General features: G+C 39.7%; 2 protein-coding genes across 3 annotated transcripts; both read right to left on the bottom strand.

Annotated features, from left to right (window-relative positions):
* Nucleotides 1-7,858: 7,858 nt before the first annotated feature.
* Nucleotides 7,859-23,417, bottom strand: ptger3 (prostaglandin E receptor 3 (subtype EP3)). 2 transcript variants are annotated; one of them, XR_006312983.2, is made up of 3 exons: nt 21,978-23,417; nt 9,582-10,236; nt 7,859-9,446 (listed from the first exon to the last, which is right to left on the bottom strand). XR_006312983.2 is itself a non-coding variant. In XM_043699332.2 (2 exons), the coding sequence occupies exons 1-2, from the start codon at nt 22,827-22,829 to the stop codon at nt 9,937-9,939; spliced, it is 1,152 nt and encodes a 383-aa protein (XP_043555267.1). In that variant the 5' UTR covers nt 22,830-23,417; the 3' UTR covers nt 7,859-9,936. The 2 variants fall into 2 exon arrangements, 1 of the variants encoding a protein (XP_043555267.1); XM_043699332.2 differs by having other exon boundaries at nt 7,859-10,236.
* A 22,742-nt stretch (nt 23,418-46,159) lies between these two features.
* Nucleotides 46,160-90,545, bottom strand: zranb2 (zinc finger, RAN-binding domain containing 2). Its single transcript, XM_087990648.1, has 10 exons — nt 90,256-90,545; nt 76,818-76,870; nt 72,904-73,012; nt 72,483-72,565; nt 67,889-67,965; nt 65,780-65,911; nt 58,606-58,757; nt 56,587-56,673; nt 48,834-49,001; nt 46,160-48,569 (listed from the first exon to the last, which is right to left on the bottom strand). Exons 1-10 carry the CDS (start codon nt 90,324-90,326, stop codon nt 48,506-48,508), a joined length of 996 nt encoding a protein of 331 aa, XP_087846774.1. The 5' UTR covers nt 90,327-90,545; the 3' UTR covers nt 46,160-48,505.
* Nucleotides 90,546-144,179: the final 53,634 nt, after the last annotated feature.

Raw genomic sequence — 144,179 nt, 5'->3', positions numbered from 1 at the left:
CAAATTGAGTGGGTTCTATATTGAATAGCTGCCAAATTTGGGACAAAAGGATCACAATGCATGATTAATCTGCACAAATTGACTGCAATACTGGAAGAGTACCAACCCAAGCAGTCTACTATTTTTCAAGATTGTATCATGCAGCCACTGCTTTTGGTTGGACTGAATGTCAAAATTGAAATTACTGTGAATGGCTGATTAAACTTCACTTCTCCAAGGAAGGGTGGCATTGTGGTTGGAATATATTCTGAGAACCATTGTTGCATTGATTCACCTGGAAATACAAAAAAAATCACAACACAACAGGCATTAAAGGTTTTCAAACACTGTACTGGGGGCCTTGGTGAAGTAACTACAAAGGAGGAGACATTTCTTGTATCCACAGGAGGTAAGACCCACTAAACCCACGCTAAGAAGGCATGTGAATTTACTAGTTAGGTGGCAGATTTTGCTTCTCAAGCCCAATCCATCATTTTATGAGTACATGGTTGATTTGATTGTAACCCGATTTGCACTTTTGCATGTAGCCCTGATAACCTTTCACCCTCATGCTTACCAAGAAGCTATCCCCCTCAGCCAGAAGAACATTCAAAGAATCTGTTTTCACCACATCGAGGGAAAGAAATTCAAAGACACATGGCCCACAGAGAAAACATTTCTCCTCCTTAATCTCTCAAACAGGTGACCCTTATTTTTAAATGTGACCCTTACTTCTGGATAATCCCATAAGAGGGAACATCCTCTCCACATCCAATCTGCTAAGACCACTAGGATCTTATACGTTTCAATTAAGTCACCTCTTACTCTTCAAAGGTCCACTGGATGTAGTCCTAGCCTGTTCAATCTTTCTCATAACACAACCTGCCCATTCCAGTTATTCTAGTAAACCTCACCTAAATTTCTTCCAATATATTCATATCCTTCCTTAAATAAGGACTCCAGCACTTGAGTTTTGGAAAACGAAAAAGAATTTACATTGTTGAAGTTTTTTGTCTTGCACTAACCAGGACATTTCACAAGAATACAAATTCAAATTCAAGGGGAAAACCAATTTATACTGCATGAGAAGAAGGTGCTGATTGGTTTGCAAGTGGACTCTGATTAATAAATACCTTGCTTTCGGACAATGCAGCCATGATTGCTGATTAACAATTAACAGCTAGACTTTGCTAAATTTTAACGCAGGCAGGTTGACTCTGATTGGCTAGAGCATTACTCTGAGAAATGTACCTGCAAATTGCTGCCACTTTGAGTTGAAACAAGTGCATGTTATTTCTGTCTGCAAAAACAGTAGCATATGCATTAAGATATGTAATTTCTAGTATACACATGTGCACCACATTGTAGTCTCAACTGACAATTCTACATTAGTTGTCAGCTTAATTCCTGACATATTTAGGATTATCCAGCAAATGTTGTCCACTTAAGGAATAACACAATGTTAGGCTGTTTGGTCAGTGTCTTGCTTGTTGGAAATAGCCAAAGGGGTGCGCTGTTTAATGCAATCTACCAGTCCTTTGGGTAAACAACCTACAAACCTGGCATCACAACAGCCATGAAATTCATATATTACAATTATCCATTTGTGTAATAGGCTGAATATCCTTTTGGTTTGACAGCAGCATTCTGCTAGTGGCGGATACCACTCACGATGTTGCTGCGCAGATGCGTGTCCCAGGTAAAACATGATGCTGAGCATTATAGGAAATAAGTGTATTATCTTCTGTGCTTTACAAGGATAAGTGTTACCATTGCTGCTCTGCTACCTCATGCACACAGGGACACCACTGCTTACTCTAACACTGTCACTGACCGCACATCTCATTAAGCCTCCTGGACCGCAACTCTCACAATTGCATGCAACATGTTGATTCAATGGCTGTCACTAATCTCATCCTGTCAAGCAGCTTCCTTCCAACTCTTCTTGCCCTCTGCACATATTATTTATTCACTGGGAACACCTCACCACCACTCCTTCTCCTGCATCAACAATAATGGCCCTTTCATCAATTTCCAATATGTTTAGTCCCTCTTTAAGTCTGATTGTAGAAAACAACATCTCAACTACAGAGCAATCTGCCTTCAACCAGCAGTAGAAATTGGGATGCACTTTGGCATTATAGGAGGGAAAGGGAGAGAAAAATCTTACAGAGGACCCATAAATGGCCCAAGTGATACAATTGCAAATAAGCTTGTACAGTTGTAAATTATATGTTCACTTGCACGTCTAAGATATCTGCTTTAATGTTTTTGTCACCATGTTTGATGGATTAGTAGTCTGTTCAGATATCTCAAGCATGAAAGAAGTTGCAATGACATAGCATTTCTGACAAGGAACCAACTCCTTGACTGCGGATACCATTATATGTCATGGACCCTTGAATCATTTTAGCCGAGCCATTGCACTTTAACGTGGAAATGATTGAGGCTACAAGCAAAGAAAGAGATTGTGTGAAGACATAGAACTGCATGTAAATAATGTGTCAAAGGGAAGTCCTGAAGGGTTGATGTGGCATGTGGGTTTGTCTGAAAGCAGCAATGATGATGTGGTGAGGCTGGTGGTTGGGCAATGTCCATTTGCATGGATAAAGGATGGAAGAGCACGTTTGGACATTGTGATAAAGGTGATTTTTCTGAAGGTCTGGAGAAGCAAGTTGCCACAAGATAACTGCTCTTATTTTCATGTCAGGAATTTGTGCTGTCTAATTCTCAGGGAAGGAAAGGAAAATTGGAAGAGACATAGACATGAGGTGAGCTTAGGTAATTATAAGATGTAAACACATGGAAATAAAGTAGTCACCACTTACTTGCAAGATTCAGAACATGCCGTTCAATTCACCTTCAGATGTCCCCAGTGTCACAGATACCAGTTTTCAGCCAATTCAATTCATTCCAGGTGATATCAAGAAATGGTTGGAGGTACTGGTTATGGCAAAGGATATGCGCCCTGACAAAATTGCAGTAATAGTCCTAAAGACTTAGGCTTCAAAATTTACAACATTCCTGGGTCAAGCTGTTCTAGTACATCTACAACATTGGTGCATAACCAATAATGTGGAAAATTGCTCAACTATGTCCTGATCACAAAGGGCAAGACAAATCCAATCTGATCACTTACTGCCAATCAGTCTACTTTCAATTATAACACCATAAGATATAGGAGCAAAAGTAGGCCATTCAGCCCCTTTGAGTCTGAACCGGCATTTAGTGAGATCAAGGCTTCTCTAATAATCCTCAACACCACCTTCTTGCCTTTCCTTATAACCCTTGATTCTCTCTTTGCTAAAAATCTGTCTGTCTCAGCCTTGAATATACTTAATGACCCAGTCTCAAAGCCTTCTGGGGTAAACAAAATTGCACAGATTCACTGTCCTCTGAGAGAAGACATTCCTCCTCATCCATTTAAAGTCATAGAGATGTACAGCACGGAAACAGACCCTTCGTTCTAACTCATCCATGCCAACCAGATATCTCAACCCAATCTAGTCCCACCTGCCAGCACCAGGCCCATATCCCTCTAAGCCCTTTCCTATTCGTATACCCATCCAGATACCTTTTAAATGCTGTAATTGTACCAGCCTCCATCACTGCCTCTGGCAGCTCATTCCTTACATGCACCACCCTCTGAGTGAAAATATTGCCCCTTAGATCTGTTTTATAACTTACCCCTCTTGCCCTAAACCTATGCCCTCTAGTTTTGGACTCCCCCACCCCAGGGAAAAGACTTTGTCTATTTATTCTATCCATGCCCGTTAAGATTTTATAAACCTCTATAAAGTCAACCCTCAGCCTTCGATGCTCCAGGGAAAACAGCCCAAGCCTATTCAACCTCTCCCATTAGCATACCAAACACCTTCTTCACTAGCCTGTCTACTTTCAAGCAGCTATGAACCTGCACCCCAAGGTCTCTTTGCTCAGCAACACTCCCGAGAACCTTACTATTAAGTGTATAAGTCGTCCTCTGATTTGCTTTCCCAAAATGCAACATCTCACATTTACCTAAATTAAACTCCATCTGCCACTCCTCAGCCCATTGGCCCATCTAATCAATATCCCATTGTAATCTGAGGTAACCTTCTTCACTGTCCACTACACCTCCAATTTTGGTGTCATCTGCAAACATACTAACCACAACTCCTATGTTCACATCCAAATCATTTATATAAATGATGAGCAACAGCGGACCCAGCATCAATCCTTGGGGCACACCACTGGTCACAGGCCTCCAGTCTGAAAAGCAATCCTCCACCACCACCACCAAATATGCAACTCTCACTCTGAGATTATGATCTCTGGTTCTAGACCCTCCCACAAGTAACAAGAGCCTCTTCATATCTTGATTGTCAAAGCCTGTAAGATCCTTCGTTTCTCTAAGGTCGCCTCTCATTCTTCTTGTTCTAATGAGTCTAAGTCCAATTCACTTACCTCTTTTCATAAAGTAATCCCTCCATACCTGGTATTACTCTAGTAACCTTTCTCTGGACTATGTTCAATGTCAGTATTTTGTTCCTTAAGTAAGGGGCCAAAACTTTCATGGTATTTTAGCTCTGGTCTGATAAATGCTTTGTATACCTTCAACAAGAACTCTTTACTTTTATACTCCATTCGCTTTGAAATGAAGGCCAATTTGCATTCCCTATTACCCACTGAACTTAGATTCGTTTTTTTGTGATTTGTGGATGAGAACTTCAAAATCCCTATGTTATGTAACTTTCTGGAATCTTTCTTCATCTGGAGTCTTTCTTCATCTACATAAAATATTCAGCTCCTATATTTTTTCTGCCAAAGTAAATATTCCCACATTTCCCACAGTATATTCCACCTGCTAAATGTTTGCCACTAGTTTAATCTGTCTATATCTGTCTGCATACTCTTTGTGTCATCCGCACCTCTTGCCTTCCCATAGATTGCTGTGTCCTCCACAAACTTGTCTAGAGTGCATTCACTTTCCACATGCGAGTTGTTAATATCTATTATAAATAATTGTGGGTCCAGCCCTGATCCCTGTATCACCCCATTACAGGTTGCCACCCTGAAAGGTCCTAGTCCTAACTCTCTGTCTTCTACTAGTTAGTCGATTCTCTATCAATGCTAATAAACTCAAACACCATGGACTTGTATCTTTTTAAGTAGCCTCATATGTGGTACCTAATCAAATGACTTCTTAATAACACTAAATAGGACAAAGCAGCTCACTTGATTGGCACCACATCCCCATCCTCCACATCGATGCTCAGTAGCAGTTGTGTGTACTAACTATAAGTGGTACTGCATAAAATCAACACGATTCTTGAATAACACCTTCCAAACCCTCAACCACTACTATCTAGAAGGACAAGGGTATCGTACAAGGACAATGGGAAAACCACCAACCGTAAATTCCCCTCTAAGCCACTCACCATTATGACGTGGAAATATATCGCTGTCCCTTCACTATCACTTGTGTCAAATTCCTGGATTTCCATCCTTAATAGCATTGTGGCTGCACCGAGACTTCATCAAATGCAGAGGTTCAAGAAGGCAGCTCACCACCAGCTTCTAAAAGGGAATTAGGGATGGGAAATAAATGCTAGTCCAGCCAGCAACATCCACATCTCGTGAATGAATAATAAGTTAAAAAAAAGGGGGCCAGTTTGAAATTCTTTCCTTGGCATCAAAAATGTCATACTTTGCACATAATCCAGCTGCTCAAAGAAGTGGAAAATTCTGCCTATGATTTCTCTTCCACAAAACTATGTTGGCTCAATATGATTACCTTGAACATTTCTCAGTGACCTGCTATAACTCTTTTAATAATCACTTCTAACATTTGCCTTATGGCGATAAACTAGTTAGTCTGTAGTTTCTTGCTTTCTCTTTGCTTATATCTTGATTCCCTTTATTTTTTTGAAAAAGGAATTATATTTTTTATATTCCAGTCACCATGATGTTACATAATCATGGTGATGAAATGTCTGAAAACAAAGCTTCCAGTTCAGCAAGCTAACTTACATCCACAACATCAAACTGAGCCACAAATCTTCTCAAACATCACTAATAGAATCTACCTCATATGTAAATAACTTTGGAAAATTAAAACCAATATATTATCTACCTTACTAACGACGTATTTCAAGACTTGGTCCATCTGGATCCAAAGACTTATTTGCTTATCCTACGAATAATTTGCTATATACCACAATCCCTGATAACTGTAATTACTTTTATACTCCATTCGCTTTGAAATGAAGGCCAATTTGCATTCCCTATTACCCACTGAACTTAGATTCGTTTTTTTGTGATTTGTGGATGAGAACTTCAAAATCCCTATGTTATGTAACTTTCTGGAATCTTTCTTCCCTTCCATTTTCTCATTTGCAGATTTTTCTAGATATTACTTGTGTCCTTTCTAACAAAGACTAATGCAAAAGGCCTTTCAATTCATCTGTTATCTCCTTATTTTTCATGAATAATTGTTCAGACTCATTTTGTATGGGACCAATGTTGACCTTGTTCATGCTTTTCTTTATTAAATACTAATAGAGCCTTTTACTTTTTGTTTTTATACTACTAACTGGCTTTCTCATGTACTCTAATTTTTCATGCTTGGGCACAAGGTTTCCTTGTAAGCGACAAAGTTCAATTACATTGGATGCTACAAACCATTTTCAGTCTCTGAGAGTGGAATATGAAATCAATGCTTACCAATGTGTCAGTATTTAATTTGCATTGTGGGTATCACCTGTAACCTCTATCTATTTTATTTTTCATCATTTCTGATAACCATAAATGTTTGGAAATGTCCAAATGGTTGTCTGTCTGTGATGGTTCCCCTCTGGGCAATGATAAGATACTGTTCTGCAGCATCTACTGGGAAGCGAGCAGCAGCAGCAGCTTAGGGAGGGTAGTTGATGGGATGTGGTTAAAAACATATTGGCAGCATTACTTAGTGGTCAGATAGAAACCAAGAAAGAGGTGTATTTGCCAGGAAGTGTAAAACATGCCAACTATATACCGTGCATTCCAAAGTTGGTTTTCAATGACAATGCGTGGCTGGGTGTTCAGCTGGGCTTTTTGGATGGCGCTAGCACTGGTGCCAGGATATTCTGAGTGCTGAGTTCTTCCGACTGCAGTGAGTGACAAAATCAAAATACAGCACAAGAGGGGCACAGAAAGGTTTGGAAAGTAGTTACAGAGGCAGGTTTTAGACGATAGGCTGATTAGTCATCCGTGAAAATTCATGAAATTGATACTTAGTCAAAGTGATGAGTCAGGAGAAAGTGAGAACTGCAGATGTTCAAGATCAGAGTCAAAATATGTGGCGCTGGAAAAGCACAGCAGGTCAGGCAGCATCCAAGGAGCAAGAGAATCGATGTTTCGGGCGTATGAAGGGCTTATGCCCAGAACTTTGATTCTCCTGCTCCTTGGATGCTGCCTGACCTGCTGTGCTTTTCCAAACCCACACATTTTCAATGACAAAAATTATGAGTCAGCCCTTTGTTTCAGTCTCCTCACATGGTCATGACATATTTAGCTGACATCATGTAGTTCCCTCAAGGAGATCCATGCAACTTTCATCATTCAAAGTCAAATCTCAGCTGTTCTCAGAGTACATTCTGTTATTGGCTTACATGCTCTTATTAATGTTGTATTTTGAGACTGGTGGTGATAAACTGAATGACAAAGAGCCACAGTGCAAGAACCAAGGTTGAAGGTAGTAGAGGACAAATACAAGCTAAACCAAACAGCAATGATTAGATAACAGTGATGCTAAGTTTAAAAAGCCTATAATTATGATAAGAACCAATGACCAAGCGAGGTAAAGAGTTCCATATTTAAGTACTTGAAGAAAAAAAACCATTAGAATCTGATAAGCTTTGAATTTGACAGCTATTATTGTTCTGAACACAGATAAGCATACATAATATATCAAACAACACATAATTTGTTACAATTAATAGATTTTCCATATTGTATTTCTTTCATAAGAAAAGTGCAACTTGATGCCAACTTACACAAACATGAAATATAACAGCACAATGGTTAAAAATGTTAGAATGCACCATAGTTGTAAGGTGCAAGAAAGTAACAAAAGATCCATGCATTCTGGACAAATCAATTTTAGGACAGTTCACTTCAGGATACTGTTGTTAATTTATAATTTTTCTGTATGTAAGTGCTCCCTTTCCAAATAAAACTGCACCTACATTAATATTCTTAGGATCAGTGTCAGCTACTCAAAGTTAACAGGATATTAGCACACTTTAAGTACATTGAATAAAATTCCATTGATGATCTCCATCTAATTAAAATGTTCATCTTTTAAGTTAATTTATACATGTGCATCATGTAAAACTGTACTTGATCGCTGCAGAATCTCTGGTCTAAGTAAGAGAAAATTAATTACCTTATTATATTTATAAATATTACATATAAAGAGTGAATTGTATAACTAATCTCATCTGTAGATAGCTGTATTTCCCATGAGGATATGTAATAGTCTTTAAATTACTGAGCACAATTAGATACTGTTTCTATCGAACAACAAAATAATTTACTGAAAAATTCCAAGATTTATAATTGTTTTGATACCACCATTTTTCCTCTATCTTCCAAAAATGCTGATTCCCATTGGTTGCTGTTTCTCAAATCCTAGTTATTAGACAGTAAACTCTGAAAGATGATTTAATAGGGAAGAGGTGGAGAATGAGAATCCATCACAACTAATAACGATCTGGACCATTAAACCCAATTAATGGGCCAGACACAGAACACAAAAGGCAGAACAGTGCTCCTACTGTTACCCATGTAAACCAAGACATATCAGGGAAAATTGGAGTTCAATGCTGGGATATTCCCATGAAGTTAGACAAATGCAGACTATCTTCTTTCCCTTTCATTTTCCTCAATTTTTTTTAATGGTTCATGTTTTGTATTGGGTTGACATTGAAATGAAGTGCATCTCAAAATAATTGCATCTCACAACATAGAAGATGGTCAGTCTATCTATGCTGACTCTCTGAAAATATATCCAACTGATCCAATTACTCATGCTCTTTCTGGAACGTTCTCCTTTTTCATTACATTTCTACATTCTCATTCCTTTCACACGTATCATTGAATCTGCTTCCATCTCCTTTTCATGCAATGCATTCTAATGGCAACTCATTGTGAAAATCATTTTTCTCATCTTCCTGTGGTTCTTTTAGCAGTTTTCTTATCGGAGTGGCCTCAATTTTGACAAACCATTTAGAACAATCATAAGGTATATCATGATACATTGCAAGTAAATGATCTTTCCCAATGTGTCAAATGCCAATTCAAATATTCCAGAAGTTTTGATCCAGTTCATCATCGTTCCAGAGTAGATTGCTTCAGGCATTATGCAAATTTAATTGTCTATATCTCAATTTCAAATGTGAGCCATGTTGAAATTAGTTTTAAGTTTCAGCTTCAATGTGTGCATGCTGGTGAAAACAAATGAAAAAATGTATGAGACTTCGGCATGGGGAGCAGTAAATGCAAAGCAGATCAATAGGCACTCATTGTGGCATGCATTCTTGAGCAATCTCTCAGCTAAATGGAATTGCTGAAAGCTTTACCTTGGTAGCCTTAAGGCATGCCAAATGCTTTGGCATCTGTTCCCAGGTCATGCAGGTGTTCTGTGCAGTGTTGAGCTGAGCTGTCTCTTCCTGCCAAGTACATTGCATCACCAATGAGGGGCAAATAGAATACCAGTTCATTGCCAGCCATCAAAGGTAATGTAAATCAAACAATCTCTATGGAATGACACGTGACTTGCAGATTTAATAAATCAGCAGTTCAGATAAAGCAAATGAATTAACTCAAAACCTTGTAAGAGTTGCTCCTCATGCATATTTCACATGAAAAGAGTCAAGGGTGAGATTTTCTCTCATCATATAATCAACCCAATTATCAAATTTTGTTTTCTCTCATTTATGTTGTTTGTTTCTTCTCTTGGTCTCTTGGTTCTACTGTTAGAGGAATCTCCTTGAACTCCTCAACTGAACAATTAGTAACAGCATTAGCTACTTGGCACACTTTCCTTAACAGGATTTCTCGCAGCAATAAATAAATCCATGGATCTAGGATCTGATTTAGCGATGCCAATCTAATGGCTGTGAGGAGAAAATTGCAGTCCGCTTGCAGTACATTGTTTAGGCCTGAGATGTTATTTGGAGATGTGTAGCAGTGATCTGTAGAACTTTCAGTGTAGATCATTTTCGACATCAGTACCTGAGATAGACAGGATTAGAAGATTTCAATTCTAAGCAAAAAACAAAAGCAATCTATGATATTGACACATAGAAAAAAGGAGCGGAGGAAGTTACTCAACCTGTATACTTGTGTTACCATTTAATATCATGGTTGATCCTCGACCTCAATGTCATTTTCTTGCACTCTCTCTCTATCTATTGAAAAATTAATTATCTAGAAATGTATCAAACTGTCTAGAATAAATGTAATGGCTGAGCCTCTACAGTCCTTTGGATCAGAGAATTTCAAATATTTAGCATTCACTGAGTGAAGAAATTCTTCCTCAATATAAACTATATTTAAATATATACCTACACTATCTAATATTCTCAGATTACTCTGCCTGCCCTGAAGGTAAAATTCTCAAGGCATTAGCAGTCCTTACCTTGTCTTAGTGCTTATGGGAGACCCACTTTTACCCTAAGTATAGTGGCATATCTTGGGTGGGAATTTTGAGAGAACATCTAAAAATTAGGCTCAAGGTCTTCAAAGAGACACTCTTGAGAAACATTTAGCCAAAAACAAGGAACCTGAAAGAAAACAACATTGCATGGACACCTTCTGAATGGAGCTTAAGCATATTGCTGAATGATAGGAGTAGGCAAGTCTTTACTTTCTAATTAGCTGAGAAATCACTGATTCAGGATTGCTCGATGCTGACACAGACGGAGGAATTTAAAATGTTGTAGCCCCAGTACAAAGCCACAGTCTGAAATACATACCATTAATTCAGACATTTGTTCCATAATTTAGTGAACACCAAATGAAAGGCTATACACTTCAATTCCGAAATAGTGCCATATTGGAGGAATGTTGATATTAGATAGTTGTTTCATGTAATTCTTTTGTTTTTCAAATAAGGTAACAAGAGGATTAAAGAGGTGGAAGAAAAAAAGACCATCCCATAGCTCCCTCAATGCAGTATCTAATTGTATCTTACAGACTACTCCACTTCACTACACTGGAAGCTCATTCCAAGTGTTGGTCACTTGCCACACGAAAACAAATTTCCTGCGATCACATTTTACTATTTTGAAGCTATATCCTATATTCTATCATCACAGTTTTATTTTAAATAATGTTTACAACTAAATTTTCCAAAACCATGTACAGTATGTTCCCATGTAATTACCTTTCAGATGCTTCTCTGCCAGGCAAAGAAAAAAGATTCTCCGGAGCTCAGAACCATGTTACTGAGAAACTGCATTGTGAATCTTGTCAGCACTGCATTCCTTGAATTTGCAGTGACAACAACTGATCATGGCATTCAAGGTATATAGTCTGATGAGAGCACCTTGTCCAGTTTGATAATGACTTCCTCTTACTTGAATTCTTCAATTTTAGCTATTGGTTTTGTTGATTGCATTGCTTCATTGACTGGATAGGTTGAGCGAAGTATATATTAAAATACATTCATCTTCAAATTATCTGTAGACAATTAGCTTTGTCTGCTTTACTATAGCTTTGAACTGTTGCCTTTGGCCCTCAGTTTAACATCATCAGCAGATCTGACATTATATTAACTTGGAGTCTACAACATTCCTTTTGAAAGGCTCAGTACACAGAGGTAAAAGTTTTATCACCTATTTTCAGGGCTGGAATCGTCACTACAGCAGTAGCAAGTAGCATACATCCAATTGAATATCTAAATCCATCACAGGAACATTAACAAAAAGAACTGTGTGGAATTCAAGTAGCTATCATACTTCCTCTAGCATCTACATAAGAGGATATTAGATCACTGATTTAATGGCTGGAAAGCAGGTTCTGGGATTAGGTATGAACAATGCAACAGGGGAATGATGTTTGCAATGATTGTGGATTCAGAACCGAGCATCACCCCTGTTCTTGTTTCCTCCAATGAAAGCTTTTATGAGCAAATTATTTCTCAAAAATTAACTTACATTTGGTAGCCGTTGCTCGAGTCCATGTGGCCACTGAAAAATTCTGAGCAGGGAAAACCCAACCTCTGATCTTATGATTGATCAACTCAGGAAGAGGATTAAGACCGAACTTCGATAGTTTAACTGAGTGCAAAGGAGGAGTCAAACACTTGCTGTAAATGATATCGAGATAATTTTAAAAATTGCCGGAATCAATTTTGGGTTGGCCATTTCTCAGGTACTCAAAGCACACTTTGTTGGTCTCAGAGGTTTGGCGTTGATGTGCTTGTTTTATATCCAGTTTCTACTGGAAGAGATCATGGGATACAGTCTGTTTCAAATGTTAATTCCTCAAAGAAATCAGACAGATTAGATGATCATTGTCTTTCCTTTATGGACTCATAATGGCTACCATGTGCTAGACTATTATGATTCAGATGCAAGTTCACTTCTGCAAATCAATTCTATTATTTTATCTTAGTATCTTCTTGGATTCTGGAATAATTACTTCTATCTTCACCAATTTGTTTGTTTTGAATCATCTCACTGTACTCCATTTCCTCAGCAGGCTCACTGCATTTTTGGTGGGAACTCAATCAAAGAAAAACTTAGAAATTAAATAGGGCTGAGTAATGCTTTAGCAGTTGCTCCAAAGTATGACAGGCACATGCTCCAGCGGCTTCTTGTCACAACATTCAAAACAGATTCATTTTCTGTGGAGATGAGGCCATAAAATGAGGCGCCATCTCCTTTCAGAAGAGTGTAAAAGGTCCCACAGCAATATTTTAAAGACAAGCAAGCCAGTTACCTTTGTCCAGGTCAATATTCATATTTATGCAAATTGCCAAACCAGATTATCCAGGCATGATGACATTGTACACAACAAACTACAAGCAATGCATAGAAAAGACTGAGTACAAGTCAAAAATTAGACAACCTGGAAAAAACACTTCTGGCTGTACATTTTAAACAAGCAAATAAAACAAGGAGTCATGAATCCACTTGAGCTCTAATTGGGCTAATAGAAAAAGCAGGGGAGGATGTAATGGGTGTACTTGCAAATCTGAGCAAAAATTTACCCAAGCATGAGAAATGAAAGGACAAGGTGTACATTCTCTGTAAAACTAATGACTTGTCTAGACTTGTACTTCTGTAAACAGGTAACAAAAAACATATAGATAAGCAAATGGGTTTCCGTTATGAAGTTAGAAATCAATACCAACTTCCTACATTATAGCTACATTTCAACAGTACTTCATTGGCTGTAAAATACTAGGAGATATCTCATGTCTGTGGAAGGTGCGATATAAAGGGACATCTTTCTTGCATAATTAGGTGTTCCGCTAATCCTTAATTTAGCGAAATTGGTTCTGCTTTTAGCTCATGTTTATGTTTAGCTCATGACATTGCAAACTGCTCCAATGTCAGGAATATCATTGTTTAAATCATAGTAACTCAAAACAAGTAGATAAAACACAAGTTCACATAAAAATAAGCATTGAGTGTATCACTTGAGGTGGAGGGGCAAGAAAGACTTGCATTTTATACCACATTTCATAACCTCAGAACACCGCTAAGTGTTTTATAGTTAATTAAGTACTTTGAAGTAGAATTGTTTTTTAAAACTTGACCTGCTCAGATGTGCTATGGCAGGTGGGACATGAACAAAGGCCTTCTGGTTCAGAGGTAGGGCACTACAAGAGCTGTCATTTATAGTTACAGTTGTAACTTTTAAAAAATTTGGCAGCTAATGTGTACGCAACAAGCCTCCACAAACAACAATGTCATCATGCCTGGATAATCTAGTTTGGCAATTTGCATAAATATGAATATTGACCTGGACAAAGGCTTGCTTGTCTTTAAAATATTGCTGTGGGACCTTTTACACTCTTCTGAAAGGAGATGGCGCCTCATTTTATGGTCTCATCCGCTGGAATTGAACTTGACTCTACACCTTCTAAAACGTGAGTTTTCTGAGTCAGGATACAGAGTAAGGGTAAGTGGCTTGTTCTCTGATTGGTAGGATGTGACAAGTTGCTTCAATAGAATGCTACATGGATGTTCATAATTCTCAATGGAGTCATGTTGAACATGGAATGGAGGCAACATGGAATGTAAGTTTCCAATCTGCATCATCTGATTTTTAACACTTGAGACCTTTAACAAACTAAAATGGTTTTAAAAGGACAAACAATGACCTAAAATGGCTGCTGTGATCTACCTGACTGAGGCAAGTTCAAGAAACTAGTGCAGAATAAATAAATCCACCTGAAATTAAATTACTATTTTATCTTAAAACATTGAAACTAGTCAACTGAATCAGTAATCAAGAAACTGGTCTCTCCTGTTCAATTTGCACCTACCTGATTAATGGAACATATTGAAAATGAAAGATTGCCCGTAGACGGTTCAAGAAAATGGGAAAACTTGGGAATATACAAATGAATTCTATTTAAACATCACAATAGAGAAAAATTATGGATTAGTAACAGCAAACGTTATAGGTAGCTTGAATGGTGGGAAAATACTTTGCTGATGGAGTTTAATACAGGAAAGTACAAGGTCATACACTAGGAACAATTAAGACACAAATAATTATTTAAATGGAGTGAGACTTCAAAAAGGTATGTTACAGAATAATCTGGGTGTACTTATCCATGAAACAAAGTGCTTGCATGAAGGTACAGCAAAAAATTAATTATTTATTGCAAGGGAGTTAGAGTTCAAAAATAAGGAAGCCTTGTTATAAATGTTCAGGTGAGGCCGCAGTGGAGTACTGAGCACAGTTTTGCATCATGCATTTAGGCAAGAATGTAACGGCATTGGAGGTTGTGTGGGATAGATTCACAAAATTGATTGCTGGGATGAAGTGGTTGACTCATTAAGAATGGCTGAAGAAGTTAGGCCTTTATGCAGTACAGTTTAGAAGAATGAGGGTAATCTTTTTGAAACATACAAGATTTTGAAAGAGCTTGACAGTATAGATATGGAGATGATGTTGTCACTAGTGGAGGCTCTCAATCTTGGAGACATAGTTCTACTAATTTAAAAGTGAAATGTAAAGAAATTTCTTCTGTCAGAGAAGAGTTAATGCCTGGAATTTTCTAACCCAGAGTATTGTGAAGGCCAGATCTCTCAAAGTGTTTGAGGAGGAAGATTGACTTTAGAAAGAGTGAAGAGTTGAGGACTTTGAGAAGCTGTCACAAAGAGGAATTCAGGCTTTCATGAGATCAACCATGATCTAATAGAATGGTGAGCAGGTTTGATAAGCTGAATGGTCTACTCTTGCTCCGATTTCGTATGTTCTTTTATTCTCTTAAGAATACCTTTTAATTGGCTTTTTCATTTTGACTATGTTATTGTTGTGTCGCCATAGTCTTACCAGACCATAGGGGCTGCTCTCTCAATAGAGAGAGAAACGACTGGTGGTGATTTAACCTGAGGGCCACCAGTCCTCAGGTGTGGGAAGAGGTTGAGAAGGAGAGTCCTTCATAGTAACGACCAACCAGTGATGGGAATTGAACCCACAGTGTTTGCATCACACTGCTCTGTAAATAAATAATCCAGCCAACTGAGTTAAACTGAGTTTGTGGGCGGCACGGTGGCACAGTGGTTAGCACTGCTGCCTCACAGCGCCAGAGATCCGGGTTCAATTCCCTCCTCAGGCGACTGACTGTGTGGAGTTTGCACGTTCTCCCCGTGTCTGCGTGGGTTTCCTCCGGGTGCTCCGGTTTCCTCCCACAATCCAAAAGATGTGCAGGTCAGGTGAATTGGCCATGCTAAATTGCCCGTAGTGTTAGGTTAGGGGTAAATGTAGGGGTAGGGGTATGGGTGGGTTGCGCTTCGGCGGGTCGGTGTGGACTTGTTGGGCCGAAGGGCCTGTTTCCACACTGTAAGTAATCTAATCTAATCTAATCTAATCTAAACCGATTCCCCATTTTGACCATATCTCTGTTTTAATTGGACTGTGATATAGCTGCATGCTAAAAAGAAATAAAAATATTTGTTCCAACTGATCAAGAACGTAAAGAGGCAGCTGTTTAACCCCTCCTCATCTTGACAAAAGCAGATAATTCTGTGAGCCATCACCACAGTGCTCGTAGGTTTATTCCATAATATCAACGAGGAACTCTGTATAGTTATGCGGGCAGTGGTACAGAGCGTTGTCTGTCCTAATCTATTGATGCAATACATATAGGTCTGCTTTGAAAAGACACTATGTAAATGATTCTTTAACCCAAAAAGTTGTTTATCAAGGTTTGCAGATGCCACTAAGGAGGCACACTAAGTTCCCCAAGCAGGCCAAGCTTCGAAAGGAACATAGAAATAAAGTTAGCAAAACTATGGAAGGTGGAATTCAATGTTAGGAAATATGAAGTCATTCACTTTGAATCTAAAAAAGCACATCTGGTGAGAAAGACAAGAACCTATGACTTTTAGAAATGTCGTTTTGGGAACAACAGCACCTGCAAATTTCCCTCCAAAAGGCACTTACCTTTCAGACTTTGAAATATATTGCCAAATCTTCCCTGTTGCTGAGTCAAAATCCTGGAACTGTCTCATTAAAAGAACAGTGGTTCTACCTACAGCACATGGACTGTAGCGATTCAAGAAGGCAGCTCAACACCACCTTTTCAAGGGCAACTAGGGACAGGCAATAAATGTTGCCCAGCTTATGAGGCCCATATCCAATGAGTGAATAAAAAATAAAGTTGGATTTGGTGTTTGTGTACACTAAAAAGCACTAAATGTACTTAAAACATTTAATGAAACGTTAGTGTTTATCTGAAGAAATTTGGAACTCAAAAGTAAGGGTTGAACAGAACATTGGCCCAACTCCATTTGGAGTACTGCCTTCAGCTTTTGATAATATGTTGACCTTGGAGCAGGTACAGGTAAGATCTAGCAGAACAATACAAGGGCTAAGCAGGTTACTTTGCAGACAGAGTACATAAATTTGTCTTGTTGCTCCCTGAATGTAGAAGATTGGTGGTGGTTTAACTGCAGTGTTTAAAATGAGCCACATATCTGAAATTAGAATGTATTTTACAAGTACACATAAGAAGAGCAAAAGTAGATAAGTTGGTACTTCAAACCTGCTCTACAATTCAAGAAAACCATGGCTAACATACTTGTGGTGTTTCATTTTCCACATTTCCATCTACCCCAATATCTTTGATTCCCTTGCCTAAAAAGGATCTATCTACTTCTGCCTTAAAACTATTTAAGCTCACCTACCTGCTATGTATTCTACGGCAGAGAGTTCCAAAGTCTCATGACCCTCAAATAAAAAAAATGATTAGAAGATGCTGGTGTTGCACTGGGGTGTACAAAGTTAAAAATCACACAACCCCAGGTAATAGTCCAACAGGTTTATTTGGAAGCACTAGATTTCGGAGCGTTGCTCCTTCATCACCTGATGAAGTAACAGCGCTCCGAAAGCTAGTGCTTCCAAATAAACCTGTTGGACTATAACTTGGTGTTATGTGATTATTAACCAAATAAAGGTCTTCTCATCTCTATCCTAAGAAAGTGACCCCCTAACATTAAAATGGTGTCTGCTAGTTCTAGACTGACCCACAACAGGACAACTCTTTTCCAAGACCAACTTGACAAAACCATTCAGGATCTTATTCACTTCAATCAAAACGCTCATATTCTTCTAAACTCTAGTGGAAGCAAACCCAGTCTGTACAATCTTTCTTCATAAAGTAACTCACTTATTCCAAGTATCAATCTTGTAAACTTCCCCTGAACCGCCTACAATGCATTTAAAGTCTTCCTTAAATAAAGAAGATCAAAACTTACAATACTTAAGGTGTGGTCTCAGCAATGCCCTTTATAACACAGCAAAACATCCATTCTTTTATATTTAATTCTCTTTGTAGTAAAGTACAGCACCCCATTGGCCTTCTTGATTATGTACTATACCTGCCTGTTAAACTTTGTGTCTTGTACATTACAACACCAGAATCCCTCTGCACCTCAGAACTGCAGTCACTTTTCAATTATGTAATGCTCTCATTTTTCAATCTTTCTGCAAAGGTGAAAACTTTACATTTTCCAAAAACTTTACTCAGTCTGCCAGACATTTGCCCACTGAATCTGTATTTGTCTGCACCTACTTTGGCTTCTTCATAACACACTTACCTAACCACCTTGATGTCATCAGGAGATTTCAGCTGCCTTAGCTTTCATTCCCCTATTGGTGTAAATTGTAAAAGGTTTAAGCCCCAGCACAGATCCCGTGGAACTGCACTCATCACATCTTGCAAATGAAACAACAATTCATTTGTACATACTGCTTTCTGTCAGCCAGTCTTCTATAAATGACACCCACCAACATCTGCCTCCACCCATCCCCACTCATAGACAAATTTTCCACAAGAATTTTTGATCAATAATCTTTACCAAATACCTTCTGGAAATCCAATGCCCATAAACTCTCCTTAATCCCACTTCTTTGAAGTTAATCCTGCAAATAACTTCACTAGATTGGTTAAACATTACTTCCCTTTGATGAAATCATGGTGATCCTTCCTGATTGCTGAGATTTTGTTTCTAAGTGCACAGCTATAATCTCCAATGAATGTCAATAATAAATGGTATATAGTTTCCTGTTTTCTGCCTCCCCTCCCTTCTTGAATTGAGGATTATATTTGTTACTTTCCAATCTGAAAGAAGCAAACCTAGGCAATTTTGCAAGATTAACACCAACACATCTATTACTCCATGAGCAATCTCTTTCAATACCCTAGTGCAAAGTCCCTTTGGATCTAGAACCTTATTAGCCTGCAGTTCCACTAGTTAGCTTCCCTCATGACTGTAATGTCACTAAATTTCTCTCTTCTTTCCATCTCATGATTCACACTGGAAATGTTTTCTTAATGTTGTATTTAGTGAAGTTAGAAGCATTGGAACTCTTGCCTACAAAATGTTTTTCATGTGTGGATAATATAACTTTGCAAGCCTCAGACTGATTATAACCCTTACAGAAGAAAACAAAAGAGCAAAGATGGGCAAATAGAACGGATAGAGTGATCACCCATAATTGATTGGATCAGTTGAACAGATGCCAGGGCGAATGGTCTTTTGTTAATATGTTCCATTTGATTTATTCTTTTCCTTTACTATTTGACTTCAACATTTTCAATTGGTTTGACTCTGTTGGTAATGTAAAAGTTTATTTTTATCTACTTTGTAACCTCAAGATTAGACTTTTGCTTTCTTTTTTTAAACTGCAGATTGAATTTTTGTTTATTTTTGGTAATTATACATTTTTCATATTAGTACACTGGTATTTATTTAATATTTTGACATCAGTGGGGTAAAACAGTAAACTATAGATTCCATTGTAATTGCGTAAGTCTGCAATAATGACCAAAATGTGTTCAATTATTTTTTGAATAATTCATTGGAATCCTACTGATAAGAACTGTAGTGTACAATTCAGCACATCAACCCTGATAAAAGATACAGATCAGCAATTCAATGAGATCACAATGATGGGTACTTTAACTCTTTCATCCCATCATTGCACCATATTATTTTAATACCGTCGTTTGGCAAAAATCTTCAATATTGGGTGCCTCTGATTCCAACTCAAGTTCCATTGTCCGAGAATAACAACAGCAAGAAAAAAAAACATTGCTCTATCTACCTTTTTGATTCCTTTCAAAAATTTGATAAAGCCTCAATTAAAAAATATATATATATAAAACACGTATGAACTTTCATAAGCTAAGAAATACAAATGCAATTTACAAAGGCTCTCATTTTTAATCCTTGGAGCCTTGCAAGATCATGAAGAATTTGTGCTCCATTCCTTCCAAGGTCACTATATCCTTTCTAGGGTCCAATGGTTATAGCTGTACACGATTCTTTAGATGTGGTGCAATCAAAGTTTAACATAGCTGCAGCAAATTCATCCCTTTTAGCCTTATAGACATGAACTTTAATATTCCTGTAGCCTAAACAATGTTTATACCTCACCAATACTAACTAACCTGACTATTTCCAACATTTTCTGCTTTAAATTCATCTGCTTTAATTTCCAACAGTTGTATTCTTCCTTTTAATCTACCTTAGTAGTGCATTAGGGGAATGGAAGTCTGTTATAACACAGATGATGGGATAAAAATTCTAAAAAGAAATGACATGGACAGTTGGACTGAAGGGTCTATTTTCAAGCTTTGTGACTCTATGACTCTGTAAGTGAAACTCATTTATATTTGTACTGTGCTAATAACCGTGTTATTAAGAAAATTCCTATTTTTAAACCAGTGAAATTCACATTTACATAAAGGTTCACCTCTTTTGGTAGCCACAAGACCCCCATACCATAAGCAAATTTGCGATATGTTGAACCACACTATAGTGGACTTTGGTTATGAAAACAATAAGTAATATATATTGTAACTAATAACAAAATGTTATTGTATTGACAGCACAGAAACAGATTGGCCCAACAGGACCATGCTGATGTTAATGTTTCAAATGAGAGTTTTCTTTATCTATATATCTGTATACTGTGCCTCAGTACTCGTGACAATAAATTCAATTCTGAGTTCCACATTATAAATACTCAAAGTAAAGAAGCTTCTCTTGAATGCCTTCTAAAATTTATTGGTTGCAATTTTACTTTAACCCCCTAGCTTTTGTTTCCTCCACACCACATCCAAAATGAACATATATTCAAAATCTATCCAATAAAATCCTAAATAAACTTAATACTTCTATCAGATCACACTTCAGTTACCTCTTTTCTCATTCCCACCTGTTCAAACTTCCACGATTCAATTTTTTTTTAAGTTCTGATGAATTGTGGTATAATTGTTTGAGCTAACCCAAGTGGTGAATGCCCTGTTAACTGTAATGAACAATATTTAGAGGTGCAAATGAGAACTTGTCAAATAGTAAAAATGGGAGAAATTATTGCACTCCTGTGGGTTTATCAATGTGCTTATGTCCTTACATTACATTTGAATAAGGAATAGACCATTTGGCCCTATGTTCCTGTGCCCCCATTCAATAAGGTCATGACTGATAGCTTCCTCCACATTCCTACTAATGCTCATAGCCAATCAAGCTTATCATGAATTTACCTCTACCTTAAAAATATTCAAAGACTGTACTTCGACACCTTTCTGGGAAGAGAATTCCAAAAACTCAACCTTTTGAGAAAACATTTCTCTTCAACTCTGTCTTAAATGGGTGACCTCTTAAACAGTAACTGAGAATTCTGAGTTCTCCCACAGAGGAAACCTTTTCTTGTCAATATCCCTCAGAATCTTAACTGTGTCAACAGTCACCTCTTCTTCCTCTGAACTCCACAGATACAAGGCTCCCCTGCCCAACCTTGACATACTCTGCAATCTAACAGCTGTTGGGTTGCCATTTTATGTTCCGGATGTTTAATTTAGATGGAGTCTACTCTGCGATGATGAATGAATCTCAGGGGTGAGGTGCCCTGATGAGACTTCAGTCCCACAGGTCACACACCGCAGCTAAAGATGCTTCAGTTTTTACGGTTCAATAATGTCCCGCACATTGAAGAAATGATAGCTTATTATCCTCGGTCAGTACAGTGAAGGGACATACCTTTAAACTGTTAAGATGTTTGCTTCTACCTTAAAGACTACATTATCAAAAATAATTAATGCCTCAAAACTAGAAATAAACTTTCCTGCCATTTGAAATGTGACCGTTGGTTCGGAAAGTTTACATTCTCATGTTTTGTTTTCAAATTTCATCGGCCAGAAATCAATATTCTCTGGAACCACTGTACAGTTTGTCCTGCCATTTAGTGCCAGGTGCTAAAGGACCACCTTTACGTACCAGGAGAGGGGACCAGCAAACACTCAGCACACACATGATCCCCATCAACTGCATTAGTGTTTCCACCGTGATCCGTTCCCATTGCCTGTTCGAGGTTGTCAGCTTCTTCTTACAGCGCACCACCAGCCCTCGGATAGTGGCCACGTTACAGCTCAGTGTGACCAACAGGGAGGTGATACCCAGCACCGTGAAGGTGGAGGCAAAAATGGTGTTGCCTAAGATATGGTTGCCAGTGTTGATGAAGCACCAGGTACCTGGCCACTGCAGAGTGTACTTCCCAACGCCAGCAACAGGCAGCAAGGCAAAGGCAACCACCCCAAGCCAGATAGAAAGCACCACCAGTTTGGTCAGCCTGGTGGTCATATGATGGGAGTAATATTGGGGAGCGTGGATAGCCAAGGTCCTTTCAATCGCCATTGCACTCGCCAAAAACAAGGGGCAAAGGCCAAACGTGGTCATACAGAGCCCAAAGAAACTGCACAAGTTGCCGGATGGGTCCACTCGGCTCCACTGCCTGTTGGCCATATACACTGAAATAACGACCGGGCTCGTCAGTAGTTTGCCAGTCAGATCGGTCAGAGCCAGCGCTCCAATAATCAGCAGGAAGGATTTCTTCCTCTTGTTTTCCTTCTTGTGATAGGACCTATACACCAGCAGCAAAGCGAGCGTGTTGCCCATGATACCAGCGATCATCATAGTGACCGGGAAGAACACGGAAACCGACACGCACTCGGCAGCAAAGACCGATTTGTTGTTGGGCTGCTCGGAGCTGGAGTTGAAGCCGCCCCACATGCTGGACACCTCCGACTGGTTCCAGTGGGGTGGCTGAGGGCGGACACACTGCAAGTCCATCACTCGGTGTCGGAGGTCTGCTCCCAATCTGTTGTATTCCGCTGGGTGACCTATTGGTCTGCAGACTGGGACTTCCACAACCAACTCACATAGCTCTCGCCTCAGTTATAAGTGGAAAGAGGCGTGTTCTCTGAAGCTTGTCACTTTAATCGATCAGCTGTAAGCAAAGGGGTATCTGACAGCGTAGGAGGAATGAATCAATTCCGACTGGCATGAATAATTTCAAATTACAACGACCACAAGTACTCCAATAGCTGTAGAGGAGCACCGGAACATTCTGACGGCGTGAAAGGCGCTATAAAAATGTCGGTTTCTTTTTTCAATTTGCGAAGTTAAACATTCGATCACAGTATTAGCAGGAACACTGAAATGCAACTTAACCTGGCAGCAATGCCTGGCACTAATGCCCACCTCACACTCCAGCAACAAATATTTTAACATTCATCCTTTCAGCCTGTGTTGGGTGGGGTTTGGGAGTGATGGTTATATTTTGTACATTACGCTATTGGTTGACGCTTTCATTCTGAACGACCATCCGTGGGCAGATGGTTTAGCTGTACGGTGCAATAAACTTTACAATAAATGGTTACGAGCTAAAAGAGTTTATTTAAAAAAAAATCGATATTTGTGCAGAACACCACTTAAGTGCTACAATGTGTAACTGAGACAAATATAGAATTAGAACATGCCAAGGTCAACGAGACAAACTATAAAATACCCTTCCTTTGCTTAAGATTAAAAGCAATAGCCCACATTTACAACTAGAGTTACTGAAGCGGAATTTCTTCAGCATAATGTATTTCAATGTGAGTGACTTCAGGTTTCAGCGTCCCGTCCAGCTTTTAAAAGCCTTTAAGGAACCTTGGTAACAAATTGCCACGGGTACGGAGTGCAGTTATATTATGCAGGCTTGGCGGTGATACTCGAAGAAATAAGAGTGTCTGTTTTATGCTCATCGGATTATGGTAGTCAGCATGGTTCTGTGTGAGGGAAATCGTGACTCAGAAAAATATTTTTTTTGAGCAAGTAACTAAGAAGATTGTTAAGGGCAGAGCAGTCGACATTGTTTACTTCAGTAAAGCCTTTGACGAGGTTCAGCGTGGTGCATTAATTAGTAAAGTTAGATCACATGAGATTGAGTGTGAGCTTGCCAAGTGGATACAAGGATTGGCTTAACAGCAGGAGACAGACTGTGGTGATGGAGGCCTGTTCTACAGAGATGGGTGCTGGGTTCACTTTTGTTTGTTATTCACATCAATGATTTAGGTGAGAATATTCAAGGCATGGTTAGTAAGTTTGCAGATGATACCCAAATTGGTGGTAAAATAGACAGTGAAGAAGGTTATCTAAAATGACAAAGAGATTTTGATCGATTGAGTCAATGCACTGAGGAGAAGCAAATGGAGTTTAATTTGGATAAATGTGAGGTATTGCACTTTGGTAAACAAACAAGAGCAGGACTTATACAATTAAAAGTAGGACCCTGGATAGTGTTGTGGAACAAAGAGATCTAGGGATTCAGATATACAGTTCTTTAAAGCTGGCATCACATGTAGATAGGGTTTATCACTTTAATATTGCCCCAAGTCAGGAAGGAGAGAAGGTAAAAAATATTTCTATATGCAGAAAATTGTTGAAAAATCGAATGTTTTACAGTGCAGTTATTGATCACCTTTTAGGTGATCAACTGTAAGGATTTGCAACAAAGGCCATTGCTAAACTTTGGAGAGACGCCTATATAGTGAGATTATGACTGAAAATAGTGGGAGATCAGTTTAATTAGTTTGTGTTATCTCCTGTTGTTGGATCTTGCAGCTCGAGCAGAACCAGTCAGAAATAAGCTGAATCTTTTCTGACCTTCAAATTAGCTAATTTTCAATAAAAAACATGTCAGAGGGTCAAAAAGCATGAAACAGACCCTTTGGTCCAATTTGTCAATGCTGATCATAATCCCAATTAAACTAGACCCACTTGCCTGTGCTTGGCCCATAGACCTCTAAACCTTTCCTATTCATGTACTTATCCAAATGTCTTTTAAGCATTGTAACTGTATTTGCAACCACCACTTCCTCTGGCAGTTCATTCCATACACAAACCACTCCCTGTGTAAAAAAAATTCTCCTCTCACCTTAAAAATATGTTGCTTGTCTTGAAATCCCCCACCCTAGGGAAAGGACACCTGCCATTCACCTTATCCATATCCTTCATGATTTTATAAACCTCTAAGGTTACCCCACAACTTCCTACTTTCCGCTGAAAAGAGTCTCAACCTCTCCTTATAACTCAAGCCCTCCAGACTGGGCAACATTCTGGTAAAGCTTTTCTGAAGCCTCTCCAGTTTAATAATATTCTTCCTTTAACAGGGTGACTAGAAACTGAACACAATACTCCAAAACTTCACCAACATCCTGGAAAACCTCAAGATGATGTCGAACTCCTATACTCAAAGGTCTGAACAATGTAGGCAAGTGCTAAACGTTGAGGCAATATTAAAGTGATGAAACCTTGTCACTAATTTTCCAATTAAAGGAAATGCTCCCTTACCTATTCAGCTTTTCAAAATCAATAATTGTAAAAAAGATACCAGTACATTTCCTTTCTAATATTTTCTGTTCCAGTAGGTACAATCAACCTGATTCAATTGTCTCTGGTATTATCTTGATAAAGCCATGGGGCACACTTTCGAAAGCTTTAACATCCCATTGATAATTTCATAGAATCCCTACAGTGTGGAATCTGGCCATTTGACCCATCAGATCCACACCAACCCTCCAAAAATCATCCCATCCAGACCCACCCCTTACCCTATCCTGTAAACCTGCAATTCCCAGGCTAACCCACCTAGCTTGCACATCCCTGAACACTACAGACAATTTAACATGGCTAATCCATGTAACCTGCACATCTGTGGAATGTGGGAGGAAACTCTCTCAGATACTGGGAGAATGTGCGAACTCCACACAGTCACCAGAGGCTGGAATTGAACTGGCTCCTGCACGCTGTGAGGCAGTAGTGCTACCACTGAGCCACATGAAACTCCCTAAAATGTGCACAATATATACAGTTACTCCCAGGTCCCTGGTGACATCCACAATTTGTTATTTTTCCAGGCAGGATTCGTGCAAATCTTAAGGTCTTGAGGAGTGAGGGTGGATGAAATGGCTCCCTTTATTCACCTGCTCCTCAGTTGGTTGCTACAAGATTCATTTAAAAATGGATCCCTTTCCTGGTGGATACCTTTCTCTCAGACCCAAGTGAACTTATTTTAAAAGGAGCCAATTTAACCTGGTTAGCTTAAACTTCAAAAAGTGAGTTCACTGATGACGAAATATGAAAATAATTAGTAATGCTATACACAGATTATAAATAAGAGATGATCTCAAAAAGATAAAAGTTTAAAAAAAAAGATCGGTCGCTGAATTGTTCACAAAGAGTGGGGAGTTGAATGTTTCAGTCATTACAGTGAAAGTTATGTTTATAGTTCACAATATCTTGACCACACATCAGAAACATGTCAGATGCTAACCTGTATTCATTGCTTGCACAAATTAATAGACCACTTGTTGAGGTATTAAGTATTTGTATTTATAACCCAAAATTACTACTCTCTATCATTCATGGGATGAGGACATCATTGATAAGATCAGAATCTGTTGTCTGTCCCTAAATGTCCTCGAATTGATTGGCTTGTTTGGCTATTGTAGAGGGATGTTAAAAATCAACCACACTTCTGAGAGTCTGGAGTCATTTGTAGGCTAGATCACATGATGGTGGCAGATGTCCTTCCCTAAAGGACCATAGAGAAGCAGATGAGCTTTGAGAACAATCAGTAATAGTTGTCACAGTTATATAATTCTAATATTTTCTGGTCCAGTAGGTACAATCAACCTGATTCAATTGTCTCTACACTACTGTAATTTTCCACCTCTGGTATTATCTTTATAAAGCCATGGGGCACTAGTTTTATAATTCCTGATTTAATTACTGAATTTAAATGGTACCCGCTGTTGTGGTGAGTTTAAACCCATGATCAAGAGCATTAGCCTGAATCTCTGGACAATCATTATCACTAAGTGGCACTATCCCTAAGTCACCATCTCCTCCAATTGATTATTTTTATACCATTATTTATCTGCACCTGTACTTCCAAGGTTTTGTATATTTGTGTTACTGGGTCTCTGTGATATGTACTACCAAGCTTTTCTTTTCATTTCACTTATACTCTGGTATACATAAAAAAAGACATAATATTTTATAGTGTCATTAGCTTGTTCAAATAAACTAAAATAGTAATCAAGCCTTTGGAATTGATGTCCTTGATAAACTCCTCATGCCTCTGAATGTTCGCTCATTTACTCGAGTTTTAAAACTCCAGAAACTTGCCCACAACTGATATTGGAGTAATTTATCTAGTTTAATACTAAGGATTAAAGATTGCCAGACACAGAAGTGACAAAGTTCAGCAAGATAAAGGGGGAACTGATCATAATCAACTGGGCTGAAAAAGATCAACAACCAGACACCTCCAAGATAATGTAGGCAGAGTACAATATAAATCTCTTCTGGCAAGGCAAAGGGGTACATCAAACAACTGGATTAAATCTGAACTGAAAAATTAAAAGAAAAAATATGATCAAAATGTGGTAATAATGGATGTAGGTTTGCTCACTGAGCTGGAACCTTAGAGTTATCTAGAGTTAACTCTATCAACAAACACATTGACTTGGATCCCATTTACCATCCCCTGAGAAAAAAGAACAGGAAATGACACTGCCATTGGAAATGATGTCACCACAGGGAATTACATCACAAACCCTAACATATAAATAGAAAGCAGGATACACCACCAATGCTTTATTTGGAGGCTCACTGAAGATGTTACCTAGTATGAAATGTCTGAAAATGAACCTTCTAGCTCAACGAGCAAACCTACATCCAGAACCTCAACCTGACCTACAAATCTTCTCAAAACTCACTGTGGTAATAATACTATAAGTACGAGGATTATATAAATTGTGGTATAGAAGTGCAAAGAGTGATTATGGGGCTAAAAAGAATAATAAGAAAAAGGATATAATTAAAGTTTTCATAAACATGTAAAAAATAAAGGACTATTCAAAGAGGAGAAAGACCGTTCAGGGAGAAAGTAAAGAGTCCAATTATGGAGGATTAAGTTATGATGGAGATAACTATTTTTCCTAACAAGAATGAAAGTGAGAATGCAAGTATATTAAAAAAGAATATGGAATAATGGTTAAAAAAAAACTCTGAAAAAAGGGAAGTTGAAACAAAATGTATGGAAAATAATTCCCTGATATGTACCTTTGGTGGCTGAATGGCATTAGAGAGGATGTAGCAAAAGCCTTGGTTGTAATTGTTCAAACCTGCCAACGTGTGCAAATAGTGTAAATTGATCTGAGAGTTGCTTATCTGGAAACTCGAATATATAGTGGAGATAGCTGCTAAACATGTAAATCCTTATTCAATTGGAACAATTTCAGATTTCTTTCCTTCAACCTGTTTTGTTTCTGGCCCAGTTTCTTTCTGTTTTATGAGACAACACAAGAATGTCTAAGTTTCTGTCATTGAAATAATCCTGCACTGAATTCATAGGCAGGGTACCTTTGAAAGAAACCATGTCATTGGAGAGACATTACAGAAAACGAACAGGTAGTCCCCTCCTCTTTGCTAATAAATTGGTGGTGTTCTGTAAATATATATTGTTTTAATACAGGTTTAGTCATTGCATATTTAGGTACAATAGTTTTAGAAGGGAATTCAGATAAAGTGATAAAAAGGTCAATGAAATCTTTACTTGAATAAATAGTATACTGGAGAAATGTTCGGCATGGACGAGTTGATCAAAGGGTCTGTTTCTGTTCTGTACATCTCTATGACTCAAACAGGGGCCCAGATTTTCTGATGGAGCCCAGATCAGGATTACCTGCCAGAAATGTGGAGTTTTTTTGTAACATTTTGGGAAATCATGCATTTGCATGGTATGGAAGAATTAAACTAGTTGAGTGTATTTGCAATTATGTAGCTCCCTATGATGCTTGTGGAATATTTCACATTGTTTCCTCAGTTTGTCTTCTTAATTCCAGTCTCTATTCAGCAAGAAATGATCTGCATGCTTGAAAAATATGGCCAAATTTCATCTGACACTGATGAGCATCTAATTAATTGCATTTAAATAAAATTCATTTTGGAAAAATTCAAGTAGATATCAAGGGGTGTTAGTACCACTTCATTGATCCTAATGTGCTTTGGTTAAATTGGGTAAATTAAGTCAAACATGTTTTCTAAGTTACAAACGGCTTGAACTATAAAATGACTGAACACTGAAAAATAAATCACAAAAGATCAGTAAATTTAAAAAAATACTCTAATGGAAAAATTACATCCTGAGCCAGTGTACAGCAATATACCACACTAGCAATCTTCTGAATTCCATACTGCACTGCTGATCTTAATTCCCTTGCCATGGTAGGTGCTGAGGCTATTCGTTCACAATGTTAATTGTTTAAATCTGGATTGCTGCTGGACAGTTAGTAATAAAAGGTTGCCCTGTGAAATCATTTTAATGGTTTCCCCAAAGGAAAGATTTTGTTACTAAATTGAGAAATTTGACAGTCTCCACATGGAAAGAGGGCAAATACCAGTGAAACAGTCTGCAAAGTCCTGATGCATTTTGTATAAAGCAATAAACTCTCATGCCTTTTCTGGGGATTTTATAATCTTCAAGCTATTATCCTTTTTTCTGTCACCATGTACACTGCTACATCTGACAACATCGTATATCTAATATGAAAGATACCAGAGAGCTCAGCAGTTACTTATTACAACGTCCACTTGCATCAGTGGTCCCATTTCTCATGAAGCTAAAATAATGACCGTGGTTTGACAGAGATTTTGCCCTGCACTTGCCTCAAAGGAGTATGTAAAAGCCTCATTTTCTTCATCAATTTGGGGAGGGAAAAGAAACTGCAGCAGTATTCTCGATCTTGGCTCTTTTCAGATACATTAGAAAACGGAGTCATTTTGTTCTGCATTTTGACATGAAAGACGCTTCAGCAGAATTTGTACCAGTTTGGTGACTATCGATTAAAAAAAAAACTATAATGCTTCCAATACTATATTTCAGCTGCAAAACATACAAATAGATTGCTCCAAAAAGAGAGATTTTACAGAAATGCAAATAAAAAAATTAAGTGAAAGCGTAACATGATGGTCCACCTGGCATCTATTGCCAGCCTCTCTGATCTTTTTAATATTTCTAAAATTGTTACGTAAAAATTTGATTCATTGGTAAAGATCTAAAACATACACAGCATGCAAAAATTATTCGTAGTGCTTTTCTTCCTACCATTCACAAAAATGTTATGTTACCCATGCCAGTAATGTGCAAACATGAGTTGCAATAACACATTTCTTAAATTTATGAAAATCAGAATTACCCATCTCTACATTCTCAATTAGCCATATATGACTTGAGACTGAAATATTTTACAGCTGCTTTGACATTCGCAAAAATGGTTCCATTTCACTGTAAATGGTTACATCTCAACATAAAACTTAGCTTTTAGGGTTTTTCCAAGACAACCAACATTCAAATTTGTGTTTTTCCTTTCTTAAATGTTTTGGTAAGTTCTGCCCCCTAGTGTATACTTTGGAGAAAGTGAGGACTGCAGATGCTGGAGATCAGAGCTGAAAAATGTGTTGCTGGAAAAGCGCAGGTCAGACAGCATCCAAGGAGCAGGGGAATCGACGTTTCGGGCATAAGCCCTTCTTCAGGAATGAGGAAGGTGTGCCAAGCAGGCTAAGATAAAAGGTAGGGAGGAGAGACTTGGGGGAGGAGCGTTGGGAATGCGAGAGGTGGAAGGAGGTTAAGGTGAGGGTGATAGGCCGGAGAGGGGGTGGGGGCGGAGAGGTCAGCAAGAAGATTGCAGGTCAAGAAGGCGATACTGAGTCCAAGGGTTGGGACTGAGATAAGGTGGGGGGAGGGGAAATGAGAAAGCTGGAGAAATCTGCATTCATCCCTTGTGGTTGGAGGGTTCCTAGGAAGATGAGGCGCTCTTCCTCCAGGTGTCGTGTTGCCATGGTCTGGCGATGGAGGAGGCCAAGGACCTGCATGTCCTTGGCGGAGTGGGAGGGGGAGTTAAAGTGTTCAGTCACAGGGCAGTTGGGTTGGTTGGTGCGGGTGTCCCAGAGGTGTTCTCTGAAACGTTCCGTATGTAGGCGGCCTGTCTCCCCAATGTAGAGGAGGCCACATCAGGTGCAGCGGATGCAGTAAATGATGTGTGTGGAGGTGTGAATTTGTGACGGATATGGGGCCTTGGAGGGAAGTGAGGGGGGAGGTGTGGGCGCAAGTTTTGCATTTCTTGCGGTTGCAGGGGAAGGTGCCGGGAGTGGAGGTTGGGTTGGTGGGGGGTGTGGACCTGACGAGGGAGTCGCGGAGGGAGTGGTCTTTCCGGTACGCTGATAAGGGAGGGGAGGGAAATATATCCTTGGTGGTGGGGTCTGTTTGGAGGTGGCGGAAATGATGAAGGAGGATTTAGTGTATACTTTGGCCATGTTACAGAACATTATATAAAGCCTTAAGGCAGAATTTTATTCCTAACAAGCTAGAGTTTTTCCAGCAAACATACTCTTATGTCTCAAAAGCAAATATTATTTCGAATTACTTCTCAATTTAAAAAAAAATTCACTTAGAAATCCTAAAATGTTTCAAGAAGATTGGGCTATTATCCAAGTTTCAGTTGCCCTTCTCTCTGTTTGAAACATGTTTTGACAAGTTGATACCTCTTCTTGTTACAATAAGTATTAATAATGATTTTTCCAACAATAATAGCATCAGGCAATCTATGTCTTGAAAGTAAATTAAATTCTGTTGATGGGATGCTAAGTATATAGAAGGTTGGGATGATAATATAAAAGTCATGGCTAGCAAGTTTGCAGATGTCATCAAAATTGATGGTGTTGTGGACAGTAAAGAAGGTTATCTAAGAGTACAGTGTGATCTTGATCAACTGAGCTAGTGGGCTGAGGAATAGCAGATAGAGTTTAATTCAGATAAATGTGAAGTGTTGCATTTTGGGTGGACAAACTAGTGCAGGACTTACACAGTTAATGGTAGAGTCCTGGGGAGTGTTATCAAACAGAGAGACGTAGGGATGCAGGTACACTTCTCCTTGAAAGTGGCATCACAGGTAGACAGGGGGTGAAGGTGGCATTTGGCATGCTTGCCTTCATCAGTCAAAGAATTGAGTACATTGGTAAGGCCTCATTTACAGGACTGCTTATAATTCTGGTCACCCTGCTATGGGAAGGATGTTATTAAACTGGAAAGTGTGCAAAAATGAATTACAAACATGTTATAGCATCACAGAGATGTACTGCACAGAAACAGACCCTTCGGTCCAAGCCGACCAGATATCTCAACCCAAACTAGCCCAACCTGCCAGCACTCAGCCCATATCCCTCCAAACCCTTCCTATTCATATACCCATCCAGATGGCTTTTTAAATGTTGCAATTATATTAGCCTCCACCAATTCCTCTGGCAGCTCATTCCATACAATTACCACCCTCTACATGGAAATGTTGTCCCTTAAATCTCTTTAAATCTTTCCCCACCCACCGTAAACCTATGCCCTCTAGTTGTGGACTCCCCCACCCAAGGGAAGAGACTTGTCTATTTACCGTATCCATAAACCTCATCATTTTATAAACCTCTATAAGGTCACTTCTCAGCCTCCGACGCTCCAGGGAAAACAGCCCCAGCCTATTCAGCCTCTCCCTATAGCTCAAATCCTCCAACCCTGGCAACATTCTTATAAATCTTTTCTGAACCCTTTCAAGTTTCACAACATCTTTCAGATAGGAAGGAGACCAGAATTGCACGCAATATTCCAACAGTGGCCTAACCAATGTCCTGTACAGCCGCAACATGACCTCCCAACTCCTGTACTCAATACTCTGACCAATAAAGGAAAGCATACCAAACGCCTTCTTCACTATCCTTACCGAGACTGGAAGGTTTGAATTATAAGGAGAAGCTAGACCATTTTCCCCTGGAGCATAGGAGGCTGAGTGGTGACCTTGTAGAGGTTTATAAAATTGTGAAGGACATAGATGAGGTCAAGGTTTTTACCCCAGGATATAGGAATCCAAAACTAGAGGGCATGGGTTTAAGGTATGAAAGGAATGATTTAAAAGGGACCTTGGGGCAACATTTTCAGACAGAGACTGGTTCTCCCTGCCGTGATGTATATATGGAGTGAACTGCCAGACAGGGGCGGCACGGTGGCACAGTGGTTAGCACTGCTGCCTCACAGCGCCAGAGACCCGGGTTCAATTCCCGACTCAGGCGACTGACTGTGTGGAGTTTGCACATTCTCCCCGTGTCTGCGTGGGTTTCCTCCGGGTGCTCCGGTTTCCTCCCACAGTCACAAAGATGTGCGGGTCAGGTGAATTGGCCATGCTAAATTGCCCGTAGTGTTAGGTTAAAGGGGTAAATGTAGGGGTATGGGTGGGTTGCGCTTCGGCGGGTCGGTGTGGACTTGTTGGGCCGAAGGGCCTGTTTCCACACTGTAAGTAATCTAATCTAATCTAATCTAATCTAAAAGTGATAGAAGTGCAACATTTAAAAGACATTTGGACAAGACGTGGATAAAAAAAATTCAGAGGGACATGGGCCAAATGCAGACAAATGACATTAGTTCAGTTCAGGAAACCTTGTCAACATGGATAAGTGGGGCTGAAGGGTCTATTTCTGTGCTACGTACCTCCATGACTTAATAATTGAATTGGAGAGTTAATAAAATTGGCAGAGGAACAAAGCTGTTCAACCCCATAATGGTCATTGATGATAACACAAAATCTGTTAACTTCAAGAAATGATAATGCGAGCTATTCATGGTTAAAAATACAAGGTATGGATACCAATCATATAGGTTGACCTTTTTGTGTACATCCAAGCCAAATATAGAACTCCCTGGCTAATAAGAAGGGCCTGTGACATGCTGCTTGACCTCTGCTAATCATACTGACTTGTTGTAAAGTTGTTTCCAGCAAGATATTGCCGTTTTTGGAACAGTGTGACCACATTACTGAGTCATGACCTGCTCAGTGCTGACAACAAATATACGTAAGCACAGAGGCAACTGAACGTACTGTGGAAATCATGAACTGAAACGTTTAGATAGATAAGAACTAATGGCATCAATCAGCTTTCTTTCTAAGTTCAGAAATAAAACATAATCATCAATAACATTAAGAGGTTTGAAGATTTAAAAATATAATTGCAAATGCACAAAGTGAAGTGTAGCAAGATCACCACCTACCAGTAGACTGTACTGTCAGAAAGAATCGTTGAATACGTGCAACATCAGCAAAGTTGTATTGTTCATCTTCTGGCAATACAACATAAAGACTGTTTTACACTGAAGCTGTGAGCAAATATAGAAGGCTAATCGCCACCTCTCAAACCTCTTCTGAGGAAAAGCCCAACATTTGCAGGTATAAGCAAGGTGATATTAGGATGTCATTGTATCATTATACTAGTACAATTGAGCACTGATGCACTATATTCACAATATCTCAAAAATTTTACTTCAGTTTATATTGTTTGAAAACTTATGCCTGTAGTGCATAATATGACTCTTCATCTGATGTGGGCTGTTTAAGTTGGCATTGCACGGACAATACAGGGTAATGGTTTAACTCAGGAGGTTTGGGAAGCAATGTAGCATTGTTCCATTTGAAACATATTAAAATAAAAAGCAATGTCACGATAGACCCAGAACACTATAGACTTTCTCATTCATGAGTGAGAGACACAACTCGTGGGGAGCTTAATGTGAGGATCATAATGTCTCAGATAAGGGGCAAGGTTGAGAAGGCAGGACCCTTCAGAGTGACCTCAGCTGGTGTTGGCATCTTAATGTAATTAAACAAGATATCACACTAAAATAACCATGAGTCTAGGTCCAAAGGTGTGTAGTAAGGAAGTTCCAAGATGAATATTAAAGTATTGAGACAGATGGACAGAGACAAACCAAAGGTAAGGTGTGAAATGTAATTATTAAGACAGCATAGCCAAGCAAATTGCATCAGAGAATTGGGACAGATCGATAGCAATATCTCAAGCAATTATATGGAGTGGTACTTAAACAACAAGTCAAGTGCAAGTGGGACCTGAGAATTGCAGAGATCAAAAGGAATGGCTAGTATTGGAGAAGATGGGACAATGAGAGGGCAATGAGTTGTAACATGAGATTTGAATACAAATGACTAACAGACTGCCCCCCACCCCCCCAAAAAAATCAAATATTAAATAAATGCATTTGACTTGGCATTTTGGTATCTGAAAAATAAAATGGGCACCATTAAAACATTTTACACTACTGTCAATAATACATCAAGGTCAGGAACAATTGAAGTTAACCTTTACCCAGAACTAATTCGGAGGTTTGATGGCAAACATGTTATAGTAATGGGTTATACCCCTTCATCTGATGTAAGATGTCAGTCAGCACTGACTGACTCAAATAAGACTAATGTAAGTTAAGTTTTTAATGTTCAATGCACTTCTCACTTTCCTCATTGTTCCAGATTTAAAAGGCATCTGGATGGGCATATAAATAGGAAGTGTTTAGAGGAATAGGGGCCAAATGCTGGTAATTGGGACTAGGTCAGATTGGGATGTCTGGTCACTACAGACAAGTTGGACGGTCTGTTTCGATGCTGTATGAATCTACTTTAATCTGTAAAATAATTGAATTGATTTAGATGTTATCTGATGAGTGCATAATGAAACTGCAAAGTGTTGTGTTCCCTCTCGAGAAGAAAACTTTGAAGAGTTCCCAGTGACCAACTCAAAGGATCACATGCAACATCCCCTCTAATTTTACTTGCCTCTGTATGCACTTCTGGCAGCAGCTACTGGACGTGGAAGCTATGCATCAGCACAATGACTGTCATGTGTGGAGCTCTCATTGCACTGCTTAGAGAGTTTGAGATCTTCACTCCCTTATGTGAGCAGAGTTAGCTGCAGCTGTGGGAGACACCTCTACTCAAGGATACTTGTCAGCCTGGCTGTGTGACAAAAAAAAAAATCCAAGGGTGCCATAGGAAAACCTTCAGTGCATCGATTGCTGAGGAATTGCTGCTAAGGAGTGAGTTTAAATAGCTCAAAACTAGATAAAAGTATCATTTCTAAAGAAGATGTAAATATTCGGATTTCAGTAAGGAGCATTGATCAAACTAAAATCGAGAGGATCAAAGTAAACTAGATAAATAAAGTAAGTGGAAGGAAAATAAATGAAAGTGAAGTAAAGTTGGTTAATAGTACTTTAAAATAAGTTTTTACTTATTCCAAAAGGAACAAACAGTCCTTAAAGTTATGGGATGGCAGGTCAGCTGGTTGACATGGAGTATTCATCTGTAGTATTTGCTATGTCATGGACATATCCATGTCCCAGACAAACACATATGCAGGAAGTGTCACTGGTTGCATAAGTTACAGCATCGGGTATCAGAGTTTCAGCAGTGGCTGGTGTCTCTGTTACGCATCCATGAGACAGAGGACTATTTGGAACTAGAGGGCATAGACTTAGGATGAGAGGGGAAAGATTTGAAAGGGACCTTTGGGGCAACGTTTTCACACAAAGGGTGGAGTGCACATGGAATAAGGTGCCAGAAGAAATGGTGGAGGCTGGTACAATTACAACATTTAAAAGGCATCTGGATGGCGATATGAATAGGAAGGCTTTACAGGGATTTGGGCCAAGTGCTGGCAAATGGGACTAGATTAGTTTAGGATATCTGGTCGGCATGGATGAGTTGGACCAAAGGATGTTTCCACGCTGTATATCTCTATGATTATGTCCAAGGAGGTTGTGACACCACAGGTTAGAAGCATTCAGGCAACAAGGAAATGGTGACCACAAGGCAAGAACAAGGCATGGAGTGCAGAAGACACAATTTTACTTGCTAATCACATTCCAATTGGGAAATGGGTGAGTGATATGGTTCCTCAGAAGAGTAAAGACAGAGCCAAATCAGTAGCACCACATATCTCAGCTGTATAGGGTAGGAAGCAGATGAATGGAAGGGCAATAGTGATAGGCATTTCTGTGGCAGTAAACATGTCTCCAGGATGATCTGTGGCCTCTCTGATGCCAGGGCCAAGAATGTCATGAAATGATGCAGGATATCCTTCTATAAAGGAGATCAACCAGAAGTTATGTCCCATTTATTAATGGCATCAGTACGAAGAGGCGTCAGGTCTGGAAGGCAGATTTCAGGCAGTTAGGAAGGAAATTAAGAAGCAGGGTCTCAAGAACAGCATTCTCAGGATCACTCCCAATGCCATGTGCTGGTAAGCATGACAACAGCAGATTGGTTGCTTGAACATGTGGCTGAAGAACTGTTTCAGGAAGGAGGAGACCAGATTTAAGGAATTGGGACCGGGCTTGAGGGTAGGTGGGACCAGTACAATCTGAATGGGTCACATATTAAGTGGGACTGGGACTGATACCTTTGCAGGGAGATTTACTAGTGGTATTGGGGCGTGTTTAAACTAGCTGAATGGCAACCTAAATTAAAAACAAGTTGGTAACAGGAAGTAGAAATGATGGTGGGAACACTAGAAGACAGGAGAACAAAGCCAAGCAAAGAGTATGATTCAAATGAAAAGATGTCAAAAAAACAAAGTTAAAGGCACCATACCTGAATAGGTGTAGCACTTGTAACAAGGTAGAGAATGTAAAGGCATAAATGGAGGTAAGTGGGTATGATTTAATTGCCATTACTGAATCAGGGCTGCATGGCAAATAGAACATTGAAGGATATTCAACTTTTAAGAAGTACAGACACTGAACAGGAGATGAAATTGTGTTGATAGTAGTGGATGCAATCAGTACATTTGTAAGAGAGGATCTCAGATTGGAAGATCCATGTGTGGAATATGTTTGGGTGGAGCTAAGAAATTGAAGGGGTAGCAAACATTGGTTGGAGTTATTGATAGATCATTAAATAGTACTGATAGTGTGGGGCATGCTATTAATGTGCAGATGGAGAAGCATTAGCATGGACAACATAGCAATCACAGGTGGCTTCAACCTGAAAATAGACTGAGCAAACCAAATGAGCAATAAAGCTATGGAGGACGAGTTTTCAGAATGTGTTAAGGATAGCATTTTAGAACAGCATGTTGAAGACCCAGCAAGAGTCAGAGATGTACAGCATGGAAACAGACCCTTCGGTCCAACTTGTCCATGCCGACCAGATATCCCAACCCAATCTAGCCCCACCTGCCAGCACCTGGCCCATATCCCTCCAAACCCTTCCTATTCATATACCCATTCAAATGCCTTTTGAATGTTGCAATTGTACCAGCCTTCACTACTTCCTCTGGCAGCTCATTCCATACACGTACCACCCTCTGCGTGAAAAAATTGATCCTTCAGTCTCTTTTATATCTTTCCCCTCTCACCCTAAACCTATGCCCTCGAGTTCTGGACTCCCCGACCCCAGGGAAAAGACTTTGTGTCTTCATCCGATCCATGCCCCTCATAATTTTGTAAATCTCTCAAAGGTCACCCCTCAGCCTCCGACGCTCCAGGGAAGCCGCCTCAGCCTGTTCAGCCTCTCCCTATAGCTCAAATCCTCCAATCCTGGCAACATCCTTGTAAATCTTTTCTGAACCCTTTCAAGTTTCACAACACCGTTCCAATAGGAGACCAGAACTGCACGCAATATTCCAACAGTGGCCTAACCAATGTCCTGTACAGCCGCAACATGACCTGTACTCAATACTCTGACCAATAAAAGAAAGCATAACAAACACCTTCTTCACTATCCTATCTACCTGCGACTCCATTTTCAAGGAGCTATGAACCTGCACTCCAAGGTCTCTTTGTACAGCAACATCCCTAGGACCTTACCATTAAGTGTAAAAGTCCTGCTAAGCTTTACTTTCCCAAAATGCAGCACCTCGCATTTATCTGAATTAAACTCCATCTGCCACTTCTCGGCCCTTTGGCCCATCTGATCAAGATCCTGTTGTAATCTGAGGTAACCTTTGTCGCTGTCCACTACACCTCCAATTTTGGTGTCATCTGCAAACTTACTAACTGTACCTCTTATGCTCGCATCCAAATCATTTATGAATGACAAGTAGTACAGGATGGGCTATTTTAGATCCATTATCTCATGAAAACAAGGCTAACTAATATGCCTGGTGTAGAAGAACCTTTCGGGATGACTGACATAAATCTGATTTTTACATTATGTTTGAAAGTGAGGTTGCTCATTCAGAACTTAGGGTGTTAAATTTGAATAAGGGAAATTATGAAGGTGTGAAGCTCAAATTGGCTGAGGTGGGTTCAGAAAATATATTACTGTATATAGGAATGTCTTTAAAGACCTATTGAGAGACTCAGGACAACTATACATTCCTTCAGGGTGCAAAGACCTAAAACGATCATTCAACCATGGCTGACAAAGGAAACCAAGTATAGAAGATTAAAAGTAAAGGCTTATAAAGTTATCAGAAATTGTACAAAATCTGATGAATGAGAGGTTTTAGAATACAAGAAAAGGGGATCAAGCAACTGAAAAGGAAAGAGAATAGAAGATGAACAGCAGCTAGCATAAAACATACAAACAGACTATAAGTGCTTTTATGGACACACAAATATGGAACATTTAGTGCAACTAATGTAGGTCCATTACAGGCAAAGTCAGGAGAATTTATAATGGGGAATAAATAAATGGTAGAAAAACTAAATTATTAACTTGGGCAGAATCTTATGGGGCCTAAATGATGTGGGTTACAATAAAATTTGTGGCAGAATCACTGGGAAGTCTGTCTCAATATTGCGAGCAACTTGATGCATCTTTTATGCACTCTCTGGACAGTTGGACAACTTTTCACTGGGCAGTGGTGTGTTGTTAATCAACTAGGATTGTAGCTTGCTACTGTACCACAGCATGCCTCATTACTGTTCAACTTCCTGACTTACCAAATGTCAGCAAGCAAACAAACGTGATGAGATTTGAGGTCAAAGTGGGAACATGACAAATTCAGTTTGCTGCCAGCTACAAGGGGCTCCTTTGTTGCTAAGCATCAAACAACATCTGGAGGTCCAGGATAAATACCCTCCTGCAGAGTTCATTTTTTGATTGCTGAGGGGGTACATGAGGGCCTATTCAGGACTTTATTGGATGAAGGCGCAGAGAGTCAAAGCTGGGTAAGCAAGCAGAGGTATGTGTAGAGATGGAGTCAGGGACAATGATGTGGGTGTGGGCAAGCTGAAAATGTATGGGATGTAGGTAGAACAACATTAGAGGGCATGGTAGGCTTGGGGAGGGAAAGCTATTGGAAGTGACCCAACCTGGGCATCATGAAGGTGAAAGGTCTGGGCTCAGAAGTAATTGGAGGCAAAGTTTGGGATGGGTGGAAATGGTCTCTTGGATTAGTAGGAAGTAAAAGCAAACATGATGACTAGGGGTACTTGGCAATCAGCTTAAGGCCCTTTCTGATGTATAATCGTATTAAATGGCAGAGCAGGCTTGAGAAGCTGAAAGTCTTACTCCTGTTCTTAACTTTTTCTTTAAAATTCATTTTTAAAGTTTGCTTTATTCAGTTCCAGTTGTTCTGTTTGGAACTGACTTCTTACCAACTCAAAGTGCTATTGGGATTAATCTTTTCTTTCTCAAGGTTCAAGTGAGTGCTCAGCAGCAGGTTCACTAGCTGGTTGTACATCAATAGGTAACCTCGAAATAAAACTATCTGCATAGTTTTGGTAACTAGAATGTCAGAAACTTATTACATATGTTGATAGATACATATATAGAGCTGATAAATTTATGCAATGTCATGGAGAGTATTACAACAGAAAGATGTATTGTTTTGTTCGACAGATTGAATCACAAGTAAACAACTACTCAATAAAAGCATTATCTAATTGCTCTTTGAACAGATAGACTCAGATTTCAAAACATACATTTATCTCATCTCTGCAGTAATAATTGCAATGATTCAAATTTGAAATGTCATTACATTGTACTCATGACAGCATCGACAAACAATTCTACTTATACTGTTGCACTCAACAGAATATCATTTTAAGAAGTGACCATTGTTTAAAAATTTGAAACAAAAATTTCAAATTGATAGCAATACAATAAAGGTGGTTATTGTTTGATAGGAATGTTATTTATCAGACATCACTTATCAGACCTAACAAGTTGATGAGTTGAAAAGAGTGGTCATACAGTATCTGTGGAGCAGGAGAGTCAATGTTTCAGGCATAAGCCCTTCACCAGGAATGTAGAGGCACAGGAGGCTGAGATAAATGGGAGGGGCTGGGGAAGGGAGGTAGATGGGAAAGTGAATGCAAATGGGAGTAACTGTAATAGGTCTGTGGGGAGGGCGGAGCGGATAGTTGGGAAGGAAGGAGAAGGAGAGGATTAGGCAAAATGGGAGGATATTTAATTGGGGAAGAGGAAACTATGATGCGATTAGACATGAGTTAGGAAGAATGGATTGGGAGCAATTGTTCCATGGTAAAGGCACTATAGATATGTGGAGACTGTTTAAGGAACAGTTGTTGCAAGTGATGAATAAATATGTCCCTCTGAGTCAGGCAAAAAGTGGTAAGATAAAGGTACCTTGGATGACGAGAGCAGTGGAGCTTCTCGTCAAAAGGAAGAAGGTAGCTTACATAAGGTGGAGGAAGCTAGGGTCAAGCTCAGCTCTAGAGGATTACAGGCAGGCGAGGAAGGAGCTCAAAAATGGTCTGAGGAGAGCCAGGAGGGGGCACAAGAAAGGCTTGGCAGAACGGATTAGGGAGAACACAAAGGAATTTTACAATTATGTGAGGAATAAGAGAATGGTCAAAGAAAGAGTAGGGCTGATCAGGGATAGCATAGGGAATTTGTGTGGGGAGTCTGAGGTGGTACGGGAAGCCCTAAATGAGTTTTTTACTTCTGTCTTTATGAAAGAAACAAACTTTGTAGTGAATGAAACCTTTGAAGAGCAGGTGTGCATGCTGAAATGGATAGAGATAGAGGAAACTGATGTGCTGAAAATTTTATCAAACATTAAGATTGACAAGTCGCCAGGCCCGGACCAGATTTGTCCTCGGCTGCTTTGGGAAATGAGAAATGCAATTGCTTCGCCACTTGCGAAGATCTTTGCATCCTCACTCTCCACTGGAGTTGTACCTGAGGACTGGAGAGAGGCAAATGTAATTCCTCTCTTCAAGAAAGGAAATAGGGAAATCCCCAGCAATTACAGACCAGTAAGTCTTACGTCTGTCGTCTGCAAGGTGTTAGAAAGGATTCGGAGGGATAGGATTTATGACATCTGGAAGAGCATGGCTTGATTAAATGCAGTCAACACGGCTTTGAGAGGGGCAGGTCATGCCTCACAAACCTTATCGAGTTCTTTGAGGGTGTGACTAGAAAAGTTGATGAGAGTCGAACTGTGGATGTGGTGTATGTGGACTTCAGCAAGGCATTTGATAAGGTTCCTCATGGTGGGCTCATTCAGAAGGTCAAGAGGAATGGGATACAGGGGAACCTAGCTGCTGGATACAGAATTGGCTGGCCAACAGAAGACAGCGAGTGGTAGTAGAAGGAAAATATTCTGCCTGGAAGTCTGTGGTGAGTCATGTTCCACAGGGCTCTGTCCTTGGGCCTCTACTGTTTGTAATTTTTATTAATGACGGATGAGGGGATTGAAGGATGGGTCAGCAAGTTTGCAGATGACACAAAGGTTGGAGGTGTCGTTGACAGTATAGAGGGCTGTTGTAGGCTGCAGCGGGACATTGACAGGATGCAGAGATGGGCTGAGAGGTGGCAGATAGAGTTCAACCTGGATAAATGAGAGATGATGCATTTTGGAAGGTCGAATTTGAAATCCGAGTACAGGATTAAGGATAGGATTCTTGGCAGTGTGGAGGAACAGAGGGATCTTGGTGTGCAGGTACATAGATCCCTTAAAATGGCCACCCAAGTGGACAGGGTTGCTAAGAAAGCATATGGTGTTTTGGCTTTCATTAACAGGGGGATTGAGTTTGAGTTTAAGAGTCGTGAGATCGTGTTGCAGCTCTATAAAACTTTAGTTAGACCGCACTTGGAATACTGCGTCCAGTTCTGGTCGCTCTATTATAGAAAAGATGTGGATGCTTTGGAGAGGGTTCAGAGGAGGTTTACCAGGAAACTGCCTGGACTGGAGGACTTATCTTATGAAGAGAGGTTGACTGAACTCGGACTTTTTTCATTGGAGTAAAGGGAGGAGAGGGGGCCTAATTGAGGTATACAAGATAATGAGGGGCATAGATAGAGTCGATAGTCAGAGCTATTTCCCAGGGCAGAAATGACTAACACGAGGGGTCATAGTTTTAAGCTGGTTGGAGTAAAGTATCGAGGGGATGTCAGAGGCAGGTTCTTTACACAGAGTTGAGAGAGCATGGAATGCGTTGCCAGCAGCAGTTGTGGAAGCAAGGTCACTTGGGACGTTTAAGAGACTACTGGACATGCATATGGTCACAGAAATTTGAGGGTGCATACATGAGAATCAGTGGTCGGCATAACGTCGTGGACTGAAGGGCCCGTTCTGTGCTGTACTGTTCTATGTAAGATAGACGGACAGGAAGGACAGGTTGAGAGGGCTGAATCTGGGATGAGGTGGGGGAGGGGTTTTGGAAATTAGTGAAGTCAATGTTGATGCCGTGTGAAGGGTCCTGGCATCAACATCGACTTCACTAATTTCCAAATCTCCCCTTCCTGCACCTCAACCCAGATTTAACCATCCACTCAGCATCATCTTGACCTGTACATCTTCCTTCCTCCTATCTCCTCCAACTTATCACAATTACCCCTCACTTGCATCAAGTTATTGCCTTCCCAGCTACCTACCCCCAACCCCCACTCCCCATTTATCTCTAAGCCCCCTTTCCCCGACAAATCGTGGACTCTCCTGCTCCTCGAATGCTATATGGCCTGCTGTGCTTTTTCCAGCACCACACGTTTTGACCGACTCTCCAGAGTCTGCATTTCTCACTTTCTCCTGGTTAGATGATATCCATTCTGCACATGTGGTTAGACAAGTTCATTTCGAAAGAGCTTCAAACGGAACTGATTTCGCCAATGATAAACAAACAGCCCCACACTTAATCACCTTTCCTACATTGAAAGGTTATCAAAGCCTAATTTGGGTTGAGGACACTGTCCTGAAATTGCAGCATGTTTCAGGACGGAAATAACTAACCTGCACCAACCTCACTTCTTTCTTACTGTTAGATATATTTCTAGCCAATGGCGATTTTACATTGATTTTAATTTTTCAATTTAAGCTGACATTTTTGGTCAAACGCTGATGTCTAGTCACTCTTGCCTGTGATACTCCATCCTTTTGTCTGTTTGGACAAAGGCTAAAATTAGATCTTGAGATGCAATCCAGAAAAAAACCCCTAAATTGTTGATCAGTGAGCATGTTATTGATGAGTGCAACTGGAGTAGTGTTGATAACACTATCACTCTGCTGATCATTGATGGGGTAGTAATTAGTCAGATTGGACTGGTCCTACTTTTTATGGTTATGACAAACAGATACAATTTTTTACTATCAGATATCTGCCAATGAATAAAACAAGCTTAACAGACATGATTTCTTCCAATCAAGGCAAGTTTCTCTCATCAATTTCCTTAATTTCAAAACCTCTCTCTACTTGGAGGTCAAATTCAGCTTCTCATGTCTCAACCTTGGTAACATGATAAATTTCCATTGCCCTCTCTCCAAGGTTAACATATTTCCGAAATTGGAACACTGTACCCCAGCTGACAGTAGAGTAATTTAGAAGTACATAATCAAAGGTAGGTTTAAAAACCTTGCCACTGGCGCACCTCAGTAGCTGGATGTTAATTTGACTGTTACCCACTAATCTGCATTCTAACTGCAACTAGCCCCAACACGTAGAAGTTGGTGCCTTGACAGAGATTTCAGCTGATGCTGTGAACAAGATGGGGATATCTAGGTGCCGCTAGTCCAAACTCTTGCTGGAATCCAAAATGCAGTCACAGAAACAACAGAAATGAGTGATCCTCTTCCTCAGAGACTGTGTTCAACACAGAGACCAGGCATTGCCAGCCCCATCCTAAACATCATCTTCCTCCCCAAAAAATAACAGGTTTTACATAGGAGTTAGAGTTTTTCTTCCTTACTGCATTCTTGCATTGAATCTTTCTACTAGTAGACCAGTCGCTAGACATTTTCCTACTCAAGGCAGTGAGGACTGCAGTTGCTGGAGATCAGAGTTGTGTGTGTGTTTCTGGAAAAACATAGCAGGTCTGGCAGCATTCAAGATGCAGGAAAATAGATGTTTCAGGCTGCAACCCTTTGTCAGGAACGATCTCAGTGAGTCCCTCTATCACTGTACTCCACAATATTTTCCTACTGAAAACAATTTTAAATATGGCCTCTGCTCAAGCTGCATTGTAAACTATCCTTTCCAATGGATTCTTAATACTTTCTGCATTTTGGAGGGTCTTGCCATTTTTTGTTTTTAAATTGGCATTTGTTCATGTTACACTGAGGGCTCATGCCTTCAAAAAGACATGCATTTCAGCAAGGAATTTAGTTTCTTACCTCCTCTGTCCACAATTTGTTCTTCAAGAGTTCTTCTTAGAAATTCTTTTAAAACTAAGTTTTTTCAACTTAGCCCTTCCACATTCAGCTGTGCATACAAACCTGCAGGTGCATCCTTATCAACTCTACTGGAATTATTTTGCCCCTTATTCTTCTTTCCAAAACATCATTTTACAATCTTCTGCATTAGTTTTTATCCTCCAATTTCACCCATGTTCTGAGACTGCCATCATCAGCTTCACTGTTTACATTTCCTAGTTATGTGTTAACTGTCATCTTTAAATGTATGCTCATGTCTAGGTCATAATATGTACAAGCAATAGGTTGAATATTTAGAATAGAGAACGTGACCATAATTATATTTCCTCTTGTCTGATAAGAACTATTCACTATCACTTTCTATCTTAGTCAATTTCATTTTCATGCTACCATTGCAGCTTTTATTCCTATGTTCTTTGACGTCACCAATAAATCCATCATATTCTGATCGCACTTGATCAGAAAGGTCTTATAGACATCAACTACACGCTCATTTCTCATTATTTCAGTGAAAATGTTCATCAGGTAGAATTTGACTTGAACAGAAAACACAAATAACCCACTCCAAAATATTCTGTTAAATCAAACTACTTGATTCAAAAGCACAACAAATACAATTAGGCAAGTAATTCAAACCACTTATTTTTTCTTTATTGGTGCTTGAACATGACATTGGATAACGTACCACTGAAGATTTATTTACATACACATGGTCTACAAAGTGTTTTCTTGTTTCAGATGAAAACTATTACACAGGGCTAGATGTACAAGCTGATGACCTTAAGTTAATTGTCACTTCGACCATTTAAAAAATCCAAACCTTACGACTGATCAACATACCAACCTAGATCAAATTAAGTGACCTCAGCTAAATTTTCTTGAAATAGAGACAAAGACTATTATAGGCAAAGTTTAAAGAGACACAAAATTCTGTAGAACTTAACTGGCTTTGAAAGTATTGAAAATACAAAACAAAAGTCACTATTAATTTACACTCCTTCATGTAATCCTGTAAATTTAACTACGACAGCAATGTCACTATGAAAATCGTGTTGCCCACAAAAGTTACACTGAAACTCTACATTCAGAGGAATCCTGCACAAATCAGATCTTCTAATATTTCCAGAGCTGAATCCCAAAACACTGCAATAGATATTGGTCACATGTTCCTCAAGTTGGTTTTATACGAGCTACAAGTACAATTGGACGTGTAGACATGTTGGCTCTGAAAGAAGGCGTTAAAGAGATTAAAACTGCAAAATCTTAAGTAATAGACCACTTAAGTAACAAAGTGTATCCTCAAAGAAAAAGCCAACCCTTATTTGCCTAGTATTTCTGGTGCCTGTATAACCAAACAAAAATAAACTGAAAATAAAGACCCATTATAAACAATGTCCACATTTGCACCAAATATGCAATTTGTATAGCTAAGTATAATTCACAAATAATGTTAGAACTTTTGCTGTATACTTACCTTCTTCTACCATCTACTATAGCTGAAATTTCCATGAGTTCTGAAAAGTAGACCTTTTGTTTGACGATGCAATTATTTTCCTGTAACCAGGTTTAAGATGAGAGTTATATTAAGCCATAATAATTCATCAAGATGGAAGACAACTGATACATTATTTATATTTGGATTTTTAAAAATCCACAATTTTTGAGCACTAAACCCAATGCTTCAAAGATATTAAAAGAGTTCGCAGACTGAAAATGCACTATTATATTCAAAAAATAATGGTTCAACTCTTGGGAATATTCCATATTTTTTGTATTTATGCTTAATTGACCAATATGCAAATACAATGCTTTCTCATTATTAGATTAGATCTTGAGGGAGCTACCAAAGCTATTCACCATCTCCATTCAGTCCCAAAAGTGAATCTGTAATTCTGTCCTGGAAGATCCTACCCTCAACAGCATTACATTTATTAATTTCTGAACAATAGTTATGGCTTTGTGGTCAACTGACCAACATCAAATAATAGCTGCTGTGATGTACACCAAAAACTGCATTCAAAATTGCTCAAGCCTTTTTCACTTTGGCACTTATACCTACATCCAGCCCAAAACAGAATTAAGGATGCTAAGGAAAATGTGAACAAGCCAATGTTTATCAATTCTACACATTTTTTCCCTCAACCAAAAAATTGAGGGAAGCTGCAATGAAATCAGCACGAGGCACAAGAATTTTGGGTGATGTGGAAAAATGTATAGTGAAACTCAGAAAACACTTCTAAATTTCAAAGTATGTAATATTGTGGAATATCCCAATGTATTTTTATAGACATCAGCAAGGGCAGTGGCTCTAAACTGGCTTGAGTTTCAGGATTCAGGAAAACTACATTATTTGCTTGCGATGCAGATTTCCTAAGTCAAAGTCAAGTTGCTCTGTCCTGCATTTCCTGTGGAAAGCATAAGGATCTCTAATAAAACTTAAAGGGAGCCCTGATTGAGGCTCTGAATTCTTAGAAGAACTGATTTAACAAAAATATCAAACAAAATTGTTATGTGCAATACTGTATCCTGATTCATTGTGGTAAAGTAATTTGAACAAATACTCCCCTAGAATTTATTATACCTTCAAAGATTCTCCTGCTCTAAAGACGACCTGTACTTAAGACTTTCTGCATTATAATGTGTAGGTGTAGAGATGTGTACATAACATACACTTCAAAACTCACTTGTCCTCACAGCCCTTGTAACAAAAATTCATCAAAATCAGTTTTCCCCATATGGAAGAAATTATGGCTTAATATACTAAATTTAATAGACTAGAATACAATTCCAACACTCAAAAGCAACAATTGGTTTAAGATTACATCAGCAGGATCTCATCAGAACAGTTGCCCAATTTTGTTTAATGTTTTCACAACATCAGGTGGATTTGCTCAAGACACTAATAACTTTAAAATAAGTTTCATGCATTTTTCCAGAAATTACTGAACTTTTTAAAAACTGCAGATGTTAAAAGGCTATTTCTGTTTAGAACTTGAACGGGAGCCTGAATGAGAGGATCCAGAAGACGACCCACTGCGCCTGCAAAAGACAAAAATAATCAACAAGGTGGGCAAAACTGAATTTTGGGAAATTGCAGTTACATCTTTTAAGTAACCCTTCTAAATTAAAATACCAAAAGTAAACACTGCATCTCATCTAAAGCCCACAATCTGTGTGAAGCGTCCTCCAACATTTTAATTCCAATAATCTCATTTAAAAATGAATGTTTGTTAACAGATGGTTTCTGCAGAGATGTTTAACTATCAATCCTGTATACTAATCTTATTCTACAGAAGCCCAAACCTTTCTGCAGACCAAGATCTTGAGTCAGAACGTCTAGTTTTTTTGCGGCCACTTGAGGATGATGACCTGGAACGGCTTCTTTTTTTGCCTCTTTCAGAGGATGATGATGATGGAGAACTTGAGCGAGATCTCTTCCTTGGAGATGAAGATCCCCGGCGTGATCTAGAGCTAGATTTTGATTGATTGGGATAAAGTTAGATTTATGTCAACTATTACACCAACAGATTCAAGGTTACATTTGACTGTTTTAGGTGGTTTAATTTTAAACTGGATCTTTCAGTGCAAGGGAAGCACAACTGCACAAGGATTTCTTAACAAGTAGACTTCATTTAGAGACCTGCAGTAATAAAAGCCAAATATTACAGATTTTTATTAAAGTGTCCCAAATGAAACGTTGGCTGCTCAAAAGTGTATTTACTGGCACGACAACTGTGACTAATTAAGTTATTACTGCATCAACTTTCATTAACATAACAGGTGTAATCAGTTTAGGTAGGAGGTGGGGATAGGATAGGCACATACTCAAAAAGCATTTTCTAATCTAGAGATGCCCAACTTATTTCCCTTCACAATCCTGCACCTAAAATAGAACACATTTACTAATTTGCACTTAATGTTTTTCTTTTTCCATTTGCCACTTTTTCTTGGTAATTTTATAAATTTAGGAGGCCTACTTTCAGCACTAGTGCCTCACTTCAGGAATAGCCAAGACCTGCACATGTCAACATCCATGACAACTTATTAATGGGAACCTTTTAATTCTGAGCTTTTACAGTGCACATCTACATTGCTTATGGGGGCAAATATTGCTTATGAGCAATCCTCTTCCACAAAACTTTAACATATAAACTTAAAATACATATAATTCTCATTGTATTAAGTCTTTTGATATAGCAGATTGACATGGCAAGTGACAAGCAGGAGCAGTCTGCCAGCAACTAAGAATAAAGGTTTGGGTATTTAGCATTATTTTAATTTAAAAAATCACTTTTACTGACAATGAATACAAAAACTGAATTGAAATGTTACTCAAGTAGATACAGTACTGAATTAGACACTGCATAAAGCCCAGCAAAAACATCTATCCGATTCAAGTAATCGGGGAAACAACATTACATTAGGTTGAGCTTACAGTATCTATTGCATTACATGCGTTTCTGAATGAAATAACTTTCCCATAATTCTTCAGCCTTTTAAAATAAAAAGAAATACCCAAAAGTACATTTTAAAGAATGTATTTTAAGAACAAGGGAGTACAGTTTGATTTAAAAACTAAACAGCACCATTCCGGTGTAAAGGTATTTGACACAAAATATCAACTGCTTCTTTCTCCACTTGTTTATAACAGATCAAGACTAAATTATACAATATAAAGAATCTATAATCATTGTTCATAATTTGACGACAGACTAATTACTGACTTTCAAGCACTAAAGTTTAAAATGCATTTTGGACAGACATCCAATAAAGCTCCCAAGTTCATTTTCTCATCATTATGGGAGAAATCACCACAGGTTTTTCTAGAAAAGTCCTATTTGATTGTAAATGTAGATAAATAGATAAGAAAATTTGCTAGCTTTCTTTTAAACCGGAATGGTGTAGTATGGACACTACACAAAAGAAATCTTGCCAGATTTTACTCTTGGGACATTGCAGTATGCTACAAGGGACTCAAACGCAAGGAGTTGACTATTTTTCATTATGTTCTTCAGATTCTGTTTCAATGAGCCTTTTTTCTGCACTGTTCAGTTGATGACCAGTGCCAGCTGGATCATTTTGTTTGAGTTTGCCTGCCTTCAGCAGGGACTTGATCAGCTCTTCTGTCAATCATTTATTGGTCAAAAGATGCTGCTTAGATCTAACAATAAATCATCCTCTGAAGACTGTTTTCAGAACTGCACAGGCACCAAGTCCAGAAAACAAAAATAGCACATTAGCCTTCTTCTACATCATTAAGTATGTGTCCACTCAATTGTATTGAGGGTCACAAGCTGTACTCGAACTAGGGTTTTGGGAGACTACTCAAAGTCTCTTGACAGCAGGACATTTGAGTAAATGTATCATTAATCTTTATGATCCCTCTTATATATAGATAATATTTTCCAGTTTGGAAGTACTAAAATTTGTAACAGTTTGACAAGCCAGAAAAATGAAAAGATCAAGAAGTTAAGGGGTATTAAACTCAAACTACACAGAAGGCCTATTATGATATCCTGGCAACTTGGATAAGGTGCTAGAAAGTTATTTGAAGTCATTGATTAGTGGGTACTTTGCCACTTTTTGTAGCATAAAATGAATTTAGTGGATACTATTTCCCAGATGCAAGGTCTTCATCTTAATCTGTACAGGTAGCTTCACTGACTCTCGAGGTCCTCACTGATTGGACACAGTCCTGGCCATTGCCTGAAACTATTGCTGGTCCCATTTGAACAAAGGGTTTGGTTTCTATTGCAGGACCCTTTTAAACCACCTAAACTCTAGAATGTTTCCATTCCAATGCTGCCTGGGAGCGAGAGTCATTTGCTGAATTTGGAAAATCTCATTACTGCCAGTTGGAACTTCCAGCAGTATCATACATTAGACCACTGCACTCCCAGCCCCATATCAACAGTAAAACATGGAGCTTGGGATATACAAACCAAAAAGTACATAATTCCTCTTCTGCGCTAATGATATGAATTTCCACTCTTCACACACTTACGATGCTCCTCTTTTGGCATAATTTATTCTTCATGATGCTGTTGTTTGCAGTGAACATTATTCCAGCATAAACCCACAACATCTTCCAACTCTCTTCGTCATCTATCCAAGCATGTTTAAATCTTCAACTCTTATTAAATCCAGTCTGTATTTTCTTCTGCCCCTCCACATCCTGCCATAACATCCACTACTTCAATCAGAAGCTCAACCCAGCCCAATTTCTCTCACCCTGATTAGTTGTTCCTGAGACACAGACTTTTCTTTGAAACTCCTGGAGGGGAATGTTCAAATCAAGTATTGTTTTGCACTTGTTGCTAACCTTGTTGACACCCAAAGGCATTGGACTGCATATTCAGAAAAGTTTGTCAATGGCCAAAAAACCCTCCTATCTAAAACAAGCATATGGTTTGCATTCCTCGCAGTCTGTGCAAACAGGCATCATACTACATCTAAGAAGTTCAAAAACAAATAGACACAAGTGGATGAAATTCACGTCTCAAGTTCTTGCCAAATAGACCAGATTTTAAACACTGAACCAACAAACATTAAAGGAGAGGCCACCCACAAAAAAAAATTAGAAGTTACATGTGAGGAGGAACAGAAGTGCTCCTCTTGGCTTTTCGAAAAAATTGCTGCCAGCTCAGCCTCTTTCCCCATCCTTAAGACCTAACTTAGGTCAGCTAGACCATTTGGCACATGTAACTTAACACTTCAAATGAACAGAAACTGATATGGGCAAGAGAATAGAAAGATCTGGAAAGGAATTAGAGATTCAGATGAGTACTTTTTCTTTTGCTATAAATTCAAAATAATGTCTCATAGTCCCTCCAGTCAAAGAATATGCTAATGTGTCAAATAACAGTCTATCAGGGACCAATGTTGGAACAAAGAAAATTGCATAATACATCAAAAGATATGGTCAGACTAATGTTCAGATTTAAGCTATAACAAAGGATCGTCACATCTTGTATTGCACACTGTGATAAACTCTCTAAGCAATGTAATTTTCTACTGGCTGAAGCGGTTTCATTTTAATTTTGTAGCTTTTAAAAGTTCTGCCAAATATGACATCCTTAAAACACTGAACATAAGATATTTTCAAATTGCAAAGGATTTTTTGAAAATATTCCATATTTGCTTCCAACAAATTAAAATGCACAATCTGGAATGGACCACAACAGTTTTAAGTTTTCATTTTGCTAATATGATTGAATGCTCCTTAGGTCAGATATTGCTGTGATGATACTATACCTTTAAGAGATGTATTTTGTGTTTTGTAAAAAAAAAAAGCAATGAAGAAAGGTTGAGACGGAGGTTGCAAGCAGTCTGCTTAAAGCCAACAGAAAATTTGAAATTTCTTAACTAGTCATGATTACATACAAAGCTCAGCACGGTTATGGACCAGACCAAACCCCCTCAAGATATATTAAAAAGATAACTTAGACCCTAACTTTTGTTTAAAGTATAAAACTAAAACAATAGAGTAAATAGAATAAACAGTTAGAGAAACGTTGGCAATTGTTTTTTTTAAAACAAGGTTGGGACAATAGAAACAACCTGAATGGGTGAGGTCAGCTCCCAAAGAACCAGGATATTTAGTTTTAGCTTTCTGCAGTTGCTAGGGTCTTGAAGCTAGATGTAGAAACTCTTATTCCTCTTTGCTACAGCTAAAATCTGGGGCTTTCGTCTTGTTGCTAGAAATGCATGAGAGATCATTTGTTTTACTGAATTTGCCTTTGCCAATGGTGTGTTTATGGGGTGTTAATATATTGGAAGAGTATTAGTAGTTAATATAGCGATTATTTTAAGCTTTTCAATAAAGTTACAGCCATGCTAATTTTTAAAAGTTGTTCATTTTTGTACTATAGTTAAAATACAAGGTATTTTTTTCCTTAATGTCAAGCAGTTTGACGAATCGAATTGCATCTGAAAGGCAATTCTTTACACTTATCTTCAAAATAAAAGTTGGGTTTACTATCTTAATATATTTTGAGGGGGTTTGGTCTGGTCCAAAAGACTGCAGAGTATTGTATGTAATCATGACTTGTCAAAACATGTTTTCTTTCTTGATTTGATACAGTTTTGTCTAGGTCCAATGATACATACACAGTTCAAATTAGCTTGATCTCCTTTGATTGAGAACATTCCAACGCATAAAAGAACATTCCAAGGCACAAACCAAAAAAAAATCCACATCACATTTAACGAAAGAAAATGTGCAAAATAGAGCAATACAACCTATAATGTTTGGAAACAGGCAGTTTCTAAATATATGTTAACTGCTTTGCCAAATATTCAAAAACTAAACTGATCCAGATTTAAAATGTACAAAACTAGATGTCACTTAAAAATATTGCTTCTACATTTAAAAGTCTTTCAATATAATAAGACAAAAGTTCTTTGTGTTAAGAGAGAAACTGCATTCCTAGTATCACTCTTAAGAATCTCCATGTTCTGATAACAATTTATTAATGTTGGAAGGGTTGGAATGATGCTCAGAAATTCAGAAAGACATGACATATTTAGTAATTAGTTGGTAGTTTATCCACTATTGGAAATGAAACAAATTCAGGTCCACTTTAATGAATGAGAGACCAATCTGAAATAGTCTCATGCACGATTATGTGATAACTAATTGGACTCAAAAGATGGCCACATCTATTCTGATTTACTTCCGAGAAAATATGGCATCGATAAACAAAAGGAAATGCTGAGGAAGCCCCTTGCTTGACAAACTACAAAACTGTGGAACACTGGCCAAAGATAAACTGGCCATGAAGCCAAGTAATGACGGAACATAACGCAACATCAGAGAAAGATAGTCTATGATCGCAAAGCCTTCCAAAATTTTGGATACATACAATTAATTGTTTATTCATTATTCATTGTTTCTTTAAAGGCAAGAGATCTTTTTTTTGAACATTAAAAAGATAGACTGATTTTTTTGAAATACTGAAATCGTTTGGAAACTTAGACGATTAGATATAATGTCCATAGTCTCTAACATGTAGAAGACTGAGGCTTACAATCAGAGTGCTAGAATATAAAAAGGGGAGAAATGTCAATACCTATACAAAGTTCTGGTCAAACTGCAAATGAAATACTATTCTATTCACCATACCTTAGAGCAAGGATATAGTGGACTTGAAAGGAGTGCAGCACAGATTCAACAAAATACAACCAGGAATCCAAAGCTTTAAATAACAAACAAGATTGCTTGAACTGGACTTGTAATTCTTGGAATATTAGATTAGATTACTTACAGTGTGGAAACAGGCCCTTCGGCCCAACAAGTCCATACCGACCCGCCGAAGCGCAACCCACCCATACCCCTACATTTACCCCTTACCTAGCACTACGGGCAATTAGCATGGCCAATTCACCTGACCTGCACATCTTTGGACTGTGGGAGGAAACCGGAGCACCTGGAGGAAACCCACGCAGACACGGGGAGAACGTGCAAACTCCACAGTCAGTCGCCTGAGACGGGAATTGAACCCGGATCTCTGGTGCTGTGAGGCAGCAGTGCTCACCACTGTGCCACCGTGCCGCCCATAAAATATAAAAAGGTTAAGCAGTAATTTGATGGAGGCTTTTAGAATTTTGAAAGGAACTGATAGGGGAGATACAAAGAAACCTTTACAGATGATCCCGTTGAATAGCAGGACAGAGTCAGAGACTGAATGACCTAGTGCTCCTATGCTGTTCTATAATGTATATGAAAGGTTTAAACCTATCTTCAGTTACCATTTACAAACTCTAATTATACTATATACTATAATTACACCAGATATCAAGCAAATTTGACTGCTAAAATTTCTTGACAAATGTACTTGCAATTTTATTAATACTTCTATAAAAGCAAAATGTACTCAATGCACAGAGTAGGCTTGGCCCTATTATATATTAATTATTGACTGGAACATGATATTGTCTTACTACACAGATATTGAGATGCTTATACTTAATTGAAGGTCAGTTTTTCAGACTTCAGTTATCTATTAAATCTATGAAAAAATAATAATGAGACATTCAAATGATGTGGGTCACTGTAAGATTTCATTTCATAACACTTTGCTAACGAGCAACAAGATTAAAAAACCTTTCCCATTGATGTTGATGGTTATCTACTGTTAGCATGCATTACTGCCAAATGTTAAATATTAAAAGGAGTTAAGTTAAAGAAAATTAATTGCACCCCAATCGTTCAACAATCATATAATGGCTTCTTTGACATGGTTATAGCAACATAATGATTAGAATTGAGGAGATTCAATGTATTTATGTAAAGAGATTCTTATGTAAAGAATTTGGTTACAATTTCTTTTCATCATGCTCAAACTGTGGTACAGTATTGGAGGTACCTGTTGTTCTGGTAACTTTCCCAAAAAATGATTCTTAGCCAATATCAACATGGAGTTTGCTGTCAGAGGAGAAATACATCACACAGCACAATACACACAGCCGAAAAACCCACACATTTAAACAGGGGTTAATACATACTATTTAGAAATACTATCTCATTTCCTCACTCCAAAGATTAATTTTAGTAAACCTACTGCCATCCCAGTCAAGATCAAATGTTACTAGGACATGGATCAAACAACGGTCCATCAGTGTAAAGTGTTGTTTCATATATCTATTAAGTGTATGCTAAACCTGTCCAGTGCAGATAATTAGTGACTGCAGACAATAAACATAATGAAGTCATTATTTCAAGCGTGCACTCGCCAGATCACAATTTTGTATGAAAGCAAGAGGGCCAAAAAAATTACACATGGGCAAGTGAAGCAGCAGAGATTTTAATCCCAAAGTGTAACTGGGCTGGAAGTATGGTTGCAGGCAGGAAACTAAAATAGTTAAATAACTGACCCTTTGTGTGTAAAATATCCTTTCAGGCTGATGCAAATCCAGTAATGAAGTCAACTGTGTCACTACTTGAATGGCAATATTGGTGGAATGAAAATGTCAATATCAAAAGGAGTTTAGATGTCCTTTTCCCTTGAAGCACTTTTTAAACTCTCCAAGGAGGAGAGAATGTTACCCCATTCACCTTGACTTCGACCGGGGTGATCTAGATTGACCTCTGGAGCTGGAACGTGACCTCGATCTGGAAGTGGTAGAACTTCTGGTCCTGGACCTGCAATAAAATGGCAAATATTTTCCAATACCAAATTTAAATATAAGTTGCATAAAACTTGAAACTAGAAGAGACTCTTCAATTTCACAGACAACTAACTACCACCCACAAAAGAAATCAAAATTTACCCAATAATCAAACTGAGAAAATACAAATTAAATGATGGATTTTCCTAGGGGAAATAATCAAAATCATAACCATAATCAAAATCCAGACAAATCAAACTCTCAAATTCTTCACTTAACGTTTATAAAAAGAGCAAATGCATTTTTAAAATTAGTACATAGTGAATAGAGTCAGCTTTTTAAAAAGAGAGTAACACCAAAAATAGCTATCAAACATGAAATTAACATCCATCTGATATGTCTATACAATATAAAAACTCCAGAATGGCTTTTAAAGTAATGTATTTTCAATGCAACACCTCATTCTACTTCCTGTAAACAGGAATGATAGTTAAAATTAAATTAAAACTGTTTGATTTTCAAAGAAAAAACAGAAATGCAGTAATCTGTTCACTAATATGGGAAGAGCTATACTCAATGAGACTGTTGCTTTGTGGGTTTAGAAAAATAAGAAACAGGCAGCATTGGTTTTAATTTCTCACCCATTATTATTTTCACCAACGTACATTAGCTGCCATACAAGTTATTTCTGGATTTAAGTTTTAACAAAATTACTTAAAATTACTGTTAAAATTGTCAGTCTCATGGTCATTTAATACAGTTAAACTTCACTTAATTATATATTTTTCTCGATAAATTTGTGGCTAGCTTTATCTTAAATTTTCAAAACCACCGAATTTCAAATATTACAGTAAATTCTTAGTCTTGACTATTGTAAATCAGATTGCAAAATTATTAGAATTACTTATTATCATTTATATAAATAACTTGACAGAACATGGGATAAAGGAAAATTTGAACCAAAATAGGAAGCCATCACAATAATTAAGAACAATATTATTCATTCAAAAGGATTGGGAACATTTTCAACTAACCTAACCTCTAAAAAAATGCAGTTTACATCTGGGAACAAAGAGCCAAAGGATACCAGTTGATGAATGGAATTATCAGAAAGTAATATTTGAAAGATTGGCAAATTAGTTAGTCGGTTCCATTAATAATAGAAAAAAAAGACTATTGTTGTTGTATCATAAAAGTGTTTGTTCAATACTATTGCACATAGTATATTTCTCTGACCGCCAGTTAATGTGAGGATTATTAGCCATGAGAAAACACAGGGAATCAAAGATGATTTGACAATCAAAAGAAAATTACACTTGCGCTCCATAAAAGTGAGGATTCAAATTCAATCTTTCAGATTATGAAAAAGATTAGTATCATTAATCCAATCAAGTTGGCTCAAAAAAGAAAAGGGTGTGTAAAGGAAACAAAGGATAAGATAAAAAGGGAAGGCTAATAAAGGGAATATAAATATATGTGAAACTGAGTCTCATTTGCTCACTTTAACATTCTTAATTATACACAGGTGCTTGATAAAATATGAAGTGGAAGTCTTCCTTCTATAAGTATCTGAAGAGAAAAATGATTGAAGAATATGACAAAGCAGGTAATTGAGACTGCAAACATATCAGAGAGGACTAATTCTTAGAGTATCCTGACAACCCCAAATTAAATCTCAGAACTTTGGAAACAAATACATGTTTCAGTATCTAAAGACAACAAAATGGAAGCATTATGATTAAAGCTCTAGTTTTTGATCTTATGTTAACTGTAGAATACATTAGATATTATACTAATTTAGATGATTAGTAGAAGTAATCTAAAAGTCATCTCCTAAAGGAAGGAATGTAACTTCAGATGCAACACGACTCAAAACTTCATATCACATGAACAAACATTTAAAAGAAAGAAGTTAAACTGATACTGACATTTTGCCCGGTGTCACCCTTGACCTGTACCCGTTTACCTGGACCTTGAACTGGAATGAGCAGTGGAAGATGAAGAAGATCGAGATGAATGTGACTTGGAGCGACTCCTGCTTTTGGGAGGCTTCTTTTCATCTTCACTTGCATCGAGATTATACTTTGAGAGATCACCATCCTCCTCATCATCATCATCCTGAAAAGTACCATATAGTTATACATAGTGCATGAAATTGGATGCTCTTCACTTAATTTAACAAGTTACAATAAATAACATGTTCAAAGCAGTAGCTTTTTGTGATAGGTTGGCCTGCTCAAACAAAACAGCTCTGTGGGCAAACTACTTTCTAAACGGTGAGAAAATTCATAAAGCCAAAGTACAAAGGGATCTGAGAGTGCTAGTCGAGGATTCTCTAAAGGTAAATATGCAGGTTGAGTCCGTGATTAAGAAAGTGAATGCAATGTTGTCATTTATCCAAAGAGGGTTGGAATATAAAAGCACCGTTGTGTTACTGAGACTTTATAAAGCTCTGGTTAGGCCCCATTTGGAGTACTGTGTCCAGCTTTGGTCTCCACACCTCAGGAAGGACATACTGGCACTGGAGCGTGTCCAGCGGAGATTTACATGGATGATCCCTGGAATGGTAGGTCTAACATAAGAGGAACGGCTGAGGATCCTGGGATTGTATTCATTGGAGTTTAGAAGATTAAGGGGAGATCCAAAAGAAACTTACAAGTTAATACATGGCTTGGATGCTAGGAAATTGTTTCCGTTAGGCGAGGAGACTAGGACCCGTGGACACAGCCTTAGAATTAGAGGGGGTAAATTCAGAACAGAAATGCAGAGACATTTCTTCAGCCAGAGAGTGGTGGGCCTGTGGAATTCATTGCCGCAGAGTGCAGTGGAGGCCGGGACGCTAAATGTCTTCAAGGCAGAGATTGATAAATTCTTGATGTCACAAGGAATTAAGGGCTACGGGGAGAATGCGAGTAAGTGGAGTTGAAATGCCCATCAGCCATGATCGAATGGCGGAGTGGACTCGATGGGCTGAACGGCCTTACTTCCATTCCTATGTCTTATGGCCTTAAACTGGTCTGGACAGACTTCATGGCCGGTCAATAGTTATGACTCAGTTTAAAGGAGTCAGCTTTCCTTGATTTAATCTAAATGGAAACCCTAACTGATTCACAGCTGGCTGGCTTCAGGAAAAAACAAAAACAAACACAAATTAGGTTGAAACAACTATTATTTTAAAAGGAACAATTGCAATTTGACAAATTAATAATGCTATTTCTGGTTCTGTGAATTGCATGTTGTCTTCTTGATGTTCACTGCTTTGAAGTTCAAAAACGATCAAAGTAGATCCTTGACATAAGAAAGCTCTCAATGATAAGAGAATGTATCTTTCACATTATGTCCCTCTTCTCTTGCTGACCACATGGTCAGATGCATCTTTTTGACTGGTGAAGTTACTATGGCTTTTAAAAGTGTATTTTGCCTTTTTGCTTTTTAAAAAAGAGCTTATAAAAGGGAGAGGTGCCAAGCAGTGTTCACAAACCCATTAGAGTTAACAGTTTGTGAAGTCGTGCTTTTTCTTAAAAAGGAACAATAGAAGCAGCCTGAATGGGTAGGGCAAGCTCCCACTCAACCAGGATTGAGTTTTCATTTTCAGTAGTAGCAATTGCTGGATCTTAAAAGCTGGGTGGAAGCTGCAGAACATCCCTTCCGGCTACTTTCTCCTTCGAGTTTTCTTGACTTTTCCTCCTCCTGGAGCACAGATTTGCCTATAAGAATCTATTTTTTTGAACTTGCCTTTAGCTAAGGGTATGTTTATGAGATATATTGGAATAATACTGTTGTGTAGTAAAATAATCTATTATTCTGTTATGTTTTCAAAGAGTTAAATTATTCCAATTTCATGCTTTTTGTTGTATTTTAACTAAAGTGTATGAATAAACTGTTTTGCTTCAAATCTGCTAGTATGACCAATCAAAATGCATCTGAAATGTAACAACTGGCGCTTGCCATTAGAAAAGGAAAAAAGGTAGAGTCTAGCCTATCTAAATATATTGAGAAGGGTTTAGTCTAGTTTATAAACAGACTGCTCCAACAATCAATGCAGCAGTAGTTAGGAAGGTGAAATTAGTGTTACTCTAATTTCGTGCAGTGGTTTTATCTTTCATTGTGCTGCAGGTGCAATTTAAAATTATAGTTTATTTCCAGAAAGTGCCTTCAATAAATTTCTGAAGAAAAAATGTAATTCAGAAATGACAAAATAATTGATTAGCTTTGATTGAAAATGAAAACATGCACATTTTATAGCATCTCTTACACTCAGGAACCTTTAATGCACTAGTGATTAATGAATTACTTTTGTTGACGTACAGCAAGTCTTCTGCTGTTGAAATATAGATTTCGGTCTTGCCACGTGTCTGAGAAATCACTCATTTATTTCAAAAACTTTGGTTTTACGTATGCAACAACTTTTACTTATGTTGAGCTTTCACTGTGGCAAAATGCTCCAAGGTGTTTTAAAATAAAAATATTTGATGAATTATTGAGATTATGAGGCACATATTCAGTTACTACATAGTCAGTCGTATTACATATTTCTCAAGTACTCAGTACAGTTTAGTAGAACAGCTTGACATTTTTTTTTAAAAATCTTATGAGCAGTTAAGCTTACAACTAATTCAAGACTACCGTTCATTATTGCGTGTGCTCAAATTCATTAGCTGGTTAATAAGCCTGTCTGGCAGTTAAAAGTCAAAATAACTAATTTCTAGTTTTTGAAATAAATGGATAGTTTAGTTCAAAACAATTACGAAACCTAAATTTAACTAAATAATGTCCAGTTTCCAGGTAACATAACCTTCATGCTCAAATATGCAAATTGGGAAAATAAATCCATGACGACTGAAGTGTTTATTTTACTGACTTAAGTCTAGTATCGAGTGAAACATGTGCTACGAATGACAATAACATTATGTTTGATTCCGGAACTCCCTGCAGAATGTCCAGAAACTAGTCAAGTCTAGGTCATTAGAATTGTGAGCTAACTTACAGCAGTGATCTCAGGCAGTAAATCTGAAAGCTATAGAGTGAAACCACAGAAACATTTTGTTTGCAGCTGTAACAAAAACTCAACTGTCATTGTATGGAGATGCCAAGTGAAAAAGGACCTCTTGTAAAGCAAGATTTATTTCACAAAGTCAAAAGGATAGCATGTGCTCAGTCATGGACAGTAGCCTTTTCTAAAAAAATAGGGTTTACTTTATGAACAAAATACTCTCAACTAAAATCTTTTAATAGAGTATAATCCCAAATACTAAGTCTATAATATTTTTTTTTTCCGAGGGGACACTTTGTTTCCATTGAGTTGCACTTGAATTGTCAAATTCCCACAGTGAGACATGAACTCATTCACTGGATGATTAGCCCAAACCAATGGATCAGTGGTGTAGCAACATTGCTTGAAAAGGAGCCAATGTAGATTAGTAAATACAGGGCATGGGATGTTCAGTGAAAGGAATTTGCAGTGAATTAAGACATGGGCACTTTGGGGTATCCTCACTGTATGGAGGGTAGAATGTGGGAGAAAAGTCAGTTATGTATTGGAATTGTAGAGTTAGAGGCAGCAAAGGCAAGGATGAGAGTTTCAGCAGCATATGCAGTAAGGCAGACACAAAAGTTAAATGATCTGCATGGCCATAGTGATAGCACAAATGTGACACTAAGAATGTAAATTAATTGACTCAATTTGAGGTTACTGCCAGGAATAGGATGGAGTCAATATTTAGAGAACCGAATTTGGAGCAAGAACTGGCTTCAGTCTTTCCAATATCAAGCTGAAAGGAATTCATACTCATCCAACACTGGATATCAGATAAACAGAAAAAGGGCAAGTCGGTATCGAGGGAACATCAGCCAGCAGTTAAGGACTCAAAAGTCAGGGGTCATAGAGATGTACAGCACAGAAACAGACCTTTTGGTCCAACTCATCCATGCCGACCAGATAACCCAACCCAATCTAGTCCCACCTGCCAGCACCCGGGCCATATCCCTCCAAACCCTTCCTATTCATATACCCATCCAGATGCCTCTTAAATGTTGCAAATGTACCAGCCTCCACCACGTCCTCTGGGAGTTCATTCCATACACGTACCACCCTTTGTGTGAAAAAAGGAAAGCACGGTGGCACAGTGGTTAGCACTGCTCCCTCACAGCGCTAGAGACCCGGGTTCAATTCCCGTCTCAGGCGACTGACTGTGGAGTTTGCACGTTCTCCCAATATCTGCGTGGGTTTCCTCCGGGTGCTCCGGTTTCCTCCCACAGTCCAAAGATGTGCAGGTCAGGTGAATTGGCCATGCTAAATTACCCGTAGTGTTAGGTAAGGGGTAAATGTTGCGCTTCGGCGGGGCTGTGTGTACTTGATGGGCCGAAGGGCCTGTTTCCACACTAAGTAATCTAATCTAATCTAATCATACCAATGCCTTCTTCACTATCCTACTTACCTGCGACTCCACTTTCAAGGAGCTATGAACCTGCACTCCAAGGTCTCTTTGTTCAGCAACACTTCCTGCTAAGATTTGCTTTCACAAAATGCAGCACCTCGCATTTATGTAAATTAAACTCCACTGCCACTTCTCAGCCCATTGGGTCAAGATCCCATTGTAATCTGAGGTAAGCTCCTTCACTGTCCATTACACCTCCAATTTTGGTGTCATCTGCAAACTTACTAACTATACCTCTTATGCTCACAGCCAAATCATTTATATAAATGACGAAAAGTAGTGGACCCAGCACCGTCATTGTGGCATTCTGCTGGTGACAGGCCTCCAGACTGAAAACTAACCCTCCACCACCACCCCGTCTTCTACCTCTGAACCAGTCTGTATCCAAATGGCTAGTTCTCCCTGTATTGCATGAGATCTAACCTTGCTAACCAGTCTCCACACTTAAACTATCTAAACCCTGAAAACACTATGGCAGTCCCATTCGATGTTTGGCAAGTTAAAATCGCCTACCATAATCACCCTATTATTCTTACAGATAACAGAGATATCCTTACAAACCTGTTTCTCAATTTTACTAATAGAGGTCTATAATACAATCCCAATAAGGTGATCATCCCTTTCTTATTTCTCAGTTCAATGCAAATAACTTCTCAGTGTATTTCCAGCAATATCCTCCCTCAGAGCAGCTATAATGCTATCCCTTATCAAAAACGCCACTCCCCCTCCTCTCTTGCCTCCCTTTGTCTTTCCTGTAGCATTTGTATCCTGAAACATTAAGTTGCCAGTCCTGTCCATCCCTATAATTGCTATGATATCCCAGTCCCATGATCTTAACCATGCCCTGAGTTCATCTGCCTTCCCTGTTCGACCTCTTGCATTGAAATAAATGCAGCTTATTTTATCAGTCCTATCTTGTTCTGCTTTGTCCATGCCTGCCCTGACTGTTTGATTCATTTTTTTTTCTCAACTGCACCAGTCTCAGATTGATTTCTTTCCTCAGTATCTCCCTGGGTCCCACCCACCCACCTTACTAGTTTAAATCCTCCCGAGCAGCTCTAAGCAAATCTCCCTGCCAGTATATCTGTCCTTCTTGTACAGGTCACTCTACCCCAGAAGAGCTTCCAATGATCCAAAATGTGAATCTTTCTCCCATACACCAGCTCCTTAGCCATGCATTCATCTGCTCTAACTTCCTATTCCTACCCTCACTAGCTCACTGCCCCAGGAGTAATCCAGATATCCTACTCTCAAGGATGTCTTTTTTAAATTCCTGCCTAACTCTCTATATTCTCTATTCAGAATCTCATCCTTTTCCCTTCCTGGTGGTGAATGTAGAATTGAGTGCTATCAGCTTTTTTAATGAGGGGGGGGGAGCTTAGTGGTGTTATCATTGGACTATTAATCCAAAGATCCAGGTAATGTTCTGGGGGGGACTTTGATTCAAATCCCACCATGACAGACGGTGGAATTTGAATTCAAAAAACATCTAAAATTAAGAATCTAATGATGACCACGGATCTACTGTCGACTGTCAGCTAAAAACCCATTTTATTTTCTCACGACCTTTAGTAAGGGAAACTGGCATCCTCACCTGATCTGGCATACATGTGACTCCAGACCCACAGCAATGTGGCTGATCCTTAACTGTCCTCTGGTCAATAAGGGATGGAGAATAAATGCCCACATGCTGTGCATGAATAAAAAATAACTGTGAAAGCTTTACATTGTGCCTTTTGGATGATGTCACCAGGTGCAGCATGCACATGGGAAACAGGACGGGCCTGAAGTACAGACTTGGAAGATACCAGAGGCAAGGTTGCAGGTAAAGGAAGTGAAGCAATCGTAAAATGATTCTCTGGCTACACAGTTAGATAGACACTAATAAAAAAAATTAGGTGTAAGGTGCCCATTTTTGAATGCAAGCCCTATATAATACACATACTGCTATCCCTCATCTTTGCAATGCTAGAAAGAATCCACAGTGTGGAAGAGGCCATTCAGCAGCACCCCTCCAAAGAGAATCCCACCCAGACCTTACTCTATCTCTGTAACCCCACATTTATAATGGCTAATTCACCTAGACTGCACATCCCTGGACTCTATGGCCAATCCACCCAACAATATTCACAAGCAACCAATCATTTTAAAGAAACAGACTTGACAGCATGATACAGGAGATATGGAACAAAACCCATTGCCTTGGAATGAATCTGACAGATCAAACATTAAGCATCAAGGGCCATCAGAGTGAACATCAGAACAGCTTTGCTTAACGTAACTCCACTGCACGGACCCATATAGAAGCTGCTTAAGGAATAATGAACTTCGGAATACCACCAGCAAACAGATTTTAGATACACACTGGAGATAGTACACAATTTCTTTTCCCAATTTCATAACCTCCTTTTCACTACAACAATGATTTTATTACCTGATTAAAATACCGATTTACATCATACTTTCAAGGATAAACAAACAAACAAGCAAACAAACAGTCAGTAAGTCTCAGATTCTTTCCCCCTTAAGTCTTTTAATAAAAAGAGGTCAATAATGCGAGCGCAAGATTTTAAGTTGTAAAATTTAAATGCAACAGTGCCATTTTCACAAAAATACTTCAACACATTAAACACATGTTGTATACACAATTACAAAATATGTGCAATTATAAAAGGTTAAAAGTAGGACAAGAATGATACTCACATCAAGTTTGTACTTGGAGAGATCCCCATCCTCATCATCATCCTCATCATCTTTTTCGCTTTCAATTTCTTCTTGCAAGATGGTTTTGGGTCCAACTGGCTTTCCACGGAATTTCTTTTTCTTCCTTCCAAACTAGTTTATGAAAGTATACAGGTTTCTAAATGCTTCCATGTTGCCTTCAACTTGAATTTTGCAATACTTATAACTTGATTAATAAAAAGCAGTTTTGAAACTATGCAGTAAATGAAATTAGTCATTGATTGATTACAAGCACACTTACCATAGATCAATTAACTGTCCATAACAAAATACTAAATAATGCAAGTTTTATTTAGTCTTTAACTTCCAGTGTGCCTGGGACAGATCATGTGTACTGATCTTTTTATTTTATGGAAAAAAAATAAGTGTCTGTTGAACAATTTGAATTGTTTCTTTAAAGCTTTCCCAGTTTATCTAATGCCATACACATATGCAATTCAAGTTTTAACTTAAAAGCTTTAAAAAGCTTTTAAAATATAAAAGGCCTTTAAATTTAATGAGGATGGTAAAAAGCAGAGAAATGCAGACTTCAAGTGAAATTAGTAAAATAAAAAGGTCAGAGGTTTGAGACACCAGAGACAATACAGAAAGGAGATAAGAAGCTACCTGTTTATTCTGAGTAGATTATTGTTGTTATAAAGCAAAAACAAAAGAACTGATGGTATTGTTTTGGGTCTAAGCCAGCTTTAGGGAATAGTGACAAATCAATGGCAAATATATTTCCATTTTAAGCAAATTGGAAAAGTTACATCTGAGATGCTTCAATTTGTAATAGCTTTAGAATCAGCTATGATTTAATACCACTAGGTGCAAGCTTTTGCATTAATGCAGAAGTTCTCAAAGTTTTTTTTAAATAAGCCCTCCTTTGGAGACTTACAGCCCCAATTCTGTTAACCCAAATAAGCTGAAAAAATTCAACTCCGTTGATTTTACAAACTCGGAGAAAAGAAACCGACATACTTTCAAATGGACAAAGTGCCTTCAGTTATGGAATTAAGAACCTCGAAGATCTCTTAGGGGCCTCTTATGTAATCAGATGGCATCAAAATGCTTTTCACCACAGTCAGCCTTTCATAGCTGGATGCGGTGCATTATAGGACATAGGAACTTAAAACACCAGAAGCCATTCAGCTTGCTGTCCCTCCACCGAATCCTTGAAAAGTCGTCCTGCTAACTTTCACATTCTCAGTTTCAGACTTACCCGTAAAATTCCACATCAAATACCTGCTCAAGTCCCATTTGAAATTTATGGAATCAACTGCAACCATATTAACAGGTACTACACTGTATTCTTTTACTAACAGAGTCAAAACAAATTTTCTTCATTTCGCCTCTAGATCTTTTGTTCATGATTTTCATCCCAAGATCTCTACGTTGGACCCCAATTTCCAGGAGTACATGCTCTCATCACCAACTACCCCACCCCATTCCACTGGCCTTACGAGGCCATCTTACTACCTTGTAATTTTGCATCAGTACCTGTGCGTTTCATTGAGATCAATTCCAATTTTTCAAATTTCATCTCTGGTGTAATCCTGGTAAACCTGCTGTGCATGCCAAGGCTTTTATACCTTTCCTTGAATGAGGTGCCCAGAAGTCTACACAATTCCTCAAATGATGTATAGGTAGTGGAGGATTCTGCGACAAGGGTAATCAGTTACAATCCATAAAAAAAAAAAAAGGTCTAATGGTTATTTCTAGAATTGGGAAGATCTGCTCTGTGGTAACCTACATAATTCACCTCAATTATTCAAGGCTGCACTAGTGGCTCTCATTTTTGACCAACATTCACCTGCGCCATTACACGGATACATCTTCCTTACTCCAACAGCTTGTGAATGTCAGTACAGTCCTTCTTGGAGGTCAAAGTTCCTGATACTTTAAATACAATTCTTCAAACTATCCAATACTTGATTGTTAAAATAAAAGCAGCTAATTGCAAGCAAGATTTTCCTTAGCTGGAGGTCAGACCTTGGTCTGAAAGCCACAATGTATGTAAACAAGCACACTGTGTTAACTAGCTTTATATTAGAGACATTTTAGGAAACAATTCTATTTTTCAAGTCTTACCTCATCATATTCATCATCAGATTCTTCACGTTCAATGTACTCAACATTTTCTCTTTCATTAAATCCACCTCCATATCCTATCAGGAATGAAATGATCACCATTTTAAAAATATTCTAATCAAATGTAGTTCAAGAATTAAGGTAACAAAAAGTGCATTCCAAATAGTGGAGTTAATTAGTAGATTCTGCACATCAAGTCTACATTTAGACAATGTAACTATAAAATCCCAGGTTATGAATCAAATATGCACAAAAACAAAATTATTCTAAATAAAATCATGTGACAATTACACAAGTTAGTCTGTAAATGAAGGTAAACCTTACTTACATGAACTTTCTCAAAAGAAGTGTTTAAGGTTATGAAGTATGGCTAATTTAAACATCCAAATTGCATTCACAACAATACATGCATGTGAATCTAATTATATCCATTAACATGTAATCAAAGGTATAGCTGCTACAAAACAAGCATGCTAACTAGCTCCAAATTGCTGGCACTAGATCACACACCAACACTTGACATTAGCACTCTATAAAATGTCCCGATTACAGAGAGGTTGAATCTAACACTCTTAGAAAAAAATGAGGCATCCCTTGGACCCAACTCAACCAGGCATCCCTAACACTACTGGCCATTTGAAGAAAATCTCAACTCCACTTGACAAACAAATAGCAGCAATAAAAGTAGGACAAAGACTAGGAACTCTGCAGAGAAGAACATGCCTCCTTACCCCGCAGTCTGTCCATCATCCACAAAGCACGAAAAGAGTGTGATGGAATACTCCCCTCTTGCTTGGATGTTTGAAGCTTCAACACCACAAGAAGCTTGACACTATCCAGGACAAAGCTATCTGCTTCAGTGGCACCACATCCACAAGTATCCACTCCCTTCACCACTGACATTTAATAACAATTGAGAGTACCATTAAGAAGATGCAGTGCAGAAATTCATCTGAGACAGAGAACATAAGCATCAGAGCCACAGGAACACCACCACCTGAATGTTCCCCTCCAAGTCACCTACCATGCTGAACTTAGAAATATATCATTCCTTCATCGTCGTTGGGTCAAAATCCTGGCATTCCCTCCCTAATGGTATTGTGGGTCTAACCATAGCACATGGAGTGTAGCGGTTCAAGAAAGCAGCACATTCTCAAGGGCAACTAAACACAGGCAATTAATGCTGGCCAGCCAGCAACACCCACATCCCACAAGAGAATAAAAAAGTGATCCATAATGCTGCCAATGATCCATATGTTCCAGCAGTGGTGGAGGGAGTGAATGGAGAGAGTGATGAATGGCATGCCAATCAAATAGGCTGTTTTCCTTGGATGGTGTTGTTAAGCTTTTTGAATCTTGTTGGAACTGTATCCATCCGAGCAAGTAGAAGGCTTTCTATCACACTTCTGATGTGTGCCTTGTAAATGCTGGACAGACACAAAAGATGGGAGGCGAGTGACCATCACTGAATTCTTGCTTCTGACTTGCTCTTGTAACCATAGTTGTATTTCTGAAATGGTAGATCCTGTTTGGTTTCTGGTCAATGCTAACTCCTAGGACATTGGTGATGGTGTATTCAATAAAACTAACAACAGTGAATACCAAGGAGAGATGGTTAGATTTTCTTGTTAGAAATGTTCACTTCCTAACAAGTGTATAATTATAAATTGTTAGCTTCCATTTATCAATCCAGAAATATTGTTAGAATGCTGTCAGACTCCACAGCTGTGGCATTATCCAGTGCTCTTCAGCCATTTCTCAGTATCACATGGATGAATTGAAATGGTTGAAGATTGGCACCTGTGATAGAGACCAAGATGGATCAATCATTTGGCACTTCTGGCTGAGGATGGATGTAAATGTTTCAGCCTTTTGCACGAAGGATGGGGCTTCATTCTCCTGCTAATTACTTAACTACCCATCATTCATGACTGAATGAGGCAGGACTGCAAAGCTCAAATCTTTTGGTCTTTGAATTGCTGAGCCTATCCTATATTGCTAATACTTACATTTGGCATGCAAGGAGCCCTGTGTTGAAGTTTCACTAGACTGACACCTAATTTTTAAGTATCGCTGTTGCTGTTCCTGGCATGCCACCCTGTACTCTGGCTCAATGAAGAGTTGATTACTTGACACTAATGACAGAATGGGTGACAGGGATATGCTAGGCCATGAAGTTACAGACAGTGCTTCTATACAACTCTGGGGTGTTCATGGTTCATCATGGTTTCAGAAGATCTGCCAGCTTTGCTCAAAACCTATCCCATTTAACACAGAAGTAGTAACATACAACATGACAGAGTGTCCTCTGTTTGATGACTGGACACCATCTCCACAAGGAGATGATAGTGGTCACTTCTATCAATACATCCTTTAGAACTCATCCAGCTTAGTCCGTATTGGTACTACTAAAACGCTCAGTGATAGATAATAAAGTCTTCATCCAGAGTACATTCAGCATCCATGTCACCTCAGTGCATCTTTTGATTGGTATTCAATACGAAGGAGCACCAACTCATCAGCTTGGGAACAGGCAGAGATCAAGTGAGTGATAACCAGCAGCGCACTTCCTTTCCCATGTTTGAAATGAAACCATGTGATTTCACAGGGTCTTGAGCCAATGTTGAGGGCTCTCAAAGCAACCAGTCTATGCCGAACATAACCCTGAGCTAAACTAGCCCCACCTGCCTGCTCCTGGCTCACATCCTTCCAAACCTTTCCTATTCATGTACTTATCCAAATGTCTTTCAAATGTTGTAATCATAACCACATCCACCACTCTCCGGAAATTCATTCCACACTCAAACCTCCATGTAAAACATTTGCCCCCATGCCTCTTTTAAATCTTTCTCCTTTCACCTTAAAGATGTGCCCCCTGGTTTTGACATTCCCCATCCTAGGGAAAAGAGAACTACCATTAACTCTACCTATACCCCTCATTATTTTATGAACTTCTATAAAGTCACCTCTCAACCTCCTATACTCCAGTGAAAAAAAATTTCAGCCATTCTTTATAATTCAAACCTTCCGTATCCAGCAACATCCTAGTAAATCTCTCGGAACCCTCTCCAGCTTAATGTATTTCTTACGACTAGACGACTAGAACTGGACAGAGTATTCCAGAAGAGGCCTCACCAATGACCTGTACAACCTCAAAATGATTATTTTTTTTCCCCAACTACTATATTCAAAGGACTGAGCAATGAACGTAATACGTGCCAAACACCACCTTAACCACCTTGTCAATATGTGAACACAAAGTTTAAAGAATTATGTGTCTGCACCCCTCAGTCCCTCTGTTCTACAACACTATCCAAGGCCCCACATTTAATTGTATAAACCCGACCCTTGTTTGTTGTACCAAAATGCAACACCTCATATTTATCCAGACTGAACTCAATCTGCTATTTTTTAGCCCATTGACCCATTCAAGCAAGATCCTTTTGTAATCTTAGAAAATTTTATTTTTTTTAAAAACTGTCTGCTAGGCCACTAATTTTGGTGTTGAATGCAAAGTTACTAACCATGCCTTCTGAATCCTCATCCAAAACATTTATATAAATGACAAACAAAAGAGGACACAGAACCAAAGCCTGTGGAACACTGGGGGCAACATTGTGAAATATTCTAGATGTACAGTACTAACATATAAACTGTAATTTCTTATTTCTCTACAACCACAAAATAAGTGAGTGTCCCCAAATGGTTCATGCTTTACTCAAGCCTCTCCCACTATCAACTTAACTTTCTACTTGTTTCTCCCTCATGCATTTGTCTAGCTTCCTTTTAAAAGCATCTATACTACTGCCTCAGCAACTCTACAAGTTTCACACATTCAATCTAATCAGCAAGTTTCTGTCTTAATGGATTCATCGGTGGCCACCTTTTATTTACCCAGCCTGTGCAATATTTCTCAATACACACATCCTCTCAGCTCTGGCATAATCCTTTCAAATCTTTTCTTTTTCAGCTTTCTTCAGGATGCCCATATTTCTTTTGTATTAAGACAACAGAACTATGCACTATTCCTAAACCACAATTTAACCAATATGTTCATCAGAATTCCTCAATTTTTGGATTCCACTCTTCCAGAACTGAACCCTTTAAATGTTGGAAGTCTGTTTCAACAAACAATCAATCAGCCCTAAAATAAAAACTAAAACTGGAGAACTTCAGCAGATCTGTAGAGAGAGGAACTCCGCTTCAGAGAATAGTGATACTGAACTCAAGAGTTTCTCTCTTGACAGATGCTGGCAGACCTGCTGGGATTCACGAGCACTTTGTCTTTCTATTTCAGATTTCCAGCATACGCAGTAGTTTGCTTTCGTTGTAATTAATCAGCCCTGTTTGACTACATGGCATGATGTGTGAAAAACTAAGTGTCAAGTGGCATCCAGAATAAAGCCTCTAAACTTTTATTTCACAAATGAGTCAAGTTTCAAGTTACATTGAATTTCAATCTTTTTTTAAAAAATCATCAAACTGAACTTGATAATAATCAACTCGATTCAGATCTGAACAATAGTCAACTAGAAAATTTCATGAAATGGCTTTTAACAACAGTATAAACACCTATCATGCATTCAAATCTTACCAGTCCTTTCTTCTAATTTGGCATATTTAGGAGTGTTACACATGTTGCACTCTGATCTTCGTGCCCAATTCACATTCCCACAGCTAGAAATTAAACAACTGAAATCAGTATCAGAATATATAGACTGTGCTTCTTTTCACATGTGAAATTGAAAATCAAAAAAAGCAGATAGCTAAGAATGCTAGTGTTTTTCTAAAGTTAAATTCAGCTCAAGACTCAATACAGAGCTTTTCTTTCAAAATAAAACAGATTGCCTATGGTCTGCAAAGGTCCTTATCTTTTCTTATGATTCACCCTGAATACTCTTATATATAATCAAGAAATCAGAATTACTGTGGTGCTCTCATTTTGACTAATTAGTATTTAAGATGGAAAATTTTCAATCGAAGAGTTCACATTGCATTATAGACGATAACCTTACGTTTTACACTGCCAATCGTTGGCACTGAAAAGGCCACGGCTCTTTTCTGCAAGAGTTTTTCCAATTTCTGTTCCTCCAGCCTTCATGAGTTTAGCTTCACATGTTCTTTCTAAAACAAAAGTAATAAAATACTACAATCAAGTGATACCATAATGATTTAAAATAATTTTTTAATCATAAGGTCCAGGTTAGCATGCTGCCACATGCTATGAGGAGATGTGTTTAGAAAATTAACTAAATTAAGTAAGATGTAAATATGGATTTTACATTCAATCATACTATTTATCACTTGGGTAAAAGGTGAAGACAAATTAATTCTTCAACAGCAGCGAGTTTAGCCAGTAATGTGAGCCATGTAAAGATAGGTTCGGGTTAACTGATCTCAGCTGGGTTGGTGTTACAAATTTATGCGCCTGGAGCCAATAATCTCGCCAGCTCAGACTCCAATCTTTTTCAAGTTGAATAGCATGAACCAGAAATTGTAGCAAGCTTTCTCAGTATTCTGCACGCGCACTATCAAGTATGCATCGATGCGCAATATCTTTTCAGTAAGAGGTCTGAGAAACTGTCAAGCAAGACAAGTCTATTTATAGATCAACAAATTAACTTATTTCGAATGAAAACCGATTGAACAGAACTGTTTTTCAGCATTTTTTTTTAAAATTGCGCACGCTATCATACAGCGAATTTTACTATTATGAAAGAAATTCACTTTGCAAGTTGGTATTTCCTAAATTAGTTGGTAGCATCATTTTTTTGTGGACCACAGACGTTAACAGCATAACATCCTTGAAACAGTCATTCACTACAGAAATAGTGACAGCGTCTGGCTTCTAAAGGCATAGAAACTTTACACGAGAAAAGAAAATGGTTGATCTCTAAGCTCAGTTTCCTTTGATAAGAGGTCAAAGTTAACATCTTGACCAGGTGCCCTTGTCTCACTTGATGCATGTATCCATGATTACTATAGACTCTCTGTAGAATGGAGTGAAACCCAAATGAAGATTAATTGTTCAAACTGCTACATAAAATGCTCAATGACTCATTATTACTATTGTGATGTGTCATAATATGATTTTATCACTGTCCTAATCCAACAGCATAAATGCTTTAAACCCAACAATTAACCATGAGTTACTTCAATCCAGAGCTCAGTCCTTTGCTGTGCACAGTGTTCATTAACGATCTAGATGTGAACGCAAAACATTTGATTAGTTAGCCTGCAAATGACGTGAAAATTGGTTGCATGATAAATAGTACAGGGGGAAAGCCTTAGACTGTAGGACAATCCAGACCGGTTGCTCAAATTGGCAGATCAATGGCAAATGGACTTTAATCCTGAAAAAGGAGGACTAACAAGACAAGACAATGTACAATGAATGGTAGAACCCGAGAAAGTACAGAGGATTAGAGGGACCTTGGCATGCATGTTCATAGATTCATGAAGGCAACAGGACAGGTGGATAAGGTAATTAAGGAGGCATGTGAGATCGGTGCCTTTATTAGTCGATGCATTGAATTCAAGAGTTATCATGGAGCTCTACATGGCATAATTTAGGTTACAGATGGGGTACTGTATGTGGTTATGGCCATAATGCTATAGTTAGGATGTGATTACACAGAAAAGAATGCTGAGAAGATTTATCAGGATATTCCCTGGGCTGGAGTGCCAAGTTATAAGGAAAAATTGGATAATCTGAAGTCTTTTCCCCTGAGAGCAGAGAGGACTGAAGGGGGACCCAAAGGTGTACAAAATTACAAAAGCATAAATGCAGCAGACAGAAAACAACCTTCCTCCTCAGTATAGGGATCAATTACTAAGGGGAATAGGGTAGATATAAAGGTAAAGCACAGGAGATTTTAAAGGGGATTTAAAGAATAATTTTTCACCCAGATAGTGGTGAATACCTGGAATTCCTCAGCCTGAATGGAGGTGAGGTGGGAACCATCACAATTTTAATAAATATTTAGATGATCACTTGACATGTCAAATCATAGAAGGCCATGGCCAAATGATAGAAAATGGGGCTAGAGTAGATTGATGCTTGATGGCCAATGGACACAATGGGGGTGAAGGGTGTTTTTCCATGTCATGATACTGACTAATTCATAGACTCATACAAAAGGCATAAAAATTTGCAGATAAAGTGTGCCTTCATAACATCAAAATCCCCAAGCATTTATACTGCAAATGAAGGCTGTGCAACCCATCATGCCTACGCCAACTCTTTGGTACAAGTATCCAACTAATTCACTTCCATTACTCCTTACTCATGGCTCTTTAGGTTAGTTTCTTTCAAATACTTGGATCATCTTTATGAGAGTGCCCCCTGGCTGTCTAGCCTCAGTCACTGACAACAGTGGCTCTAATGATTGAACAATTCCATCAAATCTTCACAAGCTAAATTACATTTTCACAGATTTCTAAATCTGGTGCCCAGAACTGAACATAGAATGTCAGCCTTGGCCTAATCATGTTAGATTAGATTAGATTCCCTACAGTATGGAAACAGGCCCTTCAGCCCACCAAGTCCATACCAACCCTCCGAAAAGCAACCCATCCAGCCCCACTCCCCAATCCCATATTTACCCTTGACTAATGAGTCAAGGGTAACACTATGAGCAATTTACCATGGCCAAATCACCCGACCTGCACATCTTTGATTTGTGGGAGGAAACTGGAGGAAACACTGGGAGAATGCGCAAATTCCACACAGTCACCCAAGGCAGGAATCAAACCCAGGTCCCTGGTGCTGCAAGGCAGCAGTGCTAACCACAGTGCCGCCCACATCTTTAAAATAGTTAGTTCTGCTATAATACAGTAGTTCTGTTCTCATGCAATTCAATGTTAAGAAAATCTCGTAATAGCGGCATTATTTAAACTAATGGGGCTGGAATCATGTCATAACCAATATTTTAAAAGTTTGCACTTTGGGAACAGCGTCCACAATTTGTCAAGCACGTTATAGAAATTCACATTAATGAATGACTGCACCTTCCTTATTCCTAAGCTCATCATTGTGAGAGACAGAAGAAAATTGGTATAGTTGCTATAACTATGCACTCAAATACTGAAGCAAGGAGAAGCTGAGAGGACTAAATCTATCTTTATTATAGGTTTAAAAAAGTGAACAGAAACACAAGTTAAACTAATGAAAAATATCGAGATGAACAAAATATTTATCTGGGAGAATAAACACAGAACCAGAGATCATGTAGAAAAGTGCCCAAGCTATTGCATGGTTAGAAAATGTCACAAGACAATGGATATGTGGAACGTGCTCCCAAAAGATATATGATTTAAATCCAACATGCACCTTTAAAAAGTTGAGAAGTAGGATCAATGTTTGCAGTAATATAGCGTTACTTGATTTCCCTCATCGCAAGAGGACGAAAGTTAGAATAGAAGGCACAAGAAATTTCTTTACACAGAATTGAGCTGAGGAAGGAATAATTTCTCAGTGTTAGTGTGAGAGGCAGAAATATTCAAGGTTAGACTGGCTAAGTGGATGAAGGAAATGAGGTTGAAGAGATATTAAAGAAGTGAGCAAATGGGATTAGAAACACTGACTTGAACCAAGTTGGCAAAATGGTTTACGTCTATGTTGTGACTTATCTAGTTCCATAGATGCCAGCATTACCTAATCAGTTAATTAAAACTCAAAGACGCAGTTTTGAAGACTATGATGGAACAATTGTGTGCATAACATTTGGAAATGCTATATCCAAGCAAGTAGGGGATCAAATTTGAACATTTTGCCCAGTGAAAAATAGCCATCAGTAATGTACAATTAAGGCTCACACATATAAATACTAATCACCAAAACAAAAGTACTGCAAGCTGTCCAAAAAAAAAAGTGTAACAATGTGGCTGAATTTAATGCAGCAATCTGAATAAATCTGGCACCACTTACCTTTCCCACATCTGTTACAATTTGTTCTTCTTGCAAAGTTGACATTTCCACATCTAAGAGAAAAGTGTAAAAACTATGGATGAACAACATATTTCCAAAGAAACATTAATTCAGGAATCAGTATTATTCATTTCAATGGTACTTTAGATGCATTCGGTTTAGAAGTACATTATTATATTTCTTCCAGTATTAAGACTATTAAGTATGCAGAATATATTTCTCTATAACTAGATAGTTTTAGCTATACACAGAAAAATGTTTAAAAGCGCATATTTTCTAGGAACATCCATTGATTTGTAAATATGGCAAGCAACTTTGTTACAACAATATTATACTATTTTATACAGAAAATAATAAAAGGCAACAAATAACTCCCTCCAGTAAACATTTTATGTTCTGAAATTAAAATTCAAAAAATAGTCCAATCAATTTAATGCCAGTTTTGAAAATAAAAATTTCAACTGTCTCTCTCTATAACAGAGTTCTGAGGAAGGGTCACTCAACCCGAATCCTGAACGAACTTCTCTCCACACATGCTGCCAGATCGGCTGACCTTTCCCAGCAATTTCTGTTTTTACTTCCGATTTACAGCATCCACAGTTCTTCTGGTTTTTATTTAGTGTGATTAAAAAGTTTGTCAAAATAAGTATTGCTGAAAAAGAGACATGCCGTTGAACCTCATCTTTTTATCATCAGCATGGATGCAGAAATGTCAAATTTCAAAAAGGCAATAACAATTAAACTGCATGCGAAAAAGGGTACTGACCACTACTCTGGAAAATGCACCAGGTTCTCACCCATGCTATTGCTTCACTCAGAGGAGAGGACTCTGTAGTGCCAATTTCGCAGTTGGGCTTGCAATACAATTCTTAGCACACTTGCTGCCCAATCATGGGAATTACATGATGATAGATATTATATTGAGTTTTGTAAACATGGGCTGGTTGAGTGCGGTCAATGCTCTACCTACTGTTCAGTATATGGATAAAACACAAATTGACAAAACAATGACAGTCAAAACTCAGTCCAAGTAGTCTCTGTTGGAAAAAAAAATGAGAAAATATAAATTAGGAGTGATAGAAGAACTTTCCAGTTTTGAAAACAAGTGTTTGCATGGTGATCTTACTAAAGCGTGCAACACAGTAAATAGTACAGAAAACACAAGTGGAAGCATTATTGGAGTCAGTAGAACAAGGGGGTCAAATCTTCCAACAAGAGGTTGACTTTGGCCAAGTATCAGCTAGATTGAGGTAAAAGCCCTGACATTATTTGGATATCAACTGAATACTGCACGTTACTGAAGGAGTGACTAGGTTTATTCTAATGAATGAACAATGGCCAGATAGTCTTTTCTCCTGTTTCTTTTCTCCCACATCAGCATTATCTTCCAAGCTAAAGGTTTCAGAATGCCCCAAATTCCAGCTGTTACAATTGACATATTATTAAATTTAAGGTAATGATGATTGAGAGATCTACCCTTAAGTCTGAATAACAGCAAAGACATAGTTTGATTATTAGAGTGAAAGGCACCCTTAAGAACATTTTACAACAGCATGAGTAGATGGTTTCCCAAAGCCCCAGAAAAGTAATGCCCTTTGAATTCAAAGAAAGCAAATGGATACACAGACTCATTGACAATGAACACATTAGTTCCAGTTTAGACAGCTGGATATTGTTTGCAACACATACAGATGTTGCTCTGATGTTGGATGTGGGCAGCAAATAAACGTTGATTCTTTCAAAAAGGAACAGAAACCGTATAGGTCAGAACTCTCCAGCAAGTTCCTTTTTGTGCAGATTCTTCCAACACATTTAAATTGTTACTTCAGGTTTCCCTCATGCAGGTCTCTGTAACACTTGTGACCATCCTTGGTTTCTTTTGACAAATGCTAGCACTGCTTAGGAATGTGATGGTTTTCCAATCTAGCTATATGCTCTATCCAATACAGTCAGGGTTTCAGGAGCATTGCCTTATTACTTCGGTGTAGTCTAAGATTTGAGATTTGCAATCTGCTCCTGCCAATGGATGCCGACAGTACAGTGAACAGCACAAATTGAAATTGCTGTCAACAGTTCTGCTTTAAACTGCCCTATTTATTTTTAGGATGAAAGCAGGGATAAATGAATAGCATTTCTATCCGAACATGGAGGTTACCATGCTTCATGCTTCCATGGGGAAAAAGGGCAGCAGAAGCTATTTTTGAGATCAGGTTACAGGATTTTATTCAGAGCAATGCATTATCACAGATAGAAAGGTTCCATGTGGTCAGCAGAAAGAAAAAACTTTGTGAGCTCTCTGGCAGTTACAGAAGTCGAACAGACAGACAATCTTGCAGGCTGATATGTCCAGGAAGAAAACTGTTGACTGATTAAAGACATTTTCCAAAGGAGAAAGTCACATACAGTCAGTCACTTGATGTTACCATTGCACAAAACCAAGATATGAGAATGCATACTGAGAAAGTTAGATTGCTTGCTTAAAAGGCTGCAATGCTGTGGAGATTGCAATGAAAAGTATACGTGTGGAATGACAATTTCTGCAGTTAAAGTACAACTTACCTTGAAAAAGAAAATTCGGTCATGCTTTTTAGTAAGTTACAATAAAAGTTTTTAAACAAAAATACCATCAGGTCATTCTTCTGGCTAATTACCTTTAAAGAGATTTAAATTCTGGTTATTGATCTCTGCAGAAACCATTACATAATTAAAACAGGTTCAGTAAATATCAAATTATAAAAAGGAAGAAATAAATAAGAACCACTACAGAAATTTAGAGAATGCAAGATGCCATATTGTCACAGTATCCACTCTGGCCAACAAGCCAGATCCTTTTCAGCCCTTGAGGTTTGCACCCTTGTCAGATAAACATTTAAAAACAAAATTGTGTGAGGATATCTGCTTTGACTAGTTTTCAGGCAATGAGTTTTGAATGCCCATCACCGGATGGGTAAAACAAAAATATCAAATTCCCTCTAAGCTTCAATTTAGTCTCCCGACACCCACACTCCCCTGCTACTCCACGTAGCCCAACCACTATGGCCTCACATACCAATCAGCCACCTCACACAACTCACCCATCCCAACCAGAGTAACTTGTTTTTGGAGTCCTCTTGCCTTGTGATTCCTCCACTAATTGCTCCCTCCAACCACCAACCTTTATTACTGCCAATCGCTGGCAGAGTCAAGAGTGTGATGCAGGAATGTACAACAGGTCAGGCTTTTCCGAGGAACAGGAAAATTGACGATTCGGGAAAAGCCCTTCATCAGGATCATTCCAGCACCACACACTCGACTCTGATCTCCAGCATCTGCAGTCCTCACTTTCTCCCAATTGTTGACAGATACAGGTGCATCATGTGCGCCAGTCTCCTCCCACCAGTCAAGCCACTTATCTAGAACAGTGTAGCCAATGACCACAGAGTCACAAGAGCACGGACATAATTGCCTGTAAGTAACCAAGCCCCAACATTTACAGCATTCCACTAGCTACAACCTATCACTTGGAAACTTGATGTTTACTTCCTGTCAGATATACAATCCTCCATCCATGTGAGCACACCTTGTGTTTTAATTTTTAATGGGGTACCTTATCAAATGTCCTTTGGAAACCCAGGTGCCCTACATTTGTTTATCTACTTTTATGTACATCCTAAAACAAATGCAATTGATTTCAAAAACACCACATTTCTATTGCAAAACCATGTTGGCTTTGTCAAATCATATCATTTTCTACGTGCATTGTTAAGTCTTCCTTATGAGAACCTGGTGCTTTGCCAATGACGATGTCAGTTGAACTACTTGTAGTTCCTAATTTTCTATTTCCTCCATGTCTGAATAGAACTAATATATTTGAAAACTGCTACACTAGAAAATTTTGGAAGATAATGACTACTGTTATTGTTAATACCTCCTGGCTCTCATCATACCATTCCGTACCTCGTAGCATTGTCTCTTCAATTCAAAACATGCACCTTGCTTTCTCCTCCATTATGCTTTTATTCATCAACAAAATCCCATATTCGCTTCCATTTACTCTCCAATATTCCAAAAAGTGACAGAATCTCTCAATCTCAAGTAGTTTATCTCCATCATTCAGAGTCATTATTTAATTTAAAAATTCTCAAATAGTCAAATTAGAGTCAGAGTCAAATAAATCCAATGAAATGGTTCTGCCATTGTCTTGTGTTTCTCAGATGCACACAATTAATGTGGTTCTTTCAGTCAAAACCAAAAATGGTTTGAAAAAACTTTCAACACTAATTTCTCAAAAAATGTTTGCAATTAAACACAGATGCACAAGTCTTCCAGTTTATTACACTTTCTATAATTGTTGGAATACCAAAGTTACATGACTTACTCTGACACACAAGTTAACTTATTTTAAAATGTGTCCAATGTTAGGGTACGTTTACTTAATATTACATTATTTTGCCTACAATCATCAACATAAATTCTTAGTATCCCACTTCCATTTTAATTAATCTGTAGGTCAATATCTCATTATTTCCTAATAACTTGTTTTCCTATCTTCACAACCATTCCCCAACAATGGGATATGGTGAAACTATCCTGCAAGTCTTTTTGATAACAATTTTCCTTCCAGACATCTCAGTAACTCACTTTCCAATCAACATAATTAGGCCCAAGCCCACCTCAGCTTATCTGATGGAGCCCTCAACCATGCCTTTGTTACCTCTGCACCTGACAACACAACAAACTTCTAGCCAGCTTCCTACATTTTAACCTTTAAACTGGAGGTCTTTGCTGCATGTCCCAACTTATACTACATCACATTATCCCTTCATTACTATGGAGTCATAGTACAATCATAGCCATACAGCAGAGAAACAGACTTCTCAGTCCAACTAATCCACACCAACCACGTTCCCAAACTAAACTAGTTCCACTTGCCTGTCTTCGGCCCATATCCTTCCAAACGTTTCCTATTCATGTACTTACCCAAATGCCTTTTAAATGTTATAACTGTACCTGCATCCACCATGTCCTCTGGAAGTTCATTCCATACACAAACCACTGTAAAAAAGGTTGCCTCCTTGTCCTTTTTAAAACCTTCTCCTCTCACCTTAAAAATATGCCCCTAGTTTTGACTTCCCCATTTGGGTGGCAGGGCAGGGCAGGGGGATCCCTCACTAGTCATCTCATCTATGCCCTTCAAGATTTGATAAACCTCTATAAAGTCACCCCTCAAAATCCTACACTGCAGTGAAAAATGCCCCAGCCTATCCAGCCTCTCCTTATAACTCAAACCCTCCATTCTGAGCAACATGCTGTACATCTTTTCTGAACCCGGTCTAGTTTAATAATATCCTTGCTATAGCAGGCCAACCAGAACTGCACACAGTACTCCAGAGGATGCCTCATCAATACCCTGTACAACCTGAACAGGACGCCCAACTCCTGCACTCAAAGAGGGACTTGTTCAGGATTCTCTTAACATGCTGGTTCTGTTGACAATTAGGAAGGCAAATGCAAAGTTAGCATTCATTTTCAGAGGGCTAGAATACACAGACACGGAGAATGTGCAAACTCCACACAGACAGCCGCCCGAGGCTGGATTTGAACCTAGGACCCTGGTGCTGTGAGGCAGCAGTGCTAACCACTGAGCCACCATGCCGCTGTACTCAAAAGGTCTGAGCAATGAAGACAAGCTAAACACCTTAATAATCTTGTCTATCTGAGATGTAAATTTCAAAGAATTATATACCTGAGCCCCTAGGTTTCACTGTTTTACAACACTAGACTGGGCCCTTCCATTAACAAGCACTACCTTTGTTTGTTTTACCAAAATGCAATGCATTTATCCAAATTAAATTGCACCTGCCACTCTTCAGCCCATTGGTTCAATTGATCAAGATCTCTCTAATCTTCTCTGTCCAGTATCCTACGCCCAACCAACTTCAGCTCTTTTCCGAGGATCGCTGTCTTGTTGTGGAGGAAAGCTTGTGCTAGGAAGCAGATAGCTAAACTGTCTGGAGCATAGCTCCTGGCAGGGTCACTCATAATAGTAAGGTAAAGGGTGAGGGTCTAGACAAAGTGCAATCATGAAGACCTCAACAGAAGAGCAGGGAGATGATAGCTGAACTTACAATTACAATATCACAATGGTTGCAAAGGCAAGTGAACGTACAACAGAGAAGGGCTGCCAGTCGTCTTGGTCTCCGTGCCACTGGGCTTTGACTCCAACCTGCTACGGTTCACGTGATGGCTATCGGTGCACCAGCTTCTCTACATTAAGAAATGTCATGCATAGGCATCCTCCCAGGAGATACCAGCCCCTCTACATCTTCAGCTGCTTTATCAATGACCTTCCCTCCATAAGTTCAGAAATGGGGATGTTTGTCGATGATTGCGCAACATTTACCACCATTCTTGACTCCTCAGATACTGAAGCAGTCCATGGTCAAATGAAACAATCTGGACAATATCCAGGCTTGGGCTGACAAGTGGCAAGTAACATTCGTGCCACACAAATGTCAGGCAATGACCATTGCCAATAAGAGACTATCTAACATCACCCCTTGATATTCAATGGTGTTACTATCACTGAATTCCCCTTATCAGCATCCTGGGGGGGCTACCATTGATCGGAAACTCAACCGGACCAACCATAGAACCCCATGGCAAGAGAAGTGGAATTGTTTAAGTGTCAAGCAGTCTCATCAGCAATTTCAATTAAGAATCCCAAGGCGGGGGGAAAGGAAGGGGAGGTCCACTGCTGCCACCTTTGCTGGGTGCCTTACCTGTACTCTTCCTGCTGTGTCATGAATACCAGAATCCGCCTTTATAATTCTCTCAGCAATCATCGACAAACATCCCAATTTCTGAACATTCATGGCCAGGGAGGGAAGACCCTATGAAATCATCTAGATAGCCAATGACTTTCCAAACAACAGGACGGGCATGTTTATCAATGATTGCGAGTAGTTCATTCATTATGCACAGTAAGGGGAAAACAGCTAAATGTCACCTTCATTTCATTACGCATTGCTCACCGATCTATACTGGTTAACAGGTTTAAATAATTTGAGTCTTTGATTCAAATTCCCTCCATGGCCTCATTTCTTCCTAACTCTAATCACCTTCTCAAGAACTCAAAAAATATGCATGACCAATTTTTCGCCTTTTGAGCATTCCTTATTATAATAACTGCACCAAAGGGAGGCAACAACTTAGCAGCGAAGATCAAGAGCATTCAAAAACAGACTCAATTTCTCTTGCACTAAAGCTTTTTACATGCAAATATATACAATCGAAGTTAGGGTTTTGCATAGCAGAGTGAACAATTTAAGTCTCAATTTAACACTCATTTTGAAACCAAAGACCACTTTAAAAAAATGATCTTAGGATGCAAACGTCCATAAAAGCATTTATTTTCATGCCAAACTGCTGGCGATTGGCCTTCTAGAACCAACCAGTCCATAAGATGTAGGAACACGCACGATGCTGACAGGGAGTTCCAGGATTTGGACACAGCAGTAATGGAATGGCAAATTACGATGATGTGCAGTCTGGGAAGAAATGTATAAACGGCGGTGTTCCCTTACATCTGCTGTTTGTGTTCTTTTAAGTTGACAGAGGTCTGAGGTTTGAAGCTGTCAAAGGAGCTTTGGGGAGTTGTCGTGCATCTTCTAAAAAGGAGGCAAGCTTTGTGGAGTTAGGAGCAGGTTGCCAACTGCAGTATGGCTAACCTCTGATCTGCTCTTGTAACCTATGTATTTATAATTGCTCCTCCAGTTAATGTTTTGATCAACAGTAACCCTTGGATGATGATATGGGCTCAGTCATGGTTAAGGAGAGATGCTTAGATTCTCTCTCATTAGAGAGAGTCATTGCCTGGGACTCATTGCATGAACATTAGTTCCCACTTATCAGCCCAAAATAAATTGTTGGCTGGGTTTTTCTGTAAGCAGGCACGGACTGCTTCAGTATCCGAGTTACTATGAATTGTATAGAACACTAATCACAGCAATCATCAGTAAACAATCGCACCTATGTGTATTGAACTTACCTATTGGGACATGTTATAACATAGCTCTGCAGCAGATCAAATTTGGAACTTGGAGGTTCTGGTCCTGAAGAAATCGTGTCACAAGCCCCTATAACTCCACTATTTGAGTGAAGACCATGAAGAAGTAGTTAAGATGTTTGGGTTTAGGTCACTGCCCTGTGGAATTCATCCAGTGATAGATATCCTTAGTTTGAGATGATTAACCACTACCATCTTGTTTTGTGCTGGGCATTACACCAGTGGACAGCATTCTCCAGTTTCTAATTTTACTCGGATTCCTTGCTTCTACATAAGATCACTTGAAGCCTTAGCAACTGTCCTTGATGTCATCACCTCACCCAAGATTTACTCTTTTGTCCATAATCAATTGCAATATTTTGGAAATGCAGCACCCAATTTGTACTGTTTATGAGAGATTATTGTGCATGTGATAGGGGCAAAACAATCTGTGTGTGACAATTGAGGGATAATTATTGACCAGGCCTTCATTTGATTGTTGTTCTTCAAAACAGTTCACTTAAAAGAGCAAAAGGAACCTGGGTTTAATTTCTCATTCAAATATTGGTGCTTTCAACAATGCAGTCATTCAATACTGCATGGTTTACCTACAAATTTGTGCTCAAGTCCTGAAGTGAGACATGAAAAAATAACCTTGTTAAACAGAAGACTGAATGCTGACAACAGTACTGACACCATGACCACAACAAAATTACAATTAGCTTCAAGTGACAGAAACATGGAAAACAGCAACAGGTAATGGTAACTGGGAGAGATAAGGGCCCCTCGACGATTAACAAGGTGACATTTGTATGGAGCTGCAGGGGATTGCGGGGGTAGAGAGAGAGAGCGAGAGCGATGGTGACGTTTTGAAAAATGTCCACATTAGAGAGGAGGAAGTGCTGGATGTCTTGAAATGCATAGAAGTGGATAAATCCCCAGGACCTGATCAGGTGTACCCCAGAACTCTGTGGGAAGTGAGGGAAGTGATTGCTGGGCCTCTTACTGAGATATTTGTATCATCAATAGTCACAGGTGAGGTGCCAGAAGACTGGAGGTTGGATAACGTCGTGCCACTAAAGAAAGATGGTAAGGACAAGCCAGGGAACTATAGACCAGTGAGCCTGATGTCTGTGGGGGGCAAGTTGTTGGAGGGTATCCTGAGGGACAGGATCGACATGTATTTAGAAAGGCAAGGACTGATTAGGAATAGTCAACATGGTTGTGCACGTGGGAAATCATGTCTCACAAACTTGATTGAATTATTTGCAGTAGTAACAAAGAGGATTGATGAGGGCAGATCAGTAGATGTGATCTATATGGATTTCAGTAAGGCATTCGACAAGGGTCCGCAAGGGCGAGTGGTCAGCAAGGGTAGATATCATGGAATATAGGGAGAACTAGCTATTTGGATACAGAACTGGCTCAAAGGTAGAAGACAGAGGGTGGTGGTGGAGGATTGTTTTTCAGACTGGAGGCCCGAGACCAGTGGTGTGCCACAAAGATCAGTACTGGGTCCACTACTTTTTTTCCATTTATATAAATGATTTGGATGTGAGCATAAGAGGTACAGTTATAGAGTCATAGAGATGTACAGCATGGAAACAGACCCTTCGGTCCAACCTGTCCATGCTGACCAGATATCCCAACCCAATCTAGTCCCATGTGGGAGCACCTGGCCCATATCTCTCCAAACCCTTCCTATTCATATGCCCATGCCTTTTAAATGTTGCGACTGTACCAGCCTCCACCACTTCCTCTGGCAGTTCATTCCATACATGTACCACCCTCTGAGAAAAAGTTGCACCTTAGGTCTCTTTTATATCTTTCCCCTCTCACCATAAACTTATGCCCTCTAGTTCTGGACTCCCCGATCCCAAGGGAAAGACTTTGTCTATTTATCCTATCCATGCCCCTTAGAAACTTATAGGGACTTATAGGCTCATAGCTCCTTGAAAGTGGAGTCAGAGGTATATAGGATAGTGAAGGTGGCGTTTGGTATGCTTTCTTTTATCGGTCAGAGTATTAAGTACAGGAGTTGGGAGGTCATGGTGCGGCTGTACAGGACATTGGTTAGGCCACTGTTGGAATATTGTGTGCAATTCTGGTCTCCTTCCTATTAGAAAGATGTTTGAAACTTGAAAGGGTTCAGAAAGGATTTACAAGGATGTTGCCAGGGATGGAGGATTTGAGCTATAGGGAGAGATTGAATAGGCTAGGGCTATTTTCCTGGTACCTCAGAGGCTGAAGGATGACCTTATAAAGGTTTACAAAATCGTGAGGGGTAATGGATAGGATAAATAGACAAAGTCTTTTCCCTGAGGTGTGGAGTCCAGAATTAGAGGGCATAGGTTTAGGGTGAGAGAGGAAATACCTAAGAGACCTAAGGGGCAAATGTTTCACTCAGATGGTGGTACGTGTATGGAATGAGCAGCAAGAGGAAGTGGTGGAGGCTAGTACAATTACAACACTTAAGAGGCATCTGGATGGGTAAACGAATAGGAAGGGTTTGGAGGGATATGGGCCAGGTGCTGGCAGGTGGAACTAGTTTAGGTTGGGATGCCTGGTCAGCATGGACCGAAGGGTCTGCTTCCGTGCTGTACGTCTCCATGACTATTTCGTTTTTCAAGGCTGCTCTGCCATTTGATCAACCAATTTAATGCCACATTCCTGTTTTCTCCCCTTCCTGATCTGTAGCCCCAAGAACTTTACACAACATCCTTCTTAAAATCATACAACGTTTTGGTCTCAACAGTTAGAGAGAATTCTATCGGCTCACCATTCCCTGGATGAAGAAATTTCTCATCTCAGTCCTACCCATGCCTCCTTAGACTGTGATCCCAGTTCTAGACATCCTAATCATTAGGAATATCCTTCCTGTGTTTACCCTGTCTAGTCCTGTTAGAATTTTAGGTTTACACAAGATTTCCCTCTCACTCTTTGAAACTCCAACAAATGTTTCAACTGACGTAGTCTCTCTTCATGTGTCAGTCCTGGCTTTCCAAGAACCAGTCTGGTAAATGTTTTTCTATGCATTTCACTGCCAGAAGACCCTCTCAAACAAAGACAGCAAAACTGCAAACAATATTTCAGGTATGGGCTTACTAATTCCTCATACAATTGCAGTAACACATCCCCTTTCTTGCACTCAAATCCTCACATTATGAAGACCAACATACCACTTAGAGTCATAGAGCTGTTTGGCATGGAAACAGACTCTTCGGTCCAACCCGTCCATGCCGACCAGATATCCCAACCTAATCTAGTCCCACCTGCCAGCACCTGGCCCATATCCCTCTAAACCCTTACTATTCATATACCCATCCAAATGCCTCTTAAATGTTGCAATTTTACCAGCCTCCACCACGTCCTCTGGCAACTCATTCCATACACGTACCACCCTCTGCGTGAAAAAGTTGCCCCTTAGGTCTCTTTTATATCTTTCCCCTCTCACCCTAAACCTATGCCCTCTAGTTCTGGACTCCCCGACCCCAGGGAAAAGACTGTCTATTTATCCTATCCATGCCTCTCAATTTTATAAACCTCTAAGGTCTCCCCTCAGCCTCCGACGCTCCAGGGAAAACAGCCCCAGTCAGTTCAGCCTCTCCCTGTAGCTCAGATCCTCCAACTCTGGCAACATCATTGTAAATCTTTTCTGAACCCTTTCAAGTTTCACAACATCTTTCCGATAGGAAGGAAACTAGAATTGCACGCAATATTCCAACAGTGGCCTAACCAATGTCCTGTACAGCCGCAACATAACCTCCCAACTACTGTACTCAATACTCTGCCCAATAAAGGAAAGCATATCAAACGCCTTCTTCACTATCCTATCTACCTGCAACTCCACTTTCAAGGAGCTTTGAGCCTGTGCTCAACGGTCTTTGTTCAGCAACATACCCTAGGACCTTACCATTAAGTGTATAAGTCCTGCTAAGATTTGCTTTCCCAAAATGCAGCACCTCGCATTTATATGAATTAAACTCCATCTGCCACTTCTCAGTCCATTGGCCCATCTGGTCCAGATCCTGTTGTAATCTGGAGGTAACCCTCTTCGCTGTCCACTACACCTCCAATTTTGGTGTCATCTGCAAACTTACTAACTGTACCTCTTATGCTCGCATCCAAATCATTTGTGTAAATGACAAAAAGTAGAGGGCCCAACTCATTCTTGTGGCACCTCACCTGTGACTATCGATGATACAAATATCTCAGCAAGAGGCCCAGCAATCACTTCTCTAGCTTCCCACAGAGTTCTCAGGTACACCTGATCAGGTCCTGGGGATTTATCCACCTTTAACTGTTTCAAGACATCCAGCACTTCCTCCTCTGTAATCTGGATATTTTGTCTTCACTACTTTCTGCAACTGGTACACAAGGGCCCCCAGGTCTCATTGCACCACCTTCTTTCCAATTGAGAAAATTTGCTTCCTGTTTTTTGTTACCAAAACAGATAATCGCACATTTATCCATTTTATACCTCATCTGACACATTTTTGCCTACTCATTCAACTTGTCCAAATCACACAAGATTAGGAAGTCAGGATAGAAACTGAGCATGGATTTTGGATTAGTGGTGCTGGAAGAGCACAGCAGTTCAGGCAGCATCAGAGGAGCAGCAAAATCAACGTTTTGGGCAAAAGCCCTTTCATCAGAAACTGAGCAGCAGACATTGAAGATCAAACTGAACACAAGTGCTGCTTTCCCTCCCATTTACATTAAGGCAAAATAAGTAATGGGTGTGGGGGTACATTGTGCCAAAACCAGTTCAACTCCTCCAGCACTGACAAAACAAAAGGTATTAAATATTGCTTGTACGCCACGTGCTTTTTAACAAAAACTTGAAACTGATGCTACATCAGAATCCTGAAAAATTTAATCCGGGACAGCATTTCTTTGACACTATTACGTCTAATCATACCATTAAATTGCGCACACACTTACAGGACCTTTAAAAGTTAATTCTTTTGTAATTAACACGCAAGTGTCAGGTGTAACAACAGACCGAAAAACAGCGCCGTGGCCGATGCGATAAACACTGCTCGAATGTGCAGACATCAAAGAAGGCTTGCTATCGAATAAAAGGCAAAAAAACTCCGAACTAAATGACATGGACAGCAGGACAGCAGTGACTTGAATAGATAAGCACTTGGGCGTTAAGATGACAAAAACCAACTGAATAAAGTATTATTTCAAAAAGCAGAACACGTGTGCATCGTTTGTTGTAAGCGTAAAAGCAAGACGAAAGAAGCTCCTACTCCGTTTTGAGGAAGAGTTATGGAGTTGATAAAGAAGCTCCCTGACTGGGGCGGGCCTGCTCTTCACGTTTTTCACTCAGGCCGAGGCAGTTCAAACCACAGAGCGCCCGGGGCCCCTCTCTCCTCGTTACGATTACAATTCTGCTTCCCTTACTTTTTATCGGGGCAAATCCAGTCCCCGTCGCTGACGCGAAAGCTTTTCGCCGACATCTTTTCCGCTTCCATTGAAGGTGCCGGGGATGGAGTGGAGAAGAGGGGGAAGCTGCAGCCGGGTCGATGCTCACTTGTCCAGGGGACTTATATCTATTTAAAGAATCCTTTCTCCAGTTAGGAGCACGCGCGGCCCACGCTCTCCCCGGTTACCGTCGCCCTGCTCTGTTTTCCCACCCACCGTCACCAATTTGCAGCTACACCCCCGAGCTCGGCCTAGTGGCTACAAAACGCACAGCCTCCTGGGATACTGGAGGATCGCCGCTGCCAGGACCCGATTGGTTGGACTGCGCTCGGCTTAGTGGCTGCAAAACATACAGCCTCCTGGGATACTGGAGGACCGCCGCTGCCAGGATCCGATTGGTTGGGCCGCGCTCGGCCTTAGTGGCTGCAAGGCGCGCAGCCTCCTGGGATACTGGAGGACCGCTGTTGCCAGGATCCGATTGGTTGGGCCGAGCCAGGCCATGCCATCCTGAACTCCTGCGTTTTAAAGGGACTAGGAGTTTTTAAGAGGACCCGTTCATTCATCACTGTGGGCCCACATGGTGGGTACAGACCTGAAAAATATTTCAAAATTGCCCAGATTCTTTGAAATTTCTTTGCTGTAGGGTCTGCATTGGGAAACTGCTGATGTACGTTTTTGAAAAGGAGATTAACCTATTGAAAATATCTTCGATCATCAAGCGCCCCCCCCCCCCGGAGAGATACGGCTGTTTCTGTTGGAGATAATTGTGCGCTCGTCGAACTTTAACAATAAATGACTTCAAAAATTCATCCCGTTAATCGACCAAGTAAAATGTGACGGGTCTATAATAAAACCATAACACGGCACGGTGGCTCAGCAGTTAGCACTGCTGCCTTACAGCAACAAGGAGCTGGGTTCGGTTCCTGTCAGTGTGGAGTTTGCACATTCTCCCCATGTCTGCGTGGGTGTGCTCCGGTTTCCTCCCACAGTGCAGGTTAGGTGAATTGGCCGAATAGTGTTAGGTGTATTATTCAGGGGTAAATATGGGGAATGGGTCTGGGTGGGTTACTCTTCAGAGGCTCGGTGTGAACTAGTTGGGCCGAATTCTATATAGTAATAACATGATAGAATTCTTCAGTAAGATGGACAGTGATGTGGATGGTCTGAGACTAGGATAAAAGAACCACAATGGTATGAGGGGTGAGCTAGTTTTAGGGAGATTGCTTAAAGAGATGATAGTACATCAACTGTGCCTGGAGGATCATCAACTCGGTGAAGGACGCTCGCTGGGTGGTCCGAAACCTGTTGATCTTCCAGCGGAAGGAGTTGACCCCGACTGAGTGTTGCAGACTGGCACATTCCAAGGTCCAGGACTAAGTGTTGAGGGATGCGCTGAAGCTGGGGCAGCTGCCAACAAGGCGCGGTGGGGAAAGACCACCGTGTAACATCTGCCTGTCTAAGAAGAACATGGGGCCCACGCAGTCTTTTGGGCTCTGCTGACGCCTCAGCTTAATATATGGATATATGCTTGATAAACGTACAGACCTGTATATACAAATGATAAATTCTGATCTCTGTATGCAATTGTTTACGTATGTGTGGCATGACCAACTGTACAGACCATCAAATTATTTTATGAATAAAGTATATTTTTGAAATAAACAAAAGATAGTATTTTAGCAATCATAAAAGATTTGAAGAGGAACTGCAACAACTATCCCTGTTTGGCACAAAATTAAAATGGAAAGATGGCTCAAAATGGTTAACAAGGGTAATTAGAGATAGTATTAGATTCAAGAAAGGGACATAAAAATTGGACAGAAAAGCAACAGACTTGTGGATTGGGCGGCAATTTAGACAAAGAAATTGACCAAGATGGGAAAATAGAGTAAGTGAATATACAAATTCATTGTAAAGGTTTCTACAGCAATGTGAAGAGAAAATGATTACTTAAGGCAAAGGAGAAAGTGAGGTCTGCAGATGCTGGAGATTAGAGCTGAAAATGTGTTGCTGGAAAAGCGCAGCAGGTCAGGCAGCATCCAGGGAACAGGAGAATCGACGTTTCGGGCATAAGCCCTTCTGCTTATGCCCGAAACGTCGATTCTCCTGTTCCCTGGATGCTGCCTGACCTGCTGCGCATTTCCAGCAACACATTTTCAGTACTTAAGGCAAACGTCAATCAGAAACAAGTTATCATGGGAGACAAGGTGGGGGGGGGGCGGGGAACAAGGCGGGGGGGGAACAAGGCAGGGGGGGATCAAGGCGGGGGGGGGAACAAGGCGCGGGAAGAGATTGCCGACCAATTAAATTTATAAACAAACAAAAACAGAAATTGGTGGAGACACTCAGCTGGTCTGGTAGCATCTGTGAAGAGAAATAATGTTAATGTTTTGAGATCTGTGATAATTGAATACATATTTTGGGTTTGTCCTCACAAAGGAGGATACAAATAATATCCCAAAATGTTGAGGAACATGGAGTTTAGTAAGGGAGGGACTGCAGGAAATCAGTATCAGTAGGGAAATGGTGTTGGGGAAATTGATGGGATTAAAGGTGAATAAATCTGAGAACCCTATAATTTACATCCCAAAAAATTTAAGGAAGTAGAAATAGGTGCATTGATAGTCATCTTTCAAGATTCTATAGAGTCTGGAACACTTCGATTGGAGGGTAGCTTATGTAACCTCTCTATTTTAAAAAATGGAGGTCGAGAGAAAACAGGAAATTAAACAATGGTTAGTCTGACATGAGTAGGGAAAATGCTGGAGTCTACTATAAAAATTTAATAGCAGAACATTTGGAAAACGGTTACAGGATCAGACAGATATGGTATGAATTTATGAAAGGGAAATCATGCTTGAGAAAACTACTGGAATTATTTAAGGAAATAATTATTAGAGGTGATAATGGAAACAACTGTGGGTGTGGTTTACTTAGACTTTCTGAAGGCCCAGAAGGTCCCACATATGAACTTAGCATATAAAATGGAAGTGCACAGGATTGGAGATGTGTATGATATGGAAAGAGAACACATAGGCAGACAGGACACAGACAGTAGGATCAAATGGATCATTTGCTGAGTTGCAGTGGGATACTGCAGGGATCAGTGATTGGACCCAAGCTATTCACAATAAATATTAGTGATTTAAATGAGGTAAATAAATGTAATATCTCCAAGTTTGCAGATGACACAAAGCTGGATGGGAGAGTGAGCTGTGAGGAGGATACAGAGATGCTTCAATGTAATTTGGACAAGTTGAATGAGTGGGCAAATAGATGGTAGATGATGTACAATGTGCATAAATGTGAGGTTATCCACTTTGGTAGCAAGAACAGGAAGGCAGGTTATTATTTGAATGGAGATAGATTGGGAAAGGGGAAGGTGCAACAAGATTTGAGTGTCCTTATGCAGCAGTTGCTGAAGTAAGCCTACAGGTGCAGCACCTGGTGAAGAAGGCAAATGGTATGTAGATCTTCATAGTGAGAAGATTCAAGTGCAGGGGCAGGGACATCTTGCTGCAGTTGTACAGGACCTTGTTGAAATTACACCTGGAAAGTTGTGTGCAGTTTTGGTCTCCTTATCTGAGGAAGGATGTTATAGATATGGAGTGAGAGTAACAAAGATTTAGCAGGCTGATACATAGTATGTTCGGAACTGATGTATGAAGAGAAATTAGATCGTTTGTGACTATATTCATGCAGGTTTGAAAGAGTGAAGGAGAAATCTCATAGAACCTATGAAATTCTAACTGGACCAGACAGATTAAACACAGGAAGGATGTGCTCAATGACTTGGGAATCCAGAACCGGGGTCATAGTCTAAGGATATGGAGTAGGCCATTTCAGACTCAGGTAGGAACAAATTTCTTCTTCCATAAACTGGTGGGCCTGTGAAACGCTTTGCCACAGAAAGTGGTTGAGGCCAAAAAAAGTCAAATATTTTCAAGAGTGAGTTAGATATAGTTCTTAGGGCTAAAGAGATAAAAGGGTATGGGGAAAAAGTGGAATGGTCTACTGAATTGAACGATCAGCCATGATGATATTGAATGGCAGAACAGTTTGAAGGGCTGAACAGCCTGCTGCTTCTATTTTCTATGTTTCTATAAGACCTAGGAATGGAAATAAACCCTCTGGCCTATCAAGTCTACTCTGCCATTCAATGACATCATGACTGACTTGATAATCCTGAATTCTAATTTCCTGCTTTATACTAATAACCCTGATTTCCTTCCTGATTACTGAAGATTGTCTATTTTAGTCTTTAATATGCTTAAGGACTCAGACTCAATGGCTCTCTGCAGTAAAGAGTTCACAGATTGCCCATGCTCTGAATGAAAAGAAATCCATCCCATCTCTGTCTTAATTAGATGACCTTTATTCTGAGATTATGCTCTCTAGTCCTTGACTCTCCCAGAAGGAGAAGCAGCCTCTCGTCATCTACCTTGCAGAGCACCCTAAGAATCTTGCATGTTTTAATAGGTTCTCACTCTTCTAAACCCTGATGAGTTCAAGCTCAACCCTCAAGGTAATCCCTTCATGCCCAGGATGAGTCTAGTGGACCTCCTCTGGGCTATCTCCAATCCCAGTTTATCTTTCCTTCAGTAAGGGCACCAAAATTGTTCGTAGTATTCCAGTTGTGGCCTGACAAGTGCTTTCTATAGTTTTAGCAAGATCTCCCACTTTATATACTCCATTCCCTTTGAAATAAAAAAAATCAAAGATCGATTTGCCTTTCCTATTGCCTACTGAACTGAGGTGTTAGTTGTCTATGATTCATGTGTGAGAACCCCGAATCCCTCTGTCTTGCAGCCTTCTGCCGTGTTTCCCATTAGAATAATATTCCGCTCTTCCATTCTTCCTGCATGTGCATAACCTTACATTTCCCACATTACATTCAATTTTTATGGTCACAAAGTATTTTTAATCTATTTCTTTTACATTTATTTGTTAACATTCTTGTATATTTTGATTGCAGAATCAATGATTCCCATTCTGTTTCAAAGCCATTAATATCTTAATGTTCATACATCAGAATTAAACCTCTTACTGCTACCTTAGCACCATAATCTTATAAGGTCCAATAACTTGAAACAAAGTGCAAGAGTTCATGTCAAAATAGTGAGGTAATTTCATTTAGAAAATACTTTGCTATGTGCAGTTCTAAACTCCATATTAATAAAGTGAGAGTGCTGCTTGCTATATTTTTGGGGGATTCATTGACAACTGTAAGGGTCCTCTTGACCAAACTTATTAATGGTGTGTTCTTGCCTGTTTTCCCTAATCATCATAGTTGTCACCCCATTCAATCAGTCTTCAAGAAATAACAGCAAAAATAAACTCAGTGGTACAAATCTTTTTGCTCCTAACTGGTCTGAAAATCATGATAATTTCTTTGGATTTATGAGCAGTTCTCTTTCTTTTATGATTGCATCTCTATGAATATTTGGGAATGAGATAGCATATAGCTTCTATTTAATTACTGTCACTTCTAGTAATCTTCTTTTTCATTTCCATGTATGGTCCCAATTAGACTTTCTTATTTTCTAATCTAATGCTTAGGGACATAGGAGTATATCAGTCAATCCTGATTTGGTGATTCCGATCCACACTCATATGTTATCCACACTTTCATTTTATTTATTAACTTTTTCTGTTTACTTTATCAAAAACTTTCCAGAAATTCAAGTATACCACATCCCAGGTTCCCACTTATTGATTCCACACAAAACATCCTTTAAAACTTGATCTGGTTTGTTAAATATAATTTCTCCTCCATATTGGCTTTATCCAATCAGATAATAAATGGCTAAATGTACAGTAATTATGTCCTTCACAATAGATTCTAGTATTTTCCATACTGTAGCCATGGCTAACAGGTCTGTAGATCCCCATTTTCTCTCTCCCTTCTTTATTAAACGGTGGATTAATTTGAAACTTTCCAAGCTGCGGGCACCATTGCAGAGTTAATCAAGTTTTGAAAGATGATCACCATCATATCCAATAAGACTGTGAATATCCATATCTCTAAGCTCTCCGGGTTGAAAATCATTGGGTCCTGGAGGTTTGTCAACTTTCAATCCATTAATTTATCCAACGTTTCTAATTTTCTTTCTCATCTTTTTCAGTTCCACACTCTCACTAGGTTCTTGGATCTTAAAAATTAATTATTAATTCAATATAGTTAATTATTCATTAATTATTTTTGGGAGACATTTTGGGTCTTCCTCTGTGAAGTATTATTTAGCTTCTCTGCCATTTCCCTCTTTCCTATCATATATTTATATTTCGCCCTTAATATAATAGAACATCACAATGTACTTCACAGCAGCAAAATAAAACATTATAAAGTGTGACACTGAGCCAGATGATGCTATATTAGGTCAGGTGACCAAAAGATTGATCAAAATAATAGTTTTTGAGGACTGTTTTAAAGGCTGATACTGAGTCAGTGAGGCAGGAAAGTAGAGGGAGAAAATTTCAGAACTTGAAACCTAGGTCACTTGAAGCTTGGCTAACAAAGATCGAGACCTAGAGAAGCCCAGTTATCTGAGAAAGTTCTTGGGTGGATTTGATTACAGATATAGGGAGGATTGAAGCCAAGAAGAGATTTCAAAATAATAATGAGAATTTTAAAGTCAAGATGTTGCTTTATTAGGAGTCAATGTAATTCAGCAGCTCAGGAACAATAGGTGAACAGGATTTGCTGTAAATTGAGGCATGGGCAACAGAGCCTTGAATGATCTCAAGTTAACAGAGGCTAGAATATGAGAAAACAGTCTGGAATGTTGGAAAAGAAAAGTCAAGAGATGTAAAAAGCATGGGTGATCTTGAGACAGGGACAAAGTCAACAATGTCATGGAGGTTGGAATGGGCGATCTGTATGGTCACATGAATATGAGATTAGAAGCCATTGAGAAATGTGACACAAATTGGGAAGACTAGCTTAATTTCACACAGTTGCCAGGTGGTGCGAGTCTGACTCCAAACAGGATATTTTGCAGCAATGCTATGTTATTTACTCAAGCATAAGATGTTAGACTTAGGTATAATGGTGTTAAAAAAACTAACAAAGATTTATTACAACTAACTATTATATACATACATTATATTCCTCAGGCACATGGTGGGTGGCATGGTGGCTCACTGGTTAGCACTGCTGCCTCACAGCACCAGGGTCCCAGGTTCAAATCCAGCCTTGAGCGACTGTCTGTGTGGAGTTTGCACATTCTCCCATGTCTGCGTGGGTTTCCTTCGGGTGTTCCAGTTTCCTCCCACAATCCAAAGATGTGCAGGTCAGGTGAATCGGCCATGCTAAATTGTCCATAGTGTTAGGTGCATTAGTCAGAGGGAAATGGGTCGGGGTGGGTTACTCTTCAGAGGGTTGGTGTGGACTGGTTGGGCCGAAGGGCCTGTTTCCACACTGTAGGGAATCTAACCACATAGGATAAATACACAAACTGGGGGTGGGAGAGTCCAGAACCAGAGGACTTAGGTTTAGAGTGAGAGGGGAAATATATAAAAGGAACCTAAGTAGCTACTTTTTCACACCGAGGATGGTGCGTGTATGGAATGAACTGTCAGAGGAAGTGGTAGAGGCTAGTACAATTGCAGCATTTTAAAGACATCTGGATGGATATATGAATAGGAAGGGTTTAGAGGGATATGGGCCAAGTGCCAGCAAATGGGATTAGATTAGGTTAGGATATCTGGTTGGCATGGACGAGTTGGACCGAAGGGTCTTTTTCCATGCTGTACATCTCTGTGACTCTATGACACATGTGTCTGCATTAACATTTAGCAGTTAGTGAAGATTCCACCTTTTCAACCTCACCCCTCATCTGAGGCATAGTGACCCAAAGGTTAAACTTAGTGCCATTGTCGCTTTCTCATGAAAGAACAACCCTATGGTCTTCTGAGACAATGGCGACTTCAGTTAGTTAAAAGATAGGACCATGCTTCGAGTGGAATGTCAAGCTTCAAGCGATCTAAAATAAGTTGAGTTTGACATTGTTACATCATCAGGGCACATGTTATGATGAACATGTCTCTTAAAGGTATACCAATATACTGACCTTGAGACATAATACAATGCTAGGGAAAGAAATGCGGTCCAAAGTTTGGAGCAAGGAACAAAAACGTTGGTTTTGGTCCTCTCCAAATTTAATTTAAAGAACTTTCTTTCCTTTGGATATCACATAAGCAGACTGAAATTGAGAACTTCAGGGAGCTGAACAATGTGATGATGAAATAGCATTAGATATCATGAATGTGTATGTGTAGACTAATGCCATACCTTTATATGGAGCGGCATTTAGATGAAAAATAGGAAGGGCCAACGAATTTGGAATAGACCAGATATAGCAGTGCAGGGGTAGAAAGAGAAGCAAGTGTTTCTCTGGCTATGATTAGATATAAGGATAACATCAGGTGAAAGTTGTCCCACCCAGCTAATGAGGTAGATCTTCAAATGTTCTGAAGAAATCTCATTGACCTGAAATTCTACCTCTATTACTATCTTCAATGTTGCTGCTAAATTCTCTTGAGTATTTCTAGTTTTTTTTTAAATTTCAGATTTCCAGCATTGGCATTTTGCCCTTGTATTAGATTTTCAAGTTGTTGGAACTGATATTCTGGAACCATCTGAAGAAGGGCTCATGCCTGAAACGTCGATTCTCCTGCTCCTTGGATGCTGCCTGACCTGCTGCGCTTTTCCAGCAACACATTTTCAGCTCTGATCTCCAGCATCTGCAGTCCTCACTTTCTCTTCCATTCTGGAACCATCACAAGTATGGCCCTTTCCCACTCAAATGCCACCTCTGGACAAGCAGCACTAATTTTCAGGCTAAAGCCATTCACTCTGAATTCCTCCGCTAGAGGAAATAGTTATCAACTCCTTTGATTATCCAGAGGAAGTGGTGGAGGCTGGTGCAATTGTAACATTTAAAAGGCATTTGGATGGGTATATGAATAGGAGGGATTTGGAGGGATATGGGCTGCGTGCTGGCAGGTGGGACTAGATTGGGTTGGGATATCTGGTCAGCATGGACGAGTTAGACCGAAGGGTCTGTTTCCATGCTGTACATCTCTATGACTCTATGTATAAATCCATAATATTCCATTTATAAGAAACAAAATAAACTCTTTAACCTCATTAACACTCCCTCCCAGACTATTATATTCTCTACTGCAAAGTTCGGAACTAAATGCAGCAAGGTACTCCAGATGTAGTCTAACTAGAGCTCTACACAATGCTAACATAACTTTAACTGCTTTGTGTTCCAGACCCCAATATAAATGTCAGCCTGTGTTATCCTTTTTAATAAGAGAAAGTGAGGACTGCAGATGCTGGAGATCAGAGTCGAGAGTGTGGTGCTGGAAAAGCACAGCCAGTCAGGCAGTATCTGAGGAACAGGAGAATCAACGTATCAGGCATAAGCCTTTCATCAGGAATGAGGCTTGTGGGTCAGAGCTGAGAGATAAATGGGAGGGTGGGGTGGGGTTGGGGAGAGATAGCTGGGAAAGTGATAGGTGGATGAAGATGAGGGAGAAGTGATAGGTCAGAGGAGGCAGTGATGGATGGGTCCAGAGGGCGGTGCTGAGTTGGAGGCTTGCGACTATGGGGAGAGGGGAAATGAGGAAGCTGTTGAAATCCATATTTATCCCATGTGGTTGCAGGGTCCCATGGCGGAATATGAGGCATTCTTCCTCCAGGTATCAGGTGGTAACGATTTGGTGGTGAAGGAGGCCCAGAACCTGCATGTCCTTGTTGGAAGGGGAGGGGGAGTTGAACTGTTCAGCTACAGAGTGGTGGGTTGGTGAGTACGGGTGTCCCAGAGATGTTCTCTGAAATGCTCTTCAAGAAGGCGTCCTGTCTCCCTGATGTAGAGACCACACCAGGTGCAACAGATGGAGTAGATGACACCTGGAGCATTTCAGAGAACACTTCAACTCACTCTCCCGCTCCGTCAAGGACATACAGGTCCTGGGCCTCGTCCACTGCCAAACTATTACTACCCGACGACTGGAGGAGGAACGTCGCATATTCCGCCTTGAACCCTGCAATCACACAAGATAAATGTGGATTTCAACAGCATCCTCATTTCCCCTTCCCAACGTTATCCCAGTCCCAAGCCTCCAACTTGGCCCCGCCCTCCAGAATCGTCCATCACTCCCCCCTCTGACCTATCACCGTCTCGCTCATCTTCGTTCACCTATTGCTTTCCCAGCTACCTGCCCCCAACCCCACCCCCCTCCCACTTATCTCTCAGCTCTGACCCACCAGCCTCATTCCTGATGAAGGGCGTATGCCCGAAATGTCGATTCTCCTGCTCCTCGAATGCTACCTGACCTGCTGTGCTTTTCCAGCAACACACTCTCAACACTCATCCTTTTTAATAGTTTTGGCATTTGTTGACTAACTTTTAGTGATTCCTGCATTGGACCCCAAAAGACTTGCTGAGTTAGAGTACCTAGTTTTTTATTACAGTTGATTTCTTATCTGTTTCAGCATTCTTACACGGTGCTTCCACATTGACTTCTGCAGAACAGAGGAAAGGCTACTATGGTTCAGGCAGACACTCCTAAGTCCTTGTGGTTGGTGATTTCTAGGAGTTTGGGAAATGAGAAAATCCCCTGCAGCTGTAGAATGTAGCAACTCAGTGGCTGTGGCAGCCTTGCCCACTGGATTTCTGCATTGCAACTTAGGAGCCCTAACGTCTGCTTAACCAATCCTTTTCACTAATGCGGACATGATTTCCGGACCACCCTTTGTTCACTTAAAGGGAAGAAGGTGTCCATTTGTCCAACAGATGTATCTCAAAATTGGGATGTCCTGCTCATTGTCATTCTGCTTGCTGACTCAGTCACTCAATACCCATTCATTTCAATGGAGTTCTAACTTTCCTTTAACAGTTGCATGCCGGATTTTCAGAAGTAACTGCTCGTCCTATTTCCCACCTTCCCAAAGCTGCCCATAAGCTGCATAACGACTTCATCCAAAATAAATGAGGCTCAATCTCAAGAATTCATAAACCTTCCGGCTAATTTCACAAAGTGGATTGAGTGAATGCCCAGCCCTAATCTGGGCCATAAACAAAAGTTAAATCCCATGGTTTTTTTGCCTCACTCTGAAAACTCCACTCTCAATTCAAAATTTAAACAGCATTTTCTTCTATATCGTAAGCTGTACACGATGTGATAAATCTTTTCTATTTGTATAAATCTTTCCTCCAGAACAATTCAACTTTCCCAAAACACAAACAAAAATATTAGAAAAATATTACAAAATCTAAATGCAAGCATAAGCCTAGTCACTCTACAGGATATCAAGGAACTTAATTAAAACCGTGTAGGGAATGGATTTGAAGAAATTCAATGGCAAAGAGATTATCATTACTTTTCAGGCTATCTACACTATTTGATACAAAAACTAGGCACTACAGATGCTGAAAATGAAAAATAAAACAGCAAATTCAGACAGCATCTGGAGAAAGAGAAACATGGTGCTAACTTTTGACAAGGTGTCAGAGGTGATTGAGAAGGCAGATACATCAGTAAATACGTTATGGCATGCCAATTACATGCTGCCACTGCACCATTTTCCGTAGGAGGCTTCTCTGAGAGTGCAGTGCCTGTCCCACAGTGACAGGCAAACATTAAGATAATTAGGGAAGCACTTGACAGGCAATTATGTGAGGCAGTGAAATGTTACTGGAGATGCATTGGCACCATGCTGTCTCAACACCAAATCCAAGTAGATGATCTGGCAGTAAGCCCTTGATCAAAGTATCATACATATGAAATTTTGCATAATATGATTAAGCAGTGAGGAGAAACTCTTGCACATCTATTAACCTGCTATTCTCAAAGCAGTATTGGGGTTGATAATGGAAAAGAAGATTTTTACAGAAAATATTAGTCACAAAGGTGCTTTTAGCATTTGAGCTTCTGATACCTGAATTTTCAAGGTAGTGTCATGAACCTAACAGACTTTATGGCAGAGCCCAGAAGACTACCATATGATTTATACTTTGCAATTGTCCAAATGTTGCTAGTTTGCAACCTTTCATGACATAATTTAATGGCCTAATCATAATTGTTTGGATTTTAGAATGACTGCAGTTTTACAAGTATTGGCCAGCTAGTTGGAAGGGATTGAATGTTGAATTGATTAGAATTTTCCATTATTAATGAGCAACCAGAATAACATAATCACAAAAATCCTGTTTAGTTTATTTGCAACAATACAACAGCCAATCAGTCTAATATGCCAAACTGAATGAGAAACAGTCAATACTGTGGTGCTGGAAAAGTGCAGCATGTCAGGCAGCATCTGAGGAGTAGGATAATCGACATTTCAGGCATACATCCTTCATCAGAAATGAGGCATGTAGGCCAGGGGTGCTGAGAGATAAATGGGAGGGATATGGGGCTGGGAAGAGGGTAGCTGGGAATGTGATAGGTAGATGAAGGTGGGGGTGGGAATATTGATAGGTCAGACAGGAAGGTGGAGCGGCTAGGTGGGAAGAAAGATGAACATGTCAAGAGGGTGGTGGCGAGTTGGAGGTTTGGGACTGGGGTAAAGTGGGGGGAGGGAAAATGGGGAAACTGATGAAATCCACATTGATCACGTGTGGTTTCAGGGTCCCAAAGCGGAAGATGAAGTGTTCTTCTTCCAAGCGTCGGATGGTTTTAGGGTTTGGCAATGGAGGAGGCCCAGGACCTACATGTCTTTGGTGGAGTGGGAGTTAAAATGTTCAGCCACGAGGCAGTGGGATAGGTTGATGCGGGTGTCCAAGAGATGTTCTCTGACATTATCTGCAAGTTGGCGTCCTGTCTCCCTGACGTACAGGAGACCAATCGGGTACAACAGATGGATGACGTGTGTGGAAGTACGGGTAAATTGTTGTCAAATGTGGAAGGATCCTTTAGGCCCTTGGATGGAGGTGAGGGGGGAGGTGTGGGTGCAGGTTTTTCACTTCTTGCATTGGCAGGGGAAAGTGCCAGGAGTGGAGTGTGGGCTGAGAAACAGTCAACCATGAGCCATGGAAACGGCAACAGAAACCAAGCTAAAGTGTGCTCTGTTAGACAGGCAGGCACTTCCAAACTGACTGTTCCAATGAACTGCACCTACAAGAACAAAGGAAGGAATTATCCCACTAGTCTGATCATCAGCACGCAAGGTAAGCTGGGCGGCACGGTGGCTCAGTGGTTAGCACTGCTGCCTTATAGCGCCAGGGACCCAGGTTCAATTCCCACCTCGGGTGACTGTTCATGTGGAGTTTGCATATTCTCCCCGTGTCTGCGTGGGTTTCCTCCAGGTGTTCCGGTTTCCTCCCACAGTCCAAAGATGTGCAGGTCAGGTTCATTGGTCATACTAAATTGTCCATAGTGTTAGGTGGATTAGTCATGGGTAAATGTAGGGGAATGGGTGGTTTGCTCTTTGGAGGGTCGGTGTGGACTTGTTGGGCTGAATGGCCTGTTTCCACACTGTAGGGAATCTAATCTAACAAGGACAACCTGATAATCAAATCAAGTGAGAAAAGAACAATTGTCTAACCAGACAAGCAGGCACCAGGAAGGCATGGAAAAGGAGTATACATCAACACAAGAGGTGGATAGTCTGGCGATTGGCACTACAGTTGGGAATGGGTGGTCTAGTTAACAACTGGCAGACATGGAGAGACAGGATAGTGGCGGAGTGACTAACTTACAAATTCTACTCCCATACAGAGGCAAAATCAAAAGGCTTGGATGTTACTATATGGCTGATACGCTTAATGATTACTAAAATGGCTATGGCGTTTCACGAGAATGTTTTGTCTCATCCTTTTCATTTTCACCCAGAATAACAATCAAAAGTGAAACAAATTAAGATCTTTAAGGTCCCTACAACCCAAGCATGTTGGAATTGAGTCTCGATTTTTAAATGTAAGTGACACAATTAGTCAGAATGCGAGGCCAGGAGGTGAGATTAACTAGCCTGGTGCCAATTGCACGTTGGGAAGCTGCTGTGGCTTTGCCAATTCGAGCAGGCAGTTCCTGTGAAGGACTAGGATGCAAAAGGAGGTGGTGCAAGATGCTGCCAGACCGGCTGAGCATTGGCAGCACTTCCTGTTTCAAGATTTACAACATCTGCACTACTTTGTTTTTGAATAACTATTTATTTAGAGCTGCTCTTAGATACCACCTAGTGGATACAGGAGCCATTTATTCAGCTTTGTCATTAATGGTACTGTGTGAAGGGCCCAATTATTCAGTACTGCATTTAAATACTACTGCATAATGGAACTGTTTATTCAGCAATGCACTTAATACTCCTGTATAAAGGGACAATTACTCAATACTGAACTCAATACTTGTGTACTAAGGAATCATTTATTCAATATAGTAATTGATTCTACAGAAGGCATTGTTTATTCTGCACTGCATTCAATATTACTGTATATTGAGACCATTTATTTAGTGCTACATTAAGAACTGCTGCATAAAAGGACTGTTTATTCATTGTTACACTACAAAAACTGCAGTATAAATAATACTTTTGTCCTCAAACTACTGTATAAAGGAACTGTTTATTGAATCATTGATACAATATTTTCTGCTTTCTATTAGAAATTCAACTGGAATTGGACAGATAGCAGATCATTAAGCTGTTTCTTCTTTTCCTTCACAATGAAGGAAATTTCATGCACTGAGGAATAAAGATGAATTAAATCTTTGTTTGACTTACAATAGAGCTTGATGCCTGGACTTTCTCTACAAAAGGTCAAATTTAGTCCTGCCTTCAGATCTAATTCCTAATGGGGTCATTTAATCAAAGCTATCTTTAGACCTACTGTATGATGGGACAAATTATTCATTGCTGTACACTGAGGTCATTTATCCAATGTTATTCTCATATCTATTGTTTAAGGAGCCATTTATTCAACAAGACTCTCAGACCTATTAAGGGGCTATTTATACAAAGCTGCTCTCAGTCATCCCCTTGACTGCACCTTAGCCAGAATGAATTGCATGCTAATAAAAGTGGCCAATTCTGAGGAGTCGAGTGGCTGTAATGAAATATGGGCATAACAAGCTTTAGCTTCAATAACATAAAATAACATCGTTAACTGAAGTCTTGAGATCTTGTTGATAGGATAAACACCAGGAGATGCCTGATCAATTGGAATAATGAGATTGTGTCTGCTGAAATGATAGAATTTGGTGGCTACCCATTTGGAAGGTAACCATTTTTGTGGTGGAGTATACATTAATCTCAAGGCTCAACATGGACTTGAATAGAATGTTGAAAAACCTATGACAATAGCAGGGGAGTAAATGGAACAGAGAGTGAGCTTTCAGAATTTATGATAATGCCGATGGCTTTGCTTCATCCAAATTGTAATTGGAGGAATGTATTCACATCCATAATAAAATACATGTTGATAGTGATCTAGGCTTGTGATCTGTGGTCATAGGACTTACCCCAAGTGCTGAATGAAATGAGATACATTCTCAATTTATTACAGAACGGAGAAAAACAAAACATAGAAATAAATATAAAACAACAGACTCTCGCATTTATCCATATTTCTAGCCTTGGTCAATTATATCTCTTAAGTTCTAACCAGGTCTCTCCAGGTTCTGGACAGAGCATTTGCAATCACGTTTGATTTCCCAGTGAAGTGCAATGGTTGAAGGACAAACTCTAACAGAATAACCTACTGTTCTGGTTCTTAAATGCTCCATAAAAGTAATGGGTTGTGGTCAGTGTATGCTGTGGTCTGTCTGTACCCATTTCAGACATATATTTCAGTGTATTTGAGCACCAGTAGTAAACTACTGTGAAGTACCAATTTTGTTGCTTGTTCAGGTTTTTGGAGGAGTGCTTGATTGATCTCTCTATTCTGGATGCATTTTGCTGAAGGAGGATCCTGCCCCAGTTCACATGCGTCGATGGCTACTTAAAATGTTTCGCAAAATCTGAGAGCTGTATGCATGGGCTCACTTACTAAAATGACATTCAGTATTGTCAAACTAGTTTAGTATTTCTCAGTCCATATTAACTTTGCTTTCTTCTGCAGTCGTCTGATAATAGCATGACAACCTTTGGTAGAATCCACTCATTCCTTTATAACCTCATGATTGCTCTATATATTGTGGGAATAGGGAACTGCATTACTGCTTATACCTTTGCAGCGCTGAGTAGTACTTGGCCTTGACCCCCCACTACCTGTCCTAGACAGGTAACTTGGGCCTTGGTGAACTTTGCAAGATTGATCTGTACATCTGACTGCATTTTTGGAAAAGGACTTCCAGTTGCTGTCAGTACATTTTTCAGGTATCACTGTCCACTAGATGGTCATCTGGGTACACCATGCAATTATGTAAGCCTAGCACTGTCTGGTTCATCAGCCTTTAAAAGGTGGTGGGAAATTTTGTGGTCCAAATGACAAAACTTGGCATTTGTACAAACCGTCTGGAGTAATGGCAGCAGAGATTTGTTATGACCAGTCTTTTGGTAAGGTTCCCCAGTTTGTTTCTGTTCCAAATGGAAAATCTCAAACCATGAATCTTTGGGTGGGTTGGGGAAAAAACTAGCTCCTCTTTATTTACCTTCTCCTATAATTGGTCATAAATTTTTAAAAACGTATCCTCTCCCTTACTGCCATCCCAAAGCAATTTTGGTCTTAAAGGGAACTAATTTAACTGGGCTTTCTTAAGTTAACAAAAGACTGTGTTTGCTAGTTACTAAATATGAGAAGAAATAATAACATATTACGTAGACACATAGGTATAAGACGTTGATCCTAAAAGGATGAAAAATATGGATCAGTCTGAGTGAAGAGTTTATCGTAGAAAATGCTGCTATTACAGTAGATGTTACCTGTAGCATTGAGATTCATAGCTGAACAGTCAATTTTGAAGCTCTTGACCTTGTGGGTTAATTAAATTTCATTTGTCCTGGCTCCTTTTGACAGTGGCTGTTTGGCACCACTCAGAATGAGAGAATGATTTTGCTCTGTCTACCGGAAACACAGGGCTGTTTAATGGCTGGTCTCAAAGCTGAGACCTGCGCAACATACTGGTCCTCACACTAGGATGAAAGGCCACTAACAAACCAAGCTTGAGTATCACTTTCAACCACATTTCTTTTGCCTAGAAGCATAAAGTACAAGATATCTGTCAGATATCAATTCTTCCGGAGAGGAAATTCAGTCTCACATTCTGGTATTGTTTTCTTACTTTCCATGAATATGTACAGGTATAACATTCCAGAATTCCTTTTCAAATAGCTACTGAATTTACATTCACAGTCACATTGTCTTTATCAATCTTTGTTTTAAAAAAAACACATGTTGGAATCACAAATTTGAGACGTTTGTTGATGATCTGTGATTAGAACATCAGGTATATCATAGATGAATATACAGGACATGAGAGAGTCAAAAGAACTTGTTGAGGAAGATTAATGAAATAATAAAATACAATGGAGGCTGGAAATCTGAAATTAAAAATACAAACACTTTGATGTAAGCTTATTAAACCTAACAGAAGGTCACTTGATCTGAAATGTTAACTCTGTATCTTTCCCATGATACTGCCTGATCTGTTGTGCTCCTCCAGTTTCTTTTTGTATTTAGTGAAAGAGGTGGCTAAGGCCAGGGTAGGGAGGAGCTTAAGTTAAGTTTTGTGTGAGACAAGAAAAAGGGAAGCAATAAAGTTTTCTGAAAAGATTGCCTCAATCTCAGTGCAGAAGAGGTCAATGAGATCCTTAAACCTAAGAGCTAATTTTGAGGGTGAAGGAGACAGATGCAGGAAATGAGATTACCAAGAATCAACAGTGAGGGTGTGTGAGGAAAGAAAATGTTCCAAAAAGGCCAAGGCATAGAGAGGAGAAGAACATCATTAAGACTGAGGCAGAGAGAAGCATAAAACCCAACAAAAGGATCTGCCGAAAGAAAACAGGTGTTGTAAAGGGTGAGACAGAGAGAGAGCAAGAGAGCCTTCAAAAAAGACAGTCGAAATAACATAAAATATATGAGTTGGAGTAGTCCATTTGGCCCTTCAATGCAGCTTGACACACCAACAAGATCATGGCTGATATTGGACCTTAAATGCACCTTCCTGCACAAACCTTAGCTCATACCTTAGTTTATGTATAGATCGTACCTTGAACATACTCAAAGACACTGCATCTATAACTCCCTGGCAAAAATAATACAGACCATTCTCAATCCTTTGAGTGAAAATTCTTAAGAAACCTCTCTGATCTGAGTTTTAAATGTCCAATCCCTTATTATAAGATTCTAACTCCATGTCCTAGATTTCCCAGCCAGGGACAACATGGTTCCGCAACTGACTTATCAAAGTCCATTAAAAAGTTTACATGGTTCAGTGGGATCATCTCTCACTTACAAACTCGAGGGAATATAGCAAAAATAAAATCCTGCATACAGTGGAAATCTTAAACAAAACAGAAAATGATGAAAATATTGAGCAAACCTGGCAGGGTCCATTATTAGGGGTAAATGTTTCAAATTGAATATGATTTTGTGGGAACTGACAGAGTAAAACTGTAATGGATCTAATGACATTGAAAAGGAGGAAAGGAAGGAAGAACAAAAAGGTAGGTCTGAGAGCAGGAAAGGTTAAATGACAAAAATGTCAGAGACAAAAGACAAAGGATGTGGTAATGGTTGAGTCAGTGTAAATGCCAGAATAATGAACAAGGTCGAGAGTCAATCAGGAATGGATTATGGCTGATGAAGGGCTTATGCCCAAAACGTCATTCCTCATGCTCCTCGGATGCTGCCTGACCTGCTGTGCTTTTCACACTCTTGACTCTGATCTCCAGCATCTGCAGTCCTCACTTTCTCTAGAATAATGAACAACACAGTTCAAAAACAGCAGCATGGAAAACAAGATTCAAACTGGTTTGACAGAGTACAACCAAAGTAACAATTGTGGATAGGCAGCATGTTCTTTACATTTGGCAGTTCTGCTGAAGTCTTTTTCATTCTTATATCTGATGGATCAAAATTCCCACTTGCTTGCCCTAAGCTTGCCCAAATTCATTACAAACTGGGTTACAAAACTGGATCATCTTCAAATTGCTCATATCAATTGGATAGAAATACATTGAGTTATAAATCCAGCTTCTTCAATGTTAAAATTACAAGAAAAGGATAATTTGTAAATACTAAAAAAATTAAACAGCATCTTCCTCCACAGTTAATACATGAACTATCACCCAGGCTGCCAGTCAGCAGTAATTGCAACCTCTAGCTTATAATCATAAAATTTAATGGCAGTTCTCTGAACCATCTTCTTTAAGGGAAGGTGGCCAAAATAAATTATTAATAATGAACAGTAGGCTCCTCATTGTTACCTCTGGTTCCCTTCAAGAATGACAAAAAATCTTGTTCTTTTTCTCATCTACTGCCTTCAGTGATAACGTCTGAAAACACAGCTTCAGTTTTCATCTGTAAATTGATGACACACAAACCTAGCTCAACACCACTTCTTCCAGCTGCCCAGCAATTATTAGACTGCTTTTCCCAACATCCAGTCCTAGATAAGCAGAAATCTCCTCTGACTAAATATTGGGAATATAATGGCCATTTCCATCAGTCCTCACTACAAACTTCATTTCCTAGCTAATGATTGCAAACCCCTAGCCAGCTGTTGTTTGCAACTTTGATATTGTTTTTGACCCAAGATAAGCTTCTGATTACATAGCCTCTTTCCATCTCCATAAGTTGTGCAGTCCACCTCATCCTGATTCTGTCCTTTCTCCCTTCAGATGTGACTATATTCCACTCTTCTTCAGCCTTCCAATTTCCACCCTCCATAATCCCAAGGACACTAAAACTCTATTGCGCATGCCCTAACTCACATCAAATCCCAGTCATACATTGCCGCTGTGCCTCTCAATTACATAATACTTCAGCTTTAAAATTCTTATCCTGCTTTTCAAATCCCTTTGTGGCTTTAACACTTCAATCTCCGTAATCACATCAAGGCTTATAATTCTCCAAATCTGAACCTTTAATTCCAGAATCTTTTGCTACCCTGATTTTAACTGCAGCAATATCACAACAGCTGCATAGGCCCTAATGTCTGGAATGCCCTTCATAAAAGTTTGGCTCTCTACCTTTCTTTAAAACTAGCTCTTTGACTAAGTTTTCGATCATCCATCTTAATATCTCCTTATGTGATCTTTTGTCAAGCTTTGTTCAAAACTCTTCAGTAAAGTACCTTGCAACATTTTAATGTGTTAAAGGTGTTATGTAAGTTGTTGTCAAAATGTAACTTTTACTTGGAGGGGCATCTGAGTATGTAGCTACTGTTGTGGATAACAGCATTATTTTGGAATTAAACTGTCAGATATCGATCAGTGGCCACACATTTATATTAAAATTTACTTAAACACACATATATTATACTTATTTTAAGGAAGAGATATGTCAGCTCTTAGCCCACTCTGACAGATTACTCATATTGCATTTCTACTTGATTGTAATTAGGAATTTATGTTGCAAAGTCATCATTAAAAATTGTGAGCATGAGGGATGCACAATCAGATTTCTATACTCGGAGATTATATTTATCCCACCATTGCAATGAAACAGCAGTTGTATATAACATAAACAGTAAAGAATCAGCCAGATAAAAGATTCCACTCAGTTAAAACCTCTCCATGAAATGATTCCACAGAAATGGTCTCTTCAAACATTTTAACTTTGTGCTAAAATATTTTTGCATAAACACAAAAATATGGCTAAATGGCAGAAGCTCTATATTTTCAACAAAGTTAAAAGATCCCACAGCCAATGGATTAGATTTGATTTCTGTAGAGCCACTACATCCAATTGTGAATGGTGGTGAACAAGGAAGTAACTAACAAGAGTAAGAGACTCCATGAACATCCTCATCCTCCAAAAGGGGAGCCTGAAACATGAATGCAAAATACAAGACTGAAGTATTTATAATTATCTATGTGAAGAGCTGAGTGGGTGATCCATGTCAGTCTCATCCTGAGATCCCTAATATCACAGGTACCAGTCTTATGCCAATTCAATTCACTCCATTTAATATTAGGAGATGTTTGAAACACTGGATATAGCATTGGCTATGGATCCAGTCAGCATTCCACCTGTAGCACTGAAAACCAGTGCTCTAAAACAAAGTATGCCATTACTGCATCCAAGCTGTTCCAGCTATAACAAAAAGAATATGGAAACTTGCCCACGAGGCATAAACTGAAAAATGGTAAGTAACATTTCTACCACTGAAGTGCCAGGTGATGACCATCTATAATGAAAGAGAATCAAAGCATGCCCTTTTGATGTTCAGCAACATTATTATCATTGGGCAGGAGTTTTTGGATGGCGGTGTTTCCCATCAGACCACCAAAAGATATGACAGAGAATGCATCTCTGCTGATTACAAAAGCCATACAGCTATTTAATGCTCGAAGAAGAAACATAACTGGCTGAAGGGAGGACTTAGATCATAAGATCATAAGACATAGGAGCAGAAATTAGGCCATTAGGCCCATGAGTCTGCTCTGCCTTTTAATCATGGCTAATAAGTTTCTCAACCCCATTCTCCTGTTTTCTCCCATAGCCCTTGGTGCCCTTGACAATCAAGAACCTATCTATCGCTGTCATAAATAAATTCAATGACTTGACCTCCACGAATTTCATAGATTCACCACTGTGTGGCTGAAGAAGTTTCTCCTTATCTCCGTTCTAAAGGGTCTTCCCTTTACTCTAAGGCTGTGCCCTCGGGTCCTAGTTTCTCCTACCAATGGAAACATCTTCCCAATGTCCACTCTGACCAGGCCATTCAGTATTCTGTAAGTTTCAATTAGATCCCCCATCATCCTTCTAAAATCCCATTGAGTATCGTTCCAGAGTCTCAGAGAATTGAGTTGATTGTCTGACAGCTCTCTAAACACATCCACACTGGCACTAGCAAAGGCCAGGACTAGGATTACAAGTAATCACCAGATAAAATCCAGGACTAGGTAAGTGCAGCATCTAATGGCTGTGCGGTTAAATGAGGCCTGAAAATATGTAAAGAGGGGCATGGTAATTTTAATGGAGAGGTTGGAAGGGTTGCCTAATGTGTAAAAAGGTCCTTGAGGGAGAAGTCTGCCAGTTCCCACCTGAGTCACTCAATAGGTGACATGCAGGGTTTTCCCCTTGTCCCTGAACTCTGGCCACTCAATACTTGGACAGTTGTGAAGCACATGCAGCCATTCATGTCCTCCACTAACAGCAGCTGCTGCTGTCTAATGTCACCTCCCTAGAACTACAGAAGATAGAATTGTTTAGATGACATGTCTGCCAAAGTTGAATATGTGATAATGTTAGCCAACTATGGGAACGAGTGCAGCTTTCTTAGTGTCTTAGGGTGAGGTGTATATGAATGTGAGATTTGTGTCTGATTGATATAGAGTTTTGGTAGCTGAGTGGAGTGGATGTGATAATTTGAATGGTGTGTGAGAGCAATAGTGGAATTGTTAGAAACTGGCAAAACATTCAGTGACCTTGACCACTTCTGTGAGATTATTAAAATTCTCGAGGTACTGCATCCAGCTCCTTCACACTAGCATTGTGGCATTGGCTGCTGCAACCACCAACTCTCACTGCCTTTTGAGTCTTGTTTAAGGGCCTCCTGGTCACCTGAAGGAGAACATGTCTTCCTCCTTAGCCACGTCATAGAGTCATTGAGTCATAGAGATGTAGAGTATAGAAACAGATCCATTGGTCCAACTTGTCCATGCTGACCAGATATCCTAACCTAATCTCATCTCATTTATCAGCATTTGGCCCATATACCTCATGATTAAATCTTGAGGATTAGTTCTATAGCCTGTCACACCAATGCTGTTCCTACCTTCTTTAAGACTTCAAAGTAAAATTGAAATAATTTCAGCCCCTGCGGTGGCCAGAATACACTTCTCTTTATAGGGTATATTTTGGTTTTACATAGTACTGGCTAACTTTAAATGGCACTGACCTTACCTGAACTTAGGCACCTGGCTGATGCATTAATGTAGGTAGCACAAAGTTGGTATTCTACCTGCATCACTAAACTGACAGAGGTAGTGGCATGTCATGATTCCTGTGGCCAATTTAAATGGCTATCCAATGTAGCCTCATTATGTTTAACAGGTTTACTAATATAGCCATAATAATCCACCTAACTCTAGATCCAACTAATTATATATTTTATTTCTCGACTCCTCGTAATTAGTTGAAATGTTTACTGTTGTTGTAATGCACGTTTCCATTGTACTTGTGAGAATTTGAATGGTTTTGTCAAGGGACTGAATAGGCAGTCCCTTACTGAATTAAAGGTAATATCTAGACATTGTAATGGGCTCCTTCCTCAGTGCTCATACACTCCCTTTGCAGAGTAAACAATATTATGCTTTATCAAGCAGAGGGAAAGCACTTAATGAATTCCTTGCATTTAAGATCAAGTTTGAAATGACAATGTAAGTAGTACTATATGTCAGAAAACTACTGTTCAATTCAACAGCTTCAGCACAGAAAATTGAAATATTTTAAATTATTTATTTTCCTAAAAAATGTAAAGATTGTGCATTTACATCAAACAGCAAAACATTTTGTGCATGCTTATATTAGCTGCATCCAGTGTCTCACAGAGCAATAAATATTTTCAATTGCAAAGATACTTTTCCTGTCACAAATGTAACAAATTCATTCTTGGGGTTAACTAATTTACATTTCTGAGATTTAGCTGTTAGCGTAACTCCACAGAACATGCTTATTAATAAAGTGGAAGCTTGGTTCAGAGATAATATAGTCACTGTTGCATTTGTAAGGAATTATGACTGCCAAAAGGCACAAAGCAAGATCACACAAACAGAAATGAGAATAAGTAGCCAAGTTATCAATTTTCAGTGGCAACTACCCTGCAGGGACACTACCAGTACAAGAAGGGCAAGAGCAGCAACATTATAAAAGCACCATCATTGAATTTCACTATTATAAACTGGAGATAGACCTACCCTTGATTCAGAAGAACATTTAAACCTTCGTGAATCTTGATGCTGTTTGTCATCCTGCAGGTCTTACAAACATACTTTTGTACAAAATTACATAATCTACAAGTTTAGCCTAGTTATATCTTCAACACAAAGAATTGGAGAATATACACAGAACGCTACAGACTGCAAGAAACAAATCAAAGCATATGGTTTTATTGAAGTTTAGCAAGAGGTAGCTGGAGGTTTTATTGGAAATTGATATTGCCTGAAACAATGAGAAATAATTACGTTTGGCACAGAAAATTAAGTAGGCTGTGTGGGAACATCTGAAGAAATAATTTCACATTACTTCAACTTCATATTGACTGCAATATGACTGTAAGTAATCTTATGCATTTTAACTGTCTTTTTATGACTTTTCTGCACCTTGCTTCTCACAGTTTTAATTATCTCTATAGCACCAGAAGGAAATTATTTAAACTCTAACTATATATTTCATATAATATTTCATAGTGTTATTCTTACCAAGTCTGTGAGAAATTACTTTAAAAAAAATCTTTTCCATCATAGCTTAATTTGAAGATAAGAAAATCCTGTAGGTGGCACTCCTATGCTAACGTCTGCTCAGCCTACGCAAGATATTAAAGGTGATGCCAACCTAATATTGCTTTCTATAAGGGGAAATAATGTCATGTTAAAGATAACTACAGCCAGTTTCTCACAGCCTTTAATTTATTCTGCAAGCAGTGTTATTCTCAAATGTTAATTTGCGGTCTTTTCAAGGAATTTGCATATACAAAGCTTAACACTTTTTGTTTGGTCCATGTTAAGAATTTTAATTCTGTTCTTGAGCCATAAATCTGTGATTTTCCTTACACTCATATTTCTAGTTAAATGTTCTGATACTTAAATCACGTTGTGCATTATGGTAACTAGTGGAGACATTTTGTTACAACCAATTTAATTTTCTGTCATGATTGTTTTGCTTGGCTTAATTTGATCCCAGTAAGGTTCTGTCCAGGATTATCCATTTGTATTATAATCTACTGATTAATTCAAGAGGTTTAAACTGTGATTTGATAACAACCCTTTATCTTGTGTAGGAGGTCAGCACTCGAGCCGTGGTGTGGCGCATCATATAATCTGCTGCAGTAATATGCATGTTAAAGCTGAAATGTCATATTTTCTTTTTGGAAACAGCTTTCCAGTTTAATTCTCAGTTGCTATGGAGATATTTTAACAAGTCTGTTTACAGCATAGGATTTGATATGGCAAAGTGTTCATGGAGAACATCATAGAGATCATATTAAATGGTTGTGATAGGCATTGAGCTAAGAATATGCAATTTCAATTAGAAAACATGGACAACCATAGAGTACTTGTTTACTTAATGGACATTTTGTATTCTTATGTCTACACTATATCAATCTCGACAACAGTGAAGGAAATTTTGAGATGACATGAAGGTTGAAAGATATTTATTATATAACTAAAAAAAAATCATTATTTCACTCCTTTTTTCCTTTTATCTGCTTTATTACATTGACCTCAGTCTCTGGTACCTCACCCAAGTGGTTATTCTTTGTGTCATGAGTACACAGTAGGTGACTAACCTGCTTGATTTTTCCCTCTCATTAGCTAAAGACTAAAGATACATCTGTTTAGCTGCCTCAATGAGAGCTGCTAAGCATAGACTCTATATCAACTTAATTACTCTCTGCTCTGAACGTTTCAGTACCACCAAGAGGGAACTTATTAATTTACTGAAGTATGAACTAGGTATTGCATAGATCAGGTGAGCTTATTGGAAGCTAGGATTATTAAACATGTTTTAAATTTGCATTTTGGGTTACCTGCCAGGTACACAATGTAACACTGAATTAAGGTTCAAATTGCAATGTCTCATTCTTAAATCCCAACTCTCTGAGTGCAACAAAATGAAATAATCTCTCATATCTGATCCCTTCACTAATGATTTAAGGAAATTAAATTCAAATTGTGGCACAGTTGAATTCTGTTGATTGGATTAAGTGACTCACTTTTAATGTTATTCAGTTCTGACAGAAAAGAAAGGCTTACCTGTGTTCTTACCTTTAAATGATGGAGGCAGGTGACGAAGATGTTAAAGACACAGAGTAATAACAAGTAACAATGTGATAGAGTCACTCAGAAGTGACAAACTCTCATGCGAATTATTGCTCACCTCAAGAGCAGAAATGGAAACTACAATTCCCTGCAAATGAGTTCCATAAAATTTGTAAGTCCAGAAATAATGATGTGGGATATTAGCAAATAGACACTTCATGCATTTCTTACTCTCCTACTTTAGCAGGGACATTTGTCCATTTAAATGGGTGAGCATCAATGGTATTATAATGCACAGAAAACTTACAAATTCATCGTTTGTACAGTGGTATCCGATAACACAACTATCAGGCTTTTCAACAAGGGACAAAAATTACATTCAGACTAGGTCTGTAAACATGTTGATGATGGATTGGAAAAGATTAGAAGAATCTGGGCCAAGTGTAGCAAAATGGGGTTAGCGTAGATGGACATTTTGGTTGGCATGGACCAGTTTGGGTGAAAGGGTCTGTTTCTATGCTATAGGACTCTGTGACTCCATGACTCTTTGTAATTCTGAATTCAAAACATCAATAGAACAATTTATTCCCCATTTAAACTTTATCCATATTTGTTATTCTTTCATCTTTCTCCATGTGTCATTCTCTGTTGGTCTTTGAGTGCTAGGATACAATAACAAGTACGCTGTGGCTAGACTTGCAAAGCTCGGATAGTGAACTTTTATCACCTGATTTTAAGACCTGAGACCTTTCTGAACTAAACTGATTGTAAAAAAGGTCAAATATTGATTTATAATGTTTGTTACAAGATTGAGACAAATCCAACCCATATTGAATGCACTAAACTAGCTGCTTTGAGGTTAGGATTTCTTACAAAGACAGTGAAACTAGATGACTGACTCAGCATCACATAACCTGCACATCTATGCACTACAGGAGGCGACAGGAACATGCGGCGGAAACCCATGCAGACATGGGGAGAACATGCAAACTCCACATAAGAAGATAGTCTGAGGTTAGAATTGAACCTGGATTTCTGGAGCAGTGAGGCAGCAATGCTAACCATTGTGCCACCCCTCAAACATATTAGGAGATGAAGAGTTGCCAGCTTGAAAAAAACAATTTAGCAAGACGTGGGAATATACAAATGAAACATATTTCAGAAGCTTGCTTGGTAAACCAGAGGGAGAATGAAACCAGGAAGACTTGCTCTCTTTCTCTTCCTATTCCTTATCACCTCTGAAAAAATAACACAGAGAAAATATAACACAGAAAAACTACCATTCACTGAAAACTCCAACATTTTATAAATTTCGCTACCTCAGAGGAAACAAGATAACAAATAAACAGCCATGGGGTCAGGTTTCACTTTCACAACTCCAAGCCTGTTAAAACCTTAAATTACATCTATTCTTATATTCCTGTTTATTCTAAATGCGCTCTCACCTTTCAAGCTTATTACTTATGTTGTGTGTTTGCTTGATGTTGAGTTTTATTAGTTTTACTCAGGATTAGTAAGTATAAGATTCTTCTTTCTTTCACTCAAGAAAACTTTGGAATTGGCTCCTTTATTTTGATCTTGTTCACTAAGTTTTAATTGCAGTTTGATAGCTGTGTGCTAAAAATGAAGTAAAACTATTTACTGCAAATGACACAGAGGGTTTACAAAAGGGGAACTGATTCCCCTTCTTCACCTGGTCACAACAAAATCCATTAGCTTAGCAGGTTTCACCCTTTAACTATTTTAACTTTCACAAACTTCATGCTCTAAGAAAACAAGCTGTATTATAAAATTATAATCTTGGAGGAAGCCACAAAATCTAACGCAAACTCACATTTAACATATTAGTTAAAAAGGCATATTTTCTAGTTTTCTCTTTATTTCTTTAAGCCTAATCCAGAACATTAGACCATCAGTAAGCTTTTTTTTTAGTTCCAGTAGGACAAACACATATTTATCTGGTCAAAACAGGGTGTAAATATAAATAAAAGACCATAAGCAACTCTTAGGGTCACGCTGCACAGAAATGTATTCATGTGAAGTTTCTTTCCATCCCTTAGTATACAATGAAATATTAAAAATGTTATACAGCTGAGATCATGTCACCACCACAGCTGCTATACCTAATGTTCGTGCTTTAGAACAGGTAATATTAAAGACTTAAGAGCAAATTGAACATTCGCAAGTACAGTCTTCAGTTGAACTGAGGTTAAGGGCAAGGGTCAGGTATGCAAACAAAAGTCACACCTCGTTTAAAGAATCATGGCTTTGCTCAGAATTTATCTTTACATACTCCTTTGGATTTGAAAAGTGCATGTTTTCTTCAAGTAGTGAAAATATACTTATTTCATCCTCTAGATTCTAGCCTATTTGTATTCCTTACACTTTATGCCTTACAGCAAAGGGTTGTCCTTTCACACTGGAGAATTGCTTTATATGAGAGGCAGTGGTCCTTGACAAATGGTTTTTATCCATAAAGCTCCCTGGGTCAAAAGAAAAACAGCTTTCCAGATATATTTGTGAATATGAGATTAATTGCTTTAAAGCATGCAGTTTTAATCCTTCAAGATTTATCCTGATACATGGTAGACAGTGAATGTATGAGGCTTGAGCTTTTAAGAATCTATTCATCGCAGATTGTTTTGTAAGTGGTTCATATTTCCACCTTAAAGAGGTTCAAAAATCAAACTACTTCACCTCTACACCACTTCTGAATACTCTTCCTGCCCCACCATTCACAGGTCCTGATCTATGCTCAAATTTGGTAATCACAAACCTGATCCTGTTATCAACCAGCTTTCACGTTCAGGTATTTATCAGCGTGAACACAAACTCATGTTCTCTGCCTTGATGAGGGATACAGAAACACTATAGCACTGTGGCTGAGATCAACTTCCAGCATTGAGGAGGATCTTCCAGTTTTTATTTGATATTTATCACCTCAGAAAAGCGCAGCAGGTCAGGCAGCATCCAGGGAACAGGAGAATCGACGTTTCGGGCAGAAGCCCTTCTTCTTTCCTGAAGAAGGGCTTATGCCCGAAACATCGATTCTCCTGTTCCCTGGATGCTGCCTGATCTGCTGCGCTTTTCCAGCAACACTTTTTCAGCTCTGATCTCCAGCATCTGCAGACCTCACTTTCTCCTATTTATCACCTCAGCCAATAGGCAGCAGGAATAAATTCCAAATTCATTGTCATGTTGATATCATTGTTATAAAAGTGGAAACTTGTCTCACAATGATCAATTATGTTTACACTTAAATACAGCTGATCATACATAACTGGGTAATTCAACTACCTTGTGTGTATTCCTCTTCAACATGATAACAAGAACACATTTGAAAGTTATGAGCAATGTATTCATACCTCCTATTAGTAGCTCTCCCAGCTTGGAGTTGGAAGCTTATGGGTTCTAGTCCTACTCCAAAGATATGAGCTCATTATCTAGTTTGCCACCTCAGCACTGCACTGTTGGAAATGCCAACTTTCAGAAGAGAAGCTAAAGCCGAAGTCTCATCTCTTCTTGGGTACATGCAAAGAATCTGAGAACATTTCCCCCACCAAAATGGGGATGTCTGCTAGTAGTCTGACCAATAACGATACCTCAACCTTTACTTAAATTATCTGAGCATTATCTCCTTGCTGTTTGTGGGACCTTGCTATGCACCATTTGGCTGCTGAATTGTCAATATTACAATACTGACTGTTCTTCCAGAGTACATCATTGACTGTGAAGGACCTTGGAATATGCTGAGGTTATAAAAGTTATTCCATTCTTTCACAAAAAAAATCTACTTGAAGGTTTGTCCTTTCACAGTGGGGAATTGTGTTATATGAGAGTGTGGCACAGTGTTTGCAATGGTTAGCACTGCTGCCTCACAATGACTGGGACTCAGGTTCAATTCCAGCCTCGAACAACTGTCTGTGTGGGGTTTGCACATCCTCCTGGGGTCTGTGTGGGTTTCCTCTGGGTGCTCTGGTTTCCTCCTGCAATGCAAAGATGTGCAGGTTAGGTGAATTGGCCATGCCAAATTGCCCAGAGTGTTCAGGGATGTGTAAATTAGTTGCATTAGTCAGGGGTAAATGTACAGTAATAGGGTAGGGGAATGGGTTTGGATGGGTTACTCTTCAGAGGTTCAGTGTGGACTTGTTGCACCAAATGGGCTATTTCCACACTGTAGGGATTCTATGAATGGCAGTGGCCCCATCCAAAAATGGATTTGTAACCAATTGCTCAGTTAGAAGCTTATATCAGTAGGGTTGGCAATATCTATTTTGTCTCTGCAAGAAAATTCATTTCTTTCTCGCTGTAGGGTCAATAATATTATATATTCTGTATGTGTTTGTAAAATATGAACTTCTGTAATAGCTGATGAGTGACATCCATAAGTGTACTGGTATTCTTTATAAAAAATAATTTTATGTAGCGATTCAATAGAACAAGCTCCACTTTAACACCATCCCAAAATAGTTTGTTTTTAATCCACTTGTTCACAGGATATGGGTGACACTGCCTAGATTAGCATTTATTGTCAGTCATTAATTGCCCTGGAACCATTATAGTTTGTGAAGGAATAGGTACATCACAGTGGTGTTAGGAAGGGAGATCCAGGATTTTAATCTAGTGATAGTGAGAGAACAGTGGTATTGTTCCAAGTCAGAATGGTGTGTGTCTTGGCGAGGAACTTGCAAGTGATGGTGTTCCAATGCATTTGCTGACCTTGTTTTCTTGGAAGGTGCTGTTGAAGGAACCTGGGTTGGTTGCTGCAGTGTACCTTGCAGATTGCTGCCACTGTGAATCAATGTTGGAGGCAGTGAGCATTGAAGGTGGTGCCAATCAAGAGAATTGTTTGACCTGAATGATGTTGAGCTTCCTAAGTGTTTTTGAGCTATGTTCATCCAGTCAAGTGGAGACTATCCTGTCACACTCATGACTTGTGCTTTGTATTTGTTTACATAGTCATAAACTATGTTAATCACTGCAGACTTCCTAGTTTCTAATTGCTTTTTTATTTATATGCTGTATAAATATATGGTGTGGATAGTCCAGTTCAATTTCTCGCTAGTGGTAACTTTCAGGACATTGATAGTGAGCATTCAGCAGAGGTAATATCTTTGAATATCAAGGGGCATTGCATTCTCTCTTTTTGGAGATAGTCATTACCTGGCCCTCATGTAGTGCAAATGCTATTTGCCACTGATCAGCCCAATCCTGTATACTGCTAATGACTTGTTGCATAAGGGTGTAGTCTGCTTCAATAACTGAGGAATCCTGAATCATGCTGAACATTATGATGGAGGAAAGGACCTTAATGAAGTAGCTGAAGATGATTGGTCTTGGGATAATTCCTGAAGAATGCCCGCAGGGACTGAGGTAACTGACCTCGAGCAACAACAGCCATCTTCTTTTGTGCAAAGTAAGACTGCAAAAAAAAAGAGTTTTCCTCCGATCTCCATTAGCTCCAGTTTTGCTGAGGGTCCTGTGTACCACACTCTGTGAAATGCTGCTTTGATATCAAGGCCAGTCACCTGTTACCTCACCTCTGAAGTGCAGCTGTTTTGTTTATGTTTGAACTAAGGGTTAACATTGCCATAAAAATTGATTTGTACCCAATCCCTCAGTTAGAAGATTGAGTGATAGTGTTGGCAGTGCCTCAAAATTAATGTCAATGGGTAAGAAGATATCTGCCTTTGTTACACTGAATGGATTATATTAATATCAAGTCAGCATTTGGGTTTAAAAACACTTCGACTACATTCTGAAGATTTACGAGTTAAGCTGTAGCTGAAGCACAAGTAGAGTGTATTTATTTAGATGATGTCAAAATATACAGTAATAAATGTGAAAAACATATAAGGGATTTAGGGGAATTGTCTAAGTGATAAATCTGGCCAAACGTGAATTCAAAAAAGCAAGGCTAACATACCTAGGACAAGGGCAACTGTTGTCAAGAGCAGTGAAAGTAAAGGCTCTGATAGAATTCCCTGTCCCTAAACTTAAATGGGAAATCATGAAATTTTTCAGAATGCTTGAATTTCCCCAAAATTTTCATGTGGAAAGTGATAAGCTGAAGGCAATTCTTCAACAATAAGAGAACCTATGTTAGCTGCGCTTACTTTACAAAATCTTTTCATCTGTCTGAAGAGTGGAGGCATGGAAAAAATTAAATTGTCATTTTTCTTTTATTTTTTTAAATGTCAGTTCATACAGAAGATAATACTTTAAACCAAAGAGATTCCGCAACAAGAAGGCTCCAATTTTAAAAGTTATATTTATTAGAACATATTGTGATTTGTATGCAATACTGTGTTTTCCTGGAACATTGAGAGCTAAAGCACACAGTATGGAGCTGATGGTTTCTGAACCAAAGAAATAATTGCTTGATAACAACATTTTGATTGGCTCCTGACCAGGTGACTTGGCTTGTGTAATGCCAGTGCAGAGAAACATCCAGTCTACAAAGCTAAAACATCATAAAACACTCTCTGTCTCATAGTGGAGGTATGAGAAAATCTCCAGCAATTGCTAGCTGTCTTTCACTCACCCTAAATCCTCAACTGAAGAAGAAATAAATCACATTCAAAGACAGCAAAAAGGTGAATTTTCAACCAGTGAATGAAAGAGAGTAACAACTTGTAAACAACCTTATATCAACAGCAAAGACCGAAATGAAATTGGAAAAATCTGAAAGAAAACCACATCAACTCTTGTGGTGTAGGCTGGTGCTATTGAACTGTGTTTTTTTGATTTTTGTTTTCCCACCATAATAACCATGTCTAGTTTGTCTTTGTCTGTTTCTGAAGGGAGGGAGGAGGAATTTAAATGGAGGTAGTGCTTAAATTATCGCAAATAATTCATATTAATTGAAATTGATTCAAAACAATTTGTTCATGATAAACAATTATTTCCTTGGTAAGTACAGAAAATTTGTAGGCATTTTCTTTTACCTGAGTTTGACAGTCCAGTAAATTGGAAATTTGATAGTTTAGCTGAATCCTTTAACAGGCTAAATACACGTCACACTAGTCCAGTGAGTAGTGACAAAAGTGTGTGTTAAGGAACCCAACAGAAGAATACCAAATGGTAAGCCACAGTGATTTTTTTTCCTAAGAGGTAAAAAAGCACCAATATGGACTTGAAAAGCACAGGGAAAGGACTTAAACAAGATTTGAAGAAGAGTAGGAAGTGCTATTACACCTGGAATCGAGGGAAAAATATCATTCACAAATGGTCCATCATGTCTGCACTGGCTGTCCAAAATAAACACTTTACTTTGTTAAAAAACATTACTCAGCTCCCTCACATTTTCCTTCTTGACCTGCCTCTAACTTTGATACACTAGGAGAAAGTGAGGACTGCAGAGGTTGGAGACCAGAGTTGAAAGGTGTGGTGCTGGAAAAGCGCAGCAGGCCAGGCAGCATCCGAGGAGCAGGAGAATCGAAGTTTCGGGCATAAGCCCTTCTTCAGGATTGACGCTGGTGTGCCAAGCTGGCTAAGATAAAAGGTGGGGGGGTGGGGGGGGGGGGGGGGGGGGGGGGGGGTGGAATTTGGGGGAGAGGCACTGGGAATACGATAGGTGGAAGGAGGTGAGGGTGAGGGTGATAGGCCGGAGAGGGAGTGGGGGCAGAGAGATCGGGAAGAAGATTGCAGGTCAAGAGGTCGGTGCTGAATCCAGGGGTTGGGACTGAGATAAGGTGGGGGTAAGGAAAATGAGGAAGCTGGAGAAATCTACATTCATCCCGTGTGGTTGGAGGGTCCCCAGGCGGAAGATGAGGCGCTCTTCCTCCAGGCGTCATGTGGCCAGGGTTTGGCGATGGAGGAGGCCAAGGACCTGCATGTCCTTGGTGGAGTGGGAGGGGAGTTAAAGTGTTCAGCCACGGGGCGGTTAGGTTGGTTGGTGTGGGTGTCCCAGAGGTGTTCTCTTAAAAGTTCCGCAAGTAGGCGGCCTGTCTCCCCAATGTAGAGGAGACCATATCGAGTGCAGCGGATACAGTAAATGATGTGTGTGGAGGTGCAGGAGAATTTGCGACGGATATGGAAGGATCCATTAGGGCCTTGGAGGGAGGTGAGGGGGGAGGTGTGGGCGCAAGTTTTGCACTTCTTGCGGTTGCAGGGGAAGGTGCCGGGAGTGGAGGTTGGGTTGGTGGGGGGTGTGGACCTGAACAAGGGAGTCGCGGAGGGAGTGGTCTCTCCGGAACGCTGATAGGGGTGGGGAGGGAAATATATCCCTGGTGGTGGGGTCTGTTTGGAGGTGGCGGAAATGACGGAGGATGATACGATGTATCCGGAGGTTGGTGGGGTGGAAGGTGAGGACCAGTGGGATTCTGTCCTGGTGGCGATTGGAGGTGCGGGGTTCAAGGGCGGAGGTGCTGAAGAAGGGCTTATGCCCAAAATGTCGATTCTCCTGCTCCTCGGATGCTGCCTGACCTGCTGTGCTTTTCCAGCACCACACGTTTCAACTAACTTTGATACAGTTGATCGCACCATTCTCCTACAATGCCTTTAGGCCATCATCCAGCTCTTTTCATCTTATTCTAATCTTATCTATTCAATCACCAAGAACCGATATTGTTGCAAGGCTTCTCTCCCTACTCCTGCATTGTTATGACTGGTGTTCTGTGAGGATCCATCCTTGACATCCCAGTATATTTGTCATCTACATGCTGGGTCTCAGCAACATTATCAGAAGGCACTACATCAGTTTCCACGTGTTAACCAGCAACACCCAGATCTACTTCAACATAAGCTTTCTAGGTATCCTGGGTATTCTGGGTGTTTTCTCAGTATCATCTCCCTCGGGTGGAACCAAACTGTTTGCAATCTTTTTGTCAAATTTAACTTGGCAGTGAGTTTCTAAACATATGGTTGTGCCAATGTTAAGACTGGCTATTTCCACCTCTGTAAAAATGCCTAATTTTGACCCATCTCATCTAAGCTCCTTTACATCTAAAATTGATTCTGCTAAAACGTAGGTTTTCCTCCCTAGTACCATCCGCTGTAAACTTGAGGATATGTAAAACATTACTGCACATGCCTAACCTGGACCAAACTTTTACTTTCACACATCAGTCCCGAGCTTGTTGCTGTACATTGATTCCTGATTAAGCAATGCATTTATTTTAAAATTGCTATCCTTATTTTCTGATCTCTTCTTGGCCTCAACCCTTGCCTTCTTTGCAATCTTCTCCAGCCCTAAAATTCTTTTAGATACCTGTAGTCCACCAGCTCTTCTAGATACCTGTAGTCCAAAGTACAGCATCCCAATTTCAATAATTTCTGCCATTAGTGACCACAGTTCAGCTCCCAAGGGTTTAAACGAAAGAACTGCGGATGCTGTAAATCAGAGACAGAAATAAAACTTGCTGGAAAACTCAGCAGGTCTGGCAGCATCTGTGGAGAGAAATCAGATTTCAGGTCCACTGACCCTTCCTCAGAACTGAGTTCTGTGGAAGTGTTAATCGATCTGAAACATGAACTCTGATTTCTCTGCACAAATGCTGCCAGACACACTGAGCTTTTCCTAGGAGAAAGTGAGGACTGCAGATGCTGGAGATCAGAGCTGAAAAATGTGTTGCTGGAAAAGCGCAGCAGGCCAGGCAGCATTCAAGGAGCAAAGGAATTGATGTTTCGGGCAGAAGCCCTTCTTCAGGAATACTGAGCTTTTCCAGCAATTTCTCTTTTTGTGCCCAAGGCTTTAACCTGTAGAATTTCGTCTTCAAATCTCTCTGTCCCCATTTCCTCCATTTCCCCCTTTAAGATGTGAAGAGACAGAGAGTTAAGTATCTAAGTTTGTTTATGGTAGAAATCTCAGTAGAAATACAAGAAGTGAGGAGGCTGCAAAGAGATATTGATAGGCTGAGTGGGCACAGGATGACAGATGAAGGATGTGTGGAGAAGTGTGAATTATTCACTTTGATTGTAAGAGTAGAAAAGCAGATTTTCTTTTAAAGGCATGCAACTTACAAATGTTGATGCTCAGAGAGATTTGCATGTGCTTGTTCAAGAAACTTATCAGTTCACATTAAGGTACAGAAAACAATTTGGAAAGTAACTGGCATATTGTAAGGGAATTTGAGTACAGGAATAAATACGCCTTGCTACAATTGTTCCAAAGAAGAGTCGTATTGTACTTGAAAAGTCGGAGAGATAGCTATGATAGAGAGATTTTTGGTCCATCAAGGAATAAAGGAGCTGAGTGAGAAAGTGGTATTGAAGTCCCAAATCAGTCCAAATTATATTGAATTGTGGAATAGGCTCAATGAGCTGTTTGCTCCAGATCTTATCTCTTTTGTATTTCCCTTAAAACCTACATCTCTCACCAGTTGTTTGGACATCTGCCCTAATAGCTATGATTTGGTCTTAACTTCCGTTTGATGGTATTGAATAATTGCAAGTTGCTGTTACCCATCACAGAAAATGACTCCTAGGTGAGGTTGTCACAGCAGATTGCAGATTCATGACCTGCTCCAATGCTTGAACACACAATAAAGGCTGACCATTCAGTACAGTATTGAGGGAGTATGGTATTAGCAGAGGGTTGTCATTTGGATGAATTCTAAATCACAGCCTTTTGTATCAATTCAAAGTGAAAATTGTGATCAAGGAAGCACAAAAATGTCTCTACTTCCTCAGAAGGCTAAGGAGACTCGGCATGTCCATAAAGACACATATAAATTTTTAACAGAGCATAGAAAGCCATAGAAAAAATCCTGTCTGGATGCATCACAGTGTGGTTTGGCAACTGCTCTTCCCAAGACCGCAATAAACTACAGAGAGTTCTGAACACAGCCCAGTCCATCACGCAAACCAGCCTCCCATCCATTGACTCCATCTAGATTTCCTGCTGCCTCAGGAAAGCAACCAACATAATCAAAGACCCCTCCCATCCTGGTTATATTCTCTTCCACCCTCTTCCATCTGGCAGAAGATATAAAATTTGAATACACATGTGAAGAGATTCAAAAACAGCTTGAATCTTCCCCATTGTTATCAGGCTTTTGAATGAACCTCTCAAGTTTAATGCTGATCTCTCTCTGCATCTTCTTGGCAGCTGTAACATTGCACCCTGCACCCTGTTCTGTTATCCTGATGCACTTGTATCATACAATCTGTCTGTAAAACACGCCGGGTGCTGGTAGGTGGGACTAGATTGGGTTGAGATATCTGGTCGGCATGGACGGGTTGGACCAAAGGGTCTGTTTCCATGCTGTACATCTCTCTGACTCTCTCTCTCTCTCTGACTCTATGTGACAGTAATAAATCAAACCAAATCAAATAGGTGAAGAACTCGCACATGATTTAGACATAATTTTACAAAGCTTTCTAAACTATAAAATGCAGAAGGAAAGGAGACTGAAACTGGTGACATATCAGCTCAGCATTTGTTTGAGAAAAACTTTTGGAATTTATCACCAGGACAGTTTGACTGCACTTGGATAAGAATGAGATGCTTGTGGAGTCAGTGTAAATTAATGAGATGGTGAATTTCAAAGGCTCAAGGGAATTAGACTGAAATCAATATATTTTTGTTAGATAAGGATAACAAAGGATTGGTGCCCCGGCAGATAAATTGAAGTGCGTGGATAATTGAATGGTGGACGAAGGTGAGGGTTGAATGGTCTATATCTGTTCTTCTGTAGGGTCTGCCTTCATTAGAAAATCTGATTTGTTGTTAAAATATTCTGTTTTGTGAAATGTCACAAAGAGGAATGCTTCAATTTTCTCCTGAAAACAAAGGTTTCCACTGAGATATTCCAAGCTGCCCTCTGACACTTTGCATGGAATTTTAACCACCAATTGGGAATGTGGGTTAGAATACAGACTTTGGGTTAAAGCTACAAAAAGTGTCATCAGTTTGAAACCTGACATAAAACTGAAAACACCTTCAAGTTTATTCTGGGTGGGTTTGTGGGAATAGGGAAAACCCTAGTGGAACTGTAGGGTAAGTAATTTCGCGTTTTATATCCCCATTATCTCAATTTTTAAGACAGCATTTTGGTCTCAGCTGCTTCTGCACAGAGTTTCCAAGCTGTGTTAAGCATACCAGGGTCACTCGGCAAGTACATCGTGGAGAGTGGTTCTTCAGTGAAAGTGGAAGTCTGGGAGACCTTCAAAAGAGTGACATCTTCTCAATGACAATTCAGCGATGGAAAATACGTTCTGGCCTTGGGGCTGATAATGTCATTGGATTAGTAATCCAGAGGTTCCAGTTAAATGCTCCCGGGACATAGGTTCAGATCTCACCATGGCAGATGATGGAATTTAAATTCATGTAATAAATCTGGAATACATAGCAGGAGGAATTTTCCCCACTCTGAGGTGACAGGAATGGTGATGAGATAAATGACTGTGTAAGATAAGAGTCCAAAAGTCAGATTTCCACATTGTGGAAAATTCTCTTTATTAAGTCCTTGACATCAGATGTCAAGAAGCTTATTTCCATATATTTGTACCTCATTAATCCCCCAATTCACTGAGTTAACATTACACCTATAATCTTCCTTTCCACAGTCAAGAAACTCAATGATACAAAAACATAACCAGTAAAACAGAGAGAATACCTGGTGACTTGTCCCTTCAGTGCCCATTGCAGCTTCAGCTTGACATCAAGATTCTCTTTTCAGGGTTGTGTTTTTCTATATACAGTGCCTTCACAGTCAATGGGTACACTTTTCCTGGACCCTTCATCCATGCAAAGCACCATCCTCACAACATTGTCATGCTTTCACTTGGCAAAACTCAACCACAAATTATGGCATGTACTTTGGAGGTGCTGACATACGGCCAGGTACCTTCTATGTTTTAGTCTGCTTCAGAGCACATAATGTCTCCAAAGATAAGCAGCCTCTGTGCAAAAGTCAAATGGGAGGAGTGTTCAGTGGGGACATTTTTTTGGTGAACCCCAGGCAGTCAAGGGATACTGCATCAGTCACTCAAAGGAGCTGGCCCTTAGCAATATAGTATTTGGTCCGAAGTAAGTGTAGAGATCCATGCCCTTCCAATCCAGGAATTGAGCCAAGATCAAGAAGCAAAAGTAGACTTTGGACCGCTCCAAATTGATGCTGGAAGGCTAGTACTGGGAGATAAGGAAATAGCTGAAGAACTTAATAAGTACAGTGTGTCAGTCTTCACAGTGAAAGACATGAGTAATATCCCAACAATTAAGGAGAGTCGGGGGCAGAGTTGAGTATGGTAGCCTTTACAAAAGAGAAAGTGCTAGAAAAGCTAGAAGATCTAAAAATCGATAAATCTCCTGGCCCTGATGGGCTACATCCTAGAGTTCTGAGAGAGGTAGCTGAGGAAATAGTGGAGGTACTGACTGTGATCTTTCAAAAATTTCTGGAGTCAGGCAAAGTTCCAGATGTTTGGAAAGTCACCGTTGTAACCCCCTTATTCAAGAAAGTATCAAGAAAAAAGATGGAAAATTTTAGGCTGATTACCCGAACCTCGGTTGTATGTAAAATTCTAGAATCAATTGTTAAGGATGAGATTTCTAAATTTTTGGAAGTGCAGGGTTGGATTAAAACAAGTCAGCATGGATTTAGTTAGGGGAGGTTGTGCATGACAAACCTGTTGGAATTCTTTGAAGAGGTAACTAGTAGGTTAGACCAGGGAAATCCAGTGGATGTCATCTATCTAGACTTCCAAAAGGACTTTGATAAGGTGCCTCACGGGAAGCTGCTGAGTAAGGTGAGGGCCCATGGTGTTCAAGGTGAGCTACTGACATGGATTGTGGATTGGCTGTCTGACAGAAGGCAGAGAGTTGGGATAAAAGATTATTTTTCAGAATGGCAGCTGGTGACAAGAGGTGTCTCGCAGAGTTCAGTGTTGAGGCCACAGCTGTTCACTTTATATATGAATGATCTGGATGTAGGGACTGGGGACATTCTGGTGAAGTTCACCGATGATACGAAGTTTGCAGACAGGCAGGTAGTACTGAGGAGGTGGGGAAGCCACAGAAAGGGAGAGACAGTTAAGGAGAGTGGTCCAAGAAATGGCTGATGAATTTCAACGTGAGCAAATGTGAGGTCTTGCACTTTGGAAAATAAGAGTACAGGCATGGACTATTTTTTAAATGGAAGAAAATTCAAAAAGCCAAAGTACAAAGGGATCTCGGAGTGTTAGTCCAGGATTCTCTAAAGATTGATTTGCAGGTTGAGTCCATGATTAAGAAAGCAAATGTAATGCTGTCATTTATCTCAAGAGGGTTGGAATATAAAAGCAATGATGTGCTTCTGAGACTTTATAAAGCTCTAGTTATGCTTTATTTATCTCTCCACCCTGGAGGCTCCCTGCCTCCATTCCTGATGAAGGGCTTTTGCCCGAAAAGTCGATTTTCCTGCTCCTCGGAAGCTGCCTGACCTGCTGTGCTTTTCTAGCACCGCTCTAATCTAGACTCTGATTTCCAGCATCTGCAGTACTCACTTTGCCCTGGAATGGTAGGCCTAACGTATGATGTTTGGCTGAGGATCCTGGGATTGTACTCATTAGAATTTAAAGGTTGAGGGGAGATCTAATAGCAACTTACAAGATAATGCATGGCTTAGAAAGGGTGAACACTAAAAGGTTTTTTCCATTAGGCGGGGCAACTAGGACCCGTGTGCATAGCCTGAAAATTAGAGGGGGTCAATTTAGAACGGATTTTTTCAGCCAGAGACTGGTGGGCCTGTGGAATTCATTGCCATAGAGCGCAGTGGAGGTTGGGACATTGGGTGTCTTCAAGACAGAGATTGATAAATTCTTGATCTTGCAAGGAATTAAAGGCTATGGGGAGAGTGCAGGTAAGTGGAATTGAAACACCCATCAGCCATGATTAAATGGTGGAGTGGACTGGATGTGCTAAATGGCCTTGCTTTCACTCCTATGTCTTATCAGTCCTCAAGGTCAAGTCAAGCTGTTTGAGGATTCTGTGTCAGCTATGCCAGGTGTTGTTGAGAGATTAATCCAGTTGTTGTGGGGGTATGGTGTGGGCATGGCAATTGGAGCTGAGTTTTCAAGTCAGTCCAGGGAGTGAGCTGTTCATAGTCAGAGGGTATATGAAGGGGCAATCTATCATATCCTGGAGAATGCAGCAACAAGTTTAAGAAGGGACTTTGTTGCACTGGAACACTGAGAGAATGGATACTGTGATAGTGGGCAGGTGGAAAGAGAAATGTGGGACCTTCTAGTTAATTGGGAGAGGCTAGAATCTCTCAAAAGGAATTATTCAAATAGATCCTGTTTACTTTGGTCTTTATATGGAGAGTGTGTAGAGTCAACAGTGGCATAGGAACCTCCACAATCATAGGCTATAGTGAGCTATAGGGGTAAAGTGAGCACATTAACAATAATGTAAAGGCTGTCATGAAACAGGAGGAGGTTGATGGGTCACAGGGCAGCAAGACAAAACTAGGGAACTCTGTAGGTCACATGCAGAGTCCGCAAGTCACTCATGCAACACAAAGTTAGATCAGATTACTTACAGTGTGGAAACAGGCCCTTTGGCCCAACAAGTCCACACTGACCCGCTGAAGCGCAACCCACCCAGACCAAGCCCCTACACCTAACACTATAGGCAATTTAGCACAGCCAATTCACCTAACCTGCACATTTTTGGATTGTGGGAGGAAAGCAGAGCATACCCACACAGTCACAGGGGGAATGTGCAAACTCCACGCAGAGAGTCACCTGAGGTGGGAATTGAACCCAGGTCTCTGGTGCTGTGAGGCAGCAGTGCTAACCACTGTGCCACCATATCACTGTTGAAAATCAACAGTATAATAAGCACACAAAATGGCTGCTATCACATGTAAAGTGAGATTCTTACTGTAACTAAGAACTTAAAATTGATTTCCCATATAGCCATGACAATCTATAGTAAGTACTGGAATTCAAGGTATAGCCATGATATATAGAAAAGTAAGTCAGTAAGGACATGGGCTGTGCTGAGTAATGGAGGACTACTCTCACTGGAACTGAAATGCTTTGGTTGCCCACTGTGCATTTAGTAAAATCACATCCCTTAGAGTTGCTGTAAGGACTACAGATACTTTATTTAGAGTACAAACTGGGAACAATTGAAGTTTGAATGGCTTGTGCTCGTTTACTGAAAACAAAAATTATACAATTAGAAAAGAGTGAAACAGATTGTGTCAATGCATATTTCAGATACAATTCAAATAAATCATACTAAATAAATGCTTCCAAACCCTAAACAATTGTACCAGCCAGGAGCATTGGCTTCACAAGTTAGTTGGCTACTGCAGCTTTGCTGCAGACAATGAACATTTTTTTTTTTATTGTGATGTGATAATTAATCTGTGTGGTACTTATTAATCTGTGTGGTACTTATTAGTTACACAAAATTATGATATTTTTGGAGAAACTGCATTTGGTATTTTTTTGTGAGACAAGCAGCCACCAGGTGCCTTTGGATTGAAAAACTGCCAAGGTACAGTTTCCCTGCAGTTAAACTGCAGTTTGCACATAGAAAAGGGCTGTTGCACTCAAGCCTCTGAAAAACCAACAAGATAAAAGCTGGTCTCTCTCTTTCTCACTGTCTGTGAGTGAAAGAAAAATTCATTGATTCTGAAGAGCAGAGCTTCTGACTCAAGTAAAGAGCTAGGTCCAACTCAGCAGCTACCAAACTGAATATCTTCTGTGGTTGACTTCAACATGGTAACAATAAAAAACAAAAGAATGGAGAGAATCACCTTTCTTCCCCCTTTTGGGTTGAACTGCTGAGCCATTAAATTTGTCCCCTTTTTGGCAATCGTTTCTACTCAGGAAATGTTTTGTCTATCCTATTTGTGATTGAGTATATAAGTGTTGTTTTAATAAGGGTATAGTTTGCATAGTTGAAGTTAAAAATCTATTTTGCCACATGTTAAACAGAAGACTTTGTTTCTAATAAATGTTTTGTTTTATTGGTTATCAATTAAACCTAATGTGAGTTTCTTTTACTGTCAAAGTCAGGCAAATTTAACCACCTTACTGAATCAATTGATTATTTGTGCATTTGTGACAGCTCAAAGTATAGTGGGGTGTCATTTGCAATACTCTGTTCCATTCAAGATCGTGACACTACTTATCCTAAGCTTCCTTACAAAGCTTCCACAAGCATGTGAAGATTTAAGCATTCCTCCAACAACGCTACCCGATCTCTATGACTTAACTCACTGATTCTCTTCAAATGAAGCTGAAATGTGTGATTTATCCTTGTGGTCTTTCTGCTACAATGAAGGAAGTAGAGGAAAAGGCAGCCGAGACAAGAATATCAACAAGGCCAATAAGATTAGCAATGTCTACTGAATTTCAAACAACTTACAGAGGGGCAGGACAAGATTCAGGTGAATGGTAGGAACCAGGGTTTATGGACTCTGCAAATGTCAGAAGGTTTTGCTGCAAAACTTTAAAGATGTCCTGCGGCATCATTTCAAACCTTCTAGTTGAGGACTTGAGCTCAGAGGGGCTGGATGCCAATCCCATTCTGGTAGCCATCAAAGTCACAGCTGCCCTTAATTTTAACGCTAGTGGCTCATTTCAGGGAGTAATTGGAGATCTGAGTATCATCGCCCAATCCCAAACTCATAAGTGCATCTAGGTTGTTATGGATGCCATATTTACTAGAGTCCACCCCTTCATAACCTTTAATATTGATGAATGGAATAAAAAGAAATCAGCTAGGGCATTAGGATTCTCAATCACTAGCTTTTCCTGCTTCCTGATGACTATACCCATGTTGCTTTGAGAGCACTCTATGACAAATCAGTGGCATTTGTGAATAGGAATGATTTCTATTCTCTCAAAGTTCAACTAATTTGTGTCCATCAAAGCCACATTTAGGAATTCTGTGCCAGATATTCTGGGAGGTACTAGAGCACTCACAGGAGTCTGCTACTTTCCAAAGACTTTGGATCATACATGGAATTTGAACAGATAGACACAAAGATCATGATGTAGGGATTCTTTATTAAACATTGTCATGAAGGGAAATTTTAAGTTTAAACAATGAAGAAGTCATGTGGAATAATGCCTGAGGCTTATACTGGATTGAGGAATCATGTTTTCTGTCTGCTCCTTCTTCTTGTGAGCCCTCCTTCCCCCAAATGCACCCTTTTTTTGTGGAAGTGTACTTTATGGAATACAGTTGTGGATTGACAGCTTCAATCTTTGACTTGAATGCTCCAAACTGAACATTAATAATTATTGTTTTGAAATGGAATGAATTTACATTGCCTTTTTTTTCTAAAAAAGAAACTTTTTTCAAAGCAAAACTGCATGCTTTGAATTTGTGGTCAGAATCATCTTTGTATCCTCAAATCACAAGCACCTTATTGACTGAGTAAATACTATGGTAATTATTTATCCTAATGTGGTACTGATGTATTTTTAGTTTAATTATTGTTCAATGCTGCATGTCAAGATGGTACCAGAGGAAATGCTCATAATGAAGCATTAATTAATTGTGGAAGAACTGAGGATGCATATTTATATGGATTATTTTTGAGTCCAAATCTTCATTAATGGCCAAGTGACTAAATAAATGACTAAATGAATAAGTGAATCATAGGAGACTAGGATGGCATCAGGTTCTGTTACTAGCCTGAACTCAGCTAGCAGGGTAACTGTTGACTGTAACGTCCTTCATATGAACATATAAACTAAAGGCTGAACAGGCTATTTGGTCCTTTATGTTGAACAGTGTGGTGCTGGAAAAGCACAGCAGGTCAGGCAAAATCTGAGGAGCAGGAAAGTCAAGGCATTGCTAATGAAAGATTGATGCCTGAAACATCATTTCACCTGCTCCTCGGATGCTGCTTAACCAGCTGTGCTTTTCCAGCACCACACTCGCAACTCTGATCTGCAGTCCTCACTTTCTCTCATTTGGCCCTTTGAGCCTGCCCCACCATGTAATAAGATGATGACTGATATATTTGGATCTAACATTTGGTTTAGAGGCAGTAAGAAGAAATAAAAATCAGCTGATGTTCATCTTCCTGATTGCCATCCAAAAACCATTCCTAGAAAATTCTTGTGTTTTGGCTAAAAGTTTCTTACTGGACATTGACTAAGGACAGGAATAGGTATGACTGCAATGCTGGCATTCTACTCTGGTAAAATCCTGGCATAACAGTGGCAGGGTGGGCATTATGTTCACCCATGATGCTGAGTATTGTAGACCATCACCAATGGTGAAATGTATGTGCAGTGGCAGAGTTAAAGTGAGTTATAGACCTGTGAATATGAGGTAGCAGTGGCAAGATCATGTCACTTATCATTGCAGAAGACAGGAGATTATTAATCTTCTTTCTGCACTGCTTACAAGCTTATTTAACAGTGGAGACAGAATTGACCTGTGCTGCTGTCTCTGCCAATGTATTCCCATAGTCACTCCATTAATTAATTCTTCATTATGCTTGTACTGTCAGATCTTCCAAATCAGCTCAGTTTAGTATACCTTTGGAGGACACCTGAGGAGATTCCATTGGGTGAAGAAGCTACCAAATATTGAGATGGGAATTGTGGAAAGTAAGGACCTGCAGAGAGGTGTCTGCAGCTGCAAAGTCGAGCTAATAGCCTGTGGGGCAACTGTGAAAAAGAAATAAGCTTTGAAAATCAAATCATATTCGTAGGGAAATGGCTGTAACCAGTAACAATATCTTAGATTTGGGTGGTAAATTTCCTTGCTGAGCTAGTATTTTTGTTCTCAGGTGTTTAGTGAACCCTCGCTGGTGGTCTGTCGCGTTTGCTATTTATCTGTTTTTGGTTTGTTGTGGTGGGTGATATCATTTCCCATTCTGTTTCTAGGAGTTTGGTAAATCGGGTCCAAATCGATGTGTTTGTTAATAGACTTTAGATTAGATTAGATTAGATTACTTACAGTGTGGAAACAGGCCCTTCGGCCCAACAAGTCCACACTGCCCCGCCGAAGCTCAACCCACCCATACCCCTACATTTACCCCTTACCTAACACTACGGGCAATTTAGCATGGCCAATTCACCTGACCTGCACATCTTTTAGACTGTGGGAGGAAACCGGAGCACCCGGAGGAAATCCACGCAGACACGGGGAGAACGTGCAAACTCCACAGTCAGTCGCCTGAGGCGGGAATTGAACCCGGGTCTCTGGTGCTGTGAGGCAGCAGTGCTAACCACTGTGCCACCATGCCACCCACTTCTGGTTTGAATGCCAGGCCTCTAGGAATTCCTGCATGTGTTTTTGTTTAGCCTGTCTCAGGATGGATGTATTATCCCAGTTGAACTGGTGTCTCTCTTTGTCTTTGTGTATGGATATCAGTGATAGTAGTGGCTAGTTGGTGCTCATGTATCCTGGTAGCTAGCTTCCTGCCCGTTTGTCCAATGTAATATTTGCTGCAGTCCTTGCAGGGTATTTTGTATTTGACATTTGTTATGCTGGTTGTTGGAACGGGGTCCTTTAAATTCACCAGTAGATGTTACAGTGTTGTCATAGGTTTGTGGGCTACCATGATGCCTAGGGGCTGGAGTAGTCTGGTCGTCATCTCTGAGATGTCTTTGATGTATGGCAAAGTGACTAGAGTTTCTGGGCATGTTTAGGTTTGTTGCGTAGGAATTAGTGGACTACGCTTATCGGGTACCTGTTGTTCCTGAATACGTTGTATTGGTGTTTCTCCTCGACTTCTCGTAGTTCCTGGGTGCTGCAGTGTGTTGTGGTTCATTTAAACTAGTAGACCTGTATCTCACAACCCACATCACCTTCAACGACAAGATCTACAAACAAATCAATGGGATGCCTATGAGATCACCAATGTCATGACTTTTAGCAGAAGCAGTTATGCAGAGGTTAGAATGAACAGCCCTTCCCATGCTCCAGCCCAAACTTTGGGTCCTCTATATGGATGGCACATTTGTCATCACAAAACACAACAAATTAGAAGGAACCCACAAACACATAAATAACATCCTTACTGACATAATGTTCACCAAAGAGGAAGAGAACAATAACAGACTCCCTGTCCTGGAGCCGATGGAGAGCCACAGACCAGCGTCTACAGGAAAGCTATACACACTGACCAGATACTCAACTACAGGAGCAACACAACACCCACAAATGGAGCTGCATTAGGCCATTACTTAAACAGGCCATAACACACTGCAGCACCCAGAAACTATGAAACGTTGAGAAGAAACCACAATACAACGTATTCCGGAACAACGGGTACCCGATAAGCCAGGCTACTGATTCCCACACAACACACCTAAACAGGAAGACACCACTCGCCCAGAGACTCTAGCCACACTACCATACATCAAAGACATCTCAGAGATGATGACCAGACTACTCCGGCCCATAGGCACCACAAACCTACCACCACACAGAAACAGCTCCTGATGAATTTAAAAGACACTGTACCCACAGCCAATAGAATGAACGTTAAATACAAAATACCCTGGAAGGTCTGTCAGAATCATTACATTGGACAGACGGACAGGAAACTAGCCACCAGGATACATTAGCACCAACTAACCACCAAAAGACATGACTAACTATCACTGATATCCATACACACAGACAAAGAGGGACATCAGTTCAGCTGGGACAATACATCCATCGTGGGACAGGCTAAATAAAGACACTCACAGGTATTCCTAGAGGCCTGGCATTCAAGCCAGAACTCCATTAACAAACACATTGATTTGGACCCCATTTACTAAACTCTCAGAAACAGAATGGGAAATGATATCACCCACCACAACAAACTGTGAACCGATAGAGAGCAAGTGGGACTGAACACCAACACTTCATCAAGGGCTCACTGATGATCTTACCTAGCATGGTGATGAAATGTCTGAGAACAAATCTACCAGCTCAGCGAGGAAACCTACAACCTGATCCACAACCTCAGCTACAAAATCTTCAATTTATGTAATATCTTTAAAACGATCACAACATATTCCATTGGATAGAATCTTCCATGATGGAAGTGTAGATTCATGTGTGTCAGTGTTCATCATTTTCACTAGGGGCAGGTCAAGATTTCTTGTGTGACCATGTCACTCAATTTAGATCTTGAAAACCTTACCTCGAGTATTGGAGCCCTAATTTTTGTTTTCAGCAGCAGGAAGAGTTGGAGCTTGGACCAGGGGTCTACCGGGAAAGATGAGTCACTAATTTAAATCTTTACATCTGATATCGGAGAGCAGAGGTTTCTGGGAAAGGAGGGACATTTTTTCCCCTAATCTATGTAAGTGAGTGCTTTCTAAACCCGATACCCTACACTTGTAGGGCCTCCCACCCATTCATCTCCTCTAACCTTAAACACCAGGGACCTATCAGGTAAGCTTCTCTTCTTTTTTACTTTCTGATAAGGGGATTAGACAGGAATGGCAATGCAGGGAGGGGCATGTTCCTCCTGTATGATGTTTGAGATGAGGGACATCATTAGTGTCCCATCCAAGTACATTTTCAGAAAATGCACCCAACTCTTGCTCCTTCAAGATCACGTTAGGGAACTAGTGCGGGAGCTGGATGAACGTCGGATCATTTGAGAGGCAGAGTCTGTGATAGATAAGAGTTACAGGGAAGTAGCTACTCCTAGGCACAAAGAAAGCTGGGTCACTGTTTGAAGGGGAAAAACACAGTTAGTGGAGGGATCCCCTGTCGCTCCCCTGAAAAACAAGTATATTGTTTTGGATACTCTTGCGGGGGGAATGACTTACCAGGGACATGCATTGGTGTGCAGGTCTCTGGCACAACTTCTGTCCCTGTTGCACAGAAGGGAAGGGAAGAAAGGAGGAGCGTGTTAGTCATTGGGGACTCAAAGGTTAGAGGATCAGATAAAGGTTTGTTGGGAACGAATAAGACTCATGATTGGTGTGTTGTCTCCCAGGTACCAGGGTCTATGACGTCTCGGATCATGTCTTTGGGATCATGAAGGGAGAAGATGACCAGCCCCAAGTCATTGTCCATGTAGGTACCAACGACATAGGTAGAAAGAGGGATAGGGATGTAAGGCAGGATTTCAGGGAGTTAGGGTGGAAGCTGAGAGTTAGAACAAACAGAGTTGTTATCTCTGGTTTGTTACCCATGCCACGTGCAGGCAAGGTGAGGAATAGGGAGAGATATCAGGTGAACACGTGGCTGCAGGAATTATGCAGGAGGGAGGGTTTCAGGTACATGGATAATTGGGGCTCATTCTGGGGAAGGTGGGATCTCTACAAACAGGACGGTCTTCACCTGAACCAGAGGGATACTAATCTCCTGGGTGGGAAATTTGCTAGTGCTATTTGGGTGGGTTTAAACTAGCTCAGCAGGGGAATGGGCACCTGTGATGTAGTTCCAATGCACAGAAGGAATTGAGTAGGGAGGGCATGGACAGGATGGCACAGTCACAGGAGTGTTTTAGCAGACAGAAAACTGGTTTGCAGTGTGTCTACTTCAACACCAGGAGTATCTGGAAAAAGGTAGGTGCGCTTGCAGCATGGATAGGTACCTGGGACTTTGATGTGTGGCCATTTCGGAGACATGGATAAAGCAGGGTGAGGAATGAATGTTGCAGGTTCCAGGGTTTAGATTTTTCATTAAGATCAGGGAAGGTGGTAAAAGAGGGGGAGGTGTGGCTTTGTTAGTCAAGGATGGTATAACAGTGGCTGAAAGAACTTTTGACAAGGACACGTCTACTGAGGTAGTGTGGGCTGAAGATAGAAACAAGAGAGGAGAGGTCACACTGCTGGGAGTTTTTTATAGGCCTCCGCAAAGTTCCAGAGATGTGGAGGAGAGGATCGGTAAAACGATTCTGGGTAGGAGTGAAAGGAACAAGGTGGTAATTATGGGGGACTTTAACTTCCCTAACATTGACTGAAAATGCTATAACTCTACTACATCGGATGGATCAGGTTTTGTCCAATGTGTACAGGAGGGTTTCCTGACACAGTATGTCGAAGGGCTGACAAGAGGGGAGACCACACTGGATCTGGTACTTGGTAACAAACCAGCCCAGATGTTTGATTTAGTAGTAGGTGAGCATTTTGGAGAGAGTGACCATAATTCGGTCATGTTGAGTTTAGTGGTGGAAAGGGATAGGTACATGCTACAGGGCAAGAGTTATTGATGGGGGCACAGCAATTATAATGCGACTAGGCAAGACATGGATGCATAGAATGGGGTAGCAAAATGCAGGGGATGGGGCAATTGAAATGTGGAGCTCGTTTAAGGAACAGATATTGCGTGTCCCTCTTAGATTTGTCCCTGTCAGGCAGGGAGGAAGTGATAGAGTAAGGGAAGCATGGTTTACTAAAGAAATTGTATCGCTTGTTAAGCAGAAGAGAGTTGTGATGTTTAAATGAGATGGTTCAGATTAGAGGGTTACAGATTGGCTAGGAAGGATTTAAAGAGAGAGTTAAGAAGGGCAAGGAGGGGACATGAGCAGTCTTTATTGGGAAGAATAAAGGAGAAGCCTAAAGCTTTCTATCGGCATGATTAGATTACCAACAGTGTGGAAACAGGCCTTTCGGCCCAACAAGTCCACACCAACCCTACGAAGAGTAACCCATCCAGACCCATTCCCCTACATTTACCCCTCACAAATGCACCTAACACTATGGGCAATTTGGCATGGCCAATTCACCTGGCCTGCACATTTTTGGATTGTGGAAGGAAACCAGAGCATCGGAGGAAACCCACGCAGACATGGGGAGAATGTGTGTCTGCAAACTCCACACAGTCGCCCAAGGTGGGAATTGAACCCAAGTTTCTGGTGCCGTGAGGCAGTAGTGCTAACCACTGAGCCACCGTGCTGTCCATGTATGAGGAATAAAAGGATGACCAGGGTAAAAAAAGGGCATCAAAGACAGAGTGGGAAGTTGTGTGTGGACCCTGTGGAGATTGGAGGGCTGCTAAATGAATATTTCTCATCTGTTTTCACTCAGGAAAAGAAGAATATTGTAGAGGAAGAAACTAAGATATAGGCTCTTTGACTAGAAAGGATTGAAGTTCATACGGAGGAGGTGTTATCAATTCTAGAAGTTGTGAAAGTAAACAAGTCCCTTGGACCAGATGGGATTTATCTGAGGATTCTCTTGGAAGCTAGGGAGGAGATGGCGGATCATTTGGCCTTGATCTATGAGTCGTTATTGTCTACAGGTTTAGTACCAGAGGACTGGAGGATTGCAAGTGCTGTGCTCTTGTTCAAGAAGGGCAGTAGAGATGACCCAGGTAATTATAGACCAGTGAGCCTTACATCTATTGTAGGAAAAGCTTTGGAAAGGATTATAAGAGATAGGATTTATAATCATCTAGCAAGCAACAATTTGATTGGAAATAGTCAACATAGTTTCGTCAAGGGCAGATAATGTCTCAGAAACTTCATTGAGTTTTTCGAGAAGGCGACCAAGCATGTGAATGAGGGTAGGGCAGTTGACATCGTGTACATGGACTTCAGTAAAGCCTTTGATAAGGTTCCACATGGTAGGCTTTTGGAGAAAATGTGGAGGCATGGAATTGAGAGTGATTTAGCAGTTTGGATTAGAAACCAGCTTTCTGTAAGAAGGCAGCGAGTGATGGTTGATAGAAAATATTCAGCCTGGAGACCGTTTACTAGTGGTATGCCACAAGAATCTGTTTTGGGACAACTACTGTTTGTCATTTTTATAAATGATTTGGATGCAGGCATAGGTGGATGGGTTAGTAAGTTTGCAGATGACATTAAAGTCAGTGAAGTGGTGGACAGTATGGAAGAATGTTGCAGGTTGCGGGGGACTTGGATAAACTGCAAAATTGGGCTGAGAGATGGCAAATGGAGTTCAATGCAGATATATGTGAGGTGATTCACTTTGGGAAGAATAACAGGAAGGCAGAATACTGGGTCAATGGAAAGATTGTTGGTAGCATGGATTTGCAGAGAGATCTTGGTGTCCATGTACATAGATCCCTGAAAGTTGTCACTCAAGTTGATGGTGGTGTTAAGAAGGCATACGGTGTATCAGGTTTTATTGGTAGAGGGATTGCGTTCCGGAGCTGTGATGTCATGCTGCAACTGTACACAATGCTAGTGCGGCCTCACTTGGAATATTATGTATAGTTCCGTCAGCCCATTACAGGAAGGATGTGGAAGCATTGGAAAAGGTGCAGAGGAGGTTTATCAGGATGTTGCCTGGTCTGGAGTTAAGGTCTTATGTGGAAAGGCTAAGGGGATTTATCAGGGGATTTAATAGAGACATACAAGATGATCAGAGGATTAGATAGGGTGGACAGTAAGAGTCTTTTTCCTCGGATGATGATGTTGACTTGTCTGAGGGGGCATAGCTGCAAATTGAAGGGTGACAGATTTAAGACAGTTGTCAGAGGCAGGTTCATTACTCAAAGAGTGGTAACGGAGTGAAATGCCCTGCCTGCCAATGTAGTTAATTCAGCCACATTAGGGGCATTTAAACAGTCCTTGGATAAGCACACGGATGATGATGGGATAGTGTAGGGTGATGGGCTTAATTAGTTCACAGGTCGGCGCAACATTGAGGGCCAAAGGGCCTGTTCTGTGCTATATTGTTCTATGCTCTATGTTCAATGTAGGTTTCATCTCGTACATATGCATGTAGTTGTTGTGTGGATTTAACAGAAAATCTGAGAAAATTATCCATCCCTGCTGGGATGTTCTGGGGTTAAAGGCTCAGATGCCATATTTAAAAGCTACCTGAACAACCCTTTACCCAGTGCAAGCCTACAGCACCATTTGGATCCTGGGTGGTTACCCCAACTTCATCCTACAGGAGATATCTCACAGCAGACAGAAACTGGCCCCAGTATTCAGCAAAGCCTCTAGGTGTTCTGATCCAGCTTATCCAAGAAGACTTGGGGATGATTTTTCTCAGTGATAGCAGCAGAAGGCCCTCCCAGCACACTCAGGTGGCCTGAATTGAGGTTACAGTGTAGGGAGTGTCTATGGCTCACATGGGAGAACGTAGATTAATTGCAGAAATAGAATGAGCTATCTCCTATTATCTGCAAATGTACAATCAGCAAACTGACACTCATAACAGCATTGTTCAGTCTAACTGTGCCTGTGAAGAGGATGTCACATTGGATTGGGGGCTGGTGGGAATGTGGATCCCAAGGTCCAGCCTGCTCCTAATTTGTATGTTCACATCTACATATTTCTTTGTATGATCATTAGCAGCGCATGAACTATGGACACTGAAAAGGTGACAGCCAGGCCATGCTATCAATTTTCTACTCGTTGCAACATAGGTCAGCAACAAATCACTGATTGTGGAGGCCTCATGGCCTTGTCATACTTCTTCTCTTTCTCCATTTATGTGATAAGATCACACACAACAAGAGGAAACAGACCAGTGAAGGAATGCTGGCTATTTCAATCTTCACTTCTTCCAAAGAGCAAGCTGCTGAGCTTCAAGGAGAAGTCGCCAATTGTACCTGAGGTGACAGAGAGTTAGGTCTGTTACAGGAAGCCAGTGAGGAAGTCTCCAGTATGATTTGCAGATAGTGTGTGAGATTGTTTAAGTAGTGGACTGTGTATGTTCAGCAGTTAATTCTTTCTTTCTTCTGCATTGGTACTAAAAGCAAATAGAATATGAGGAAACTCAAGAGATCTCAAACTTTCCCTAGCACCACAACACATACCAAAGGGTGATATCTCTGAACTCTCAGAGGAGGCACTGGTGTGCCACTCACCTGTATCCTCCACCAGCACACTGACATTTATCTTGGTTGGTCCATTATCTTGGTTCAGGGTCGCAGTCTAGTGACAGCATCATTGAAGTGGATCTGCATTCAGCAAAGGATGCAAGAAGCTTGGAGAACTGCTGAAGATCAGACCCCTACCAAGCCCCA

Source organism: Chiloscyllium plagiosum, unplaced genomic scaffold (assembly GCF_037043375.1).
Source record: "Chiloscyllium plagiosum isolate Xiang-an unplaced genomic scaffold, Cpla_swu_hap1 HiC_scaffold_9, whole genome shotgun sequence".
Taxonomy (NCBI): domain Eukaryota; kingdom Metazoa; phylum Chordata; class Chondrichthyes; order Orectolobiformes; family Hemiscylliidae; genus Chiloscyllium; species Chiloscyllium plagiosum.
Note: the sequence above shows the minus strand (reverse complement) of the source record. Positions and strands in the feature narration are given on the sequence as shown.

What these genes read in the sequence shown, in the direction of transcription:
- ptger3 (XM_043699332.2), bottom strand. Translation starts at nt 22,829, where the DNA reads ATGGACTTGCAGTGTGTCCGCCCTCAGCCACCCCACTGGAACCAGTCG. An exon ending in TTTGCTGGTCCCCTCTCCTG is followed by an intron (nt 10,237 to 21,977) that starts GTACGTAAAGGT and finishes TGTCTATCTCAG; the next exon opens with GTACTGATGTCGAAAATGAT.
- zranb2 (XM_087990648.1), bottom strand. Translation starts at nt 90,326, where the DNA reads ATGGAAGCGGAAAAGATGTCGGCGAAAAGCTTTCGCGTCAGCGACGGG. An exon ending in CAAATTAGAAGAAAGGACTG is followed by an intron (nt 67,966 to 72,482) that starts GTAAGATTTGAA and finishes CATTCCTGATAG; the next exon opens with GATATGGAGGTGGATTTAAT. An exon ending in AGATCTTGGTCTGCAGAAAG is followed by an intron (nt 48,570 to 48,833) that starts GTTTGGGCTTCT and finishes TGTCTTTTGCAG; the next exon opens with GCGCAGTGGGTCGTCTTCTG.